This window comes from Chlorocebus sabaeus, chromosome 15 (assembly GCF_047675955.1).
Source record: "Chlorocebus sabaeus isolate Y175 chromosome 15, mChlSab1.0.hap1, whole genome shotgun sequence".
Lineage (NCBI taxonomy): Eukaryota > Metazoa > Chordata > Mammalia > Primates > Cercopithecidae > Chlorocebus > Chlorocebus sabaeus.
Window position 1 is genome coordinate 34,933,248 of NC_132918.1, and position 106,197 is coordinate 35,039,444.

Consider the following 106,197-nt stretch of genomic DNA (forward strand, 5'->3'; position numbering starts at 1 on the left):
TAGTTTAACCATTGTGGAAAGCAGTGTGGCAATTCCTTGAAGAGCGAAAAACAGGACTACCATTCAACTCAGCAATCCCATTACTGGGTATATACCCAAAGAAATATAAATCACTCCATAACAAAGACACAAGCATGTGTAGGTTTACTGCATCACTATTCACAATAGCAAAGACATGGAATCAACCTAAATGTCCATCAGTGATAGACTAAAGAAAATGTGGTACATGTATACCACTGACCACTATGCAGCCATAAAAAAGAACTAGATCATGTCTTTTGCAAGAACATGGATGGAGTTGGAGGCCATTACCCTTAGCAAATCAACACAGGAACAAAAAACCAAATACTGCATGCTCTTACAAGTGGGAGCTAAATGATGAGAACTCGTGGACAAAAATAAGGGAACAGCAGACACTGGGGCCTCCTTGAGGGTGGAGGGTGAAAGGAGGGAGAAGAGCAGAAAAAGTAACTATTGTGTACTAGGTTTAGTACCTGGGTGATGAAATAATCTGTACAACAAACCCCTGCAACGTGAGTTTACCTATGTAACGAACCTGCACACATGCTCCTGAACCTAAAATAAAAGTTTTAAAATGTTTTATATAAAAAGATTAGATGCCAATTAAATGCAAGTTATATTCTATATGAAAAGGCCACAAAGATAGATGGATAGACAGAGAAATAGATGCATACCTAAATAGATTTCAAGTTCCCTTCATGAAATAATGTATAATGTAGAGGTAGACCCGGACAAGAAAGTAGATAACCCTAGTATGAGGCAGAAAATGGTCAGTGACATGACAGAGTCACAGATAAAGTCCTACAATGCTTCTTCTTTTTTTTTTTTTTTTTTTTTTTTGGAAATGGACTCTCATTCTGTCACCCAGGCTGGAGTGCAGTAGCTCGAACTCAGCTCACTGCAAGCTCTGCCTCCCGGGTTCACGCCATTCTCCTGCCTCAGTCTCCCGAGTAGCTGGGACACAGGTGCCTGCCACCACGCCCAGCTAATATTTTGTATTTTTTAGTAGAGACGGGGTTTCACCATGTTAGCCAGGATGGTGTCGATCTCCTGACCTCGTGATCCACCCGCCTCGGCCTCCCAAAGTGCTGGAATGCTTCATTTTTTAAAAAAGGAAGGGGGAAACAAAAAACAAGCCAAAAAAATCCCAAAACAAACAAACAAAAGAGGACGGGAAGCTGACACTTACTATGCTCCAAGTAGTAGGCTACGTAGAGTGCAAACATTAGTGAGTCTTCCTTTCGTATGGCTAGTTCCTTCTTGTCCTTCTGGAGTTTGTTCAAGTGACACGTCGCCCAGGAAGCCTTCCTTGACCTTAACTCGCCCTGCCCTTCCTCTATGCGACCACAATCACAGCTTTATCACATCATAGCATAATTGTTGGTTTATTACCTATTACCCCAAAAGATGGCAAGCACCTGGAGATGGGGAACAATGTCTCATCTTTGTGTTTCTTCTGTGTCTAACTTTGAGTCTAGAGTACATCAAGCCCTTAAGGAGGGAAGAGAGAAAGCAGAGAGGGAAATGAAGGAGGGAGGGAGATGCGCAGGAAGGGATGAAGTGCTATCAGAACATTCGGGGAAAAAGGGAACCATGTGACTAGTGTGAACTCTAAAAAATGAGAGGTGAGGTCCAGAAATTGCAGGAGTGCAGCTGAATTGTGTTAAAAGGATACCGGCAGGAAGGTGACAGGTGACAACTGTTGAACACAGAAAATGGAAAAGAATTTTGAGAGTCTTGAATGTCAGACTATGAGGGCTAAACTCATGCTGTAGATAGTGGAAAACCACTGGGAGTTGATGAGCAGGGAAGAGATGAGATCAGAGTGGAGTTTTAAGGAAATTAACCTGGCAGTGGGAATATCATCCTTTTTGAAAGTATATTCACTTTTTATCAGGAATTATCTTTGCCTTAATGCAAAAAATTAACCTCATGGGGTGGGTTTGAGCAGCCCTGATAAACATCTCATTTACCAAAGGAGCTCAATCCTGCATGTGCTATGTCAGCCCTGAGTAAAGTATCCTTTTTCTTTTCAAGTAATTAATCTTTCTACTACTCCCAAGCCAGCAACTACATAATTTTGATGCAACACCTGAAACTAATTCTGAGCTGCTCCCCAAGGCCCAGTATGTAGTTACCAGCAAGTGCTCTTCCACAGCAAGGAGTGTAACTAGCAACTTCTAAATGAGATTGTCTTACAAAACAACATGTGCTGATAGAGATTTCAGTCGTTGTTTCTTCACTAGAAATGACTTTTACATGATGCATTCATCCAAAGAGAAAATATTTTTTCGATTTGTGGGAAATATTTTAACATTAAGTAATTAATTACAAAGAATAAAACAATACTACAAATTAGACCATCATCCTTTGACAATCATATATTATTCATTTTAACTGCCATAAGCCAGTTTCTATAACAATACACGTATACCAAATCGACAAGTGGTAACTTCAGACTATTTTAGATGAAAATTGTATCTTAAAATTGTAAAGTTGTATAAGTAAATATTAATGTTAAACATGCAAGTTCAGTTGATATTTTGTTTTTAATGACGTTTATTTTCTCTAATTTCCCAAATGTATTGCTGATCAAAAAAAATAATAATAATGCAAAGAACACACGTTTGCCAAGACAGTATTACTAAGCCATGCTAAATGAAAGGAGATAATTGAGTCTTTGATATTACCCAAATGGACTTCTGGAATTATCTTTTTAGAGACCGTATGTTCAATAATCAACAACTCAGAAAAGAAGAGGATTACCCTGATATTAAAATATTTTGAAGACAAAAGTAAACCAAGTTACTAGACATGAGCCATCTTTTAGCTTTTGTTTATAATCTCAAGGTAAATCATTGAGAATACTCAAGCTGAATGTATACCTAAATAAGAAATTAACTCACAGATTATCACTTTTTTATTGCTCCATATTTTGACAAAGCATTCTTTTCCAGCGTTCCTCCCTGGGTCAAAAGAAGGGCCAAAGAAAGTCGTTTCCCCATTCCTCATGCTATGATATAGGCTCTCCTCTAACAATTCTATGGGCTGTAAAAGTGTTGGGAAATGGATGTGTGAATAGATGCTTGCCCAGAAAGTCCTGGGAATACCACTGGCTCTCCAATAAAGGGGTCATTTTGAGCTTTGCTGAACCTTCAGGTAAACTTACTATTTAAATTACAGGAAGCTCGTTCCCTTTGTCTGGTCTAGAATTATCATTCTTAAAAAAAAAAAAAAAAAAAATCAGTAAATAAGTTCCCACCAGACTTGTCCTGCTAAACTAGTCATCACACTTTCACTTTCTGCTCCCATGAGCCTCCATGAATCTCTGCCCAGCTTGCTTAACTGAAATTCACAAACATCAAGTTATCTTGAAGAGAGAGTTCTTTCTGATCCTGTCAACTTCTAGAGTTAAATATACACAAGCATTTTTTACTTACCAGCATTTCTACAAATTCTGTTTTTCCACACATATTCATATACACGTAAATGTATATAGGTCATTTTCAAAGTTTCATATCTAGAAAAAGATTGAAAATATTTTATAACATTTTCACATGGAAATCAAATTCCAGGTAACTGTACATAATCAGAGGGCAAGTATCTATCAATCACTCAATTTATCCTAAAAAATCTTGCATTCTAATACCTACTCTAGGTAAACATCTGCTTTTTTGCTATTCATGTCTTCACTATATAATGTACTTAATAATTGCTTTGCCAACTCTTAATTTTTTTCTTTTTTTTCAAGCAGAAGGATGTTTTAAAACTCAGGTACTTTACCACGTATTCTCCCCCAGGAAAATCTGTAGCAGATAGATTTGTAGACTTGCCTTCTCTCTGGGAGAAACGTGTCTACTTCTACACATGTTCAAGAAAAAAACTGAGTTTTGTTGACATCGCAATTCCTTCAATATTCTCTGTATGTCACAATAAATTCTCTTCCAAACCCCCTGCTCCATGAGTTGTAATTCTCACCTCAATCAGAGAAAAGTTGTGTATTTCAGAGATACATTAACAGAATGTAGAACAAAATGTCTCTCTTGTTCCCCATGAAGTGATTTTGTTTTAGGTAAATTTCTAGATCAGACATCCATGATGTAAGAACGACGACATTCAAGAACTAAATTTGTTTATCTCTATATATTTTTTTAATTGAGTTGGTGTCTCTGTCACCCAGACTGGAATGCAGTGGTGAGATCTCGGCTAACTGCAACTTCCGCCATCCAGGTTTAAGCGATCCTCTCACCTCAGCCTCCTGAGTAACTGGGACTACAGGCATGCACCACCACTCCTGGCTAATTTTTGTATTTTTAGTAAAGATGGGGTTTCACCATGTTGTCTGGGCTGGCCTCGACCTCCTGACCTCAAGTGATCCACCCACCTCGGTGTCCCAAAGTGGTAGGATTACAGGCATGAGCCACTGCATCCAGCCTTATCTATCATTTTAGATAACTGGCTCCTACTGTATCCTCTATTGCATAGTCCTTATGCCAAAGTATTTCAAAATGTTTGAATGAAATAGGTTTTAATTTCAATAGTAAAAGATATTCTGGTTCATGCTAAATGGTATCTGATAGTACAAGATTTGATATACCATGCTAAGACTACACCACCAAAACCCAAATCCTCAATGTGACCCGAGAGTATTAGGCAGCTGCTACAGGAGCAACCTGAAAGGGAATGTTGAACCACATCATCGTTGCAGCTTCGAAGGACACATGTAAATCACAACTCTAGTCATCCAGAACAATTGACACTGTGGTATTGTGAAGCTTACTGCTCACAGAAGCTGAGGTCAGTTGGATGCTCTTATCTGTGGCAGAGACTCTTCCACCAACAATTTCATCAGTGTTCCTCTGTGGCCTCAGCAAAATAATGAAGCACTTAGAAGCAAACATACAACCCAACAAACCATAGCTGAATGCTGAGATTGCAAATATTTACACAGCCACTTTGAACTTGCCTTTGGTGCTCAAATAAGCAGGGACAAAAGAGATCCAGACGATGAAAAAGATGAGCATCCCAAAGGTGACGCATTTTCCTTCATAGTAATTATCTGGCAACTGGCAAGTCACAAAAGTTGTAAGAAAACATAGCGAGGCTAGGAAGACATCAATCCCAAACATCGAGCACAAAAACTCTATGGAACCTTCATTGCATCCCAGAATGATCTTTGCATTTTGAGGTTCCATGTTCTTGTATACCCTGGGAGGTTCCAATACCAAGTAGGCTGTACATATGTCAATCTCAAATAAAACAGAGATTAGCACAATGATTATCTGATAAAGCAGGTGCATGGATGTAAGTCGAGTTTTGGATTTGGAAATTCTGTAGGCTAAAAACAGTGAAATAGTCTTTCCAAGAATGCAAGACAGGCAAAGAGAAAAGCCCAGTGCCAGAGTGACCTGGTGGGCCATGCAGTACCAATTGTGTGGCTTGCCAGTGGAAAGCATGGACGACAGCAGCGTGATGATCAGAGAAAACCGAATGAGAAAATTCAGCTGCTGGTCATTGGCATTCACAAGCGGAGTGTGCCTGTGTATCACATACACAGTTGTGATTGCCAAGACCACAGATGCCCCAAAGACAGAAAGAATGACAGGCGTGAATCCCAAGGCCTCATCATAAGCAAGGTATTCCACCTGTTTCGGCACACACTTGCTCTTTTGTGCATTTGACCAATAGTCTTCATCACATTGTTCACACTCCCTTTGACCTATTGAATAAAGAACAGAGAATTGACTGCAAAGAAATCCAATTGTCCCCTTCCACTGTGAATATCCCAGAGCCTTCATAGTTCTAGAGTGGGGTCTTGTTAAAAATCCCTTTATGTAGAATATATATAGTATCTCAAAATAAATAGTGATAAAATGGCCTTAGAGTGTACAGATAATATTACAGATTGAGAATTATTTTCAGTTTTGGAAAGTCAGTCTCCCTTCTCAGTTTCAGCCTTTCCTGCACTGGCCTTTTCCAGTAACAAGCTTCTTTCTTACTACTCCAGTTAGCTAATTGAGAAGAGTGGTGCGTATCCTCATAAACCCAAGAACAATCCACAAATGAAAAAAATGTAAAAAAAATTAAAGCTACTGAGGCAAAACAATCGAGAGAATTGTGACAGGAGTAAGGTTGATGAAAATACAAATGTTTTCTGTCTTTCATTCAACATCACCCTTATGAAAGAGAATTTTGTCTTTGCTTACTCAGAGCTTTTCCCCTCTTCACCCTCCAGATGCAGATTTGAAGGAATAGGTAGAGTAATTGAGGATAAGAAGAAAAACAAGGCTGGGCACAGTGGCCCAGGCCTGTAATCCCAGCACTTTGGGAGGCTGAGGTGAGTGGATCACTTGAGCCCAGGAATTTGAGACCAGCCTGGGCAACATGGCAAAACCTTGTCTCTGCCAAATAATAAAAAAAATCAGCCGGGCATGACAGTGCATGCCTGTAGTCCCAATTACTTGGGAGGCTGAGACGGGAGGATTACTTGAGCCCAGGAGGCTGAGGTTGCAGTGAGCCAAGATAGTGCCACTAAACTCCAGCCTGGGTGACAGTGCAAGACTCCAACTCAAAAAGTGAGAGAGTGGGAGAGAGAGAGAGAGACAAAGAAAGAAAAGAAGAAGCAGCAGCAGTGGAGGGGGAGGGGGAGGAAGAGGAGGAGGAGGAAGAAGAAAATGAGGAAGAAGAAGAAGGAGAAGGAGAAGGAGCAGGAAGGGGAGGGGGAGGGGCAGGAGAAGGGAAAAAGGAGAAAGAGAAGAAGATGGGGAAGGGGAAGGAGAAGAAGATGGGGAAGGGGAAGAAGAAGGAGAAGAACCTACATGGTGCTTGACACTGAGAAGATCTGGTGCATTTAGCTGGGTGGAAGCTATAAGGGAGAATGTCAGAACATAAGACTATTTGATATGAGTTTATAGTAGACTGTGAAATTGATTTCTTTAATGTTCTTTGAAAGATACAGGAAAGATTGCAATTCCTGTTTAATCACTTTTCACTGCTGTATTGGACTTCCCGGGATGTAACTCTACGCAGAGAGTGGGCTGTGTGGGGTCCAAGGAGTTGTTCAGGTTGCATAGTTCTTGTTTTCCATTTTGGGAAAATGTTACTTTTTTTTTTTTTTTTTTCGAGACAGAGTCTCACTCTGTTGCCCAGGCTGGAGTGCAGTGGCCGGATCTCAGCTCACTGCAAGCTCCGCCTCCCAGGTTCACACCACTCTCCTGCCTTAGCCTCCTGAGTAGCTGGGACTACAGGCACCCACCACCACACCCAGCTAATTTTATGTATTTTTAGTAGAGACGGGGTTTCACCATGTTAGCCAGGATGGTCTCGATCTCCTGACCTCATGATCCACCTGTCTCGGCTTCCCAAAGTTCTGGGATTACAGACGTGAGCCACCGTGCCTGGCCCTCAAAATTCTTTTATAAAGAATTGCTATTGAGGGCCATTTGACAAAAGACAAGTACACTTTGTGTTATCTTTAACAGAAGGTAGAGATAAAAATAAACCTGCTCCAACATGCTTCACAAGACCGAGCACACTGAGCCCAGTTAAAATTCTGGTCATTAAGAGCAGCAATTTGGCAGGCCATAGTGAAGAATTCATAGAGCAGGGGTTACAGAAATCATGTGTCCTACAAATTTTGAGTACTGATGACCTTAAGCCAATTGCCTTTAGGGATGAAATTTTAGATCTTATAACTCCAAATTAGAGCTAATTCAATAAAACATAGTACAATATACGTCCCCTGTCTTCTGATTATGAATATAACTAGCATTTAATTTTTTCAGAAACAAACACTTTAAAATATTTTTTATGAATCCTACTCATATTTCACATTTCATATATTTTATTTTGCATTTTCCTCTATTAACTTCAAGGTTGTAGGTATTTTCCCAACTGTAGCAGCTTTAGAACTGAAACACAATACTATGTTTCTTTCACAGTGCACAAAGCATCCAATAATGTGAAGGATTTTAATTATTTTTGTTATAAGTTGTTCATACCTATTTATAAAGAAAGCTCCTGAGGCCTTCTTTGCAAAAACATGTTTGATCTAAAAGCATCCTCATATCAATGAAGAAATTACCATCTCTACCTGGTTTCTGTGACACGTGTCCATCAGCCATGGGACGGAGTCAAAGCAGCATATTGGTTCCCCCTGACGAATCCCCTTCCAAGTCCCAGGAGCACATGCATCAGTACACACTGAATGAGGAAGCTAGCAAAGACAAATATGACAGATTAACAAAGCCCTTTGTCTCTAGCACTCATGAGGCTGAGAAAGAGCCCATTTGAATTTCCATGGAAGCTTTGTGATTTCCGGGAAACCCAGGATACCTGAGTGAAGATAATGAACAAAGAAAATAACAACATGGAGAACCTAGAGAGGAATTTTGCTAAAAGAGAGTCTCATTGTTGATTCTAGAAATGCAAAGCTAATCCTAAGCCTACTTCTTTCTAACCTTGGGGATCCAGACCAGGCTCCATGCCTACAGGACTCTGGGGATGAGACCATTTGACAGGTCTGTTCCTGCTTGTGAAGGAGGAGGGCAAAAGGAAAAGCAGACAAGGCATAGCATTGAAATATTTTCTCGCTAAATGAATTTCAAAATCTCAGTAGTAAACACAGGCCTCCTTTTACATTCTACACGGATGTGTGCCTTGAAACCCAGAATAAATGCAGGTTTTTAAATAGTTTGTTTCTTAATCCATTAGGGAGTTTCCTGTTTAAGAAATAAAATGCTTTTCCATTAAGCAAAGAATCATTTTGGAAGATGCATGATTACATTTATATTTATTTTACAAATCAGAATTTTCATATGTTGAGTTTTCCAGGTAAATCTGAATTAGATAATATAGAAAATACTAGAAATCTCTGAGCTAGGTTATGGTACGTAATGTTACAGAAGTATGTATACACAGTAGATAAGCTTCTTATATGTTTCATACATATATATCTGTAAAATCATATTTTCAATGCACTTTGAGGAGTACCTATTACAGTAAGGAGTGATAGCAAGGTATTCTCAAATTCTGAAAGATGAACAATAAAATCACCACAGAATGAACTAGAATTCCTCACCCCGATCCAGTTTTCAAGAAATAGCTCTCGATGTTCCTTTATTATTATTATTATTATCATTATCATTATTTCATTAACAATGAGCTGATACCTTTTCGTTCCATTTATCAGTATTCCTTCCCTTCTCAATCTCTGTGATCTATCTGCCAACACACTCACCTCACTAAAACTCTTCTTGCCATGTCTGAGAGATTTTCCTCTAGCCACATTTTCCTTCAGCTTTCTTCAATACCTGACACTTTTGATCAACCCCTCCTTGAAACGCAAGCTCCCTTGGGTTCCCTTGGGTCCTGGTTGTGGTCCTTGATCCTCTGGTTTTCTCTCTTACTGTAAAGCAGTTCCTTCATTCTATTGTCTTCCACCAGTATCTCTGTAGAAGAACTCCCAAATCTTGATCTCTAAGACCAACCTTTCCCACCTGACCTCTATCTAGTTCCATATTCTGAACTTCCAATATGTTCCTACATTAAGATTCCACCATCACCTCAAATTCAACATGTCCAAAACTGTCCCATAAAGCCTATTCCTCATTTCTGTCATCAACACCACCATTCCTATCCATCATCTCCAACCTTATATTCTATTACTTGCCTGTATGGACTCTCTCTTCCACTCAAGTCCACCTTCTCACCAACCACCAGACTCAGTTTACCATTATGACTTAAATCATTCTTTGTATTGTCCTCTAATTGTCTGATGTAAAAAAAAAAAAAACACTTCCAGGTCCAACCAGTCAGCAAATTTGATGTCTTCTACCTATAAGGTATCCATGAGATGTCCAGAATCTAATGACTTTTTGCCACCTCCATCACTTCTATCCTGGGCCAGGCTACCTTCATTATTTTGGATGATTTTATGGTCTTTTAACTGTCTCCTTAGTTCTGTTCTTGCCCCCATACCCTACTCCTTCCACTGATTTGCAACATGGCAAACAATGATACCTGAGTCGGATCATGGCCCTCCTCTGTCAAGATTTTCATGGTTTCCCCTCTCACTCAGTGTAAAAGCCAAAGGCCTTCAAAAGTCAACAGGGCCCTGCATGATCTGTCCCTCTCTAACCTCTCTCACCTCCTTTCCTGCTCTCCCTCTCTTTCACTCTTTCCAGTCACACTGACTTCTTTACTGTTCCTCCAAAGTGCCAAGCACACATGCCTCAGGGTTTAGAAGATGCTGTTCCCTCTGCTGGAAATATTCTTCCCCTAGGTAATGCATGAACACATTTTCATTTGAATTTCTGTTCAAATGTCACTCTAGCGAGGCTTTCCCTGACCACACTATATGAAATTTCAGTGCAACAGTCCCCCCAGCACTCCCTATCTCAGTCCTGCTATTTGTTTCTCCCTGACATTAACATCCTTTAAGATACAGTATAATGTCTGTATTTGTCTTGTTTGTTGCCTACTTCCTTCCACTGAAATGGTAATCCCATTAGGCTGGGATTTGTTCTGTTTTACACATTGACGTATCCTCAGTTCCTATGCATATATGCTACTGTTCTCAACAAATATTTACTCAGTTAATTAGGGGCAATTGCCTTATTTTTGCAATGTTTAACCCAGAGTTGGATTTATAGTAGATGCTTAGTAAATTTGTATTGAATTACATTTGAAGTAATTTCATTATACAAACCTAATCCCAATTTTAATATAGAAGATAAGAAAAATAAATTACTATACCCTAATGAAGATTATTAAAAGAAAAATCTACTATTAGATTTTACTATTTTTCTGTCAATTTTCAGTAGAGCAAGCATTCTTCGAACCATGTATATGCAAAGAATAACATCTTCCTTTTCATGTAAAACAATATATTGGGGAACTACTATATACCTAACCAAAAGGAATACAAAAGTGAAGTCTCAAGCCCATTCATCAAGTAGCTCACCATTCAGAGAGAGCTCTGGGCCACATAAGATGGCTTATAGCCTAGACTTAGGGCAGCTCTGTCCTTTCTGCAGTGACAGAAGTGTTACATATCTCTGTTGTTCTGTATGGTAGCCCCTAGCTACATTTGGATATTGAACACTTGAAATGTAGTTAATGTGACTAAGAGCTGAATTTTCCTTTTATTTTTATTTTAAATAATTTGCATTGTAAAGCTATCTGTGGCCAGGCGTGGTGGCTCACGCCTGTAATCCCAGCACTTTGGGAGGCTGAGGCGGGCAGATCACGAGGTTAAGAGATCAAGACCATCTGGCTAACATGGTGAAACCCTGTCTCTACTAAAAATACAAAAATTAGCCGAGCGTGGTGGTGCACATCTGTAGTCCCAGCTACTCAGGAGACGGGCAGGGGAATCGCTTGAACCCAGGAGGCAGGGGGGCAGTGAGCCGAGATTGCACCACTACACTCCAGCCTGGCCACAGAGCGAGACTCTGTCTCAAAAAAAAAAAAAAAAAAAAGCTATCTGTGGTTAGGTACTACTGTATTGGGCAGAGCAAATTCTAGATCAAAGGCATAAAATGCTGCAGAGAGCTCTGGTCACTACAGTGGTAAACACTGACAAGTGGCTGTTTTTACATCTAGCCAAAATATACTCAAGTGCTGCTTAAAGATAGACCAATAAACTACTGAGTATGTGTGCATGTCTGTATTCTTCTGTGAGCGTACATAAGTCAATAGATGTTTATTGCTACACATAGAAAGCAGAGAGGAATAGTCTGACAGACAAAGATCTCACAGGTGTCTGGTACAGCATACCAACTCAGAAATCTTGAGGGTTTTTTTCCTACTATTTTTAGATGCTTTCCCAGCATGATTTGGAAGACTGTTTGGGGATCTCAGATCTGAGCTCAAGAGGGAAAATACATGAAAAATAAACAAGATGAAAAAAGACACCCTTTCCTCCAAAAGAAAGTCCTGTGTCAGCAAACAAAAAGCATTCTCTGGCTATGCTGACATCACTTTCATCTCTCTCACTTTTCCTGGTTCTTTCATTCTGAGATTCACACGGAAGATGAAATTGCCAATTCTTTTTCACTACCTTATCAATTGACTGTAACTCTACATGTCATCCCGAAGTAAACATAGAACTGGATTATCCAAAGCTCTACAGTACTGGGCCGGGCACAGTGGCTCACACCTGTAATCCCAGCACTTTGGGATCAACAAAATTGACAGACCACTAGCAAGACTAATAAAGAAGAAAAGAGAGAAGAATCAAATCGACGCAATTAAAAATGATAAAGGGGATATCACCACCGACCCCACAGAAATACAAACTACCATCAGAGAATACTATAAACACCTCTATGCAAATAAACTGGAAAATCTAGAAGAAATGGATAATTTCCTGGACACTTACACTCTTCCAAGACTAAACCAGGAAGAAGTTGAATCCCTGAATAGACCAATAGCAGGCTCTGAAATTGAGGCAATAATTAATAGCCTACCAACCAAAAAAAGTCCAGGACCAGATGGATTCACAGCTGAATTCTACCAGAGGTACAAGGAGGAGTTGGTACCATTCCTTCTGAAACTATTCCAATCAATAGAAAAAGAGGGAATCCTCCCTAACTCATTTTATGAGGCCAACATCATCCTGATACCAAAGCCTGGCAGAGACACAACAAAAAAAGAGAATTTTAGACCAATATCCCTGATGAACATCGATGCAAAAATCCTCAATAAAATACTGGCAAACCAGATTCAGCAACACATCAAAAAGCTTATCCACCAGGATCAAGTGGGCTTCATCCCTGGGATGCAAGGCTGGTTCAACATTCGCAAATCAATAAACATAATCCAGCATATAAACAGAACCAAAGACAAGAACCACATCATTATCTCAATAGATGCAGAAAAGGCTTTTGACAAAATTCAACAGCCCTTCATGCTAAAAACGCTCAATAAATTCGGTATTGATGGAACGTACCTCAAAATCATAAGAGCTATTTATGACAAACCCACAGCCAATATCATACTGAATGGGCAAAAACTGGAAAAATTCCCTTTGAAAACTGGCACAAGACAGGGATGCCCTCTCTCACCACTCCTATTCAACATAGTGTTGGAAGTTCTGGCTAGGGCAATCAGGCAAGAGAAAGAAATCAAGGGGATTCAGTTAGGAAAAGAAGAAATCAAATTGTCCCTCTTTGCAGATGACATGATTGTATATTTAGAAAACCCCATTGTCTCAGCCCAAAATCTCCTTAAGCTGATAAGCAACTTCAGCAAAGTCTCAGGATACAAAATTAATGTGCAAAAATCACAAGCATTCTTATACACCAGTAACAGTCAAACAGAGAGCCAAATCAGGAATGAACTTCCATTCACAATTGCTTCAAAGAGAACAAAATACCTAGGAATCCAACTTACAAGGGATGTAAAGGACCTCTTCAAGGAGAACTACAAACCACTGCTCAGTGAAATCAAAGAGGACACAAACAAATGGAAGAACATACCATGCTCATGGATAGGAAGAATCAATATTGTGAAAATGGCCATACTGCCCAAGGTAATTTATAGATTCAATGCCATCCCCATCAAGCTACCAATGAGCTTCTTCACAGAATTGGAAAAAACTGCTTTAAAGTTCATATGGAACCAAAAAAGAGCCCGCATCTCCAAGACAATCCTAAGTCAAAAGAACAAAGCTGGAGGCATCACGCTACCTGACTTCAAACTATACTACAAGGCTACAGTAACCAAAACAGCATGGTACTGGTACCAAAACAGAGATATAGACCAATGGAACAGAACAGAGTCCTCAGAAATAATACCACACATCTACAGCCATCTGATCTTTGACAAACCTGAGAGAAACAAGAAATGGGGAAAGGATTCCCTATTTAATAAATGGTGCTGGGAAAATTGGCTAGCCATAAGTAGAAAGCTGAAACTGGATCCTTTCCTTACTCCTTATATGAAAATTAATTCAAGATGGATTAGAGACTTAAATGTTAGACCTAATACCATAAAAATCCTAGAGGAAAACCTAGGTAGTACCATTCAGGACATAGGCATGGGCAAAGACTTCATGTCTAAAACACCAAAAGCAACGGCAGCAAAAGCCAAAATTGACAAATGGGATCTCATTAAACTAAAGAGCTTTTGCACAGCAAAAGAAACTACCATCAGAGTGAACAGGCAACCTACACAATGGGAGAAAATTTTTGCAATCTACTCATCTGACAAAGGGCTAATATCCAGAACCTACAAAGAACTCAAACAAATTTACAAGAAAAAAACAAACAACCCCATCAAAAAGTGGGCAAAGGATATGAACAGACATTTCTCAAAAGAAGACATTCATACAGCCAACAGACACATGAAAAAATGCTCATCATCACTGGCCATCAGAGAAATGCAAATCAAAACCACAATGAGATACCATCTCACACCAGTTAGAATGGCGATCATTCAAAAGTCAGGAAACAACAGGTGCTGGAGAGGAGGTGGAGAAATAGGAACACTTTTACACTGTTGGTGGGATTGTAAACTAGTTCAACCATTATGGAAAACAGTATGGCGATTCCTCAAGGATCTAGAACTAGATGTACCATATGACCCAGCCATCCCATTACTGGGTATATACCCAAAGGATTATAAATTATGCTGCTATAAAGACACATGCACACGTATGTTTATTGCAGCACTATTCACAATAGCAAAGACTTGGAATCAACCCAAATGTCCATCAGTGACAGATTGGATTAAGAAAATGTGGCACATATACACCATGGAATACTATGCAGCCATAAAAAAGGATGAGTTTGTGTCCTTTGTAGGGACATGGATGCAGCTGGAAACCATCATTCTTAGCAAACTATCACAAGAACAGAAAACCAAACACCACATGTTCTCACTCATAGGTGGGAACTGAACAATGAGATCACTTGGACTCGGGAAGGGGAACATCACACACCGGGGCCTATCATGGGGAGGGGGGAGGGGGGAGGGATGGCATTGGGAGTTATACCTGATGTAAATGACGAGTTGATGGGTGCAGCACACCAACATGGCACAAGTATACATATGTAACAAACCTGCACGTTGTGCACATGTACCCTACAACTTAAAGTATAATCATAATAAATAAATTTAAAAAAAATAAAATAAAAATAAAATTAAATTAAAAAAAAAAAAAAAAGAAGTTCAAGACCAGCCTGGCCAAGATGGTGAAACTCCATCTCTACTAAAAATACAAACGGTCATGTTAACCCTCTCCACTGTGAGGACTTGCTTTTCATGGTCTTGATTTACTGACATCATATGGAGACTGTATCAAACAGAATGCACCTGTTACAGACTAATCTACCAACACTAACCTAGACACTATTTAGTTCCTTGGCCCTCCCTAAACACTCTTTTTCCCTGCAACCCTAACACATGATCGTTGCTCTTTGAGCAAATTTAAATTATAATATTGAAAAGTTTAAATAATAAATTAGAGGGTAGTTCCTTATCATAGAAACATTCTTCTTTATTGCAAAGAAAGAACCTGGAGAATTTCTTCTAAAATTAAGGAACTCTTCCATGCATTTAAAATATAACTTGATTTCTCATTTTGTATTTATTGCAACCTCCTCAGTAACAATGAATTCACCTCCCACCCAGATCTTGTTTCTAAATTCCATTCTTCAGTAAATGCAAAGTCCCAGCACTCTTTGGAGAAATGGTTGACAACAGTGCTGGGACCAAGAAAGTACAAGATGAGCTTGGAACATCTTGGGGTTCCAGAAAGGAAGGAAGTGCTCAGAAATTACAAGACTGTGTCAAGAGGAGACAGGAACCAACTCAAAGGGTTCCCAATGGTCAAACCTGGGCAGTTTTGAGCAGCAAAGTATATAATGATAGTTATAAATTAGAATTACTTATAGAATAGAAATAAATATCCACGAGTCCATATTAATATAAATAAGTGGAAGAGGAGTAGAATTCCAGCTAATAAATGTGGAAAGAATAAGGGAAATAGAAAGCCATCATTTTTCAAACAACACAATAACCATCTCAAGCAGGAAGAACCATCAATGACTGTGAAAATTTGTGGTCAAATGTTATGAGAAACAGAACATCTTCAGAGTCTCAAAATATCACTTCACAAGATAATTATTCATTACAAGGGAAAACACAATAACTTCATGGTAAGAAAATATGATGACATCACTGTAATTAAGTGACCAAAGTTAATACCACCAGTAATCAGACATAATTACATCATGTACCTCCTGATATAGGGCACAGAAAATGATACATCACCTCTATGGAATTCTTGCCAAAAATTCATAACCTCACTCTAGTCATAAGAAAAATAAATTAGATAAACTCAAGTTGAGAAACATTTTAAAACTGGCTGACCAGTACTTATCAAAAGTATCAAGGTCATGGAAAACAAGGAAAGAAAGAAAAGTTTTCACAGGAAACTAAGGTGACATAAAATTAGATACACTGCGCAATTAATTTGAAAATAAAAGTAAAAATGAAGATACAATGGTTCCAGCCACTGTGGACTCTGTTGAGCATGACAAGCAATTCAGTGTTGCAGGAGAGTAAAGTGGTAATGGAAGGAGTGATAGAATCAGAGATACTGACAGAGCCTAGATCACAAAGGGCTGAAAGTGCCAGACCACGGATGCTCATCCTTCAGAGGGGAGGTACTAAAGGATATAAGCAGAGGAGTATTCTGATTAGGTGGGCAACCTGGGAATACCACTCAGGCTACCATGTCCCAACATGAGTTTCTGGGATCAGACCAGAGACAGATGTGGGAACCAGTCTCCAAGATGGCCCCCAATAATCTTTATCTCCTGACATTCATGCCCTTGTGTGGCCCCTCCCATACTTCATGAGTACTACATCTTCCAGTTTCCTTTGCAGCTAGATATGACCATAACAAAATTCTGGCTAATGGGATATAAGGAGAATTATATGTAATTTCTAGAAATTATCCTTAAGTGGAGGGGTGCACACATACTTGCCTTTTTTCCTTCCTGCTGATTAGAATATGGACATGATGTTTGAAGCCTATGTGGTCATCTTAGATTATCAGGTGAACCCTCATATTGTGGATGGTGAAATAGCACCATGGGGAGTGGGTCTCTAAGCCATTCTTTCAGTCCTATAATGCCTATCTCTGAACTTTATTTATGTGAAGGAAAAAAACTGTCATGTCTAAGGCACTATTTTGGGGGGTTTTCTATCATTCACAACAAACTTAATAATAACTGTTTAAAAATGGATACTTTAAAATGCCCACTTAGGCCACATAAGCAAGTCATTATTTTATGTGACCATGTGATAAGATTGTGTCTACTAAGCACAAAGGCAAATCAATAGTTTTAATGACATGAATTCTTATAATTATCAAGCTGTGTCATGACATACACCAAACAATGACTTACCTGCCAAGGCTCGAAGTCAGGTATATATGCACAGATGTTTCCTGGAGTATATGGCCCATGACCTTCTTCACATCTACTTAAATGGTCCAGAGCATAAGCCATAGATAGAATACACAGCTTGTCTGACGTTGTTTGTAATTCTTAGCTGAGCCACATCCAGATAGGTATTTTTAAGATCCTCCAACTTCTCCTCTCCAGTAAAGAATGTATCAGACATGGCATGTAATCTGTCTTCTTTACCAATTATATTCACTCTATGATCGATATTGTATGGAATACTACCATTTGGCCAAGTACAGTTAAAAGCCAGTTTGCCAGAATTTAATGGTCAGGACATCATTTGGATCCTTGCTAGGATGCACATCATAAAGAAATTCCCTTAATCCTGGTTTATCAGCTCTTGGTATTGCAAATCCATACTTCCACCAAAATACAGAATATATTCAGGCTTTGCAATGAGGGCTGAGATAACCCACGCTTCATTGGAATAGACTTTGGGAATGATTTCAGCAAATGCGATACAGAGGTTGGCATTCTGCATATTTTCCTTAAAAGTTTTTACTCCATATTTTCCATAATCACCATCAGCTGCTATAGCGCCTACCCAGACCCAGTGAAAGTGTTGGATAAGTTTTACCATGACCTTCGACTGGATCTTATCACTGGCTATTACACGAAGATAAGATGGAAACTGGTATTTGTCACTAAGAATCACGCAGGTAGAGGCATAGCCCACCTACAATTGAAAATATTCATGCAGTTATTAGAAAGCAATAGCCAAATATCAAATTACACATTTTCACAATATGTTTATTGGGGAGGGAAGGAACTTAACAGTTCTTCTCCCTTTATTTTCACATCTTTCTTTAGACAAAAGGATTTCTGTTCCTTTCCTTGCTCAGTGGATGGGAGTGTGGAGTGTTGGAGGGAACACTTTGGGCCTCCCTATGGACTCTTTCAAATCCACTTCCCCACGCCCCAAGGGAATCGGAGGAGATGATTATTAATACAACATTCAATGCACTACTTTTCACAAGTGGGATCACAGCAGTGAAAAGGAGGCCATTTGCTTTTTCCTCTATGCACCCCACAGACAACGGGAGTGAATCAAGCCATCTAGGCTCTTCCTCAGATTTTACTTCTCATCCACATGTATGATGGACTGAGTAGACCTACAATCCATTTGGCAAGCCCAATTCTTCTCTCTCTCCCCTCCCCACTGCTTCCACCTCCCTTCCCTCCTTCCTATCACCATTTTTCTTTCCTTGTTTTTCTCTGCCAGGACTTATGAGTATGTAGATCCCAAGACTTAACTTGAGAAAGGTGGTAGAAAGCACCACTTCAGCCTCACATCTAAGCCCTGTCATCCAACAGAGATAGAAACCCTAATTTTACAGTCACTTGTCCAGATAAATGAAGAGACAGTTTCTCATTTTGCCAGTGATCTCTGTATGTATTTTCCAATAGTGGGAACTTAAGAATAGAGGCCAAGTGATCATGAATTCCTCACCATTTTATATACATTTCCACTGTAGCTTACCCTTAACCGCACTGACCCTACAGTTAAGAACATATTGAGAGGTGACAACATGCTAGCAGCCCTTGCTCTCGGCACCTCCTCAGCCTCACCGTCCACTCCAGTGGTGCCTGAGGAGCCCTTCAGCCCACCACTACACTGTGGGAGCCCCTCTCTGGGCTGGCCAAGGCCAGAGGGAGCCAGCTCCCTCTGCTTGCAGGGAGGTGTGGAGGGCAGAAGCGTGGGTGGGAACCCGGGTTGCAGCGTGGTGCTCACAGCCCATTAGAGTTCCGGCTGGCGCGGGCTCAGCTGGTGGCACTTCGAGTGGCCGGCCGGCCAGCACTGCCGGTCCAGGGCAGTGACGGGCTTAGCACCCGGGCCAGCAGCTGCAGAAGGTGCACGGGGTCCCCCAGCACTGCCGGCCTGCCCCCACCAGGCTCAAATTCTCACCAGACCTCAGCCGCCTCCCGGCCGGGCAGGGCTTAGGACCTGCGGCCCGCCATGCCTGAGCCCCCGCTCCCCGCGGTGGGCTACCGCGCAGCCCAAGCTTCCCCCATGGGCACCGCCCCCTGCTCCATGGTGCCTGGTCCCATTAACCACCCAAGGGCTGAGGAGTGCAGGCAAAGGGAACCAGACTGGCGGGCAGTCCACCCGTGGCCCTAGTATGGGATCCACTAGGCAAAGCCAACTGGACTCCTGAGTCTGGGTGGGGACTTGGAGAACTTTAATGTCTAGCCTGAGGATTATATATGCACCAATCAGCACTCTGTGTCTAGCTCAGGGTTCATGGATGCACCAATCAGCACTCTGTACCTAGCTAATCTGGTGGGGACTTTGAGAACCTTTATGTCTAGCTAAAGAATTGTAAATACACCAATCAGCACTCTGTGTCCAGCTCAAGGTTTGTAAATGCACCAATCAGTGCTCTGTGTCTGGTTAATCTGGTGAGGACTTGGAGAACTTTTATGTCTAGCTAGAGGATTGTAAACGCAGCAATCAGCACCCTGTCAAAATGGACCAATCAGCTCTCTGTAAAATGGACCAATGAACAGGATGTGGGTGGGGCCAGATAAGGGAATAAAAGCAGGCTGCCCTAACCAGCAGTGACAACCCATTGGCGGGCTTGTGTTTTTGCTTTTTATGATAAATCTTGCTGCTTCTGGCTCTTTGGGTTCACACTGTCTTTATAAACTGTAACACTCACCACGAAGGTCTGCAGCTTCGCTCCTGAAGCCAGCGAGACCATGAAAGCACCGGGAAGAACAAACAACTCTAGATATGCAGCCTTTAAGAGCTGTAACACTTACCGTGAAGGTCTGCCGCTGAACTCCTGAAGTCAGCGAGACCAAGAACCCACCAGAAGAAAGAAACTGCAGACACATCTGAAGGAACAGACTCCAGACACACCATGTTTAAGAACACACCATCTTTAAGAACTGTAACACTCACCGCAGGGGTCCAAGGCTTCATTCTTGAAGTCAGCGAGACCAAGAACCCACCAATTCTGGACACAATATGACACATTTTTGCCTGTCCTATCACATTCCCATCTCATGTTATAATATTAACACACCACCTTCAATAGGATTGCCCATATTATAACTCCATAGCTCAAGATTGTCAATTTCTTCATGAGTACCAGAATATTCTTATTTTCTGTTTCCTCTACCCCATGTCCTATTTTCACTTCATTGGCTAAAGTTTACATTCTTCTTTGGAACCATGCAAATAGCAACATTGGAAGCCCTATGTAGGAAATAATCTTATTTAAGAAGCAGAGACACCTGATATCTAATTCTGGATACATGTTTTATCACTGTAAAATCTTAGAGAAGTTACTTAAACCTTCTGAACCTCAGTTTCTCTATAAGTGAAATCAGGGTAATGATATCTACATTTCAAGATTGCTCAATATATTCAATGAGATGACAAATGTGAAAATGTCCATCACATAGATTTCTTTTACCTTCGTTGGATATTTACTACAAGCATTTAATGAGAGTATCTAGAGGTTTCCAGCTAGTGCTTGGAAGACAGAGCTCACAGCAGCAGCAGTTTGAGCTGCACAAAGCCCACATCTAATGTGTCAGTTGTGTCACCCAACCTCTCTCCTTGGTTCTATTTCTCAGTATTTTCCTGTTGCCTCTACCTCTGTATTTGAAGCTTTATAAGAAATACTCTGGGCCGGGCGCGGTGGCTCACGCCTGTAATCCCAGCACTTTGGGAGGCCGAGGCGGGCGGATCACAAGGTCAGGAGATCGAGACCATGGTGAAACCCCGTCTCTACTAAAAATAGAAAAAAATTAGCCGGGCGCAGTGGCGGGCGCCTGTAGTCCCAGCTACTCGGGAGGCTGAGGTAGGAGAATGGCGTGAACCCGGGAGGCGGAGCTTGCAGTGAGCCGAGATTGCGCCACTGCACTCCAGCCTGGGTGACAGAGCGAGACTCCGTCTCAAAAAAAAAAAAAATTAAAAAAAAAAAGAAAAAAAAAAAAAAGAAAAGAAATACTCTGGTAATGCTAATTTTTACAGTTATTTCAAATTCTCTCATTACTTCAGCAACACAAATACGCTTATTCACATTGATAAGTCATGACAACTGATACTTTAATGATCCATCCTTAGAAATAATGATAGAGCTGTATTCATATTTCCTTAATAATCAATTTTTCCTAGAATAATGTCTTCTTATGTTGAAATATGTCATTGTCTCCGAATTTTAAATAACCTGTAAAGTTAGCATCCTCTAAACTCTAGCCATCTTGCATAATTCCTAGGCCCATTTCAGTATGTTAGTGCATGAATCAAAATTGTCATGAATAGTAACCATTAATATAGGCAAGAAAAAAAGTGAATTTCTTATACCATCCATTGACCAACCAACACATATTTATTGATCACCTACACTGTGCTCCACACAGTCCTATAGAGTATTATGCCTAGTGAGTTGTCAACATACAAATCACTGAGTCATAATCTAGAGCCAAAAATTAAAGCAGCATGCCAAGGGATGTAGAAAAATCTCAAATTGCCTCTAAGTAGACATCAGTTCACACTTGCTAAGGCCTGATTGAACATAGTAATTAGGGACAGCAGCATCACCACCATCCCTGTTTGTCTCTGCAACTTAACTCAGCCTCACCTGAGCACCTTGCTATCTGCTGCAATTTCCACAAGAATGATTTGTGTTGTTTTTTTTTTTTTTAAGTTAGTACCAGCACAATAATTGGAGATACTTGAGGCAAATAATATAGCCCTAGAATTCTTGAAGCAGCAACTGATAAGGATGATCCAACTGCTCCAACAATTCCTCCAAAAATGCTCCAGTGCTGTTCCTAAAATTGGGCCTGCTTTCTTCCTGCCCTGTAAGAAGTACCAAAGCTGCTTCCAGTGATTTGGAGATGGTAAAACAGGTATCAAAGATCTGATAGCCCAAAGTGATGTTGGGCAAAGTGTCCTTCCTCTTATTAATCTCCTTGATCATGTGGATCATGGCTTTCATTCAGCAGAATCCCTGAAAGTTAAACCTGAAAAAGAAATAGACTTTGTAGGTTATTAGGTGGGTCTTTGAGGGGAAAAGCAGCTTTTGGAGCATTTTGCCAGAGCATCAGCAGGCACCTCACTTTCTTAAGCATGTTAGTTTTTCTTAAATGATACTACAAACTTGAAAGATTCAAGTATGAATAATATTCATCATTGATAGATTTGGATTGAAAAGTACCATTTTGGATGTCTTCTTGCTCCGTGTATCTTTCATATGCTATAATCTCTTTAAACTGCTATATCTTTTCACAAAAATATTCTTATATTCATAATTATAACCACCTAACAGGGCCTCCAATAATTTCTCAATACATTTTTCCCCATTAATTGGAAGTCCCTGGTGCCATATGAGTCTCCTTTCTCTCCTACTTGCTTTCTTTAGCTTTTTTTCTGGACATTAATTATAAAATTATGTAAATACAAGGAAATACTTATGCTAGGAGTACCTAAAAGCAGTACATAAAATCTATATATACTATGACTCCAATTACAATAATTTTTCTATCCATAATTTCATTGTTAACGTTGAGATTTTTAATTGAAAATGTCTTTTTCCTACTACTCCTAGATATAACCATAAATAAAATACCTCCTCCTTTCTGTTTCCTAGCCACTAAAAGGAGAATATATTTCTCTTGCAGTCCATCACATTTGCTTTCAAATTCCTTCTCCACTAAAAAAAAAAAAAAAAAAATTTAACATTTAATTGCAAACTCTTTCTTCCCAATCTTAACCAAATCTTAACCTATTTGAGAGCAATTTTCCCAAGACCTTCTTTCCTTAATATCTTCTGTGGCTATAGTATCTAACTCTGTGTCTTTTATTCAATAAGTATTTTTTAATTTAATATGTGATAGCAAATAGCCCTGTTGGCAGGGTGGAATTTTTCTCCATGTTTCTTTAATTGGGCTTTTAGTTTATTTTGTGTTTCATTTAGTATGTAGTTATTGAGTTCCTCTGGTGCTAGACACTGTAAATACAGTCAGAAACAAGATAAACACAGCACTGTCTAAGCAAAGAAATAGAAAAGTAGTCAAGCAATTTCAGCATAAAATGATAAAAACAGTGATGGGTTAAACCTAGGAGCTATGAAATACAAAAAAGGGGCACCCAGTTCTAGAGGAATTAACAGCCAAGCTAAGGCTTAAAGGATGACCGACGAACAGGGGAAGAGTGCTGCAAACAGCATGCCTGAAGGCGTTACAGCAAGAGAACATGTCACATTCAAGGAATACAAAAACCAGTATGTTTGGAAGAGACAGGATGGGAGTGGGTGTGGACAATGAAAGCGGAAACTGGAAAACCAGAAGGTGCCAGAACACAAAGGGCTTTATCATCCTAAGATACTTAGTTCCAAAATTTACACTAATGGCAATATCCATTTTTGAAATAAATATAGCAATATCATTTTTAAAATAGAATAGCAACACATTTCAAGAACTAGAAAAATATACACTGGCTGTAATTCCTCCATCCATGAAAATTTATTTGAACAAACTGTTTTTCCCAAAGGAAAAAGTAATATGCCCCAACTGTTCATTACAGAATTATTTATAATATTGAAAACCTGGAAAGAACATACATGATGGAAACATTTTTCATTATTTTAAAACTATTAGAGAAATTACACAGCAGTATATGTATAATATTGTGAAAGGTGCAGTATGCAAAGTTGTTTCCATACTATAATTAAAACTACATGTATAAGGTATACTAATATTTGGATAAGGATTAACAAGGAAACTTTTTTAAAGCGCACAAAATAATTACTGGAAAGGTGGAATTTGGGATGATTTTTCTTTGATTCATTGATTTCCATTATGATAGTCACAGTATTATTATACAATGCATATATTTTTTCCTCAGGAAGTTTCTCTATGTCCTATGTTTGCTTAGATTAATGGAAACAAAATTAAAATACTCCCTTCCTCCTTCCATTTAACTATCTTTCTCTTTTCTGAGCAACATTTTCAAAATAATAGCAAGTCTTCCTCTCTGGCCATATTTAAGGTCAGTTAAAGTTATAGTTAAAGTCTGGTCATACTTAAATGATGGCCGGTCAAAATTAGCATATTGTTAAAATTGTGGGTTTCAGAATGAAATTTCTCCAAACTCCAACCTGAATTTCTATATCAGTTATAGGTGAAGGTTAACAATGCCAAAGTGAAATTATCAGCTTAGGCCCAGCCTGGCTTCTAAGTACCTCGTAGGCCAGGCCTCCCATGAGAACTCTCCCACTGGAGAAGTTGCATCACGTGGAGGAGTAGAGAGGCTCGGAAAACACTGGGGTACAGATGAGAGGAAACTGTTGACTCCTGTAAGTGAAAGAGAATTATATAGGCTCTAATTTTGAAGAACTATATCAACAACTTTTAAGACATGAAATGTTTTTGATTTCATAACACATATTTAGGATGGGTTGATTAAAATGCTGAAGAACATTTGAGTCTTATAAAGATGAGCAATTTGGGTTTCAGACAAATCAAGCTGGGAGACAAGCAGAATACACACAATGCCTTGCATAACAGATCCACATTGAGGACCAGGAACTGTCTTTTTAGATTGCCTGGACCACATTCAACCACTCTTAAGAGAAGAGGCAATCAGTGGACACCAACCCTGAGATGACTGGGCTACCAAATGATCAGCCACAGACTTTGAAGCAGCTATTACAACACTGTTCCATAAGGTGAGGGAAAACCCTCTTAAAGCAAATGTAAAAATACAAGTCTCAACAAAGAAATAGAAGCTATTTCTTAATAGAAATTTTAGAAATGGAAGACCACTCAGATTAGTTCATCTTTTTGTGGAATCTGCACTGCAGAGCTTCAGGCCCAGCCCAAGCACTACCTCATCTTCCACTCCTTCTCTTCTGTTGTGATGGAATCCCATTGGCAGGCGCTCTCTGTGTCCCAGAGAGCTCTGATATACCCCAGAACTCCTGTCTGTTGTAAAGATAAACTTGCTTTACTGCTTCTACTACCTACCTCCCTCCTCTGTACCGCTCATTGCACTTGCACATGCAATAAACCAACTTTCTATATGTGAGGCAATGTGGGGCAGTGCAGAGTTCCCCAAATGAAGAGTTCTGATATCAGATAAATTTGGGATGTGCTGCATGCTTAGCCCTTTCTTAGACATTCACAATGCTTGTCATATACTAAATGTTTGTGATGTCTTGGTAGTTACCCAAGTTTATCCAAACCCATAATCCTTTTTTCAAGGAGCATTTATCCGTTTGGAAAATATTCTTAAGGTGGACATGCAAAACACTTGGCTGATTCTGAGAGCCTGAAATAAAACCACAACTCTGCCTTATGCTTTCCATGTGACCTTGTGTAAGCCATTTAACTTTTTTGAGCCTTAGTTTCCTCATCTGAAATGTGGACATAACATCTTCAACCAGCTGTTTTTAAGATTAAATGGGATGTCTTCTGTACCTAAGAATGACTTAGTACTGAAGAAGCATTCTCTTCCCAAGAGCTTCATCCCAGAAAAACAGGACCAGATCCAAATTGTTTTTTATTTTCTTATTGTCCAGAGTGTCAAGAAAATCAAATACAAATACATGAAGTAAATAAATGCTATTGCTTATTTTCTCACAATTTTATGAAGAGGTTGAAATCAGCTTACTGATACCTCTCTGAGGCAGGTTCTGAGCTCAGGCCCTCATCTCCACAGGCCCTGCTGACTCCCTGGCCTCACTGTCGACCTTTTCTGTTTCCTGCTCCCAGATATCCCCTTCTGGGTGAATATTGAAGCTTTACCCATCCCTGGCCTCCATCCTATGGGACAAACTCACTTTCTTCCATTTCCTTTCTTGTTATATTTTCAAGAGAAAAACTTTATATGTGATCTCTCAAAATATGAGAGAAAACAGAACCAACTCCTTACAACTTTCTGAAGGTAAATCTTCTCATTGTTTCCATACAATGCCTTTTTATCTGCCTCTCTCTCAAATCTTAGCGCTTACTACTTTCTTGTTTGTCATTCTAAATGACTCTGCCTCTTGTACTATTATCTGACTCTTCTGATCTTCCACTATGGTAGTTCGTCAGGCAAGCTCTCTCCCTAAATTCTCTTCAGAAATGCCCTGTCTTGCTCTCACTGTCCACCTTCCCCACATTTCTATTCCCTTATAGCAAGAAGGACCAACTGAAAAATAACTATAACTCATCCTTTTGGGTGAATAACTAGTAGTCACTGTCTGCCCCTGTCACTTGCCAATAAACAGTAGAATTTTTAGTACTAAAAGCCAACCTAAAGGCTGTGGTGCTAACTCTTAGTGCTCTCCTGTATCTTACTCTCCACTTCTTCCTGACAATAAACAAGAAGTCACAGCTTAGAAATTTGGTACTTTGCCTGTTTTCACAGTTTCTAACTCCTGCAACTATTATTTATTTTACATACCTATATTGGGTAAGTTTGTCTCATATCATCTTATTAACTTTTTTAAAGCACATTATATTTTCTTTCATGTACACATATATCAAATACATAATGTAAAGCCAAGCAGTAGCCACTCAAATCCTGTTGGCATTGATTATGCAAATCCCAAAATATTCCTGATAAGTGAATTATTTTCAGAAAGGGATGTAGTTACCTCTCATCACTATTGCAACCACAAGGTATATGTCAAATTATTTTTAATGAGGAGGAGGGGAGTTTTATTTTAAAACATGTATATTGGCTTTTCCATTTAACCTTCTAGGAAAATAACCTTCAGAAGTTCCAATGCAGAACAGACAACAAATTAAATGATTCTGTTTATGAAATATAAATATTATATGTTTTGTTAAACTTCAGGTTTTCATTTTATGTTAGTAAGGATTGAAGAAGAGAAAAACTATGATAAATAATGAACTGAGTCTACCATAATGTAGCTGTAAACAAAAGCCGTTCTCATCTTTCTTCTTTTAGCTTCACAGTAAGAAAAGAATTAAAAGATCTAGGAAAAAGATAAGTAGAGAGTGATTACAATCCTCTCTGCCAACAACATTATGGTTGATCCCTCCACTAATGATATCTCAAATATGGGCCATAAAATATAATCAAAGGACAGTGGTTGTAATTAGCAAAGATTTAATGTGTAAGAAATTATTTACATTTTTACAATATGCATTTACAATTATAATAGCCATGCAGCATCATGGAAATGCTCCCTACACAATATAAAATGCTAAATATAAAATTGCATCTGTGCTATGGTCACAACTATGCACAAATTATGGATGCATTTCTATAAAGGGCTAAGAAATCATATAGGAAAATGAAAAGATCTGCTTTGTTATGCAAGTAGAATGGTGGATAAATGTTTTATTTTTAATTTCTGGTGTTCTTTTTATAGCTGAAGTTGGGGGAGTGATCTAACACATGTTTGCCTTTATTATAATGGATTACAAGCAAATTCAGATTATCAATCATGGATCCCATTTCCTTACACGACAACTCGGAGTTAGGGGAGTGGAGGGCAGAACCCTCACAGTAACTAAAAGAACCTTGCCATTAACAGTAGCTCAGAAATAAGTTAGTGTTCCCACACTGTGTATTTTCACTTGATGAGAGTTTAGTCTATAACAATTAATAATAACCTGCAATACTGTAATTCTGCATTAGGGCTTCTCAAATCTTAATGTGTATATGAATCACCAGGGGGTCTCATCCAAATGCAGATTCTGATTCAACAGGTCTGGCAATGTAGCCTGAGATTTTACATTTCTAACAGTCTTGAGTGACACCTCTAGGAGAGGCCTGGCAAGAAGGGGAGGAGAAGGAGCTCTCAGGAAGAAACCCAGGGACATGAGCCTCACCAGTGACAAAGGCAACAATGTGAGCTGAGGGCAACACTTCACCTTAAAGTGTAAGTTAAAGAAAATGATGCATACAAAAAATGTTCATTGACCTCTTATGGGCTTTACAAAAGTTTCTAAGGTAGTTTATTATGCCCTAGTCGCAGAGGCAGGAAGGGAGGCTCAGAAATTAAGTAAGTTTCCCACCACCATCCTAATAAAAGTGGCAGAACACAGATTAAAAATGATGTATTCCATTCCAAATCTCATGTTTTGTTCACTTTACAAATGAAGAATCATGAGCTCACAGATCCAGCGTATGCTAAAGTGCAGACACCAAAGCACACATCCTTTCAGAGGCCTAGGGGTAGAGAGAAAGGACATGGACCAAGTCCCAGAGCAGGAATTGGAGGTGTGGCTTTTTCACTGTGTGACCCTCTCTCCATCTCTTGGACCTCAGGCCCCTCATCACCAAATAGGAGGCTTCAGACTAAACAGCATTGTTTCTTAAGGGTCTTAGGTCCTAACAGAGTCAGCAATGCTCTGGTTCTGACTGAGCCATTCCAAGGCTCACATTCAATGATAGCTTAAAAACGTGCTGCCAGAGCAAGCAGTAGCAAATTGTTTCATTGACTATCAAGGTGAAATTGTTTTCTCAATAATACTTTGAACCTAATTACCATTTTCACATGACGCTGACTTCAAGGACTCCCGATCAAAGCAAAAGACACCAGATGAATGTTGGTGCAAAAGGCCATAGGTGTTTAATCCCATGTGTCCACACCAAGACTCCTAGGCCTGAGACCATGAGCTGTATGTTTTTACCTCACTCCCCTAGACATGTTTGATCTTTGTGGTCCTCCACGGGCCCTGGTGAAAGTTAGGCTTCCTTCCAGGAACAATAACACATCCTGTCCAGACTTGTCTTCACCTTCAAGCGAAAGAAAACATCCGAGCTCCCAAAGACTCTGGACCCATGTTATTAATAAAGGCTAAGAATATTTAAAGACTGTTATATGGTTTCCAGGAAAAGCTCAAACCCCAAATCTACTGCAGATAAACACTGCTGAGTGCTTCTGAGAAGCTGGGGCATTACAGCCATCCCAGTGCACTCACAGCTGGGTCACAGTCATTTGGTCAGGCACAGTTTGTCAGATATCATTTGACTTTTATATTTCTCCATGTTACTCGGAATCCTAGGTAATACTCATGCCATACCAGCAGATGAATAAACACACTAATCTACTTTGTTTTATTTCCTATGCAGAGCCATCCGACCCAGTCACGTAATGACGTAACACCTAGTTATATGTATTTAAGTTGCTGTTTTTACTTTGCAAAATGTATATTACAGCTGACCCTTAAACGACATGCGTTTGAACTGCATGGATCCACTTTCATGTGGATTGTCTTCTGCCTCTGTCACCCCCAAGACAGCAGGAAAAATCCCTCCTCTTCCTCCTCCTCCTCAGCCTATTCAATGTGACAGTGACAATGATGAAGACCTTTATAATGATTCACTTCAACTTAATACATAGTAAATATACTTTCTCTTCCTTATGATTTTCTTAATAACATTTTCTTTTCTCTAGCTTACTTTACTGTAAGAATACACTATCTAGTACGTATACTAAATATATGTTCATTGACGGTTCATGTTATCAGTCAGGGCTTCAAATCAACAGTAGGCTATTAGTAGTTAAGTTTTGGGGAAGTCAAAAGTTATGCACAAATTCCCAACTGCACAGGGGAAGGGGTCAACACCCCAACCCCCATGTTGTTTAAGTGTCAACTGTAGTTTTTTTAGATGTATGTCTCCAACATTTAAAACATGTTTACCTATAATATGAATTTTGTGACATTATGACATTATGGCTTGCCTGTATCTTTATTTTGAGAAGAAAAAAAAGACCAAAAATAAATCAGCTTTCATAAGTGCATTGTTATTATGATATTCAAGTTATTAATGAGAGGCCTCGAGGTGTATAAAAAGTAGGCTTTGGGATTTTTTAACACGTCAATACTAATCACTTGTTACAGAAGAGCCCCTGTGTGTCTAAACAGAGAAAGCCCTTAATTATAGCAAAGGAGAAAGACATTCAGACACTGCAGGCATAAAAATCTTTAAACAGCTGCCTTGTTGAATTGAGAAAGCCACAGGTTACTACCTCGTCTGCTGTATCTATTTTCAGGAAAACAATTTGACAGCCTGATTAATCTCCTACCTCAATATCAGCTGACTCAATAAACAGGAACTCTTACCATACAGAACCTACAGCATCCTCTTTCTCCTTGGAAGCATCACATGTTACAGAGCTATAGCATGCTGTGGCTGCAACAAAAATCGTGAAGATGGTAAGCGATTGACTAAAGCTGGAAAACTATTATAATCACAGCCTTGCAGAGAATAAACATCTATTTTTTAAAAAATTTTGAAATAAAGAAAACTGACCAGCTATAATTCTCACCTAAAAAATTAAGTATGCCTGCCTGCCTTCAATATTCCCTTTTAATCTATCCCAACACTGAAAGAAAGTGACCACATCAATCTCTAGACCACCTTTTCATTTTTTAGTTTATTGAAATATAATTTACATATGACACACCAGCCCCTTTTAAGATGTACAGTTCAATATTGTTTTAGTATATTTACATCACTGCAATCTAATTTTAGAACACTTTCATCATCACAAAAAGGAAAACTTACTTCCCATCCGTCCCTCACTCTAAGCCTTAGGAAACCACTTAATCTACTTTCTGTCTTGGTAGATTTGTCCATTCTGGACATTTTATTTAAATTGAATTACACAATATATGGGGGTTTTGTGTCTGGTTTATTCATACAGCATAATAGTTTGAAGTTACCCATGTTGTAGTACATATTAGTACTTCATTTAAGAAATATCTTTGAGATATAATTTATACACCATAAAATTTACCCAATTAAAAAGTACAATTTAATGGGTTTTACTATACTTAAAGAGTTGCAACTATCACATGGACTAATTTGGGAATATAGAATCGTTCCCCTTTCTGTCCACTACCACCCCCAGCCCTAGATAACCAGTAATCTACTTTTATGTTGGTAAAGATTTCCTATTCTGGACATTTATATAAGTGGAATAATAAAATATGCGGTCATTATTACTGGCTTATCTCATTTAACACAGCATTTTCAAAGTTTGCTCATGTTTTAGCATGTATTGGTACCTTCTTCCTTGTTACTGATTTCTTTTTATTGCCAAATAATATTCCATTGTATGGATGTGGCAGATTTTATTTATCCATTTATCTGTTAATGAAGATTTGGATTGTTTTCACTCTTTGGCTGTTATGAACAATGCTGCTATGAACATTCTTTTACAAGTATTTGTGTAAACATATGTTTCCAACATTTTGATATTCATATAAACATGTATTCTCCCATATCCAGGAGTAAAATTGGTAAGTCACATGGTAACTCTATGTTTAACATTTCGAGAAACTGCCAAACTGTTTCCTAAAGTGGCTCCACTATTTTACGTTACCATTAGTAATGTACGAGGGTTCCAATTTCTCTACATCCTTACCACCACTTGTTATTCTACTGTTTTATTATAGCCCTTCTAGTGCTTATAAAGTAGTATCTCATTGTGGTGTTGATTGTCACCTCCCTTACAGCTAATGACTCAGAGAAAGCTATATGCTTTCTCCTAGATGTTTTCAAATTTTAATTCTTATATCTAGGATTATGATCTATTTTGAGTTAATTTTTGTGTGTGATATAAGGTAAAGCCTAAGTTCATTTTTCCCTTTTTTTCCTTTTCTTATAAATAACCAACTGTCTCTGCACCATTGGTTGGAAAAACTATTCTTTCCAACATTGAAATGAATTATTATGGCATCCCTGGCAAAAATAACTTGACTGCAAATGTAAGGATTTATAATCTCAATTCTATTCCACCGGTCTATACGTCTATCCTTTTGCCAGTGTTGTGCTGCCTTCATTACTGTAGTTTTGTTGTGATTTTTGATATCAGGGTATGTAAGCCCTCCAATTTTATTCTTTTTCAAAAGTGTTTAAACAATTCCAGGTCTTTTCCATTTCCATGTGAATTTCAGGATCAGCTTGTCAATTTCTGGAAATCTTCAGTCAGCTAAGGAGTCTGATAGAGATTGTGTTGAATCTGTAGATCAGTTTTGGAAGTGTTGCCATCTTAATATTAAGTTTATGTATCAGAAGACTCAGATCATTTGCAACGGCTCTTCATCTGCCTTAGATCAAATCCACCTACAACAGGTCTTACAAGGTCCAAGGTCCATCTTGATCCAGCCCCTAGTTAAGTAACCATTGCCTCTTTGGCAGCACCCCCTCCCATTGCCACCACAAAATACACTACAAGCCATATAAACCTGCCTTTGGTTCTTTAAATATGTGGTGCTCTCTTTTATCTCCGGGTCTGTCCTCACTCACATACACTGCACATTCTCTGTGTCAGGGGTTTTCTCCCTTGTGCGCCATCCCTGATTCACTTCTTTTCCTTCACATCTCAGGTCCCTTTTCACTTTCTGTGAGACTCATATCGTGAGATATGCAGCTCCCCACAGTCTACTGACTTGCCTTTCTTTGTTCTTTCATAGTGGACTTCAGTTTATTTGATGGAAAACATTGTTCAAGACTTCAAATTGGTTGAAATATCTTGATTGAAATGAGTATCACTAGTCCCTGTTTTAGGCAGTATTAGAAATTTGGGCAGTTTTACAACTATTCTTGTGTCTTTAAACATTTTTATAACTCTTTATAAAATCTTCAGGATTTGGAGAAAATATTTTCCTTCCTTTTTTTCTAGTATTTTCCTCCAATCTGTTGTACCTGTTCATACCTATTGGACCTGTTTAAAATGGTTGTTGCAGGTTGACTAATGGCCCCTCAAGGTGTCTATGTCTTCATCTCTGAAACCTCGGAATATGTTATATTCTATGGCAAAATGAAAATCTACAGATGTAATTAAGTTAAAAACTTTAAAATGAGGAGATTAACCAGGATTATCCAAGCGGGCTCAAAGATGAAATCACAAGTGTCCTTATAGAAGGGAAACAGAGAGAGATACTACAGAGAAGAAAATGTGAGGAAAGCAGAGTCTGGGATGTTGGCAGCCTCTCCAAACTGGAAAAGGCACGTAGTTGGATTCTCCTCTCATAGCTTCCATAGGGAACTAGTTTTACCTTGACTTTAGCCCAATGAAACTGATTTCAGAAACTGATCTCCAGAGTTGTAAAATAATAAATTTGTGTTGCTTTAAGCCACTAAATTTATGGTAATCTGTTACAGCAGCTAAAGGTAATACAATAGTAATGAGTTGTAAATAACCTAACATCCAACAAGAGGGGCTAGTTGGAATCAACTTGGATGTCCAATAACATGCCAGTAGGAAACAACCTATGTGCCCACAGGAAGAAACTGTTTATATAGATTCTGATAAGTTTCAGAAGAATAGGCGTGGTTTGGTTTTCTTCATCACCCAGGCTGGAGTGCAGTGCCGCAATCTAGGCTCACTGCAACCTCCACCTCTTGGGTTCAAGTGATTCTCGTGCCTCAGCCTCCTGAGTAGCTGGAATTACAGGCATGTGACACCATGCCCAGCTAATTTTTGTATTTTTAGTAGAGACAGAGTTTCACCATGTTGGCCAGGTTGTTCTCGAACTCCTGACCTCAAGAGATCTGCCTCCCTTGACCTCCCAAAGTGCTGGGATTCCAGGTGTGAGCCACCCATCACACCCAACCTGGTTTTCTTAATGCATTAGAAAAAGATCTGGGAGGCTATCTACAAGTTATTAAAGTGGATAGGACAATGAGTATTCTTTATGCTATTCTTTTTATTTGTTTATTTCATCTTCAGTGAGTCAAAGGCTTCATTGTTATTGTTGTAATAAAGGAGATAGATCAATAAAAGAAACTTTAGCAATGAAAGGAACAATAAGAAAATACAAGGAAAGGATCTGGAGTCTTTAAGAGCCTGAGTGGATTGTATGATTTCTTAATTTCTAATTTATATGCATCCAGCTTCTCCTGTACTATTTGTTCAACAATGTTTTCAAGAATATTTCCATCTTGCAAATTGGTTGAAAATGAGTATTTCTAATCGCTGGTTCCCATTTTTATAGCTTTTGTATGTACTATAAATACTATATGATAATCTCTACTACTATATTTATGTGCCATAAGACAAAGATCTTGCCTAGAAATGATCATTTAGATGGTGAGAATCAGTAAAACTAAGTAAAATAATTGGAAAATGAGGCAATCTGCAATAAAATGTTGAGTTACACATCTTGGATTTTAAGGGAATGATATGTGGTGGTTCATAAAACCATAAACATAGCTTTCCATGTGCTTAGATTATTTATCCACATCAGTATCCCCAACTGTGAGTTCAAAATATACCGATTAACAATAACATTAATAGCAATGATAACAGTACTATTAGAATAAAAGTGTCATATTCCACAGTATGTGTCTCATTGTTCAGCAACCCTTACAAAAAAACATGTGCAGTAAAAATACTTCACTATTATTTATGCTTTACACATGAAGAAGCTGGAGCTCAGAAAAGTTTAGCAATATTATCAAGGTCACAAAGCTCCCTAGTGACTTAGATGACTTTTCTATTTAGTGACCTGCCCATGGGAGATACAGATATCCCAGATCCCCATCTGTTTCTAAGAATCAAAGATAAAGGGAATCACCAGTAGCTCCCCTACTCCATTGGGGATTTCCAGTGAAGAGGAAACTGTGGCAAGAAATTTCTGACTGACACCTGCTCAAAGCTCAAGGGAATTTCTTGCTGAGCTCATTGCTGTGATGCCTAACACTGGATGGCAATCTTGCACTAGGCAGAATTCATTAAGTGCCTAAGGGTCATGCAGGTCCATTTGTTTTTTGTTTTGTTTTTAATTGTATATATTTAAGGTGCACAATTTTTTTTTTATATTAGTCCATTTGTTTTTAGAAGGAAGTTACTGTTGGCCGGGTGCAGTGGCTCACGCCTGTAATCCCAGCACTTTGGGAGGCCAAGCCAGGAGAATTGCTTGAGGTCAAGAGTTCAAGACCAGCCTAGCCAATATGGTAAAACTCTGTCTCTAATAAAAATACAAAAATGAGCCAGGCATGGTGGCGCATGCTGGTAATCCCAGCTAGTCGGGAGGCTGAGGCACAAGAATTGCTTGAACCCAGGAGGCAGAGGTTGCATGAGCTGAGATCGTGCCACTGCACTCCAGCATGGGCAACAGAGCGAAACTCCATCTCAAAAATAAATAAATAAATAAATAAATAAATAAATAAATAAATAAATAAATAACAACAACAACAAAAATAGGTTACTGCTCAACTTGCCAGAATTGACTTACAATATTTGTGTTAAACACTATTATGATGTAGCAGAATGAGAATTTGTAACAATTCCGAAGTGCACTAAATGCAACTTTATTTTCTACAATTGTCCCTATCTTGCTCCAGCTGGCTCTGACTACAGTTCTGCTGATGGTCATTAAGGTACAGTTGAAATGGTGTTGGGGAATTTATTCATCTGTTTTCACACTGCTATAAAGAAATACCTGAGACTGGGTAATTTATAAAGTAAAGAGGCTTACCTGACTCACAGTTCCACATGGCTGTGGAGGCCTCAGGAAACTTATTAACACAACCACGGGGGAATGCAAAGGGGAAGCAAGCACCTTCTTCACAAGACGGCAGAAGAGAGAAGAACAGGGGAAACTGCCACTTATAAAACCATCAGATCTCATGAGAGCTCCTACTCACTATCATGAGAACAGCATACGGGAAGCCGCCCCCATGATCCAATCACCTACCTCACTTGACACGTGGGAATTACAATTGGAGATGAGATTTGAGTGGGGACACAGAGCCACACCACATCAAGGAGGAACACTTGATTCTGCTAAAGAAGGGTAACAGCATCTCTTTCTAAATACTGTCTTCAGATAAAGACTCAATGTAATTCACATTTACATTCTTCATAACAGTGGTTTCTCTCCTCTTAAGGAACTTCCCTGTCCAATTCTCCCTTCCTCTGAGTTCCTTGGAAAGTTTATTACAATGTGGGGAAAAGCTTCTGGTCCATGTGCCACATTCTGTGTCCTTGCCGACCTCACTTCATTTGGTCATTGTCACAGCTACCATGTTGATAGACATTGACAAGATTGTGGATATCTAGACTATACTTTCAGGGATCATTTCTTTTTTTTTTTTTTTTTTTTTTTTTTTTTGAGACAGAGTCTCGCTCTGTCGCCCGGGCTGGAGTGCAGTGGCCGGATCTCAGCTCACTGCAAGCTCCGCTCCCGGGTTCCTGCCATTCTCCTGCCTCAGCCTCCCCAGTAGCTGGGACTACAGGCGCCGCCACCTCGCCCGGCTAGTTTTTTGTATTTTTTAGTAGAGACGGGGTTTCACCGTGTTGGCCAGGATGGTCTCGATCTCCTGACCTCGTGATCCGCCTGTCTCGGCCTCCCAAAGTGCTGGGATTACAGGCTTGAGCCACCGCGCCCGGCCAGGGATCATTTCTATAGTTTGTTACTAGAGAAGTTTCTCTGAATGTGTAGAGCACCGAAGACAAGAATCCCCTCTCTCACCACTCCTATTCACTCATAAGTGAGAGTTGAACAATGAAAACACATGGACACAGGAGGAGAATATCACACACCAGGGCCTGTTGGGGAATGGGGGGCTGGGAGAGGGATAGCATTAGCAGAAATACCTAATGTAAATGACGAGTTGATGGGTGCAGCAAACCAACATGGCACATGTATACCTATGAAACAAACCTGCACGTTGTGCACATGTACCCTAGAACTTAAAGTATAATAATAATAATAAATCAAAATTAAAATTATAAAAAAGTAAAATAATAGAAACTCCCCCAAAACAAAGACTGTAGATCTCTAGTCATGACTTCATGTACAAGGCCCCTTCACTGTGTGACCTCCTTTTTCCATGACTCTAGGCTTCTTCTAGCCTACCAGTCCTCTCAGTTTCCATGTTCCTCTCTACTCACACACAGCCTGCAAGTACCTGTGATTCTCCAGTGCACCATTGTTCAGGCCATGGGGCATAGGGGAACTAGTTTAGGCCCATCTATGGAAACACCTCTCTCCAACATCACTTCTGAACTGAGCCCATAGGACGGCACCATGTTCAATAAGGTGCCACAAAAAAACCAATGGCTTTCCTCAACTTCTTGCAATCTCTCCAGCGTGGAGAGTCTCTGACAGCCCCAAACCTGTTTGGATGTTTAACCACACTTGCCACATGCTCAACCCTAGGACATGGAGAACTAGGAAATTCTTACCTGGCCCTCGTCTCTTTCTCAACCTCCCCCCTTTTCACAGTACCAGGACTTCCTGTTTACTTTCCCTTTCCCTCTGTAAGCAACGTTCCTATGTAATAGCCTGTTTCTTACCAACTGCATGAGTGTCTTTGCTCCACGTAGATACCTTTTCCCTTCCTTAACACTAAAACCTTCATAATCTGGCCCTTATGCTAGAAGGACTACAGAAGTTTTTTTGTTTTTAATTACCAAGGGGCAAATATATTGTAATTATTTCAAGAATATCAGTTTCCAATAATAGCAGTAATTAAGTGTTAGGCTCTGTCTCTAGGGTTTGAAGCATGGCTGTACCACTCACTAACTGTCCAGCCTTGGATATGTCACTTAACTATTCTATACTTCAGTTTCCTCTTAAGTTGAAAAAAAATAGATAAAAGTCAGCTTGTTATGATGCTTAAGTAAGATAAAGCAGGTGTAGCACTCAACATAGTTGCTAGTACACAATGAAGTGCCTAGCTAACATTAGAAATTAGTGGTGTTTCTTTGTTACTTAGCTACTAAGTTAGTCATTCATTTAAGTTATTGAATTTCATGTACAAAAAAAGAACACTAAAGAAAGAAAGGATACCCATTATTTTATTTCCATATAAAACCACAAAATTCTACCTCCAGCTTTTTAGATCCCCTTGCAGAAGATCATTGCTGAGATGCCTTTTTAGATCCCCTTGCAGAAGATCATTACTGAATGCCAGTGTTTCACTGGGCAGGCTTCATTAAGACCGTGGAGAGTGGGTTCTTCCTTTCTGAAAAAGGGCATGGTTAAATCAACTTAATCAAATGTTAAGTGAAAATTTAGGGTCTGTTACATACACACATATACACAATCTCTCCCTTTTTTTTTTTTTTTTTTTTGGAAATGGAATCTCACTCTGTTGCCCAGGCTGAAGGGCAGTGGCACAATCTCAGCTTATTGCAGCCTCCGCCTCCCGGGTTCAAGCAATTCTCCTGCCTCAGCCTCCCAAGGAGATGGGACTACAGGTGAAGCCACCATGCCTGGCTAATTTTTGTATTTTTAGTAGAGGCGGGGTTTTGCTAGGTTGGCCAGGCTGATCTTGAACTCCTGACCTCAGGTGATCTACTCACCTCGGCCTCCCAAAATGCTGGGATTATAGGCGTGAACCACCGCACTTGGCCCACAATCTCTTCAAATCAACCAGAAAATATATCTTAAAAGCTATCTTCACATTTTAAATGATCTATTTAATACTAAATGTCTTATTAACATTGAAAATGTCTCTTTTAATACTTCAGCAAGCGCCATTGTCAGTACATAGTATTCTATATACAACTGTCAAGTGTTTAGTAACAGCTGATTACTATGGCTTAATAGCCACTTCTGAATGAATCAGAAGCACTTTGAAACCTGGTTAAAGTAATTTATCTGGTTGTTCAAACACAGTTCCGTGAAACGAGCTACAAAATGTACCTGGCTTATAGTCCTGCCCTCTCAATAAACATTTGCTGAAAAACAAAATGCTGTCACACAACTATACCTTGAAACAACTGTAACTCTTTAGAAACTACCAATATGGAGAGATTTTGGTCATAAAAGAAATTTTGTTAAATTTAGTGAGACACATATAGGAATTCAAATTGTGCTGCAATATTCCTTTGTTCATTGGTTCATTCATTTAAACTACTGTTGAGAGAGATATTCAAAATAAGCCAGATTTGCAACTCCAACGACCCACACCAGAATGCAAAAATTTCCCTTTTCCTCTCAGAGCTTGTCAGTCTAAATAATACATATGTGTTTAATTTAACTAAATATCTAAATGATACTTCTAAGATGCTTGGAATATAGTTGCTTTTATAAATATAAGGCACTACCACCCCAGATATTACCAGAGTCTTATTTATAGTGTTAATTTTCACCTTCTATGAAAAAAAAGAGTTTGCAGAGCAAACCTCAGACTAGTCTCTATGCAATTAAGAATGTGTGGAGTTCAAATTAGTGAGACTTCATAGCATTTAGAATCAGAGGCAGAGCTATTCCCCTGGAGGGTCTCTGTCTTCAGAATTAACACTGCCTGTTTTGGTTTTGCAAAGTCTACGTTTGAGGAAGCGGGAACAAAATCCCATCTAATAAACAAAAGTTTTCTGAAACTTTGGACTCTTTCAAAGCTAAGCAAATGCTTTCAAAGACGGGGCTTGAAAAAACCACTTTACTGCTCTTCCTTGCCCCAACCCCACCACCCAATGCTGGGACATGGGGTACTGTCCCGATGCAGCAAATAAACAAAGGGAAGAATCGAACTGATACTAACTCAAATGTGTCCTTTATACTTTATTTTAAATTTCCATAATCAGGAAGAATGCAGAGGTTCCTTTCTGCAATGTGCTTTGGTAATACATTTATTTGCTTTTTTGGTGTGGAGGAAGAGCAGCTAGTGCTTTTCTCTGAAGAAATTACGAAATCTCTCTTCTACCCATTTTCTCTTCTTCATCCCTTTCCCAAATTACTAATTTTTCTTTTCCAAATAAGATTCCATTAGTTTTTTACTATAGACACAAAAATCAGAGCACCTGATATGCATGCCTTGCAGGGACGAAAAAAAAAATAGCAAATAAATGACAAGGAAGGAACAGGAAAAGCAAAGGTGAGAAATGAGATCTCTTGATATTTTTTCAAAGTGATCAGCTGGACATCAGTGTTGTTTAATGACTCCCTTCCTGCTCACCTCTCCTCAATGGTCCCACTTCCCACCACAGCTTACCCCTCTGGGTTGCAACTGGATAAAAAAATTCTAAAGTTTCTTCAATGAGAGGAATGATTTGTGTATGCGTGTGGGTGCACTAATTTAAAAAAAAAAAAAAAAACCCAAGCAAATATATATGGATAATCTTCATATCTAGGGAAGAAATGAAATTCTTCTGGTTAAGTGAATAAGGTAAGATAAGAATGTTAATTTATTTTAATGGGTGGTATATCAACTTTTCCCTGAAAAACATGCCCAATTCAATAAAGGAGGAAGTCATCATTAAAAAGAAGTTGAGCAGTTTTTTAGTATATTATCCTATTCATCATAATAGATATTGTCTCTGCCTATCCCAAAAAATAAAATAGAAAATACAAGCAAATAGGGCTGGGCATGGTGGCTTACACCTGTAATCCCAGCACTCTAGGAAGCCAAGGCCGGTAGATACAAGGTCAGGAGTTTGAGACAAGCCTGGTCAACATGGTAAAACCTTGTCTTTACTAAAAGTACAAACATTAGCCGGGTGTGATGGTTGTATGCCTGTAGTCCCAGCTACTTGGGAGGCTGAGGCAGAAGAATCGCTTGAACCCAGGAGGCAGAGGTTGCAGTAAGCCAAGATCACACCACAGCACTCCAGCCTGGGGGACACAGAACGAGATTCTGTCTTAAAAAAAAAAAAAAAAAAAAAAAAAAAAAAGAAGAAAAAGAAAGAAAGAAAGAAAATACAAGCAAATTTAGGGTGGCTGGCAAGATGGCCAAATAGGAACAGCTCCAGTCTGCGGCTCCCAGCAAGATCAATGCAGAAGGCAGGTGATTTCTGCATTTCCAACTGGGGTACCTGGCTCATCTCATTGGGACTGTTTAGACAGTGGGTGCAGCCCATGGAAAGTGAGCTGAAGGAGGGTGGGGCATTGCCTCACCCAAGAAGCGCAAGGGGTTGGGGAACTCCCTCCTTTAGCCAAGGGAAGCCGTGAAGGACTGTGCCATGAGGAACAGTGCATTCTGGCCCAGATACTACACTTTTCCCACAGTCTTTGCAACCACAGACCAGGAGATTCCCTCAGGTGCCTACATCAACAAGGCCCTGGGATTCAAGCATAAAACTGGGCAGCTGTTTGGGCAAACACTGAGCTAGCTGCAGGAGATTTTTTTCATAACCCTGTGGCACCTGGAATGCCAGCGAGACAGAACCGTTCACTCCCCTGGAAACAGGGCTGAAGCCAGGGAGCCAAGTGGTCTAGCTCAGCGGATCCCACCCCCATAGAGACCAGCAAGCTAAGATCCACCAGTGTGAAATTCTCACTGCAGCACAGCAGTGTGAAGTTGACCTGGGATGCTTGAACTTGGTAAGGGGAGGGGTGCCCACCCCTACTGAGGCGTGAGTAGGCAGCTTTCCCCTCACAGTGTAAACAAAGCCCCTGGGAAGTTTGAACTGGGCAGAGCCCACCACAGCTCGGCAAAGCCGCTCTAGCCAGACTGCCTCTCTAGATTCCTCTTCTCTGGGCAGAGCATCTCTGAAAGAAAGGCAGCAGGCCCAGTAGGGGCTTATAGATAAAACTCCAATATCCCTGGGACAGAGCAGTTGCAGAGAGGGGGCAGCTGTGGACACAGCTTCAGCAGACTTAAATGTTCCTGCCTGCCAGCACTGAAGAAAGCAGTGGATCTCCCAGCACAGTGCTCAAGCTCTGCTAAGGGACAGATTGCCTCCTAAAGTGAGTCCCCAACCCCTGTGCCTCCTGACTGAGAGACGCCTCCCAGCAGGAGTTGACAGATACATCATACAGGAGAGCTCCGACTGGCATCTGGTGGGTGAGCCTCTGGGACGAATCTTCCAGGGGAAGGAGCAGGTAGCAATCTTTGCTGTTCTGCAGCCTCCACTGGTGATACCTAGGCAAACAGTGTCTGGAGTGGACCTCTAGCAAACTCCAGCAGACCTGCAGAAGAGGGGACAGACTGTTAGAAGGAAAACTAACAAACAGAAAGCAATAGCATCAACATCAACAAAAAGGACATCCACACAAAACCCCATCCAAAGGTCACCAACATCAAAGACCAAAGGTAGATAAATCCACGAAGATGAGGAAAAACCAGTGCAAAAAGGTTGAAAATTCCATAAACCAGAGTGCCTCTGCTCCTCCAAGAAAATCAAAGCTCCTCACAAGCAAGGGAACAAAACTGGATGGAGAATGAGTTTGATGAATTGACAGAAGTAGACTTCACAAGGTGGGTAATAACAAACTCCTCTGAGCTAAAGCAGCATGTTCTAACCCAATGCAAGGAAGCTAAGACCCTTGAAGAAAGGTTAGAGGAATTGCTAACTAGAATAACCAGTTTAGAGAAGAACATAAATGACCTGATGGAGCTGAAAAACACAGCATGAGAACTTCATGAAGCATACACAAGTATCAGTAGCCCAATCGATCAAGTGGAAGAAAGGATATCAGATATTGAATATCAACTTAATGAAATAAAGCGTGAAGACAAGATTAGAGAAAAAAGAATGAAAAGGAATGGGCAAAGCCTCCAAGAAATATGGGACAATGTGAAAAGACCAAATCTATGTTTGATTGGTGTACCTGATAGTGACTGGGAAAATGGAACCAAGTTGGAAAACACACTTCAGGATATTATCCAGAAGAACATCCCCAACCTAGCAAGAGAGGCCAACATTCAAATGTCGGAAGTATAGAGAACACCACTAAGATACTCCTCCAGAAGAGCAACCTCAAGACACATAATTATCAGATTCACCAAGGTTGAAATGAAGAAAAAAATGTTAAGCATGGCCAGAGAGAAAGGTTGGGTTACCCACAAAAGGAAGCCCATCAGACTAACAGTGGATCACTCTGCAGATACCTACAAGTCAGAAGAGAAAAGGGGCCAATATTCAACATTCTTAAAGAAAATGATTTTCAACCCAGAATCTCATATCCAGCCAAACTAAACTTCATAAGCGAAGGAGAAATAAAATCCTTTACAGACAAGCAAATGCTGAGGATGCTGAGGGATTTTGTCACCACCAGACCTGATTTACAAGAGCTCCTGAAGGAAGCACTAAACATGGAAAAGAAAAAGCAGTACCAGCCATTGCAAAAACATACCAACTTGTAAAGACCATCAACACTATGAAGAAACTGCATCAACTAGTGGACAAAATAACCAGCTAGCATCATGATCACAGGATCAAATTCACACATAACAATATTAACCTTAAATGTAAATGGGCTAAATGCCCCAATTAAAAGGCACAGACTGGCAAATTGGATAAAGAGTCAAGAACCATTGGTGTGCTGTATTCAGGAGACCCATCTCATGTGCAAAGACACACATAGGCTCAAAATAAAGGGATGGAAGAAGACTTACCAAGAAAATGGAAGGCAAAAAGAAGCAGGGTTTGCAATCCTAGTCTCTGATAAAACAGACTTTAAACCAACAAAGATCAAAAAAGACCAAGAAGGGCATTACATAATGGTAAAGGGATCAGAGAAACAAGAAGGGAAAACTATCCTAAATACATATGCACCCAATATAGTAGCACTCAGATTCATAAAGCAAGTTCTTAGAGACCTACAAAGAGACTTAGACTCCCACACAATAATAGTGGGAGACTTTAACACCCCACTGTCAATATTAGATCAACAAGACAGAAAATTAACAAGGATATTCAGGACTTGAACTTAGCTCTAAACCAAGCAGACCTAAAGGATATTTACAGAACTCTCCACCTCAAATCAACAGAAAATAATTTCTTCTCACCACCACATAGCACTTATTCTAAAATTGACAATAATTGGAAGTAAAACACTCCTCAGCAAATGCAAAAGAATGGAAATCTATTGGGGGAACCCACCCCCAATATTTCAGTGTAGTTCTTTCTATTTTCCATAAATGTTGGCCAGCTGAGAAATAAAGAAAAAGAGTACAAGGAGAGGAATTTTACAGCTGGGCTGCCAGGGGTGACATCACAGATCAGTAGGACCGTGATGCCCACCTAAGCGGCAAAACCAGCAAGTTTTTATTAAGGATTTCAAAAGGGGAGGGGATGTACAAACAGGGAGGTCACATGTTTCAAGGGGCAAAAAGTAGAACAAAGATCACATGCTTCTGAGGAAAGAGGACAAGGGCAAAATCAGAACTCCTGATAAGGGTCTATGTTCAGCAGTGCACGTATTGTCTTGATAAACATCTTAACAGAAAACAGGGTTCAAGAACAGAGAACCAGTCTGACCAAAAATTTACCAGGATGGAGTTTCCCAATCCTAGTAAGCCTGAGGGTACTGCAGGAGACCAGGGCATATCTCAGTCCTTATCTGAACTGCATAGGACAGATGTTCCTGGAGTGGCCTTTATAGACCTCCCCCAGGAATGAATTCCTTTCCCAGAGTATTAATATCAATATTCCTTGCTAGGAAAAGAATTTAGTGATATCTTCCCTACTTGCACGTCCATTTATAGGCTCTTTGCAAGAGGAAAAATATGGCTTTTCTTGCCTGACCTAGCAGGCAGTCAGACCTTATGGTCGTCTTCCCTTGTTCCCTAAAAATTGCTGTTATTTTGTTCTTTTTTAAGGTGCACTGATTTCATATTGTCCAAATATACATGTTTTACAGTCAATTTGTACAGTTAACACAATTATCACAGTGGTCCTGAGGTGATGTACACCCTCAGCTTACAAAGATAACAGGATTAAGAGATTAAAGTAAGACAGGCATAAGAAATTATAAAAGTATTAATTTGGGAACTGATAAATGTCCATATTAAAATGAAATCTTCACAATTTATGTTCCTCTGTGCAGCTCCAGCCAGTCCCTCCGTTAGGCATCCCTGACGTCCCACAACAGAAATCATAACAAATAGTCTCTCAGACCATGGTGCCATCAAATTAGAACTCAGGATTAGGAAACTCACTCAAAACTGCACAGCTATGTGGAAACTGAACAACCTGCTCCTGAATGACTACTGGGTAAATAACGAAATTAAGGCAGAAATAAATAAGTTCTTTGAAACCAGTAAGAACAAAAACATGACGTACCAGAATCTCTGGGAAACAGCTAAAGCAGTGTTCAGCGGGAAATTTATAGCACTAAATGCCCTCAGGAGAAAGCAGGAAAGATCTAAAATCAATACCTTAACATCACAATAAAAGAACTAGAGGCCGGGTATGGTGGCGTATGCCTGTAATCCCAGCACTTTGGGAGGCCAAGGCGGGTGGATCACAAGGTCAGGAGATTGAGACCATCCTGGCTAACACAGTGAAACCCTGTCTCTACTAAAAATACAAAGAAAAAAAAAAAAAAGAGCTGGGCATAGTGGTGGGTGCCTGTAGTCCCAGCTACTCTGGAGACTGAGGCAGGAGAATGGCGTGAACCTGGGAGACGGAGCTTGCAGTAAGCTGAGATTGCACCACTGTGCTCCAGCCTGGGTGACAGAGTGAGAATCCACCTCAAAAAAAAAAAAGAAAGAAAGAAAGAAAGAAACGGCCAGCGCAGTGGCTCAAGCCTGTAATCCCAGCACTTTGGGAGGCCAAGATGGGCAGATCACGAAGTCAGGAGATTGAGACCATCCTGGCTAACACGGTGAAACCCCATCTCTACTAAAAAAAAAATACAAAAAACTAGCCGGGCGAGGTGGTGGGCGCCTGTAGTCCCAGTTACTCGGGAGGCTGAGGCAGGAGAATGGCGTGAACCCAGGAGGTGGAGTTTGCAGTGAGCCCAGATTGCACCACTGCACTCCAGCCTGGGCGACAGAGCGAGACTCTTTCGAAAGAAAAGAAAAGAAAAGAAAAGAAAGAAAGAAAGAAAGAAAGAAAGAAAGAAAGAAAGAAAGAAAGAAAGAAAGAAAGAAAGAAAGAAAGAAAGAGAACTAGAGAAGCAAGAACAAACAAATTCAAAAGCTATCAGAAGACAAGAAATAACTAAGATCAGAGCAGACCTGGAGGAGATAGAGACATAAAAAACCCTTCAAAAAATCAGTGAATCCAGAGTTGGTTTTTTGAAAAGATTAACAAAATAGATAGACTGCTAGCCAGACTAATACAGAAGAAAAGAGAAAAGAATCAAATAGACACAACAAAAAATTATAAAGGGGAGATCACCACTGACCCCACAGAAATAGAAACTACCATCAGAGAATACTATAAACACCTCTATGCAAATAAACTAGAAAACCTAGAAAAAATGGATAAATTCCTAGACACATACACCCTCCCAAGACTCAATCAGAAAGAAGTCAAGTCAAATCCCTGAATAGACCAATAACAAGTTTGAAATTGAGGCAGTAATTAATAGCCTACCAACCAAAAAAATCCCAGGACCAGATGGACTCACAGCCGAATTCTACCAGGGGTACAAAGAGGAGCTAGTACCATTCCTTTTGAAACTATTCCAGACAATAGAAAAAGAGAGACTCCTGCCTAACTCATTTTATGAGGCCAGCATCATTCTGATACCAAAACCTGACAGAGACACAACAAAAAAAGAAAATTGCAGGCCAATATCCCTGATGAACATTGATGCGAAAATCCTCAATAAAATACTGGCAAACCAAATCCAGCAGCACATTGAAAAGCTTATTCGCCACGATCAAGTCGGCTTAATCCCTGGGATGCAAGGCTGGTTCAACAAATGCAAATCAATAAACATAATCCATCACATAAACAGTTCCAATGACAAAAACCACATAATTATCTCAATAGATGCAGAAAAGTCCTTTGATAAAATTCAACACCATTTCATGCTAAAAATTCTCAGTAAACTACATATTGATGGACCGTATCTCAAAATAATAAGAGCTATTTATGAAAAACCCACAACCAATATCATAGTGAATGGGCAAAAAAGCTGGAAAAAAGGTACAAGACAAGGATGCCCTCTCTCAACACTCCTATTCAACATATTATTGGAAGTTCTGGCCAGGGCAATCAGGCAAGAGAAAGAAATAAAGGATATTCAAATAGGAAGGGAGGCAGTCAAATTGTCTCTGTTTGCAGATGACATGATTGTCTATTTAGAAAACCCCATCATCTCAGCCCAAAATCTCCTTAAGTTGATAAGCAACTTCAGCAAAGTCTCAGGATACAAAATCTGTGTGCAAAAATCACAAATATTCCTATACACCAATAACAGGCAAACAGAGAGCCAAATCATGAGTGAATTCCCATTCAAAATTGCTACAAAGAGAATAAAATATCTAGGAATACAACTTAAAAGGGATGTGAGGGACCTCTTCAAGGAGAACTACAAACCACTGTTCAAGGGAAATAAGAGAGGACACAAACAAATGGAAAATCATTCCATGCTCATAGATAGGAAGAATCAATATGGTGAAATGGCCAAAGTAATTTATAGATTCAATGCTATCCTCATCAAGCTACCATTGACTTTCTTCACAGAATTACAAAAAACTAAATTTCATATGGAAACAAAAAAGAGCCCATATATCCAAGAAAATCCTAAGCAAAAAGAACAAACCTGAAGGCATCGCACTACCTGACTTCAAACTATATTACAAGTCTACAATAACCAAAACAGCATGGTACTGGTACCAAAACAGATATATAGACCAATGGAACACAACAGAGACCTCAGAAATAATGCCACATACCTACAACCATCTGATCTCTGACAAACCTGACAAAACAAGCAATGGGGAAAGGATTCACTATTTAATAAACGTTGTTGGGAAAACTGGCTAGCCATATGCAGAAAACTGAAACTGGACAACTTCCTTAAACCTTATACAAAAATTAACTCAAGATGGATTAAAGACTTAAAAGTATGACCTAAAACCATAAAAACCCTAGAAGAAAACCTAGGCAATACCATTCAGGACATAGGCATGGGCAAAGACTTCATAACTAAAACACCAAAAGCAATGACCACAAAAGCCAAAATTGACAAATGGGATCTAATTAAACTAAAGAGCATCTGCACAGCAAAAGAAACTATCAGCAGAGTGAACAGGCAACCTACAGAATGGGAGAAAATTTTTGCAATCCATCTGACAAAGGTCTAACATCCAGAATCTACAAAGAACTTAAACAAATGTAAAAGAAAAAAAAAACCATCAAAAAGTGGGCAAAGTATATGAACAGACACTTCTTGAAAGAAGATATTTATGTGGCCAACAAACATATGAAAAAAGCGCTCATTATCACTGGTCATTAGCGAAATGCAAATCAAAACCACAATGAGTTACCATCTCATGCCAGTTAGAATGATGATCATTAAAAAGTCAGGAAACAACATATGCTGGAGAGGATGTGGAAAAATGGGAATGCTTTTACACCATTGGTGGGAGTATAAATTAGTTCAACCATTGTGGAAGACAATGTAGTGATTCCTCAAGAATCTAGAACCAGAAATACCATTTGGCCCAGCAATCTCAGTGCTGGGTATATACCCAAAGGGTTATAAATCATTTTACTATAAAGACACATGCACACATACGTTTATTGCAGCACTATTCACAAAGCAAAGACTTGGAATCAACCCAAATGCCCATCGATGATAGACTGGATAAAGAAAATGTGGCACATATACCCCATGGAATATTATGCAGCTATAAAAAAAAGGATGAGTTCATGTCCTTTGCAGGGGCATGGATGGAGCTGGAAACAATCATTCTCAGCAAACTAACACAGGAATAGAAAACAAAACACTGCATGTTCTCACTCATAAGTGGGAGTTGAACAATGAGAACACACGGACACAGAGAGGGGAACACCGGGGCCCACTGTCGTGGGGGGCTAGGTGAGGGATAGCATTACGAGAAATACCTAATGTAGATGACGTGTTGATGAGGTGCAGCAAACCACCATGACACGTTTATACCTATTTAACAAATCTGCACATTCTACACATGTATCCCAGAACTTAAAGTATAAAAAAAGAAAATACAAGCAAATTTAAAACTATTTGCTGATAATTATGTCATTAACATCCTTGAAGTCAGTGAAATTGTTCTTTTATAAACATTTTGGATTGGTCACTTATCAACAGAAATAAACATCGGAATAAAATTATAACAAATACTGATAATTTCATTTAATATTCTTCATTTTCTTTTTTTTTTTCTTTGAGACGGAGTCTCACACTGTCGCCCAGGCTGGAGCACAGTGGTGCAATCTCCGCTCACTGCAAGCTCCGCCTGCTGGGTTCATGCCGTTCTCCTGCTTCAGCCTCCCGAGTACAGGCACATGCCACCATGCCCAGTTAATTTTTTGTATTTTTAGTAGAGATGGCGTTGTACCATGTTGGCCAGGCTGGTCTTGAACTCCTGACCTCATGATCCACCTGCCTTGGCCTCCCAAAGTGCTAGGATTACAGGAGTGAGCCGCCATGCCTGGCCCATTTTCTCTTTTCATGTATGTAATCTTAAGTACAGGTACCAGGAGGAATCACCGTTTTGTTTTGTTTTGTTTTGTTTTGTTTTGTTTTGTTTTGAAGACGGATCACCCAGGCTGGAGTGCAGTGGCATGATCTCGGCTTATTGAAGCCCTTGCCTCCTGGGTTCAAGCAATACTCCTGCCTCAACTTCCCAAGTAGCTGGGACTACAGGCACCTGCCACCACACCCAGCTAATTTTTGTATTTTTAGTAGAGACAGACTTTCACCACATTGGCCAGGCTGGCCTCAACTCCTGACCTCAAGTGATCCGTCCGCTTCAGCCTTCCAAAATGTTGGAATTACAGGCGGGAGCCACTGTGCCCGGCGAGGAATGACTTATTTTTAACAAATGTTATTCTGAGCTGGCAGAAAAAAATGTTGAAAACTTTGAAATGGGCAAATAAAATTACTTGGTGTCCTGTCCAGTGGTGCATCTTGTAACTGGACAATCTAAACATAGGTCACTGCAAGCAATGCAAATGACTCCTGTTCACAGACTGCAAATGAATTTTGCCAGGGAGAAGTGCAAAATGACATCCATTTCTTCCAAGAATCCAGTTGTGCATTTATTAAGCAAATTCATTTCAGCATTCCTCATTGCCAATATATGTGTCTGCTCTTTGAATTCTCCTGAATTGGCTGTATATCTTACTGGTTCCCATTAGTTAATGAATTAAATAAAAATCATTTATATTTTTCATTTTACATTTGTATTAGAATCATAATTTTAGCTTCTCATCAAAACTGTCTTTTCAACAGATCCAAGACACCTACACCATCCCCTTCATAAGAGGGAATTTTGAATTCCCCTTCAAAAAAAAAACAGATTAATTCAAAAATCATCCTTCAGAGAACATCACCAAAAAAAATCACATGATCCTCCACCACCACCACTATTAAATGGTTTCTTTTTTTGTTTTTAATGTACTAATTGAATTAAAAATAAATTAGCCCATAAAATTTAAACAATATATAAGTATATAAAGCAAAGAGTGATGACACCTCCCTAAACACTTTGGTATCACTTCCCAAAAGTAACCAGTGTTAAAAATTAAAATGAACATTATGTGTATAGGCATAAACTATAAGTAAGGAATCACAGGAAGGTAATATGGAGGTAAAGTTAAAAACTTTGCCTTGGCATTGGGGTGGGAGTCTAATTGTTACATTTGAAGTCAGAAAACAAAAAGTCTGTTCACCCTTTGTAGGCCCCTTACACGTACCCATGTGCTTCTTAGAAGTGCTTGTGGCCTCCTTATTCATACCTGTGTGCTCCCTGTATGTACTCATGGGCTCCTTATATGTATCTGTGTGGTTCTCATAAGAACCCATGTGCTCCTTATGCATACCTGTGTAAAAACACACCTGCAGGAGGAGTTACACTCAGCCTCTTCAAGGCCATCTCCCATGCACCTTCTCTGGTATGTTCACTCCTTGAGCATTTACCATTCCTCGTTTACCATTTTGCTCTTGTAACTTAATTCTTGTCCTTTAGCCATCTCCAACGCCCAGGTGGAGGCCCTCTATCTTAGTGTTCAGCCTTGGCCCCCTTCTAGAATATGACTTCTTTCTTTGCCTTTCAGAAAAGGGAATAAAGTAAATATTCATACCTGAAACCAGGTAAGAAAATGAAAAGCAGACCTGCTGGCAACTAGGCCATGATATTTCCAATTGAATATAAACCACAATCACAGAATAGAAACAAGGTCTAAACAAATCCATTTCAATCCCATATTTGGAAGGAGACACAGATAAGTACACTCTGAAATCACAAAAATAGTAAAACAGCCCCCTCTTCTGTCTAACATGAGTGACTGCTTCTCATTTACCTCACCAAGGAAAATCACTGTGGTCCTTCTATCTTGTAGATAAAAATGATTACGATATTCAATCACGGAATTGCTCCTGCTTCCTGAAACATCCAATTCAGAATTGCTCCCCACCTCCTCAATCCTCCCTTGAATCATCCAGCACACACTCACATACTATGACAAGCTTCTTCCAACTCCTCATCATTTCTTTAAGGTGCTTTCAGTCTTACAACAGCAAGAAAAATACATGTAATTTCTTTGTACTGCAATAAATGTGTTCCTGATGGTCCTTCATTGGTGGGCTTTGATGCAGAAATACTTATTTACTTTAAGGGAATATTAAATTTGATTCTGGTCTTCTAGTAACTCTTAAGAATGCTTCCCTCTGCATGCTCTGTGTCCTTTCATTTCTAATAAACAGTCATATTGCAATGCACTTCCATATGCATTTTCTCACTTTAATTTAGCATCAAACATCTAAAGCAGGTAAAAGTAAAGTTTTTGTCATCAACACTCTCTAAGGTTGAGATTTAGGTCTGAGTTCATTCAGAAAGTTGTGAGCAATGCCATGCAGAGTTCTGAATTCTCTACACCTGAGGACAACCTAGCACAGGGAAAGTGATCAATGAAAAGGCCAAAAGTTTACATCTGTCTCCTCAAAAAACACACTGAGTGATGCAGGAGCTCCCAGAGGGGCAGCTGGATTGGAATGTACATGGATTCAGGAATAGTGGCCACTGACACCTGAGCAACGGGCAGTCCCACTTTAAGTGGAAGGCTAGTCAAATAACTTACTCCTTTTTCTTTCTCCTAGGTTCATACATACATCATCTCATTTTTAATGTATCTGTGTGGTTTTAATGAGATGATGTATGTATGAACCTAGGAGAAAGTGGCTCATGTCTGTAATCCCAGCTCTTTGGGAGGCTGAGGCGGGAGGATCAGTTAAGCCCAGGAGTTCGAGACTATAGAGAAAACCAGAACCCAGGGCAGAACAAGTTCCAACAATGCTATTAATTAATTTAATTGCTTCTGCAAGAAGAGGAGTGATCAGACATCTCCAATGACTGACTCCTTTAACACTCCAAGGGGACTGACTCCTTTAACACTCCATCAGTCCCCACCACAGGAGGATTCACCTTTTTCCTAGCCCTTCACCCTCCGACCTCCACTTCCCTCCCGCAATTTCACAAATGGAGTAAAGCTCACGAGCACCACCTCGAGGTTTCAGAATAGCACAACTGCCCCCAGAAACTAGTTAACCTAACAACCTGCAGCTACACTACCCCATGTATGAGACCAGAAACTTTGTGAGATGTAAAGTCAACAGACACCCCAGTTAGTCATTAAGACTTCCTCCAAAACATTGCTAAGCTCACTACCTAAGACTAAGCTTTGAGATTCCAGCTTCAGACACAAGCTGCATCCAGAGCTGTCTTCTCCCAAGAAATCCGAGGCACTGTAATGGCACTGGGGTTCGTCTTTCCAGTAAATCCCCCCCTCCAGGGAGGTCTCAAGTGGCCTTTATTACACTGCTTTTCATTTAACAACAATTTAAATCATCAGAGATTTGTTTTGTTCTGTTTTGTTTTTGAGACGGAGTCTGGCTCTGTCACCCAGGCTGGAGTGCAGTGGCGCCATCTCGGCTCACTGCAAGCTCCACCTCCCGGGTTCACGCCATTCTCCCGAGTAGCTGGGACTACAGGCGCCCGCCACCACGCCTGGCTAATTTTTTGTATTTTTAGTAGAGACGGGGTTTCACCATGTTAGCCAGGATGGTCTCGATCTCCTGAACTCGTGATCCGCCCGCCTTGGCCTCCCAAAGTGCTGGGATTACAGGCGTCAGCCACCGCGCCCGGCCCCCCAGAAACGTTTTAATAGCAGTTGACATGAGAAGGAAAACGTCTCAATCCTTGATAGCAGAAGATTCCATGTCTCCTATGCAAATGTCACCATCACTATCCCAGCAAATTTTGAACACCTTGTTCCAAAGGATATGTATTAGAACCTCAGTCTCGCTAGCTGCAAAGCCCTTACTTTTTCCACTTGCTGGCATAAAACCAATGAAACTTTGAAATACTTCAAAAAGAGGCCCCTGCTAGAGACTATACCCGCATTGACCAAGAACTATCAAATGGCACATTCAAGCTCTCCTGCTATGACCTGCACCTCAAATAGCATAAAGACATTTATACAATTGCAAATACAAAGGAGGCTTTCAATTCTTTTAATGTATAATATGGAAAGGAAATTGCTTTTCAGTGCATACACATTAATAGAATCTCTTAAGCATATTTCTATTTAGATTGTTATTTGCAAACATTGGAAATAACACATTCTATGAGCTGTCAGCAGATGGATCAAACATTTGCACAACTCTCAGCTGAACATCCTAATGGAGCCTTAAAGTCACTATGATATTTGTGTGCATATTTGTGAGGATGTGTGTTTGAGCCTAATTTTAAACCCACGCATTTTATTTCCTCTAAAGAGAAGGGTCGTTGCTTCATAAAAAGCTTTCTGGACATCAAGTGTAAACACACAGCTGGGTGCAGTGGCTCATGCCTGTAATCCCAGCTCTTTGGGAGGCCGAGGCGGGAGGATCAGTTGAGCCCAGGAGTTCAAGATCAGCCTGGGAAACATAGGGAGATCCCATCTCTACAAAACAGTTTTAAAAATTAGCCAGGCATGGTGGCGTGCACCTGTGGTCCCAGCTACTCCAGAGGCTGAGGTGGGAGAATTGCTCCAGCCCCCAAGTTTGAGGCTGCAGTGAGCCATGATCATGCCACAGCACTCCAGTCTGGGTGAGAGAGCGAGACCCTGTCTCAAAAAAGCAAAGCAAAACAAAAAGCATAAACACATTTTTTTTTTTTTTTTTTTTTTTTTTTTTTGAGATGGAGTCTTGCTCTGTCGCCCAGGTTGGAGTGCAATGGCACGATCTAGGCTCACTGAAACCTCCACCTCCTGGGTTCAAGCGGTTCTTGGCCTCAGCCTCCCAAGTAGCTGGGACTACAGGCACACGCCACCATGCCTGGCTAATTTTTGTATTTTTAGTAGAGACAGGGTTTCAACATATCGGCCAGGCTGGTCTCGAACTCCTGACCTCGTGATCCGCCCACCTCGGCCTCCCAAAGTGCTGGGATTACAGGCACAAGCCACTGCGCCTGGCCCATAAACACATTTTTTAAAGAAAAGTCAGTCTTTCATTTCCAAAATTGGCAGTGATGAGGGAACAGAATACGTTAACTCACGCTATTTCAGTTTTGTCTCAGAGGCATTTACTCTGGTGGTTTTATGTAGAGTCTGTGTCTCATCTCCCTGACTGAACTGCCAGCTTCTGAGAACTAGAACTGAGCTTTCTGCTTCTTTTATTTTCCTCTTAGGTGGTGGCCATAAGCAAAGGCCAACATTTAATGAGCGCCTATGGTAGCTCACTTAATTATTTTTCAGCAACCCCAAGCACAAACATTCCTATTACTTTCAGTAAACTCAAGCTCAGAAATTTAAGACACCCATGATCCCAAGGCTAGAAAATGCAGTTGATGCTTAAGATTTCAGGTGAATCTAAGATCCGCCCACTACACTATAGTATATTACTACCCAGAGACACATATGTGGTCTTCCTATTTTTTCCTATGTTTTCTTCCTATGTTTTCAGTGTGAGGATCATCTCCACTCAAAACCCTCCTGCACATGACTGCTGGATGATCTGCACCTCCAGGTATGCTACACCATAGCATATCTATGCTTATGCTCTGCCTCATTCTATGCCTCACCCCAGCACCTTGTGAAAAGCAGGTGATATTTACTGAAACCTAATCGTTCATAAGGCACCCATAGTTCTTCCTTCTGTTTCCAAGATCATCAACTCCCTATGTAACAATTTGAAAAGGCAGGTAACAAATTGACCAGACTGGCAACTTAATTTCCAGCATTTGTTTATCTGATGGAACCATGATCAGAGCAGTCCAAAAAAAAAAAAAATACAAACACAAGATCTCATCACAAAAGGAAGAGGCCAACCTAACAACTACCTGGTGGGGATTAGAGCCACGTATCTTACACATATGCTCAGCAAATACTTACTGAATTAACAAATGACCCAAAACTAAGAGACAAACCTTGCTCTGTTAAGCATTGTGAAATACTTCAGACACTCCTGAACTAGAAGCATTAACATAAAGCAAAAGATATTGGAAAAAAAGATGTATACGATATGCTATTTCCATTTTTTTCACAAAATTCCTGCACTGCAGGTGTGATGTCTCTTTGGCTCGGGAGGTGAGCACAAGAGACGTAACAGATGTTGCTTTGCAGCCAAGTTGGAAGAGTTGAGCGGTTGTTCTTGGCTTCGGGGGACTGAGGCTGCAGTGGTTTGTAACAAATTGGCTGCATGTTTCTGCTTTAAAGCCTGAACTAATAAAAAGTCTTTGAAAATCCAAATGGTGCAGGAAAATGAAAAATCCAATAAATCTAGTCTGCTGGGAGGCCCTCTGCTGAGAAGACTGGCGAGGCTTCCATGCCCATCCTTCATGTGTGTTTTCTCTAAATATCACAGTTGCTGTAAAACTTTCATACAGTAAAGGCCAGAAGGGGCTTCTCAGACTCTGCAAATGAAAGGCGGTAAAACTCTTTAGTGACCCAGATTTCAGCTTATCATTAACGCACCTCCTTGAAGGTGCTTCACACACTTGGCTAGATCTGCACAAAGAGAATTCATGTAAAAAACAGGCAGACAATGAAGAAAGAGAACAAAGGGGCCTTGTAAAATCCAACCGCCATCTGCCTCTTCAAATCCAGCAGCACTAGGGTAGCTCATTGGCAGGAGTTTTCCCTCTGGCTTTCTAGAAAGACACTTTTTAGGCAAAGGTGGTGTAGGTCATCCCACAGTTTCATTCAGGAGGATTTTGAGTGAGATGATTAACACACTGAAAACAACAAAACAGGAAGACGACAAATGTGTCTTTGGGTAACAGGAAACTGCAACAACTAGATTAGTGTTTGGCGTTGGAGAGCTCAGGTCAGGCCTAACAATGGAATTTATTCCATCTTCACAAGTTTGAAAAAAAAAATAACTAGAGGAGTTGTCTTTGGCCAAAATGTAAAGAAATATAGTAATCCCTGACTTACCTATGATTTTGCTTTCTTCAGTTTTAGTTACCTGTGGTCAGCCACAGTCTGAAAATATTAAATGAAAAGCTCAAGAAATAAACAATTCACAAGTTTTAAATTGCTTACCGTTCTGAGTACCATGATAAAATCTCATGTCATTCCACTCTGTTCCCTCTTCATCACAATAAGAAGGGTAAGGCCAGGTGCAGTGGCTCACACCTGTAATCCCAGCACTTTGGGAGGCTGAGTCAGGTAGATCGCTTGAGGCCAGGAGTTTGTGGCCAGCCTGGCCAACCTGGCAAAACCCTGTCTCTATTAAAAATACAAAAATTAGCCAGGCATGATGGCTGGTGCCTGTAATCTCAGCTACTGGGGAGGCAGAGGGAGGAGAATTGCTTGAACCCAGGAGGCAGAAGTTGTAGTGAGCCCAGATTGTGCCACTGCACTGGCGACACAGCAAGACTCTGTCTCAAAAAAAAAAACAAAAACAAAAAAAACAAAAAAACAAAAAAAAACAACAACGGTAAAGAAGGGTAAGTACATCACAAGGTATTTTTGAGAGAGAGAGACCACCACATTCACATAACTTTTATTACAATATATTGTTATAATTTTCTATTTTATTATTAGTTACTTATGTTAATCTCTTTCTGTGCCTAATTTATAAATTAAACTTTATCATAAGTATGGTATGTATAGGAAAAAACATAGTACAGTTATGCACCCCATAAAGATGTTTCAGTCAATGACAGACCAAACATACTCTGCTGGTCCCATAAGATTATATACCGTATTTTTTACTGGATCTTTTCTATGCTTAGAAATTTTTAGGTACACAAATGCTTACCATTGTGCTAAAACTGCCCACAGTATTCAGTACAGTAACATGCTATACAGTTTTGCAATCTAGGAGCTACGGGCTATACCATATAGCCTAGGTGTGTAGTGGGCTCTGCCCTCTAGCATTGTGTAAGTACACTCTGTGATGTTCACGCAATGACACAATTGCCTAATGATGCATTTCTCTGGATGTATCCCCATTGTAAAGCAAAGTATGACTGTATATACAGGGTTTAGTACTATCCACGGTTTCAGGCATCTACTGGGAGACTTGGAACATATCCCCTGTAGGTAATGGGGGGACTCATGTAGTAGTTCTTTTTTTTTTTTCAGTTGAAGTCTTTTATAACTTTAGGTTTACAGAACTGAATGGATAATATTCCTGAATTCACAGTATGCTATCATTGGTGGCCCCTGCAAGGTTATTATATTCTATTTAAATTTGTTTTATGTTAATTTTCTTTATTCCTCCTTCCAATTCCAATCTCTTTCCAGGTATAGGCACCCACTCTACTATATTTAAAGTTTGATCTTCAAACCATCTTTCATGCGTATTTATTTTGATGCATACATATTTACATCGTGATACATAAATCTTATTTATATGGGGCATCTGTCTGCTGCATAATATTCCTTTAAATGTACGTACCGCACTTTATTTGTACATTTCCCTAGAGATGGACACCTGTGTAATTTCAGATCTTTGCTAGTTCAAGTAATACTGCTATGAACATTATCATGTGTCTGTTTGAGGACATCTTTTTGTAAAACTCTATGCAAGTGATTCTCCAGATGTTGGAATTTCTCCAGGCATAGAATTTCTAGGCATGGTATTTATGCATTCTCACTTCGCACTGCTAAAATGGCTCACTGGAATGACTCTTTATACTTCCACCTGCCATAGATGAGGATTCTCATGTCCTCACATTTTTGGTCAGTATTTGACACTACCTGACTTCATTTTTGTCAACTGGATTGTGAGAAAATTGAGTTAATTTATTCTAAATTCATTTTTCTTATTACATTCACTTAAGAGATTTAATTATTATGTAAGTTTCGCTTTCTATTAACTACTTATTAATATTCTGTGTTTTCTTTTTCTTGCTACAAGCTAGAATTATATGCTAGAATTCCCTGAATATTCTAAATAGTTGGTTGGTTTTATACATTGAAAATAGCTTTTCCAATCTGTTTCCCTGTAGGTTGTTTGTCTATGATGAACTTTATTAAATAAGAATTCTTAATTTTGTTGAAAATAAATTTTTAATTTATAGTATCTACTACTTCGAGTCTTGTATAATTAGTCTGTCCTCAGACAGTATCCTGTATTTTCTTCCATAAACTATAAAGTTTTAATTTTCATATTAAGGTTTTTAATCCACCTACATGTTATGTGGAGAATTGGAGATTCACGCTACCTCTCAAAGAAACAAGAGTAGGTCAGGCACAGTGGCTCATGCCTGTAATCCCAGCACTTTGGGAGGCTGAGGTGGGCAGATCACTTGAGGTCAGGAATTCAAGACCAGCCTGACCAATATGGTGAAACTCCATCTCTCCTAAAAATACAAAGATTATCCAGGTGTGGTGGCAGGCACCTGTAATCCCAGCTATTTGGGAGGCTGAGGCAGGAGAATCGCTTGAACATGGGAGGTGGAAGTTGCAGTAAGCTGGGATCATGCCACTAAACTCCAACCTAGGCAACAAAGTAAGACTCGAAAGAAAGAAAAGAAAGAGAGAGAGAGAAAGAATAAATCAGTACCAGCCAGCTTTGTCATCCAGGAATATTAGTAAACAATGACAAATCTTTCCATTTTTCAGGAGAAGCTGGAAGTTGAATTCTTTCGTACGTAACATCTCCTGATATTTAAAACATGGTGCTGCTCAAACAAAACATATATGTGACCCAGACTCATCCCGTGAGCTGCCAGCTTTTTCCTTTGAGTTGCAAGATTTTTCTTTCGTATGTTGACCTGACTTTTGATGCCTTGTAGTCTAGTTATTAAACAAGAGTTTTTGCTTTCACGCTTTATATTATTTCTACATTTATTTAATACAGCTTCTCTGTACTTAACTTGTTCCTAATCCTGCCCATTTAGCATTTTATCCCCATCTTCACACAAGTTAAATAATTGACCATAATTCTATCAGCACATTTATTATTACGATAATACTAACTCATGGCAACAGGGGTAACCACATGTTTCTCAAGAACTAAAATCAATGGGAATAAAAGAGGAGTCATTTTTCTGCCATCTGTCTCACAATGCAGATTCCAGGAACACCAAGGACTTCCTGGAGAGGCAATGTTTAGAAAATGAGGCTGTGAGTACCTTGAGAGTAACTGATGTGTCTTCAATTGCATTAAATGCCCAGGAGCTCCTCACAAAAACATTTATCTGAGAAGTTCCTTTGTCCCCTTATCCTCTAGAAAAATGAATGTAAGGGAACTCAACATCCAAGTAGGTAAGGACATGGCCAATAAAAACTTCGCACAGGCTGGGCGCGGTGGCTCACGCCTGTAATCCCAGCACTTTGGGAGGCCGAAGTGGGTGGATTACTTAAGGTCAGGAGTTAGAGACCAACCCGGCCAACATGGTGAAACCCTGTCTCCACTAAAAACACAGAAATGAGCCAGGTGCGGTGGCGGGCACCTGTAATTCCAGCTACTTGGGAGGCTGAGGCAGGAGAATTGCTTGAACCTGGGGGGACAGAAGTAGCAGTGAGTCAAGATTGTGTCACTACACTCCAGCCTGTGTGACAGAATGGAACTCTGTCTCAAAAAAAAAAAAAAAAACCTTCTCACAGTAGTAATCACAGTCCTGGAAAGTCTTTGATAAGAAAATTCTAAATAGCCAATTTATAATAAATTAGAGAGGAACTTGGTAAACACTACATGGCAAATTGTATTACTATTCAAAATACCTGATACTCCTTTCAGTGGGAAGACTATACTTTGCACCACACTGATGCCATGCTTGGCCATGTGACTTCTGGTTCCCTTTCCTGTTGTATATTCATCCCCACTCCATTGAATGCAGATGGCACGCTTTGGGACAAAAAAAATGTGAGTAGAGGTGCTGTGTTCCTCTTTGGAATAAAAGCTTCTCTTTTCCTTTGACTGGCATGTCTCGGGGGAGCCCACTTCTTCAAGCTGAGTTGCAGAATAAAGATGACAGAGAGCAAATCCTCCACTGACTTGCAATCAATGTGGAGCATGAGTGAAAAATACACCTTGGTTGTCACAAGCTATTGAGATCTTAGGGCTATTTGTCACCACAACATAACTTAGCCTAAACTGACAGATGAAATTTACTGCAACAAATCCATAATACTTTATATTTTGGACACATTAATTTTCTTCCAAACAATGCATAGTGCTTTATGTTCTCTGGTGAATTCTCTCAAGTGCAGTCAGTGGTTCGATTTGGTTGGGCACTGACATTATTTCTTTTAATAAATACAATTCCTATTGTATTGCCTCTCTGACTCCAAATACCAAGGATTCTCTCCATCAGACTACTAAGAACACTATTTTAAAAATCTGAAAAGTGTTTTGAGAACTTAGGAGTGAGTTAACTTTAAGGTTCTTTACTTTAAAGTGCTCTGTGAAGAACTAACTTCTGGTTTTCAGTCCAGCATGTAAGAAGCTTGGAAGTCACCACTCCATCCTAACAACAAGTAAAAAACTGAACAAATGGAAAAATCAACAACTCTTCTTAGATCCATCAGAGAAAAGAAGTTCCAGAGAAATCCACTTCCTCAAAAATTGGCGAGAGTAGCAGGTACAGAGAATTGCAACTCATCAGAGCAGAAACCTCTTCAGGAACCAGTGCCAAGGTAGGGAAACCAGAACTATCATTGAGGAAATGCTGGAGGCTCAGAATAGATAAGACTGAGGTTTAAAACTTTAGGAAGGCCTCACGCTTTTGTCAGTGTTTGCTCCTGGAGCTCCACCAGGTTCTTACAGTGAATATCAAGGAAAAATCCCTTTGTGCTTCCAACAGCGGAAGGGGAAAGATAACCTTGAAATATGCCACAGCATTCTGTTCTTCTTAACAAGAACTGCCCTCAGGAGAAACTATTTTATCAGAGTTTAACCTACCGGAGTTTTATCAGAGCCTAACCCACCTAAGGGGAGGATTATATCCAACTCCAGCTCCTTCTAGCCATCCTAGCCCACCTAAGATGGTGGGTGTGGGGTAAATGAGAAACACATGCGAAGTTCACAGTTTAAAGTTAAAGGCTCACTAAAAGACTGAAACCTAATCATAGAACTACAGAATGCCTCCTTTTCCCCCACACCTTATCGCCACATCACTAAAGGCCTATTTACCAGAGCTACTTTCACCCAGCCCATCATGTCTGGCTTTTAAACAAAAAATTACAAGGCATATAACAGGCGAAAAACACAGTTTGAAGCAACAGAGCAAGCATCTAAAGCAGACTCACATGTGGCAGGGATACTGGAATTATCAGACTGTGAATTTAAAGCAACTGTGATTGGCCAGGAGCGGTGGCTCACACCTGTAATCCCAGAACTTTGGGAGGCCGAGGCGGGCGGATCACCTGAGGCCAGGAGTTCGAGACCAGCCTGGCCAACATGGTGAAACCCTGTCTCTACTAAAAATAACAAAAAATAAAAATAAAAAATTAGCCAGGTGTGGTGGCAGGCACCTGTAATCCCAGCTACTCAGGAGGCTGAGGCAGGAGAATCACTTGATCCTGGGAGGTGGAGGTTGCAGTGAGCCAAGTCCGTGCAATTGTACTCCAGCCCGGGGAACAAGAGCAAAACTCCGTCTCAAAAAAATAAATAAATAAAAATAAAACAAGAAACACTAGTAAAGCAACTTACAATACTACCCCCAACATCTATTTAGTCGTAAAGTCGTAAAGCTCAGGGAAATTTTGCCAACAAATAAAATGTTGGTTTCTCTTAGACAGCCAAAGAAACACAGGGCAACACAAGGGAAATCTCATGCAAGTGAAGTTAAATATCTGTGAGGTTTTTTCTTGAATTTGCATCTCTGAAAATTCTCCTTTATTTCTCATGTGTTTAATAAGCTAAGACTTCTAATGGAAAAGAAGGCAACACGTAAGAACAGATAGGTAATGAAAGCAGAGAGATAGAAATTTTAAGAAAAAATTTAAAAATTGCTAGAGATCAAAAACACTGTAACAGAAATGAAGAATGCCTTTTATGGGTTCATTGGTAGATTAGACACAATTGAGGAAAGAATTTCTGAGTTTGAGAACATGGCAAGAGTCCCGTTATTTGAGGTGTTTTGTTGTTGTTGTTGTTGTTGTTGTTTTGAGATGGAGTCTTGCTCTGTCACCCAGGCTGGAGTGCAGTGGCACAGCCTCGGCTCACTGCAACCTCCATCTCCTGGGTTCAAGTGATTCTCCTGCCTCAGCCTCCCAAGTAGCTGGGACTACAAGCAGGCGCGTGCCACCAACCTGGCTAATTTTTGTATTTTTTAGTAGAGACAGGGTTTCATCATGTTGGTCAGGCTGGTCTCGAACTCCTGACCTCATGATCTGCCTGCCTCAGCCTCCCAAAGTGCTGGGATTACAGGCATGAGCCACCACGCCCAGCATGGGGTTTTTAAGTGTAAAAATATATACAAGTCTGAAACACCTCCCTTTGGAATCTTTGAGGTTTAAAGTTTTAGCTTTATAGTACAGCTTCCCTTTGAACTTCATTCAAAATTATAAGATGGAAGAAATCTGGGGGAAAAAAATAGCCAATTACAGCTCTGCATACTCCAACATGGGTTCCTGACAGCAGAGAACTAAACTTTCCCCTCGTTGAATTTGTCACCCTCTAAAGTAAAGGAGCAAGAGACACAGTGAAAGTGAAGCCCAGAAACACTAGTAAAGCAACTTACAATACTACCCCCAACATGTATTTAGTCATAAAGCTCAGGGAAATTTCGCCAAAAAATAAAATGTTGGTTTCTCTTAGACAGCCAGAGAAACACAGGGCAACACAAGGGAAATCTCATGCAAGTGAACTTAAATATCTGTGAGGTTTTTTTCTTGAATTTGCATCTCTGAAAATTCCCCTTTATTTCCCATCTGGCCTCCTGAGGAGTGAGGGTATCCTGTGGGCATCCAGTTATTAGTGTAAGTATTTTTACATTCTGTAGTCATTTTATATGGATACTAGATCATGTTTACACCTTTACAGTGACATTTGTAAGGTTTATAATAGTCTACATTCGTGATAAAAATGGAAATATTGAGAACATTTAGACCATTGGGATCATAACCAGTAGTATCCTTCAACAGTGAATAGAACTTGCCTATTTAAGGGCTTAAAAACCAATTATTCTTTCTAGCTTTTAACTTAGTGAGATCATCATACGGGTATTTCTGTAAAAGAATTTGAGTTTGGGTAACATAGGCCCACTGGCCTCATCCCAAGTTACTCTCACTGTACCTGGGAATTACAGCTATGTGACCCATTAGCACACATTCTGGCCCCTTAGGAATTCACCTCCTCATCACTGTACCACAAGGCCTCTTCCCGAAGAGAAAACTAGAGAATACACTCCCCTAATGTATTCTATCAGGTAAGTATAAACTCAACATCAAAAAAGACAAGTACAATATGAGAAAGAAGTATTACAAGCCAATCTCACTTATAAACATAAATGCAAAAATCCTAAACAAAATATTGACACAACACATCCAGCAGGGCATAAAAACGATGACGCATCTTGACCAAGTTGGGTTTATAACAGAAATTCAGGGGTAGTTTAATCCTAGAAAATTTACAAATGTATTTATCATGTTCACAGATTAAAGGAGAGAAAACTTACATATACTCATTTAAATAGATGCCAAAAAAGCATTTGACAAAATTAAACATGCAGACATGACTTACTCCCAAAATAAACTAGGAATGAAAGAGAACTTGCTTGCATTGATAAAAGATATCAAGCACGAACTTAATTCTTAGTGATAAAAGGATTCTCTTTAAAGTGAAGAACAAATAAAGATAGAATCTGTTATGGACTGAATTGTATACACCCCTCCCGCCCCCAAACCCTGCCACAAACTCACATTTTGAAGCCCTAACTCCCAATGTGATTGTATTCAAAGATAGGACCTATAAGAAGGTAATAAAGATTAAGTGAGGTCATAGAGAGGGACCTTAATCCAATAAAACTGACCTCCTAAGAATAGGAAGAAACCCCAGAGTTCACTCTCCCTCTGTGCACACTAAGAAGAGGCCAGATAAGGACACAGCTAGAAGGTGGCTGTCTGCAAGTAAGAAAGAGAATCCTTGTCAGAAACTGAATTTGCCAGCACCTCAAATTGAGACTTGTAGCCTACAGATCAGTTAGAAAATAAATTTCTGGGCCAGGCATGGTGGCTCACGCCCGTAATCCCAACACTCTGGGAGCCAAGGCGGGTATGTCACCTGAGGTCAGGAGTTCGAGACCAGCCTGGCCAACATGGTGAAACCCTATCTCTGCTAAATATAAAAAAATAAGCCAGGCATGGTGGTGTATGCCTGTAGTCTCAGCTCCTCAGGAGGCTGAAGCAGGAGAATTGCTTGAACCTGGAAGGTGGAGGTTGCAATGAGTCAAGATCATGCCACTGCACTCCAGCCTGGGCAACAAGAGAGAAACTCCATCTCAAAACAAACAAACAAACAAAAACCTTTCTGTTGCTTAAGCCACACAGTCTGTGGTGTTTTCTTATGGCAGCCCAAGCTATCATAACACAGCAGCCACTATATCCTCAATGATTGCTTCAGTTCAACTGTGTACAGCAGACCTCAGGCAGATGATTAAAAGGAGAACACTTTATGACCTCAGGATAAAGATTATCAACAATAACAAAGAATAGTCCTGTCCATAAAACCAAACATTGATAACTTTAAAAGTCGACAAACAAGTCACAAGCTGGGAAAATATACTAGCAACACATATACAGTCATGCACCACATAATGGCTTTCTGGTCAATGATGAACCGCATATATGACAATGATGCCATATGATCATAATGGAGCTGAAAAATTCTTATCACCTAGGAATACATAGCTGAAGAAGAGCCAAGAGAAAAGGGAATTGTAAGAGAAGAAAAAAAAAGAAAGAAAGAAAAAAAAGAAAATTCATAGTATAGGGCTTAGCAGGAGCTTTTGCAGACTTTAATAAGCTCCTTAAAAAGTCTGAAAACATGGACATGAAACGAAAAGGTTTTCATTAATACAGAGGAATGTTCACGGTGCATTATCTGCTTACAAGCAAATCTGTGATGAATAAAAGAAACAAACCAAGTAAACCATCATAGACATATGTTGGAAAAAAGTAACACTTCCTCAAGAAGAGACTCCAGCAGGGCCTTCGGGAGCTATTACAGAAGAAGGCATTGTTATCATAAGAGACGACAGCTCCATGCATGTTGTTGCCCCTGAAGACTTTCCAGTGAGACAAGATATAGAGGTGGAAAACAATGATATGAATGATCCTGACCCTATGTAGACCTAGGCTAATGTGTGTGTTTGTGTCTTAGTTTTTAACAAAAATGTTTAAGTGTATAGTGTTGCTAAAGTCTACAGTAGTGTACAGTAATGTCCTAGACCTTCTCATTCATTCGCCAGTCACTTACTCACTCACCTACAGCAACTTTTAGTCCTGCAAGCTCCATTCATGCCAAGTGCCCTACACAGGTGTACCATTTGTTATCTTTTATCTTTATTTTTATGGTATTTTTTCTATATTTAGATATGCTTAGATACACAAATCCTTACCATTGTGTTACAATTGCCTACAGTATTCAGTACAGTAAAATGCTGTATAGCTTTGTAGCCAAGAAGAAAGCTTACCATATAGCCTGGGGATAAGTATAGTCAGGCTATGCCTTCTAGGTTTGTGTAAATACACTCTATGATCATCATATAAATACAACATGCCTAACAATGCATCTCTCAGAACATATCCTCATTGTTAAGCAACACATGACCATATCGGACAAATAATCAACACCAAGAATGCACAAAGAACTACAAATCAATAAGAAAAATATTAAACAGGAAAATGTGCAAAAGATATGAATAGGTATTTCCAGGAAGAGGAAGCAAGAATGGTGAATATACATATAGAAAGATGTTTAACCTTCCCAAGAAATTAAAAAGTGAAATCATGTCAAGACATCATTCTACACCAACTAGATTAAATGACAGTAGCAAGTTTCGGGAAGGAAGTAGACCACTGTGAACTTCTGTACTCCTATACATTCCTATGTGGAACTAAAATTAGTACAAAAACTTTAGAAGATAGTTTGAGATTATCTTGTACAGGTAAGTATGCGTGTATCTTACAATCCAGCAATTCTACCCCTTCTATATACCCAAAAGAAACTCTTATACATATGTACCAAGAGACATGTACAATTAGTTTTACATCACCATTGTTTATGATAGAAAGGAACTGGGAACACTCAAATGACCACTGACAGAAGAACAGATAAGTACATTATGGTATATTCATACAGTGAAATGCTGTACAGCAATGCAAATGAGTGGATCACAGCTATATGCAACAACATGGATAAATCATAGAAACATACAGTAAATTGAAAAAATATGCTTTACAAAACTACTAAAATAGTTTTGTAAACTATTTTATAAAGCACAAAAGCCAATGAAATATGATTTAATGACAAATATATACATGATATAACTTTTTTTTTAAAAGCAAGATGATAATAATCCAAAATTTAGGATAATGTCTCCCCCTGGTGGGGGAGGCAGAGGGACAGAATGGGATAGAAGAATATGGATGGGTTAAGGGGCACTGGCAAAGTTCTAGCTCTCAACTAGATTGTGGGTTTATCAGCGTTTATTTTATTATTATGTCATGTAACTTATATCTATGCTCTCTATGTTTGTGTATAATCAAATATCAGATTGACTTCTGATTGACAATAGCTAGACCTGGGAAAATTCAGGCTGAAGTTGAGTTCTGAAAGATCCTCATAAAGAATGGCAGCTCCTTAATCTTTCACTATATAAGACTCTTTATTTTTTGTTTAGTTTATTTATTTATTTATTCATTCATTCATTCATTCATTCATTCATTTATTTTTGAGACAGAGTTTCACTCTTGTTGCCCAGGCTGGAGTGCAGTGGCACGATCTCGGCTCACTGCAACCTCCGCCTCCCAAGTTCAAGCAATTCTCCTGCCTCAACCTCTTGAGTAGCTGGGATTACAGGCACCCACCACCATGCCTGGCTAATTTGTACTTTTAGTAGGGATGGAGTTTCACCATGTTGGCCAGACTGGTCATGAACTCCTGACCTCAGGTGATCCACCTGCCTCAGCCTCCCAAAGTGCTGGCATTACAGGTGTGAGCCACCACGCCTGGCCTGACTCTTTAAACATATCATCGTTACTTATAACCTGAATTTTGATTGCTGAGGGTTTTAAAATCCACTGGTAAAGTAAGAAGTTCTTGTTTTTCCTTTCAAAATTCTTCTTCAATTGATCACATTTTTTGTGGTTATAAGGTGACTCTTCTCTGTTTTCTGAGAATTTTAATATGTCTTCTTTATATAGTGCTATAGCCCATCACCTATGACATTATCTTGTACAAGTAAGCATGTGCATCTATCATGTGTGTTACTGGCTTGAGAACATATTGTTTGATTAGGGGCTCACTCTGGTTTTTGCTGTTTCCATTGGATGAGTAGTTTTTAAAATGTGGTTTTCAGATTCCTGGGAGGCCCCAAGACCCTTTCAGAAATTTTGTGAGGTCAAAACTATGTCCATAATAACACTAAAACATTATTTGCATTTTTAATTGTGTTGACATTTGCACTGGTGGTGTAACAGCAATGGTGGGTGAAACTATTGGTGGCTTGGCATAAATCAGTGTAGGAGCAAACTATGCCAGTCGTTGCTACACCCTTCACCAGCATGCACTAGCAGGGAGTGAGGCATGAGGCCTAGGAGCCAGTTTCACTTACAAATGTCCTTGATGAAGCAGTAAAAACTATCACATTTTATTGTATCTCACCTGTTTAGTATATGTCCTTTTAATATTCTGTGGGATGAAATGAGAACTACACATCAAGGCCTTCGGCTTCATATCCAAGTTTGATAGTTATCTTGAGGAAAAGTACTTGTGCGATTGTTTGCTTTGCAAGCTGAACTGCTTTTTCCATGGAATACTATTTTTACTAGAAAGAATAGCTGACAGATAAACTAGGCCATCCAGATTTGGGTATTTGGTAGACATTCTCTGAAAAACGAACTAAGTGAGCCCGCCACTTCAAGGAAAACAACTGACAGTGTTTGTTCTTAATAATACAATTCAAAATGTAAAGTTGAAATTAGAATTTTTAGAACTGTAACTGCTACCAGGAACTTGAAAAGTTCCCCAATACTCAAAGGCTTCTCTGATGAGATCAGTGCTGATATTAACAAATATAATTATCTTTTTTATTTTTAGACAGAGTCTTGCTCTGTCTCCCAGGCTGGAGTGCAGTGGTGTGATCTCAGCTCACTGCAAGCTCCGCCTCCCTGGTTCATGCCATTATCCTGCCTCAGCCTCCAGAGTAGCTGGGACTACATGTGCCCACCACCACGCCTGGCTAATTTTTTGTTGTTGTTGTATTTTTAGCAGAGACGGGGTTTCACCATGCCAGCCAGGATGGTCTCGATCTCCTGACCTCGTGATCCATCCGCCTTGGCCTCCCAAAGTGCTGGGATTACAGGCGTGAGCCACCACAGTCGGCCTAACAAATATAATTTTCTTATGTTGTAAAATGAACTGTACCACATTTGGATGATCTGTATAGCTCAGCAAACCAATATTTTCCAAATGACCAATGCATGATGTTAAAACGTCGATTCAAACTGTAAAACAGACCAATTAATTTTAAAGTTAACAGAGTAGGAAAAGGCCAATGATATGATTTCAAATTCTACATCACAGCCAACATTTAAGAAACTACCAAGCTTTGCCAAGCTTTGATATAGTATCAAAAAAGAAACCCACAGTTAACTGAAAAGGCCACTAAAATAACCCTAATTTTTCCACTTCCATATTTCTTTTCTTTTTTTGAGACTAAGTCTTGCTCTGTTGCCCAGGCTAGAGTGCAGTGGTGTGATCTCAGCTCGCTGCAGCCTCCACCTCCTGGGTTCTCCTCCCTTCTGGGATTCTCCTGCCTCAGCTTCCTCCACCTCCATATTTCTGTTAGGTTGCATTTTCTTCATATATTTGAACCAAAACAACACATCACAACAAACTGAATTCAGAAGAGGTGAGAATCTGTGTTCTAACACCCCATGATTTGTAAAAATGTAAAACAGTACCGCCCTTGTTGGTAAATTTATTTTTGTTTTGGGAGTATCATTATTTTTAATGAAAAAATGTTATTTATGTTAATATGTAATGGGTTTATTGTTTTTTAAAGTGAATTAATAGCTAAACAGTTTTATAACTCCTTATTTAATTTCTAAAAGAGTAAATATTGCTGGATGTAACCCACATAAACAAAATGCCTTTGGAGCTCTCAATTACTTTTAAGACTGTAAAGATAAATGCACGTGTATGTTCATTGCAGCACTATTCACAATAGTAAAGACATGGAATCAACCCAAATGCCCATCAATGATAGACTGGATAAAGAAAATGTGGTATATGTACACCATGGAATACTATGCACCCATAAAAAGAAATGAGATCATGTCCTTCACAGGGACATGGATGAAGCTGGAAGCCTTTATCCTCAGCAAACTAACAAAGGAATGGAAAACCAAACACCGCATGTCCTCACTTATAAATGGGAGCTGAACAATGAGAACGCATGGACACAGGGAGGGTAACAACACACACTGGGGCCTGTTGGAAGGGTAAGGGGACGGAGGGCATCAGGATAAATAACTAATGCATGTGGGACTTAACACCTAGGTGATGGGTTGATAGGTGTGGCAAAACACCATGGCACATATTTACCTACGTAATAAACCTGCATGTCCTGCACATGTATCCTAGAACTTAAAATATTTTTTTTTAAAAAAGAGTATAAATTGGCCCTGAGACCAAAAAAGTTTAAGAGACTCTGATGTAAAACAAAGTATGTATTTTCAATTTCCAGGCAAATGACTTGCATGATAAACTGAACTTTCTTACTCCTTATAAACTCCCAGTTCTTCACAGGGAAAAAAGAGAAAAAGAAAGCCTTAGAGAATCTAGTGATTCCTATGTGGCTCCTTTAAAGATAGGAAGATCTTCAACATTAATTCAAAATAATTAATTCAAAATAATATTCATTCATTAATGGAATTAATAATTATTGAGTGTCTGTCCTGTGATGACATTGTGTTTAAGCACTAAGGTTAGGAAAATGAGCAATAACGACTGTTCTTACAAGTCTCCATTTTACATTAGAAAAGAAAAATTAATAATATCATGAATGTAAGCAAATTAACTCTTATCGTATCAGATTATTTTAACAAGTTTTAATGCACGAAAGTTATTCCTCCCATTGTAACTGTAAGAGAAGACTTCCTCTTCATCTCTTTCTCAGACTCTTCTGGTTACTAACAAAGACTTGCTCTTTTTAGGACTTTATCATTATAAAGCAAAACCCAGCTTGTAGGAAACTATAAGACAAAACACTGATTGGTGGTCTTGGTCTGGGGGCGGTGGGCAAGCTTCAATTGTAAAGGGCCAGGAGGAAACTTTTTAGGATAAGGAACCTCTTCTGTATCTAGGTTATGGTGGTAGCTACATGATTTTGTACAGTTACCAAAATCCATCAAAAGAATACCTTAGGATGGGCACAGTGGCTCACGCCTATGATCCCAGCACTTTGGGAGGCCTAGGAGGGGATCACCTGACGTCAGGAGTTCAAGACCAGCCTGGCCAACAGGGCAAAAACCCGTCTCTACTAAAAATACAAAATTAGCCAGGGGTGGTGCTGCATGCCTGTAATCCCAGCTACTCGGAAGGCTGCGGCATGAGAATCATTTGAACCCGGGAGGCGGAGGTTGCAGTGAGCCGAGATCACTCCACTGCACTCCAGCCTGGGCGACAAGAGTGAGACTCTGTCTCAAAAAAAAAATAAAATAAAAGGAACACCTTAATAAACAAAATAATGGAGGGGGGAAGCAGGTCTCAACTTTACTAGCAGAAATAGAGAAAGGGAAAAATCGATTTTACTTTTTTAAAAATTACATAAGGAGCCTGGGACATTTTTCTCTCACAGACTCAGTGGTCTATTCTGGAAGCACTATGCATGCGCCTACAAGTTCAGATGCTGGCATTAGACAGTTCTAAGCTTGAAATATGCTATTGGTAGGTAACATATGTGTGGCCTTGGGCAAATCACTTATTCAAGGCCTCACAGCCTTCATCTGTAAAACAAAGTTCACAGCAGTATCTATCTCATTTTTTTAACAAGTAAATGAGACAACATATGTATCTCATACATTTACACAGCCCATAGGAAACGCTCAGTAACATTTGTAATTACTTTATGGAACAATTTAGACATCTATTTGCTGCACGGATATTCCCTTAGATGCTGTTATGGGTTGAATTGTGTCTCCCCGCAGAAAACATGTGGAAATCTTCATCCCTCCCCAGTACCACAAAATGTGACTTTATTTGAAAATGTGATCTTTACAGAAAATGTGATAATTACAGAGGTAATTAAGTTAAAATTAGATCATTGAGGTGGGCCCTTATCCAATATCACTGTGTCCTCACAAAAAGGGGAAATTTGAACCCAGAGATAAACATGCACACAGAGAGAATGCCATGTGCAGATGAAGGCAGAGATTGAGGTGATGCATCCACAAGACCAGGAATGACGAAAAGTACCAGCAAAGCACCAGAAACTAGAGGAGCGGCGTGGAACAGATTCTTCCTCACAGTCCTCAAAGGGAACCGACCCTGCCAAAACTTGACCCTGGACTTCTGGCCTCCAGAGCTGTAAGGCAATAAATTTCTGCTGTTTAAGCCACCCAGCCTGAGGCATTTTGGTACAGCAGCTCTAGCAAACTAATAAAGATGCTAATTATATAAAGGCCAACTGTTACTAACTCAGGTCACCAAATAACTCAAAGAAACTAGCACCATATTAACAATAGTGAGTAACTGCAGGCAGAGAGGGGATAGAGAGGAGAGGGAAGGAAAAAGTGGAGGGAAAGGAGAAACAATGCAGAAATCACTGGACTCGAATTCTTAATACAGAAAAACTTGGACTCTAGAGGTGGAAGAAGAAAAAGCTGAGAAGGAAATTATTTGCATTAATGAAAGAGAAAGCACACAGAATATTGCCCACTGCCTCTTTTAAGCTTCCAAGGGCTCCTGACCATGGGTCACAATCAGTGTCTCTGTAAGAACTGTCCCCCAATTGGGGCCCACTGACTGTATGATTTGAATGTTTAAAGATCAGGTTTTTGCACCTATTCTGTACCAGAATTTCTTCAAGGGAGAGACGTTTCAGCTCAATTCTTCTTTTCTCAAATGATCTTCTAACCATTGTCACCAGACTTTGCCCAAAACTATCAAACCCCATACTCCCAGCAAGTGTCTCCCTTCCCTCCAGACGAGACTAACCTTTATCACTCCATGATCGCTCCAAATCTTCATAACTTACTGGCTGCATAAATAATGGGCTACCATCTAAGGCTCCCTTACAAGAAATATTTCTTACTTATTTTTGTTGTAAATTGTTCTGCATCCTGAATTTAAATGAGTCTTACTGAAAGAACGAGAATATTCCACTTACGTGATTTTCCTAAAAACATGTCCTAAGGGAAAAAGCGCTTTAAAATAATCTGGGTTAATTCAACCACCAAATACTTACATTCTGGTCAAATTTTGGTCAAATGCACAAGGAATGACAGAACCAGGACTCAAGAATTAAACTTTCAGGATTAAGCTGACTTTTAGCACAGTGCTTTTTCCTATATACCATTTACCCCCTATAATTTCAGAATAAAATAATTTGGGTCTCACAAGAAAACAAGGCTGACCTGGATATTGGACTTACCCTTCTAAACAGAGTACAGGCTCCCTCCTTTTTAAAGAAGGTCATTCTAAGTATATCTTAGCCTGTTGTGTGCAAAGCAGGAAGCATATGTTCGGCAGATATTCGTACAGATGTTGGCAGCCATCTGCCCCATTCTAAGAGCTCTGAAGGCCAAGGAGTGCCTCGGGGTGCCAGGGCAATTACAGGATGTATAGACCAGTGGCAGGGCTCAAAAATGCCCATGCCATGCACTCTCTTCAATGTTGGGGAAAGAAACGTGTCAAGAAGGGACCAGAGACACATAGGTTGTGTACAGGGACCAGGAATTGATGTATGCAAGAAGAGCCCATCATCTCCAGCCATTGTTGGGAGCAGGCTTTCAGCAGCTGAGATTCTGAAATGTATTCATTATAAGGTGAAAATATGAAATGACCACTAGGAAACACTAGCTCTCACAGCACCTAGAACAGTATCGGTGCTTTCTACGTGCTATGCCCTATTCCAAGCACTTTACACATATTAACTCATTTACTCACCAAAACTTGCCCCAAAACAGATATTATTATTATCCCTATTAAACTGCTGAAGAAGTTGAGGCACAGGATTAAGTAACTTCACTGACATACCAAAGCTACCAGTGGCAAAACCAGGATTCAAATGGAGGTAACCTGGTTCTGGGTCCATACTGATACTGCATTTTCCCCCTTACATCTCTACCAATTGGTCGCCAATTTCAAGCTAGCAGTATGACATCACTGAACATAGGGTTGGAGAAAGATGTACACAGTTGGTTCTTGCCAGCTGTGAGCCAGCTCCAGCATGCCAGTGGGTTGAGTGAAAGAGGGAAAGAAAAAAAGGAAGGAAAGAATGAAGGACAGGAGGGAGGGAAGGAGTCGTGAGGGGCAGAGACTAGAATAATAAGATACGCTTTCGCCATGTGACCTCTCCCAGCAGTGACGCCTGGGGAATTTGTAGGCTGTCACAGGGAGGATCCCATTGTTGAGTCTGGTTGTGACATATCTTATTCATGTAATGAGTTGTTTCTTACCACCAGTAATCTCAAGGTGCAATTAAGACAAGATGACAAAATCTATAGCTTTTTGCTGGCCCCCACCAGCATGAATGCAAGAGCCTACCCATTGGCTCTTCTGTTCCATAATGGGGGACTTTCATCACTTGTCACCTTAGTCCTCTCTATCTGTGACCATCTCGTATGTTTTTGGAATGGAGTCTGGGATGGTGCCTCTGGCTGCCAGCCCTGCCACCATGGCTGACAGGGCTGCCTCCCCACCACGAGGTGGCTGCCATTTTTGTGGCTGCAGCCGTTCCTGCTCCTCTCTTAACCAATGTTGCTGCTATTGTGCTACCACTTCAGGCACCAGTGGGACGGGTAGTTCCTCAGCACTGCTTCTGGCCACACCACCCCTCAAGCCCACCCACTGTCTTCTACCTAAGTCCTAGGGCCCTTCTCCTCATCCAGACAGAGCAAAGTTGGTCCTCCAAATGTTGCGGGACTTTTCCTTAGTTCAGCTAAAGTCAGGGTCCTTGTCACATGGCCATGAAAATTTAGACTCGCAGACAATCTGAAGGGTGAGTAAAGCAGGGTTGTACTGGGTGAAAAGGGAAAAAAGGTAAACAAGGACCCTCTGCAAATCCAGAGTCCCTGCTGGTGCACTTCCGGCCTCACAATTTGAATTCCAGGTTCCACCCAGGAAGAGGAGGGGCCGGGCTCCTCCTCTTGCTGCAAAGGGCATGAACTTCTGTGTTCCACCCCAGTGTGCACTCCTCCCTGTGCGCAGGCAACTGGAGTTTTGCCAGGGAGCCCTTCCCACCTGTCTGTCTCACAAACATCAGGAGGCACATGCCTATTTCAAATCCAAACCCATCCAGAACAGTTCCATTTCTGCCTCAAGCCTGGTTACCCTAAATTGAATCAGTATAGTCTCCCATTTGTACAACAGACATTTATGGAGAGCCTAGGCACTATGCTGACCTTTCAAAATGCAACAGTAAACAAAACAGTACCACTTCTGGGGTTTACAGCCTGGCTGGGGGTTGGAGGAATAGATTCCAGGGAAGTGCGAAGCTGTGCTTTGCTAGGAGAGTGCACCAAGGAAACTGATCCTGAGAAACTAACCTCCAATCAGCTTGCTGGTAAGCACTCAGAAATAAGCAGTGTGCTTGCATGTGGCCTACTCAGCTACTTGCCTGACCTGGCTCCTGCAGCTTTCCCCATCCTCCATGCCAGAAACCTTTCCTCCCAAAATATGCATGCAGCTGTCTTTCCTCACTTCACTCAGGCCCTGGTTCACATACCACCCAATCAGAGAGGACTTACATGGCAACCTAATAAAAAAAAAAAAAAATAGCATCCTCAGCAACATGTGAGAAAGATTCAACTGGCTGCTGCTCGCTTGGAAAATAAAGAGGCCACAAGCCAAGGAATGCAGGCAACTTCCAGAAGCTAGAATAGGGAAGGGAATGGACTCTCCCCTAGAGCCTCCAGAAGGCATACAGTCCTGTTAACACCTTTGTTTTAGTCCACTGAAACTCATTTCAGACTTCTGACCTCCACGATTGTAAGATAGTAAATGTGTGTTACTTTAAGCCACTAAATTTGTAGTAACTTGTTACAATAGCAATAGGAAATTAATACACTAAAGTTCCCAGCACATAGAGCCAAAGTATGAGTAGCAGTTTTAATAGCAGCTGGGCGAATGTTTTTCCAGGCAGAGGGAGCAGTGGCAGCATGTGCAGAGCCAGGCAAGTGAGAGAACATTATGCTTTTAGAGAACTGGAAGTAAAGGGTAGGTAACGTTGAAAGGTATACAGTTTCTTATTTTATCTTCCAGAGATTATCTTATTTTCCACTGACCAGATCAAAGCAAAGAATGACAAGTTTGAGCGCTTTGTTCAAGAACCCAGCACAGGCCAGGTGCAGTGGCTCACTTCTGTAATCCCACCACTTTGAGAGGCTACTGAAGGAGGAGAGCTTGAAGCAAGAATTTCAAGACCAGCCTGGGCAACAAAGTGAGACCCCACTTCTGCAAAAAAATTTAAAATTAGCTGAGTGTGGTGGCACATGCCTATAGTCCCAGCTACTCAGTGGGCTGAGGATGACTGCTCGAGCTCAGGAGGTCAAGGCTGCAGTGAGCCATGATCATGCCCTTGCATTCCAGCCTAGGCAACAAAGTGAGACTCTGCCTAAAAAAAAAGAAAAGGAAAAAAGAACCCACAGCAAGTAAAATGCAGCCAAAGATGGCCAAGAACACACCTGTAATTGAACAAAACTGGGTTTAATGATATTCTTGTAAGAATGGAAAGCCATGGGACCTTTTATAAAAGTTTCTTAGCAAGTGCTTATTTTGTGATTTGGGCTTGTATTGAGGAAGCACATTGTGTTTTGTTTTTTTCTGGATTGGGTCCTCTCACATAATGGGAACAATTCTATACTTGGATATCTGGATAATTCTTATTTAGCAGGCCAGAGCTAATGCTGCAATGGGTAGAGAAGCAGTGGTCACTCATGTGAGCCAGGTGAGGGGATGTTTAGTGTTTTTGCATTTTGTACAATGTTCTATTTTTGTCAGCGTCCAGACATGATTATAAGTGTGGTCCTTCATCTCCCATTGTTGTGGACACACAATGACCTTGTCAGATATTAGTGTTTTGTGAAATTGTTTACATTCAACAAGAGTACCCCATGCCAGGCCAGCTCCCAGCTGACAGCTGTCAGGGGCTGCCTTCTTATTTCTCACTTAGCTGGGGCTCAGATTCCTATCTTCTGATGCCAGGTCCTATGCTCTTTCTACCTCATGGCTCCGCCACCATTCACTGGATCTGTAGAGTTGCAGTAATTACAAAACCTTAGCCAACAGTTCCAACCTCCTTCTCCTTTTTTTCCAATTTCTTCTCCCCTTATTTCCATTTTATTTTCTGAATATGTTGTATAAGATTTTGTATCCGGCCAGGATTGGTGGCTCACGTCTTTAATCCCAGCACTTTGGGAGACTGAGGTGGGAGGATCACTTGAGTTCAGGATTTCAATACCAGCCTGGGCAACAAAGCAAGACCCTGTCTCTACAAAAAATTAAAGAATTAGCCAGGTGGTGCATGCTTATAGTCCTAGCTACTCAGGAGGCTGAAGTGGGAGAATCACTTAAGCCCAGGAGTTCAAGGCTGCAGTGAGCTATAATCATGACACTGCATTCTAACCTGGACAACAAAGCAAGGCCCTGTCTCGAAAAGAAAAGGAAAAAGGAAAAGAGAAGAAAAGAAACAATAAATCGTAATCACAAAAGAAAAGCATAATCAGTTTGTACTATTATACAATTACTCACAAACCCACTTTCCTAACATACCACCTGGTTCAGTTTTACATTTCTTTCTAGATCTGCTCCAACAGCATCCACATTTTTACACAGACATGATGATAGGGTGAATATAATATTGGGTTTTTTTCATTTAATACTACATAAGAACCTTCTTTTCAAACTATTACTAAATTACACAGCATAATGAAGAATAACTTTGAATAAAAAATGTATCCTTTCAAAGGATCCACTCATTTTGGGTGGTTGTCAGTGGGATTCTACACCCAAGATGAAAAAAAAGAAAGATGGAAAAGTAAATAGACCAAAAGGGTACAACTGAGTAGAGTTAGTGATTGGCTGAATGGCCTCCAAATTCTCACACCTTGGAGGCCACTGTAGACTCTAGTGTTCCATAATTGTTTTCTTGAACTCTATCCTATGGAATCTGGACTATATCTTTGGGGATAGGAGAGCTCCATAGAGGCAAGGATAATCTGGAGACCAGTCATCTTTTACATTTTTAAAGTTACTGGCTCAGAGAACAGCAAAAGCAGAGCTTAAAGGAAAATTTAGAAGATGACTGGTCCCCTGACACCAATCAGGAAGAGCCTGAACACACTCTCTGAGGGAGCTTAGACCAGGACCACTACTGGGGAACCTGTCAGGAATTGCCCCAGTCATGCGAGTATGGAGGTGGATACAGAGCTATGGGTTCTGCTGGAACCTCACAGCCAGAAAAGCGCTTCACCCTAGAAACTGAAAACCAGCCCATGTGTGGAAAACCAACTTTTCCAGGAGAAAGTCATCTCAGAGGGTACTGTAAGCATATCCTGTAATCATCTTCCAGGACTGCACCTGACACTACAGGCTTTGGAATGGAAGCATCTCAGGTCTCAATACCTCTAGTGAGTGTCCTACCCATCTTTCCTATTGAACAACAGAAGGGGCAGAGATTGATTTCTTTTTAATCAACACTTTATGAGGGAGCAGCATATCCAACTAAGAAACGTTATGAGGTTTGGGCTGATGAAGATGGTTGGAACTAGATGGAGTGTGGCTGGCCAAGACCGACTGCAATTAAAACTGTTCCAGAGGAAGGAGATTCATGGAAAATACTGAATTCATTGCAAAATACTCTAATCTCAATTCACTTCACCATCTGGGTGTATGTATGTTAATGGTCAGTTCCATACCCAAGCTGCTTTAGCTCTGACTGATGTAGAAGAATGTTACCTGTGAGAGCTGAGATTCCTAGGTGTATTTGTCCATTTTTGCATTGCTACAAAGAAATACCCAAGACTGGGTAATTTATAAAGAAAAGAGGTTTAATTGTCTCATGGTTCTGTAGGCTGTACAGGAAGCATACCAACTTCTGCTATGGGGGAGGCCTCAGGAAACTTACAATCAAGGCGGAAGGTGAAGGGGAAGCTGGCACATCTCACATGGCCAGAGCAGGAGGAAGAGAGATAGAGAGGGAAAGGTGCCACATATTTTTCAAACAACCAGATCTCATGAGAACTCTATCATGAGAACAGCACCAAAGGGATGGTGCTCACCCATTCAAGAGGGATCCAATCCCATGATCCAGTCACCTCCCACCAGGCCTCACTTCTAACATTAGGGATTACACTTCATCTGAGATTTGGGTGGAGACACAGATGCAAACCACAGCACTAGTTTTCTCTAAACAGGGAAGAAAAATTCTGAGGCCTGAGCTGGGTATTGAGACATTTAAAAAAGAGAAAGAAAGAGAGAGAGAGGGAGAGAAAGACAGAGAGAGAGAGACAGCACACATAATGTGCTTAAGGAGCTCCCCTCTCCCCACGAGGAAAAGTGTTGCCAGCCTTAGGACATGGGGGCTGGTGCTCCAGAATCTTAGGGTGCCCCCCTCCCCCTTAAGAAGGCAGAGCTTCCCAGGCATCTGAGATAGCTTTGTGGAAAGGAAGGGCCATAGGATAATTGTGGACTCAGCAGCAGTAGGCTGGGCCAGGAAAGGGAGATGAAGTGTCTGAATTTTGCCTTTGCTCATGATAAAGAGAAGACAAAGGGGATGGCAGAGGGGGATATAATAAGACACATGGCTGTTAGAGAACCATAAGAAACAGCTAAAGCATGAAGTAGTCCCAGAGTAACTTTTGGAGAGATGGCTACTTCCTTTTAAGTCTGGGATCAGAACATCAGGGACTGTTCTGTTGAATTGGGGAAACTGGCATTCTTTTTATTGGGATGGGAGAGGTTCTCTGGTGTCACTTCTGAAACCTGTGAAGGCAAGGGAGGGAAAGTTACAAGGGTGTCAAAAACAATGAGATAAGAAAGCACAAAGAGAAAGAGAAGCTGCCAGATCATGGGTACCTAACAAGGGTCCTAGTTTTACCCCTTATTGACTATCACCTCTGGGACCACTGGGAGGATACCCAGAAGATTGGAATCATCCAAACTAGATCCAGAAACACTGGACTGACAAGTGTCAACATTGGTGGGTTGATTTCTGAGCATGGATAGGAATATAAGGAATATAATGAAGTCGTGGTGTTGGGCAGGAAGTCGTAGAGAACCAGGATCTTAACTGGGCTAAGAACTGTGCCTGGGGTTGCCTATTTAAAATGGTATACTTGAATCCAGACAGCCAGGTGGGGCCCACATTAGTGAGGACTGGACCCTAGAAAATGTTGGCTCACCTATTACTGTTAATTGCAGGAGTGTAAAAGAGACTACTGAGGGATGTGGAATGAAATTGTGGCAGTACAAAACTTCAGTAACCAATCTTAGCTAATAAGGATGAGCCAGAAAATGTTAGTTCCTTTGTGGATGATAACTGGAAATATTTTAAGGTTATTGTTGAATTGGGGAAATTGGCACTCTTTTCATTGTAATGTCTTACAAAATATTTGATAAGACAAAACTTGATAAATTTTTATCCATGGCGATAAGCCTGGTTGTGTCCACATTGAATGAGGAACAGGGTACCAGAAAATGTTGGTCCCTCCATTGACGGTAATTCGAAGAGCTTTAGGACAACTAATGAGACTGGACTCAAATAGTAGGCCAAACTTGGATAACCAATTATTTACAGGGACCAGCTAGTTAGTGCCCACACTGGGTAAGGATCTGGTACCCTAAAATGTTAGTTTCTTTGTTGATGGCAGTTGGAAAAGCTTCAGAGCGGCTAGAGAGAAGCCTAAAGAGAAATTGGGTTAGGACAAAAACTAGATGGCCAATTAGATTCAAAAGAAAAAGGTTAGGAAAGAACTAGTTTCTTCAACCTATTGAGTCACTGAGGACCCTGCCCCTGTGGTTGGTCAAATGGTATTTTCCATGTGGTCTGATTCTTATCGTTTAAAAACAATTTGCTTTAAGGTAATAGGGTGAGACATAGCAAGGGTTTATTGCACAGAAAGAAGCAGCTTCAAACAAATGGAGTTGAAGTAAACACTGAGAATAAAAAGAAAAATGGAGATAGAGAGAAAAGAAAAATATGGTAACTATTAGTGGTATCGAAAATGGAATGAGAAAGGGCAAGGAGGCAAGAGAAAAACACTGTGTCAGTCAGACATGGAAGAGAGCCAGAGAGCCAAAGAAACAAAAATAAATTTCTCTCTCTCTCCCACTCCTTTCTTTTTTTTTTTTTTTCCTTCCTTTACAATCATAGAGTGGCCACTATGTGTCAAACTAAGTAGAAAACGATTCTACACCATGTTCTATAGGCCGGACGCGGTGGCTCACACCTGCAATCCCAGCACTTTGGGAGGCGGAGACGGGCGGATCACAAGGTAAGGAGATCGAGACCATCCTGGCTAACACGGTGAAACCCTGTCTCTACTAAAATACAAAAAAAAATTAGCCGGGCGTGGTGGCGGGCGCCTGTAGTCCCAGCTACTCGGGAGGCTGAGGCAGGAGAATGGCGTAAACCCGGGAGGCGGAGCTTGCAGTGAGCCGAGATCGCACCACTGCACTCCAGCCTGGGCGACAGAGCGAGACTCTGTCTCAAAAAAAAAAAAAAAAAAGTTCTATAAAATATAAGTAAGACTCACTCTCTGCTCTGTGGGTCATTGCTCGGGACTACAATAGTAAACCGCTAGTAAGATGGACATCAAGCTTTTAAGAGGAATTAAGAAGGAGTGGCAGAGTGAGGAAGGATCAGATAACCAAAGATTTAACTACCAGGGATCTCATCCCTGAAGTTGGGAAAGTGAGTCTGCTACGGAGAAAGGCCAAGGAGAGCAGGGTGGGAGGGCAGCTGTGAGAGCCACTTCCTACAGCCTAGAGTCTCTGAAGGGCCACAGATTTAATTCCCACTCCACATTTCGAGGTCGACTTACCAGATGTTGCCATTCTTGGAGTAAAAATGTTGAATTGCCTGTGCTCAGAGACCTGGCCACCCAGCTCCCAGGCATTATAGGTGCAAATGACTCACACCATCCCACATCTAGTAGTGGCGTGGTTACACCAGGAAGCCTTTACACACGGGAAAGTTCAAGAGAATCCGTGTGTTAGTGCCCACACTGGGTAAGGATCCGGACATTTATTTTTGTTTCTTTGGCTCTCTTCCATGTCTGACACAGTGTTTTTCTCTTGGCTTCTTGCCGCATTCCATTTTCAGTACCACTAATCATTATATTTTTCTTTTCTCTTCCTATATCTCCAATTTTAAAACACTGCAGGGTGTGGGGTCAGAGAGGAGATTCTCTATCTGTACTTCAGTTGTGGGTTTAGCTGAGCCAGCTGGAGCATCACAAAATGCCAACCTGGTGCAGCCTAAAGCAGGCATTCATGTTACATGGAATTTTTAAATGGGTTGAGGAAAGTTCATAATTTTTAGCATTACCAGGAAACACATAAAGATATTCTTTAATATATTATTGATTGACAGTCTGTTTCCAAAAGGCTTTTGAGGTAGCTTTTGTTGATGCTAGGTTCCCATTTTCTTTTCTTTCTTTTTTTTTTCTTTTTTTTTTTTTTTTTGAGACAGAGTCTTGCTCTGTCGCCCAGACTGGAGTGCTGGAGTGCAATGGCACATCTCGGCTCACTGCAAGCTCCGCCTCCCGGATTCACGCCATTTTCCTGCCTTAGCCTCCCGAGTAGCTGGGATTACAGGCGCCCGCCACTACGCCTGGCTAATTTTTTGTATTTTTTAGTAAAGACGGGATTTCACCGTGTTAGCCAGGATGGTCTCCAACTCCTGATCTCGTGATCCGCCCGCCTCGGCCTCCCAGAGTGCTGGGATTACAGGCGTGAGCCACCGCGTCCGGCCCCCATTTTCATTTAATGGGAGGAAAGCTTCAGGAGAAAGAGTCATGGGCCGGTAAAATTTTGATGGGAGAAAATACAGCAATAAATCTGAAGCATTCACATCACAATTGAAGATCTGCAGAAGCTACAGGACAGTGGAGAAAAGTGATACATGTGCTCAGAAAAAGGGGTGGGAAAAGTATTTCAAGTGGAAGACAAACTTTTCTTCCGTTGTGCTATATTCTACACAAAAAGCAAGAAACATTGTATTGCTACTGTGGACTTTAAAAGTAATACACAAATAGAAATAACATATTAATTTATTCTCTTAAAGGTTCTATCATATAGAATACCAAGTAAAATGTTAAAGTCCCAATTCCCTTATCTCTTCTACTCATCTACCCCAAAGATAACTACTTTATAAAGTTTATGGGTTTTTTCTAGGCATTTACATATTTTTTCAAATATAAATATGATTGCTATACATTTTTACAACAGCCCATGGAGCTTTGTATTCTTTTAAACAGCTACATGTATACTCGATTATAAATGAACCCTACTTTATTTGACCATTTTCCTGTGGACAATGAGATTTTTTTTTCCTACCCTGTTTTATTTAAGAGCATTATTTCATAATCATCACTATCTAAATCAAGGATCTGCATGTCTATGAATCATTACAGAAACTTACGGAAAAGTAGAATTAAGGTCAACTTAACAGTTTTCCTTTATAAAGAGAATTGTGAAATATACCAATAAAGACCAAGAAACACACTTTTCAATAAATAAACTAAAGTAATTGTCAAAACAGACATCATTGCTCTGGAATGCATAGGGAAGACAGTCAAAAGAGTGAGAAATAGGGAGAAATAGTGAGGGATAAAGGAAGAGACATAAACTGTTTACACTTTCAGAAGCTCAATGGACACAGTATTAATAATTCACTTTGAAATACATTTTCTGAAATAAAGCATCTCAGCTTTCAAAAGTCCAAAAATATTAGTAAATTTGCCAAGTTCACATTTATGTGACCAACAAACATATGAAAAACAAAGCTCATCATCACTGGTCATTAGAGAAATGCAAATCAAAACCACAATGAGATACCATCTCACACCAGTTAGAATGGTGATCATTAAAAAGTCAGGAAACAACAGATGCTGGAGAGGACGTGGAGAAATAGGAACGCTTTTACACTGTTGGTGGGAGTGAAATTAGTTCAACCACTGTGGAAGACAGTGGCGATTCCTCAAGGATCTAGAACTGGAAATACCACTTGACCCAGGAATCCTATTATTAGGTATATACCCAAAGGATTATAAATCATTCCACTATAAAGACACATGCACACATATGTTTATTGTGGCACTATTCACAATAGCAAAGACTTGGAACCAACCCAAATGCCCATCAATGATAGACTGGATAAAGAAAATGTGGCACATACACACCATGGAATATTATGCAGCCATAAAAAGGGATGAGTTCATGTCCTTTGCAGGAACATGGATGAAGCTGGAAACCATCATTCTCAGCAAACTAACACAAGAACAGAAAACCAAACACTGCATGTTCTCACTCATAAGTAGGAGCTGAACAATGAGAACACACGGACACAGGGAGGGGAACATCACACACCAGGGCCTGTCAGGATGTGGGGGGCTAGGGATAGCATTAGAAGGGATAGCATTAGGAGAAATACCTAATGTAGATGACAGGTTGATGGGGGTGGCAAACCACTATGGGACATGTATACCTATGTAACCTGCACATTCTGCACATGTATCCCAGAACTTAAAGTATAATTTTAAAAATTATTAAACTATAGCAGCAGATATTTTCCTCAAATTCTCTATTTTCCGAATTTTCAGTTAAATATATATACACACACAGTGGACGAGAGAAAATGACTTTTTAGATTTTACAAACCAGGAGTTAAATTTCATAGAACAATACCCTTGTCCTCCAATCCCTTAGCTTCTAGAATATTGCTACAAAATACTTTTTGTGTGTTTGTTTGTGATGGAGTCTCCCTCTGTCGCCCAGGCTGGAGTGCAGTGGCGCGGATCTCTGCTCACTGCAACCTCTGCCTCCCGGGTTCAAGCGATTCTCCTGCCTCAGCCTCCAGAGTAGCTGGGATCACAGGCATGCACCACCACACCCAGCTAATTTTTGTATTTTTAGTAGATACGGGGTTTCACCATCTTGGCCAGGCTGGTCTCAAACTTCTGACTTCAAGCAATCCACCCGCCTCGGCCTCCCAAAGTGCTGGGATTACAGGAGTGAGCCACCACACCCAGCCAAATGGTGTTACAAAATACTTTGGAAAGTACATTATATTTTTGTCTATACACATGAGCCAGTTTATATGAAGCCAAGGTAGATATCACATATGAGGGATAGTTTATTCTCTCTTCCCATCTCCTGCAGCACTAGTTGCCAAACTTGGAATTCCCTTAAGGCTGCATTTATAAAAATGTGCAGTATTCAGTCATCAAGAAGCAGCTGAGGATCTAAATTTATCAGTCTGCAAAATAACTCGACATCAACCATCTTTGCTCCTTAGAGGCTGTAAGATTCAGAAGCAGTTTTGAGGCACAGACAAGGTGACAGACACAGTATGGTCTCAATTGGCTCATTAAATTTTTCTGCCAATTACCTTTTTATGTGCATTTATTTAAACAACACTTACTATAACACTTACTTGGGCTTTCTATAGCCCAAGCTGTATTCTAAAGGCTTTGCCCTCATTGCCTGTTTCTCATCTGCCAACTGGGAATGAAAATAATAATACCTACTTCACAGAGCTGTGAGGTTCTATGAGGTTAAGTTTGTCTGAGGCCATATCTACTGCGTGGTAGAGTCATTTAGCCATGCTTCATCTTCTCTGGGTTCAACCTTTTCCGTTTCCCTTAACCACTAGTTCATTCAGTCCCCCAGTTCACTGTGATGGAGATTAGATGGGACCTAGAAGTTCTATCCAATCCCACCTTTACTAGTCTCCAAGTTTTCCAGCACTTGTTCTTGAGTGCTCAGGTGAAATTTATGATTTAAGAAATTTAATATTTAAATTTTTTTTTTTTTTTTTTTTTTTGAGACAGTTTCACTCTTGTCACCCAGGATAGAGTGCAGTGGTACGATCTCGGCTCACTGCAAACTCCACCTCCCAGGTTCAAGTGCTTCTCCTGCCTCAGCCTCCTGAGTAGCTGGGACTACAGATGCCTGCCACCACACCCGGCTAATAATATTTAAATCTTGAATTAAAATATTATCATGAATACAAACCTAAAAGAGTTAGGAGAGCCAGAAGAAAAACTGGAATTTTTAAAATAGTTTCGAGAAATTATGAAAGCTTTTTCCCTTTAACTCTCATGTGACAACAAAATTTGATATCTGGGAAAGAAAGAGAGTTTGATGAAGCTTACAATGGATTTAGATCAATGTAAACCAGTTTGTGTTTTTCTAAATAAATTTCTCTGGTTAGGGTAACTATTAATCACATGTTAATCAGTGACAGTGACCCAATATTAAACGTCAAGAAACAAACTAACCAAAGATAAAACAATGACTGCTGTAGTATATCGTTAGGTGTACACCATCGCCCCCCACCCCCTCACAAACACATCCATTTCCAGTTATGTGCACCTTTCAAGAGTCACTGTTGACCTGCTACAGAATGCACGTTCAAGTCTCCTGGAGGCCTGATCTGTCTCTCCTGCAGGCATATAATTCATGGTTTTCCTCTCTCTAATGCAGGCCCCTAGTGGTGTGACTTCTAGTTGTGGGTTTACATTATACAAGTTCAGTAACATGGAGCTCGTTGCACCTTACAAGGTGCCCAGCTTCCCGAGGCCTATTTAGTTCAAAACACCTGGTCCAACAAAATCATTAAGTCAAACCACAAGATTGGGGTTTCCTGGTAGGTAGGCAACTGCTTTTCTGTAGTAGTTTCACTTTTTCTTGGGCTTTCAAGGAGCTTATGCTCCCTTGCCAAGTACCAAAAACTTTTGCTTTTATCAAGACTTCTGTTTCACATGTCCCTAAGGCTCTGCAAACCACTTTTAAACCATTAATTTTATCTAAAAGTCCTATTCCTGGTTTCTTCAGGTACTGGTTAAACAAAATTAGGGTTTAAAGTGCTGTTAGTTGGCTGAGCAAGGTGGCTCACACCTGTTATCCCAGCACTTTGGGAGGCTGAGGCAGGTGAATGACTTGAAGTCAGGAGTTTGAGACTAGCCTGACCAACATGGTGAAAGCCTGTCTCTACTAAAAATATAAAAAATTAGCCAGGTGTGGTGGCATGTGCCTGTAATCCCAGCTACCAGGGAGGCTGAGGTGGGAGGATTGCTTGAACCAGGAGGTGGAGGTTGCAGTGAGCTGAGATTGCGCCACTGCATTCCAGCCTGGGCGACAGAGCAAGGATCCATCTCAAAAAATAAAATAAAATAAAAATGATCCTCAGAGGAGTATCATTGGGGAATATATTTTTTCTCCTATGAAAGTAGCATGTGTTGTGGGGAATTTAGAAAATTCAAACCAAAAGGGGGAAATTTGGAATACCCTCTAATTTCATTACCCTGTGATAACTCACCAATAACATTTTAATGAACACCCTTACAATTGTTTTCATAAGGATATTTTTGCAGAGATAAGTTTAATTAGTACATGCTTCATATACCAAAAGTATCTTCTTGTGATTACAATTTTCTATCACATCAATTTTAATATCTATTACATGGATGTACTTTAATTCATTTAACCAATATGCTGCTGTCTCAGGTTATCAGACTCTGAGAACTTGCACTAGAAGAGACACCCCACTGGAGACCCTGAGAACAGGAGGCCATGGTGTGAGGGGAGTTCTCTCCCAATGAGGAGAATCACAGTGCCTTTACAGCAGAGTGTGAAATGCATAGGTTATATCAGGTGGAGGATTCTTTGGAACTGTGTTTTCATTTATGGAATGAACAGTCCTATCCTGTGTTAAGAGGCCACAGCGTTTAAACACTAAATCTCTCTTGAAGTGTCTGCCCATCTCACAATATATTTATTTAAAAGTGATGTTACTTCAAAGCCATGTTTACCTTAAGATAGACACAGTTAGATAGATGCCAAAACAATTATAACGATGTGTATACACATGTGCTAATATACACTCATATTTCCTAGCTTGTCCACTGAGAGGGTCTGGAGGCAGTAACACACACCCCAGTAGCAAGAAGCTCCTAGATCTTGGTTTCTATACCATTCTCCAAAAGAAACCAGAGCTCTTTGAAGAAGTGGCTGATTTTAGGGCTGGGGCAGGGAATATATAAGATGAACCTGGAATATGACATTTCGAAAGAAAGGCTTTACCAAAAGGAAAAAAAAGATCAGACATCTCAAAGCGACAAAGGTGCCAACCTAAAAGAGCTCCCAATGGCCAAAGCTGGAACACTTTCAACAGCAAAATAAACAACATAGTCCCATAATATAATAAAATAAATATCCATGAGTACATACTGGTCTAAACAAATGACTGAATGGGAGAAAAGAGTCAAGTCTCCTGTACAGAACTCTAATTTAAGTAGATACTCCCACCTTCCACTCTCCTCCCCCAATTGCTTCCAAACAGTAGGGTATAGAAAGGAAAGAATAAGTAACTTTACAGTGAAGGAACCTGGCCAACACTACGTTGGCCTGATAGTCAAGGTTAACATCATGAGTGCCAAGACATAGAGATAGCATGTTCCTCCTGAAATGACATCATGAAGGCACTTCACCTTTGTGGTCTTCCTCACAAAATCCATAACTTCGTTGGGAAAGAAATATCATGCAAACCAAAACTGAGGAAATATTATTTGGCAATAAAAGTAAATGAAATACTGGTACAATCTATAATGTGGATGAACACTGAAATCATGCTCAGTGAAAGCAGTCACAAAAGACTACATAATATCCCACTGCATGTGTATGAAATGTCCAGAATTGACAATCTTCTGCCCCAGCCCTAAAATCCATAGAGACAGAAAGTAGATTAGTGGTTGCCTAGGGCAGGGAAGTTTGAGGGGAAACTGGGAATAACCACTAATGGGTAGGGAGTTTCTTTTTATTTATTTACTTTTATTTTATTCAAGTGGTCAGTCTTATTACTGACGTTTTTTTTTAGAGGTGATAAACTGTTCTACAATTATCTCTATAATGAGAATTACAGAATATTGCCAAAAGAAATCAGAGATGACACAATCAAATGGAAAAATATTCCACATTCCTGGACAGGAAAAATCAATATTGTTAAAATGGCCACAGTGCGCAAAGCAATTTATGGATTGAGTGCTATTTCTATCAAATTACCAATGACATTTTTCACAGAATTAGAAAAAAACTATTCTAAAATTCATATAGAACCAATAAAGAGCCTGAATAGCCAAAGTAATCCTAAGCAAAAAGAAAAAAGGCAGGCATCATATACCCAACTTCAAACTATACTACAAGACTACAATAACAAAACAGCATGGTATTGGTACAAAAACAGATACACAGACCAATGGAACAGAATAAAGAACCTAGAGATAAAGTCATACAAGTACCACCATTTGATCTTTGACAAAGTTGACAAAAACAAGCAATGGAAAATGGACTCCCTATTTAATAAACAGTGCTGGGATAACTGGCTAGCCATATGCAGAAGATTGAAAGTGGATCCCTTTTTTTCATCGTATAAAAAATTAGGCTGGGCGCAGTGGCTCCCACCTGTAATCCTAGCACTTTGGGAGGCTGAGGCTGACGAATCACTTAAGGCCAGGAGTTCGAAACCAGCCTGACCAACATAGCAAAACCCCGTCCCTACTAAAAATACAAAAAATAGCCAGGCATAGTGGCGTATGCCTGTAATCCCAGCTACTCGGGAGGCTGAGGCATGAGAATTGCTTGAACCCAGGAGGTAGAGGTTGCAGTGGACGAGACTGCACCACTGCACTCCATCCTGGGAGACAGAGTGAGACCCTGTCTCAAAAAAAAAACAAAAAAAAAAACCCTAAAAGAAAACCTAGGAAATGCCTTTCTGGACATAGGCCCTGGGAAAAATTTCATGATGAAGACTCCAAAAGCAATTGCAACATAAACAAAAATTGACAAATGGGACCTAATTAAACTAAAGAGCCCCTGCACAGAAAAAGAAATTATCAATAGAGTAAACAGACAACCTACAGAATGGGAGAAAATATTTGCAAACTATACATCTGACAAAGGTCTAATATCCAAAATCTATAAGGAACTTAAGTTAACAAGCAAAAAACAAATAACCCCATTAAAAAATGGGCAAAGGACATGAACAGACACTTCAAAAGAAGATATACACATGGCCAAGAAGCACATGAAAAAATGCTCAACAGCTTACCAATCATTAGTAAAATGCATATCAAAACCACAGTGAGGCTGGGCGCAGTGGCTCACACCTGTAATCCCAGCACTTTGGGGAGGCTGAGGTGGGCGGATCACGAGGTCAGGAGATAGAGACCATACTGGCTAACACATTGAAATGCCATCTTTACTAAAAATACAAAAAAATCAGCTGGGCATGGTGGCGGGTGACTGTAGTCCCAGCTACTCGGGAGGCTGAGGCAGGAGAATGGCGCAAACCCAGGAGGTGGAGGTTGCAGTAAGCTGAGATCTCGCCACTGCACTCTAGCCTGGGCGACAGAGCGAGATTCCATCTCAAAGAACAAAACAAAACAAAAAAACACAATGAGATACCATCTCACACCATCAGAATGGCTATTATTAAAAAGTCCAAAAAATAATAGATGGTAGCAAGGTTACAGAGTAAAGAGAACACTTACGCTAGTGGGAGTGTAAATTAGTTCAGCATCTGTGGAAAGCAGTTTGGAGATTTCTCAAAGAACTTAAAACAGAACTACAATTTGATCCAGCAATCCCATTACTGGGTATATACCCAAAGAAATATAAATTGTTCCACCATAAAGACACATGCATGCATATGTTCATCACGGCACTATTCACAACAGCGAAGACATGGAATCAACCTAAATGCCCATCAACAGTGGACTGGATAATGAAAATGTGGTACATGTACACCATGGAATACTAGACAGCCATAAATAAGAATGACATCATGTCCCAAGAAGTAACATGAATGGAGCTGGAGGCCATTATCCTAAGTCAATTAATGCAGGAACAGAAAATCAAATACTGCAGGTTCTCACTTATAAGTGGGAGCTAAACACTGAGTACACATGGACACTAAGAAGGAAACAACAGACACCAGGGCCTACTTGAGGGTAGTATCGAGTACCATGCTTTTTACCTGGGTGACAAAATAATCTGTACACCAAACCCCCACAGCACGTAATTTACCCATGTAACAAACCTGCACATGTACCCCCAAACCTAAAAGTTGGAAAGAAAAAGTAAATAAAATAAGAATTATACTGGATAACATTTAAAAAGTTAAACATATATCACAGCAATTTCACTCCTAAGAATGTGCCCAAGATAAATGAATGCATATATCCATGCAAGCTTATACAACGTCATAGTGAAACCACCATTGCAAAATTATAACTGAGACAGTGAAAGAGATCTCATCTAACCAACTCCATCTTGCTTCTAACTTCCAAGCGGTCCTTGTTCATTCCTGGGCATAGGGCAAAGTAACTTTGGGAGGAACTTAGTTTAGAGTTTAAAGACGATAACAACCCTTTCCCAAAGGAGACCTCCTTCTTGCCTGGAGACTAGATTGCCTTTGTAGGACTAACAAACTAGCCAAAAGATTAAAAATTATGGTTTAGGCGTCATGCAGCTGGAGGCTACAGGATTCTGACCCTCTCTAAACTGCTCCTAAGAGATATTTTGCACACCCTGCACTTGATGGATCAGCTGGCACCACCCAGATACATCAACTGGCTCATCTGATCTTGTAGCCCCCACATAAGAACTGACTCAGCCCAAGAAGACAGCTTCAACTCCCTATGATTTTATCTCCGAACCAACCAATTAGTACTCCCAATTCACTGGCCCCCTACCCACCAAATTATCCTTAAAAACTCTGACCCCCAAATGCTCCGGGAGACTGATTTGAGTAATAAAAAAACTCTGGTCTCCCGCACAGCTGGCTCTGTGTAAATTAGTCTTTCTCTATTGCAATTCCTCTGTCTTGATCAGTTGGCTCTGTGTAGGCAGCAGGCAAGGTAAACCCAATGGGCAGTTACAATAGCAACTCTTTTCATCACAGCCCCTAACTAGAAACAACCCAGATGTTGATCAGCTGGTGAATAAACAAATTGTGATATATCTTTTAAAAAAGAAATGCTCTACTATTGATGGTGGCAATGGTTACACAGCTCTGTGAATATACTTAAAACCATTGAATTGTACAGCTTAAATGGGTGAATTGTTATGTAAATTCTATCGCAATAAAATTATTAAAAAGAAAACAAGGCGCATTCAACAAAGTATCTGACCAGTACTGATACAGGAAGTAAAAAGAAATCACTTAGGTAGATAGTGAGGGTAAGGAAGTCCTCAATAAGGTTTTCCTTTCAATGAAAAGCAGCCCTCAACTCATTTCTTTTCTAACAAAGAACAGCCTGTAAAAATCAAGCTGCAGACAGATAAGCTGGAAGCTTGCATGGATGAATGCTGGCAGCTGTACCAATAGGAAAAGGCTATGTGGGGGCTAGGCATGTTCAACATGGCATCTTCCCTCTTCTTTGCCAACCATGTGTACAGTAAGGAGCAGACAACATGGCACCAGCCAGGTAGAAAACACATTTGCATAATAAAAAGATTAGGGTGGGGTGGCCAGCTTCTTCGTGGGCTATGTAAACATCACACCCAGTCCAACCAAACTTTGGGTCCTATGTAAATCAGACACTGCCTCCTCAGGCCAGTCTATAAAATCTTGTGCACTCCGCTGCAGACCAGAAGTCCCACTCAGGCACCCCTCTCTCTGCAGGAGGGAGAGCTGTACTCCTTTCTCTTTCTTTTGCCTATTAAACCTCTGCTCCTAAACCCACTCCTTGTGTGTCTAAGTCTTCAATTTCCTTGGCATGAGACAACGAACCTCAGGTATTTCCCCAAACAACACCCATACCACTTCAGTACTACACAAAACTGTCAAGGTCATTATAAACAAGTCTTAGAAATTGTTACAGACAAGGGGAGACTGAAGAGACATGAAAAACTAAATATAATGTAGTGTCCTGGATGGGATCCTAGAACAGAAAAAGGACATTAGGAAAAATCTAGTGAACTAGTAATAAAATGTGCCTGGTTACTAATGCACCAATATGAGTTCATTAACTGTTATAAACGTAACGCACAGGAATGCACCCAGGCCTGTCTCATTCTACAGTTCGTTTTTTTAGCCACCAAACCACACTGCCTCTCTGTAACCCTAATTATGGAAGCTGACCCTGCCCTGATGTTGGAGGCTTATCTCTGTCTCATCCAGGCCTGCTACTGAGATCGCAGGAGGCCTCATCAAAAAGCTGCATCAGTTAATAAAAGAAACATCACTTCCTCCATAGCTCTGTCTAAAGACAGATTAAAATATAAAGCAGAATCAAAGTATATGAGAGCCACGTTTTGACTCTCTTCTGAGTCATAATGAGGTGACTGAAGCACGGAGTGGGCATTCAAATGTTGGTTAAATAAGTAAATGAATTAGCCTCTGAAGGCATTAAATTGCTCTTTTCTTCAAATACTTAAAAAGTTAGAATAACAACATTTAAAAAGTTCTAAGTCTTTTTAGAACTCTGCTTTCTAAAAGACCTCTGAGATTGAAAAATCCATCCCTATGATCTGATACAGATTAGCTTGAAGGGGGAAGAAAAGCTTTTTCAGGTGATGTTTGTCTGCTAAAAGGACACTGGTCTAAGAAAGCAGCAGAATGAGTTTATTTTTAAAGTGAACTTGATGGGGGGGGGAAGGAGAAGCAAAGGCATATAAATATAGCAATGACCCAAGACAGGCAAGACTGACCAATGGGAAGAGGTATTTGCTCTCAAATGTGCTTGTAGGGGGCTGGGGGAAGTCTACCCTGACCGTTAGGATCCTCAAGGCAGGCGGACAGGCAGTCTAAAATAGTGGGAAGTGCTCCCAGGCAGGAGTCCCAAGATGGGAGTTTTCTATGCAGCTCCAGCTTTAACCAGAGTGCAATCTTTCCACTGCTGGAAACTTAGTTGCCCTATGGGATAAAACTAAATGCTTTTCCTGGGTCCTTACCAATTCTCATCTTTCAGAAATCTGAAAGAACTAGAGCTAAGCGTCAAATAACCTTGAGGCCAATAGTATATTTCCTCCCCTACTGAAACTGTCTGGGCTGAAGTTATCAAGAAATAAAACTATAGTCAACCCTTGTGTATGTAAGGTTCCAGGACTCCCGCATATTCCAAAATCCACGCATACTCAGGTCCTCCAGTAAGCCCTGCAGAACTTGGGTATATGAAAAGCCAATCCTCCCTCCACAGGTTTCATATCCTGAGAATGCTATTTCTCCATCCACATTTGGTTGAAAAAAATCCAGGTATACGTGAACTCACACAGTTCATGCCCATGTTGTTCAAGAATCAACTGTAGCTTGTGTTTTCAGGCCTTTCTCAGTGACAAAGGAGCAGTTCAATAGCTAGTCAGGCAGTAAGAAGACAGAAGGCATGGGGCATAATTAGGCTAGAATAGCTTTCAGATGGATAGATACCAAAACGCACTTTCAACTTATAATTGGACCAAGTCATACTATGTTAGCTTCAACAGCTTGCCCTCACCAATTCATATACCCTATTTTTGTTTTTCCTAGGAAACCACAAGGATCTAGAAGAATAATACAAAAAAAAAAAACAAAAAAACAAAAAAACACAAAACCTGACTTCACTTATTTTCCCCCAGATATTGGTGCTGCAAATATTTTAAATGGAGGCAGGCTGGCTTTTTACTAAAAGATGAAGAAAAGGAACCAATTAAAATAGAAACTCCTTTCCAGGTAGAATCAGAAATAAAGCAGGTAAGGTTTTGTGCCTCACTAGAGTGAGGTGCTGGTGGAGGGTGTGGGGGAGGGGTGCACAGGAGGAGCTGGAGATTTGGGAGGTGTTTACTCTTGTGCTAAGAGGACTCAGGTAAACCTTATTTCTGAACTATTCAACCAGGATGATGGGTTTGATTAACCTAGACTGCAAAACTGAACTAAGATTTTTCCTTCTGTCACCCACATTGTCTTTTTTTTTTTGAGACGGAGTCTTGCTCTGTCGCCCAGGCTGGAGTGCTATCACCCACATTTTTAACACTTGCAGCCTCATTTAACGTATCTGTGGATCCTTTGCTCTCTGGCTTAGTTCTTTTGGATAATAATGCCAAGTACCTACCCATTACAGGAATCGTGATTGGAATCCACCAGCCCAGCACCCTGTACTCTGCTGCCCCAAGTGATTACATGTGAGCCTCCCAGAAAGGACAAATACAAATACTACTCTTGCTACTCCTCTCCAATGCTGACAGGACTGAGTCCTGGGGCAAGTGGATCCGGGAATTGCACTGCAATTTCGCAGTAATTCCGTCTGGAGAAGCACACCAGGTAACACTAGTTAAGACTGTCACAGTCCTAGGAGAGGTAGGAACAAAGCCCACATTATCACGATGTCTTCTGGTGGCAAGAAATCTTTCTCCCACCACCATCCCCTTCCTCCCAGCATCTCTGCCCCTTTGTGTATCTCTTCTGCTCTCACTTGACCACCTTATCCTGCTTACTCATAACCTCACCTTGCACAGTGCCAACACGGCCTCTCAAGACTCACTCTGAATTTTTTAGTTCTCATGCCCCTATATAACTCAGTGTTTCAGAATACCCTAGTTTAATTCATTTTTTAAGACAGGGTCTTGCTGTTGCCCAGGCTGGAGTACAGTGGTGTGAACAGGCTTACTGTAGCCTCAACCTCCCAGGCTTAAGTGATCCTTCCACCTCAGCCTCCCGAGTAGCTGGGACCACAGGTGCACATAACCATGCCTGGATATTTTAATTTTTGTAGACACAAAAGGACTCACTATGTTGCCCAGGCTGGTCTTGAATTCCTGGCCCCAAGCAATCCTTCTGTCTCGACCTTACAAGCGCTGGGATTATAGATGTCAGGCACTATGCCAAGCCCAAACTAAACTAAACAACATTTTTCAAGTCAAGATCAGTGATTTACTTGTGTTTGAACTCTCAGAGCCTGGTTCATAAAATGTAAAAATTGAATAAATGAACAAGCTTATTTACAGTGAGGTATTAGTGATCAAATCTATGATCTTTTTAAGGAGTTTCTGCTTTTTATTTTTTATTTTCTATTTTTTTGAGACAGTCACCCAGGTTGGAGTGCTGTGGTGCAATCTCAGCTCATTGCAACCTCCGCCTCCCAGGTTCAAGCAATTCTAGTGCCTCAGCTTCCCGAGCAGCTGGGATTACAGGCGCACGCCACCACGCCCGGCTAATTTTTTTGTATTTTTAGTAGAGATGGGGTTTCACCATGTTGCTCAGCTGGTCTCCATCTCCTGAACTCAGGCAATCCACCCGCCTCAGCCTCCCGAAGTGCTAGGATTACAGGCATGAGCCACTGCACCTGGCAGTTTCTGCTTTTTAAAAGAGACCTGCAAGAAAAGAGCAAGGCTTATATCAAAGGAATAAATGTCTAACAGTAGAATTCCAAGTATTAGACACCCAAGTGAAGCTGAACATGGGCAGGACTTAGCCTGCACCCTTGGCTTCACACTTCACATCACCAAATAGGAAACCCACTTGTATTTTTCCCCTATGTATAGCTTCAGCCTTTCCTGTTACAGCCCTAAGTGCAATGCTGTTTTGTTTCCGGAACTCTAGACAGTCTGTTCCTTGGCAGATTCTGTTTGAATTGTAAATTAAAATATGATAGCATGGAGAATAGCATGCAAGGTTGGAGATTAGCGACAGGAGTCAGTGTGTTCTGTTCTGTTAGGGTTAATATCATGTGGCATAAATTTCATAATGAACAATGAAATTGTTATATAATGGGGCAAGTACAAGCCCTATATAGTTCAAAGCAAGTGACCCCACACCATCTTCAAAATCTAGGACTCTGTCATAGTCTAAATTTATCTGATTTGTCCCAGCTAATTGAGCACAATGAGACTATTAATCCTACAGCACTCATTTCATCTGCACTGCTATGTTTTAAATAAGAGATTATGCTTATGTTATACATAAAGCACCTTCTCATACATATTTTCATATTTAATGTACTGGTAAATCAATTTCTTATACATTCTTTCACTTGACCCACAGAGGCAGTATTATTCCTCCATTACATGAGTGATTTGGTGCCAAGGAGATTGTTGCCTTACCCAGGGTTACACGGCTACATGGTCAGAAATAAGATACTGGATTTTAGGCCAATGTTTTACCAACAGATTTAGACCAATATGTTACAAGTGAATATTCTAACATCCTGGAACAAATATTAGATAAAATAGATTCCCAAGATTACACCTAACTCAACTAGGAATCTTACTCTTATGTCACTCATACTCTGAAAATGCCTCATTCCCATTTCTCAGAGATAAAATTTTTACATTTTCTATAATGGTCCTCTTCTGAGATTCAGGGTAAAGAAATCACACAAAGATGAAAATATAAAGATAGTTATGCTTCTTTAGTAAGCTTTTTAAATTCAACTTATCTCCAAACTAATGTGAGCAATGCTGATTCCCTCTCTGCCTTACTGAACGACATCTCTAAACTCAAACATATCCAAAGGATGACCATTATTGTTTACTTAATGGGAAAAATTTAAAAATATATGTGGTGACTATTTCCCCTTACTTTACAAAGGGAAACCAACATTGTAACAACACTGTAAATAGCACATCTGGCCTTTTCTAAATCCAGTATATTAGAATATTCACTTCTATAATAATGGTCTAAAAGGTATGAGATAGTTTTAAATCTCTGTAGCAATACTAGTTACCTGAAAAAGCTAGCTCCAAAGTGAATTTAAGTATGCTTTAAATGTGGATCTAGGGATATTCTATACAGGTCTACTTTAAGAAATATATGGGATGTCTGTACCTCTACCCCAGGAAGATGCAATAAGATTCTTAAGTATCTATATTTTTGTAAAATATTCCAACTCTTAAATGTCAAAACACGAAAGACAACACTTTCAATATTAAGGAGCTATATATATGTTTTTTATTTTATTTTTTGAGACAGGGTCTCGTTCTCTCACCCGGGCTGGAGCGCAGTGACGTGATCACAGCCCACTACAGCCTTGACATCCTGGGCTCAAGCAATTCTCCCGCCTCAGTCTCCCACATAGGTGAGACTAGAGGTGCACACCTGGCTAACATTTGTGTTTTTTTGTAGAGACAGGGTTTTGACATGTTGCCCAGGTTGGTCTTGAATTCCTGTGCTCAAATTATCTACCTGCCTCAGCCTCCCAAAGTGCTGAGACTACAGGCATGAGCCACTGCACCCAGCCAAGGACACATATATATTTTAAGACATATCCTTCAAAGTTAAGAAAAATTGAGAAAAGAAAAATCACAATAATCAGACACCATGGTTCTCAAACTGTGCACCAAGGCACTCCAAGCCACTGCAACAAACTCACATAGACACAAAGTGAACCATTAGCTTGTGGTCAATTTTCAACACAGCATCATACTACCTTCCATTTAATGATGTCATGTTTGCACAGCTGGCTGGGTTTTCAGTGGCCATGGTGATTAAAAACATGTATGTTGCAAAAATCAGCATGAAACAGAAAATGAGGATGGCAGTGATCTGATAAGCTTTACAGTGCTCAACAGATGCACATATCCCATTCATAGTTAACTTTAAGGATGGAAAGAATGAATTTTTTTCATTTACACGTATTTTTTCAAATGGCTATGTTGATAGGACATAACTTTTTGTTTTGTAACTATTAATAAATGGAACTGTTACTTATTTTGGCCTCGGGACACTACTAAAATTACTAAGGGAACTGTCAAAGAAGAAAGTTTGGGAACCTCTATACTAAATTCACATCAGGTACTCCAGCAGCCTGACCAGAAAAAGACAAAACAAGTAAAACAATGCCATTCAAAATGTATTTTATTTAATGATGAATCTTTAAGTTTCTCTTTAAGCAAAAATCTAACAGAAAATAGGTCAGGACAGTCGCATAACCATTAAATTAAGTAAATGAATTCTCCAAACCATCTCATTTCTTTAAAAAATCTCTGGGTACTGGCCAGGCACAGTGGCTCCTGCCTGTAATCCCAGCACTTTGGGAGGCCGAGACAGGTAGATAACTTGAGACCAGGAGTTCGAGACCAGCTTGGCCAACATGGCAAAACCCCATCTCTACCAAAAACACAAAAATTAGCCAGGAGTGGTGGCGTGCACCTGTAGTTCCAGCTACTTGGGAGACTGAGGAAGGAGAATCGCTTGAACCTGGGAGGCGGAGGCTGCAGTGAGCCTCCCACTGCACTCCAGCCTGGGCAACAGAGCAAGACTCCGTCTGAAAAAAAACAAAAAATCCCTGGGTACTTATTGCCAACTTTTTGGAAATCTCAACCGTGTGCTATATGGCTAATTCAGTCACTAACGAATCATGTTATTCTAATTCTTGAGTCTGAGTAATAGGAATATTGGGGTGTGCTAATTGCATTATTCTACTTTTGTGTATGCTTGAGTATTTTCACGATAATTTTAAGAAGGTTGTTGAACACCTAATAGTCATGATATACAGAATTCTTGGTACTCTCCCATAAACAAAATAAGCACAATAAGCAGTTCAATCTATTATATGCTCACTACTACTCACAATAAAATAGAAGTTGTTTTCCAAAAGAATCAAAAGATGAGATTGTCTTAGCTAGATTTTTAGTCCACTGAAACTTTCTTCTTATTCAGAGTATCAATCATCCTAATGCAATTAGATAAAGACATCTTGACAAAAGGCTCATGTTTTCCACACCATTTATGTAGCCATATTAAGTGGAAATTTTAAAAAGTTTTCTCTAATAATGTTATTTTTTTAAAAAGAATGTTTTGGCAGGTTTCATATTGTCTAAAAGAACAGTAATATATACACATGGAATGGCATTCTGAAATATTAAAAAAGCATTTAATGATCAGAATTTGACACACTACTTGAAAACAGTGAAGTTAACATAAGATTCCTAGCTGCTTTTCTTAGAATCTATATAAATTACTTAGAATAACTCACTAACAATCTACTGAAAAAACAAAAAGCAAAAACAAAAACAGCTGTGTGGTGTTTATATAGCTTTTGATAAAAGGAGTATTAAGAGGCAGAATGTCAGTTTTGAAATACAGGAGTTCAAGATTAAAAACCTAATACTTTTGTTATGAGTTATGCTAAAACAGTAAAAAAAAAATTTCAAAATATAGTTGTCTCAAATACAGTCTTCTCAGATAGCAGAAGGCCAGGCAAGGGCACTGACTTGAAGGGAAACAGACCACGGAAATATGACTGCCTGAAAGTAACTATGGAATTCAATTTCTCAACATTATTATTTCTTCTCATCTTCATATTGATGATTCACTAGTACATTTACTTTGATGGGTTTAATCAACTCTGATAACATAGTTTCAAACAATTAAAAGGACCTTATGTATTAAACAAAGGTTAAATTGTTCTTGAGAAACTGACAAAAGATTTGGTCAAATGTAAATGAATATGCAATAAGTCACGTAAGTCTGTGTATATACATATATATGACTTTAATTTTATAAGTGCATGTGTATACGCACACCTTTAGCTCATCATTTAAATAAAAAGCTATCCAATGTTTTGTATCTATTATGTTCCCTGTTAACACTGAGCAAAATGCTAACGCCTCCTATGTATGTAAAAGAAATAGAGTAAGTTGTTATATAGAAACCCCTGACACTATACGCAATTTCTTATGTCCCATATTCTGATAATGTCTGTCCTCTTGGCTCTCACTTCTTGGACTTTCTCATAAACATGGAAGCTTCATGACAAAGTGTGAAAATCATCATTTCCTCCTTTATGAAGTATACTGAAGACAAAAGGATTAAAGTCATTTCACATTTAGCAAAGCTATTTTATGGCAACATTGTTACAACACAAAATAGACATTGCAGTTTACAATTAACAATTACATAGTGATTTCATAACAATTAATACTACTTACTCCAATTAACAAAATATTTCTTTATAAAAAATATGTTCAAAAGGAGGTTTACATTCACTTCTTTAATATCAAGGTTGTAACAATGGTCTTAGGAGATGCAAAGACAGAAAACTACTTACCTTAAAAACCTGTATTCTTGAAGATATATACTCCACTTGGATACTGCTCAAGGTTTAGGCTTCCCAGACAACTCAAGAGGATTTTGGAGTTGTACTTAATATACCCAAGAAATAGCCAAATTTCCTAAACTCAAAATTTTGCTAACCAAGGGCCCTTAACAAAGTTAAAAGACACCACAGGGTTCAAAAGTGAACAAATATGTTGTTTTTGTTTTGAGACGGCGTCTCACTCTTGTCACCCAGGTTGGAGTGCAGTGGTGCAATCTCTGCTCACTGCAACCTCCATCTCCTGGGTTTAAGTGACTCTCACACCTCAGCCTTCCGAATAGCTGGGATTACATGCGCGCGCCACCAGGCCCTGCTAATTTTTACATTTTTAGTAGAGATGGGGTTTCACCATGTTGGCCACACTGGTCTCGAACGCCTGACCTCAAGAGATCCGCCCACCTCAGCCTCCCAGTGCTGGGATTACAGACATACGCCACCATGCCTGGCTACAAATATGTTAATGAGTTAATTAAGATGGTGCTGCTCAAATGATTCTAACTCAGGAAACTTAGGTTGCAGGTAGGTAATCTCTAGTTCTCTAAAGAATAATACCCAAATGGCAGGAGGATTTATGTGTTGGTGCAGTAATAGCTCAGTCTGTTTCATGACCTAGCTAGAGTCAGAACTGGAGCAGTGGCTACAGCACAGGGGTGGCTTTCTCCTCTCTGAAGGAAAAGAAAAGAAGTAGGAAGAACAAGGTTGAAAGAACAGCCTACACAGTTGTTGCCCAGATCTCGAAATTAGCAACAAGTATGTCAGCTGTCCTAATTATTACCACACAGGTCCTGGGACTGTCTGACATACAACATAATAAAGGTATAATCAGTTCCAGAATCTGGTTCCTGGATATGAACTAATTTAGCTCTAAGACCTTCAGCAAGACTGTCTCTATGGCCTGCATTTCTCTCCTATAGGTTTGACAAAGATTCACCTGTAAGTTTGATGAAGATAGGCTAGGTATGGCCCTCAGTAAGAATTTATTCTGGCTGGGAGATTTAAAACTGTAAATGCTTGAGTTCTACCTCCAGATTCTAATTTTATTTAATTGGACATCAGACCATGGTGTCTGATTAAATAACTATCCAATTATTTAATTGGGCATATTGTATTTTTAACTCCAGGTTATGTAATAGGCATGAAGTATTGAGGAACACTGACAAAAAGGTTAAGAGTTCAGTGAGACACTGAGGCCTCTTCAGTACATAAAAACAGGGTTGGAAGTTAGCATCTTGACACTCTTTGGGGGATTCCATATCTCTTCACTTGCCATTAAGTGAAACGTTCAGAAATTTAAGAGTCAACAATGCCATCATTACTGCTGTCAAAGTCCTTCAGTGATTAAAAAGATATCGTGATCCCTCCATCATCTGGTGTTGTTAAATTACTTCAGTAAGAACAAAAGATGTGCTTTCCAAGGGTGGAGACATCCAACTTGTATTCAGTTCCCCATTACATTCTGGATTTGGGTCAATGAAAGCAGCATCCATTGGGGTGATAGCTAAGGTGTGTCCTTGTCACATATGAGTGAGATTTCTGGAGGGGAGTAGTGTGGAAAAGTGGTTTTAACATTGGGCAAGAGGATGTCAGAGAATTTCTGAAAGACACAGCTATCTCTAGAAACTCAACTGTAAGTAAAGAGACAATTAACACTTTCGAAGCCCATTTATCCCTGATGGTCAATTACACACTAAGAACTTCCTTTTTAAGATTTGCCCTGCTAACTATCACAAGAACAGAAAACCAAACACCGCATGTTCTCACTCATAGGTGGGAACTGAACAATGAGATCACTTGGACTTGGGAAGGGGAACATCACACACCGGGGCCTATCATGGGGAGGGGGGAGGGGGGAGGGATTGCAGTGGGAGTTAAACCTGATGTAAATGACGAGTTGATGGGTGCTGACGAGTTGATGGGTGCAGCACACCAACATGGCACAAGTATACATATGTAACAAACCTGCACGTTATGCACATGTACCCTAAAACTTAAAGTATAATAATAATAAAAAATAAATTTAAAAAAAAAAAAAGATTTGCCCTGAAGGGCCCTAGAGCATTACCTCTTCCATGCAGAGAATCAGAAAGCTTGGATTCTAGCTCTAGCTCCCAACAATTAGCTGTATATAACTGATGATGGGTGACTTCATTAGTGTCAAAGCCAAAGCATATTCTCTGTCAGCTTTTCAAAAAAACACGCAGTAAAGAGAGATTCCTACCAGGAAACTTTGATGGGTGTTTTTCAAGTGTCATCTCACAGCAGAAGATTCCTCAAGTGGTCAAACCTTGCCAACAGCTTCAAAAAAAAGGTAACTAGGATTTAACTTTACAGTGCATTTTGATGTTTCCTTTTGTGTCATATCTGACAATAAAAGAACTTAAAAACAACCAAAAAACCCCAACACTATCCAGCTTCTCCATTCTGTCTCCTGCTTTGCTTTTTCTTGTTTATAAAATACAAATTTATGGCTGGATTTGATGTTGAAAATTTAATATAGTTATCTCATGTCACAGATAAACAACAAAAATGACTTGACCAAGTTCACAGTGTTGTTTAATGGCAGACCAAAGCACTAAAGATGGATAGTCCTGCCTTCCTAATTTGAACGCTCTTATCTCTACAGGTTAGGATCAAGTTATTCAGCAAAATAGGCTATCAGGAGGTTAAGCCCAAACAGTGAGGACACAAATTTTTATGATGTTTGTTTGACTAAATGCATGCAGTTTACCTCAAGATTAAGGGATTAAAAAAAGGCTGGAAAACAGTGTAACCCTATCTCCTGGATACATCTACAGACCTGCATTTAGGAATTATGCCAGGCTGTTATTTCTAACAGAGCTGATGATCATAGATGGGGCCTTTAAGGCAGGACTGGGTATTTGGCTCTTAAAAATGATTCTGTGCCTGCCTATCTTAGGAATAAATAATGCTTTCAATGATCTGCATTGTTCTGTCTACCTAAAAGGTACAAAGAAGGCCGGGCGCGGTGGCTCAAGCCTGTAATCCCAGCACTTTGGGAGGCCGAGATGGGCGGATCACGAGGTCAGGAGATCGAGACCATCCTGGCTAACACGGTGAAACCCCGTCTCTACTAAAAACACAAAAAACTAGCCGGGCGAAGTGGCGGGCGCCTGTAGTCCCCGCTACTCGGGAGGCTGAGGCAGGAGAATGGCGTAAACCCGGGAGGCGGAGCTTGCAGTGAGCTGAGATCCGGCCACTGCACTCCAGCCCGGGCGACAGAGCAAGACTCCGTCTCAAAAAAAAAAAAAAAAGGTACAAAGAAAAAGAATATATTTAATTAAAGAGAGATGTGTCCCAGGTAGATGGTAAGCAATGGGAATAAAGTCATGATATACCCAGCATAGCCTGATAGCCACCATTCTAGTCTTAGTTAAAAATAAGCATCTCATAAGTTTACATAATTTTAGGTGTCAGAATACACGTACGGAAAGGACAATCTAGACTAAGGAAACCTGAAATTTAATTCTGAAATTCATTAGGGAACCATGCCTAAGATGAGTTTATTTTCTTAACTGTAAAATGGAAGTGCAACCCTTAACTTTCCTCAGTGGCTCAGATGAAATACTGTGAAGGTACAGAGTAATGCTATATGACACAAAGCAAAAAGTGCTGTGCAAAAGATGACAGTGTGCTAAATATTAGGAAATTTCTGAGTTCCAAAAATTTAGATTTTTAAGAAACTATGTCATGTGAAGACGTGTTTGGAGAAACAATTTGTCCAATATTGTATTTATATATTAGGAGGGATTATATAAAAGGTGTTCAAAAAACAAGTATCAGGAAAACACTAAATTAAGCAGAATTTAGCAATTGTTTTTAACTTCAGAATTTCTCAGAGCTTTGAATATTGTATACCATGAATCTCCAAGAAAGGACAACTGAGCTTATTCTCCCCAAACTTATATGACCACCTAATCCTTTTTATATGGACCTTCTCAGTGGAGCAGTGTTCCATATAACATACTTAGGGAACACACATTCTTACTATCTATTTTCCCAAAATTCCTATTGTTTGCTTCAACACAAAATAGTAAGACACTGTGGCTAGAATTTTTTTTTCCATATAAACATAAACGTGTACTGACACATGTTGGTAAGCATTTTATAGGCTGTCTATTCTAGCTCTCAAATAACATGACTCTAAATCTAAACCAGATCACTAACATAGCCTCTTTCCAAAAGGCCATAATGAGTACCTCCTCATCAGGATAGAGAATGTACCCTTTAAGTTTTGTAGGAGTCAAGTACCCCTTTGTCTTGGGGACAGATTTCTGTTAAGACAGACAGAAACTCTTCCCTTGCTGGTCCAGCAGCGGTTTTCTTGTTCTCTGGACCAGCCAGAATAAAAAGACGACTTCTTGCCATGCATCATTTTGTTGTTTATCTAACACTGAATCCCAAATAAAATTTCATACCTGATTAATGGATCTGACCTTTTAAACTAGAAAAGCAGCAGCAACCTGAGATGGAATTGGTAAGAGAAAAATATGGTAACATTCTTAGCTAAAATACTGAGAGAAACGGAGAGTTTAAGTCTACTACTGTCTACAGTACTTATGTGAATGTTATAAAAGATCTGTTAGAAACTGGTGGCGATGGCAACAAGTCCTGCACCAGTTCTTAAATTCTCTCTTATAGCTAGTAGAAAGGATTACAAAGTTTGGCAAACATCTTGCATGGATCAAGACTGTTCACAGATGTCTGAGCAACGAATAATATGTCTATAGATTAGATCTAAGAGGTCATTTTACAACTGTTTACTAGAAGATATAAACATT

General features: G+C 40.0%; 1 pseudogene; it reads right to left on the minus strand.

The window, feature by feature from the left end:
• Window positions 1-4,757: 4,757 nt before the first annotated feature.
• On the minus strand, window positions 4,758-51,083 carry LOC103242035 (vomeronasal type-2 receptor 1-like; annotated as a pseudogene).
• Window positions 51,084-106,197: the final 55,114 nt, after the last annotated feature.